This window comes from Nicotiana tomentosiformis, chromosome 5 (assembly GCF_000390325.3).
Source record: "Nicotiana tomentosiformis chromosome 5, ASM39032v3, whole genome shotgun sequence".
NCBI lineage: Eukaryota > Viridiplantae > Streptophyta > Magnoliopsida > Solanales > Solanaceae > Nicotiana > Nicotiana tomentosiformis.
The window spans coordinates 127,579,460-127,723,638 of record NC_090816.1 but is presented as its reverse complement, the minus strand read 5'-3'; the positions used below and the strand labels follow the sequence as shown (position 1 = coordinate 127,723,638).

Sequence of the window (144,179 nt, the reverse complement as noted above, 5' to 3'; positions counted from 1 at the left end):
CGTTGGAATGGAGCTATTGTTACTATTTCTAAGGAAAATAGAGAATAAATTGGAAAAAGCGGGGTCGGTTAGTAATGGTTGAAGCTGGATGGTTGTGGCAATGATCAGTTTCTTTAGCGTGAAGTTATACATGTAGTTTGTGGTTATACACTTGGGCTTGAGTGCCGCCACCACTTGGTTGATTTGGGAGGTATCTGATTCGAATGGCTTTATTGTGTAAATGGATCCCGGAAGAGTTATGGCGGCTTAGATCATGACTTGAGGTTTGTATTTTCTGTGGTTTGAGAATTCAGTTACGTGTTGCAATAGTTCTCCTGAAACGAGTAAAGTGAAAGGTTTCTATATGATGAAGTTGTGTATCCTATTAGTGGTTCAGGAGTTATGATGAAATTCTTGGGTTTTTGCGTGTTGGTAAGGTGGGTACGGTGAGCGGCACGAAATTTGAAAATTTAGGATCAAGGTTGCAGTTCGGTGTTGACAGGAATGTCACGAGCTCGGACGAGCAGGGAATGATTCAAATGTTTAGAGTAAGTTGGTATTGTTTTTATCGTCACCTGAGATTGGTGTCCTGTGTGAGAGGCTTTGTGTATTGATTTGTGGATTTTCGATTTTGCTCTACAGCATTTGTATGGCCGGCGGTATGGATGTGCAGACTTGTTGCCTGGTACAAAAGGTCGTGGGAGCATATCCCACGGGAAGATTGTATAAGTGTGACATGTAGTCACCTAATTGAATAAAGATTTAAAACCAAGTATGGAGATTGTGGTACTATCGTTCATGTGAGAATTTATGCCTGAAGGGCGCTCGGTTTATTTGGTTGTGAGTTGTGGAAGTTTGTTCCGGATTCGATAGTTGTTCTTACGTGTCATGGAAAAAGGGTCATTGTGGATCCTTGAGAGATTATTTACCCAAATATGGTATGATCAGAATCGGTTTGAGGTCCGTTGATGGGTCCAAATATGGATGTGTACTCTATACCAGCCTGGGTGTGTTCATTTGGCATAGCATTCCTTATGGAAGAATATTAGGGCATGGGATGTTAATTTAGTCGCCAGCTATTTCATGTGATACTTTATAGTGTCGTGTGGGCTGTGAGACGGCTTGATTATTTGTACAATGTGTTGAGGTCCCGCACAACGGTGGTGTTATGTGAGCAGGATGGCTCTCGAGATGCAGATCATATATCGCACCTTAGTTGTGCTCGAGTTTTATACCGCATGACGCTACCCGTCTCCCCAGGATTTGCATTATGCACTTGGCGTGCTTATGGTTGATATTCGGACATTAGTGAGTATATGCATTATGGTTCGTTGTGTGTTTTCCTTAGATTATTAAGCGTGGATCGGGTTGCACTCCGCAACGGTATCATATGTGAATTGGGTTGCACGCCGAAGTAGCGTGATGTTGAGCACCCCTCCCTATATCTATTCCTGTGTTTTTGTCCGCATTTTCTGAGAAAGATTCATGACATCTTTTCAGTTGTTAAATTAGTTGCACGGGTTGAGTAGTTCTTTCCAGAGTTCATTTTTCCGTATGTATCAAATTTGAATTTGGAACATGTTGGCGCATTGTTGGCGTCATACGAAATCTTGGTCAGTGTTTGAGGTGGCTTATTGCCTGTGTAGCTTATACTGGGTGAGACAAGACTACTGGACCTGAAATCAGTGCAATCAGATTTATATAAGGTATATTAAAGAACAAATATCGCTATTCAGTTCAGAATGAGGTGATGGTCCTTGTCAGGAGGAGAGACTCCATGATTTGTTAATTCGGCAGTTGGTTATGAATTTCTACACATCTCTTCCGTCGTGGCAGCATTTCAAGAGTTGGAGCATGACTTATATGTGTCATGAGGTGTGTTGTGGGCATCAAATTTCTGGAATTTCGGCTATTGTTATCCGAGTATGTTATTATGGTTATGTGAATTATGCGGTGCATGGTGTGGATTTAGCAAAGGTATGCAACCATGTATTGGTGCACCGTGTAATGATTGATACGGTGTTCGGATGATGGAAAAAGGCCTGGTGAAGAATTTTGGATGTTGGAATTGGGCTCTAAGGCTTATTTGACTAAGAAAAAAAAAGGAGAATCTTTAGACTGGCTCGAGCTAGTGAGCTCAACTAAGTTATGGTAGCACGGGTAGGTGCACGATGTGTTAAACAATGATTTCAGACAACTCCAGAGCAGTTCTTAGCACGTTTGAGGACGAACGTATGTTTAAGTGGGAGAGAATGTAACAACCCGACCGGTCGTTTTAAACCCTAGTGTGTCGTTCGGCGGTTTGAGGCCCTGAGCAGCTTAACTTCAGGTATTATGACTTGTACGCGTGGTCGAAATTTAATTTCGGGAAGTTCGGAGTTAATTTGGAAAGAAAATTCTCATTTCGAAAGCTTTAAGTTGGAAGAATTGACTATGGTTGGATTTTTGAGTAAACAACCTCGGAATTAGGATTTGAAGGTTCCAGCAGGTTCATATGTTAATAAGTGTACGAGTCATATTATAAGTGATGTGGGGTCTAAGAAGAGCCCTAAGTCTAAGTCAAGTTGGAAATTACATGATAGACTAAAGTTCCAAATGAGTACACACAAAACCTAACTTTGGACGAGCATGCCTATATATATATATATATATATATATATATATATATATATATGTATGGAGTTATATGGTGGACAGCCTATCTAATGAAAGATCTTCGAGTCTAGTTTCTAACTCTTTAAACCGTTCGTCATTTGGATATTTCTACAAAGAGTTATGGACATTTTAGTAAAAGGTGTCCAGCAGGGGGAAACTTGTAATACGAGGTACAACCTGGACAGCGCAGAATGTAACTCGTTGAAGCACCTGTACCTGTATAAGGCAGTCACGGGCAGCAGCCATTTTTGGGGATTTTCTTGAGCTAGGGATTGGTTCTTGCATGGTGGATTTGACCTTGGGACTACTTAAGAATACAAGGTGAGTTTGTTTGGATATTTTAAGTTAATAACATCCTATTAGCACTAGTATTAACATCTTTCAATCTTTGAAATCCCTAGAAATCTTTCAAGTTGTTCAAGAACACCAAATTTCCCAAACATTGGAATTTTAAGGAAAACCTTCAAGAAGGTAATACTAATGCTTCAAGCTCATTTCTTATGAGTCGGTGAGAGTAATTCTAATATTTGTTTCAAGTTGTTATGGTTGGATAATTGATTTCATAAACCCTAGTTCATGGCATGAATAGTGTTCTTGAGAAAATGAGGGAAAGATAAATAGTGTTCTTAGAAATGAAATTAAAGGATGCAATGAACCTATAGAATCATTTTCTAGCTTAGTTGGAAGTGTTCAACTAAGTAATCACCAAATTAAATATTTTGGAAATGTTGGTTAAGGAAGATGATGAATAGTAATTTGGCGGTGTTGGAGAATTAATGTAGTATCATTGATGGCTTCAAATGGGTATTAAATGATAAGAGTGAAGTAGAATGTGCTAGTAAGTGAACCTATTAGACAATTTGAGCTGGAGGCTTATAGCCAACTTGTGAGCCATAAATGGATATTGATAAATATTTTTGAGTCATATTTTGATTGTAATTGGGATTGTAATTGTAGTTATCAATTTGTTGGTGGCGTATGAGCATTTTACTCTATGTTATGATGTCGGAGGAGGATTAAAAGCTTGTGAATGTAAATAAAGCGAAAGCGAGTTTTGGAGCGTTGGGCATCGGTCGAGTTGTTTGAAAGGCTTGGGAGCCGGCTATGGAACTTCAGAGCGAGGTAAGTCTCTTTTCTAACCTTGTAAGAGGGAATTTACCCCTAGATAATTTAAATTAATAATTGTTGCTAATTGTGGGGCTACGTACGCACGAGGTGACGAGAGTCCGTGCGTAGCTACTAATATTGCTAAGTCCAGGTAGTTTAGGACTCAAATCATGAATTACTTGTGATAATTGCATCTTTCAGTTAATTGAAATATTGGAATTTTTGTTGTAAATTATTAGAGGAAATAATAAGAGACTGAAATTTCACATACTTGAATTTTTGCTCAAATTATTTAACTATTGCTATAAATTGTACATCCTGGTGTGTAAATCTTAATGAAGTCGAGTAGTTGCTTAAAGGAGAGGATTTGACCAAAGTGGGAGAGTGAAAAGGTAGCATATGGGTTACGGGGTAGGATAACTACACGTCTTGAGGAAAGTTTGGAGTGATTTGGGATTCATGGTGGACAGTGACTAGGTCTATAGACTTAATTTGGAATGTTGGCTGTTATACTAGGGAAGATTGGATACGACAGAAATGAGTTTGCCTGATATGAAGAGGAATGCAACATGACTTCGGGTTGGGATGTATCATCGCACTTGTAGTTGATGTCAAGGGGGAGTGAAAGGACTTGTACAGATGTTGAACGAGCACGAGCTCAGGATGGTTTATTGGTTTCATGGTAATAGTACTCGATGAAACATTGTTGGAGGATGTCGGCATGGAATTTCCACAGGTGGGATATCCAGTAAGAGGTCAAGTATGTGAATGTGGCTAGTGATTCAGAATGTTCATGAAATGTTTAACATAAGGATTTCGAGGAATTTGGTGGGTCGATTATGCGAGATTATGTCAATGGGGGGTAAGGAGTCTTGGTGGGTTCCAGAGTTATGTAATTGTAGCTTCAAGCTAAGTGGGAGAACCCCACCGTCTACAATTGGATTGCATAGTTGTCTATTTGTGAGGTTTCTGGTTATCGGTGTATTGGTGGGTCATTACAACTAAGGAAAGAAAACATCAGTGGTAATTTGAGCAAAGGATTTGGGGAATGTGTGCCATATTTGGCCTTATTGATTCATGTTCAGGCTTTGGGAATACTCTAAGTCTATGCTTCGTGTTGATGTGATGTACAAGGAAGGTGATTCGGTCGGGTGCTTCTTTGAGAGAGTGTTCAATTGCTAGCAGAGCCTTGGAGTTGATTATATTTGGGGCCAGGTCGGAATGGGTGACTCTCAACAATGGTCCTAGTGGATTCAAAACGTTATAGTGCGCTGCCTAAGGATTTCGAGCCTGTAGTATGGTTAAGTATCGAGCTTTTGCAGCAAATTATGAAAAGGGTTTGGGGTGTTCTATGTTATCTTCAGTCTGCGGTATAGCATTGGAGGAATGGGAGAAAATGACTTCGGATTCATAAAGGAAATATCAGAATGAGCGTATCAGTTAAAGATGCGAATGTACGCACAAGGAGGGTATGAGATGGTTTGTGGGTTTTAAGACAATGTGGTCTCGTGAAATGGGGTCACTCGGGATGAATGCGGATTTGGTTCGTTACGTTGGAATGGAGCTATTGTTACTATTTCTAAGGAAAATAGAGAATAAATTGGAAAAAGCGGGGTCGGTTAGTAATGGTTGAAGCTGCATGGTTGTGGCAATGATCAGTTTCTTTAGCGTGAAGTTATACATGTAGTTTGTGGTTATACACTTGGGCTTGAGTGCCGCCACCACTTGGTTGATTTGGGAGGTATCTGATTCGAATGGCTTTATTGTGTAAATGGATCCCGAAAGAGTTATGGCGGCTTAGATCATGACTTGAGGTTTGTATTTTCTGCGGTTTGAGAATTCAGTTACGTGTTGCAATAGTTCTCCTGAAACGAGTAAAGTGAAAGGTTTCTATATGATGAAGTTGTGTATCCTATTAGTGGTTCAGGAGTTATGATGAAATTCTTGGGTTTTTGCGTGTTGGTAAGGTGGGTACGGTGAGCGGCACGAAATTTGAAAATTTAGGATCAAGGTTGCAGTTCGGTGTTGACAGGAATGTCACGAGCTCGGACGAGCAGGGAATGATTCAAATGTTTAGAGTAAGTTGGTATTGTTTTTATCGTCACCTGAGATTGGTGTCCTGTGTGAGAGGCTTTGTGTATTGATTTGTGGATTTTCGATTTTGCTCTACAACATTTGTATGGCCGGCGGTATGGATGTGCAGACTTGTTGCCTGGTACAAAAGGTCGTGGGAGCATATCCCACGGGAAGATTGTATAAGTGTGACATGTAGTCACCTAATTGAATAAAGATTTAAAACCAAGTATGGAGATTGTGGTACTATCGTTCATGTGAGAATTTATGCCTGAAGGGCGCTCGGTTTATTTGGTTGTGAGTTGTGGAAGTTTGTTCCGGATTCGATGGTTGTTCTTACGTGTCATGGAAAAAGGGTCATTGTGGATCCTTGAGAGATTATTTACCCAAATATGGTATGATCAGAATCGGTTTGAGGTCCGTTGATGGGTCCAAATATGGATGTGTACTCTATACCAGCCTGGGTGTGTTCATTTGGCATAGCATTCCTTATGGAAGAATATTAGGGCATGGGATGTTAATTTAGTCGCCAGCTATTTCATGTGATACTTTATAGTGTCGTGTGGGCTATGAGACGGCTTGATTATTTGTACAATGTGTTGAGGTCCCGCACAACGGTGGTGTTATGTGAGCAGGATGGCTCTCGAGATGCAGATCATATATCGCACCTTAGTTGTGCTCGAGTTTTATACCGCATGACGCTACCCGTCTCCCCAGGATTTGCATTATGCACTTGGCGTGCTTATGGTTGATATTCGGACATTAGTGAGTATATGCATTACGGTTCGTTGTGTGTTTTCCTTAGATTATTAAGCGTGGATCGGGTTGCACTCCGCAACGGTATCATATGTGAATTGGGTTGCACGCCGAAGTAGCGTGATGTTGAGCACCCCTCCCTATATCTATTCCTGTGTTTTTGTCCGCATTTTCTGAGAAAGATTCATGACATCTTTTCAGTTGTTAAATTAGTTGCACGGGTTGAGTAGTTCTTTCCAGAGTTCATTTTTCCGTATGTATCAAATTTGAATTTGGAACATGTTGGCGCATTGTTGGCGTCATACGAAATCTTGGTCAGTGTTTGAGGTGGCTTATTGCCTGTGTAGCTTATACTGGGTGAGACAAGACTACTGGACCTGAAATCAGTGCAATCAGATTTATATAAGGTATATTAAAGAATAAATATCGCTATTCAGTTCAGAATGAGGTGATGGTCCTTGTCAGGAGGAGAGACTCCATGATTTGTTAATTCGGCAGTTGGTTATGAATTTCTACACATCTCTTCCGTCGTGGCAGCATTTCAAGAGTTGGAGCATGACTTATATGTGTCATGAGGTGTGTTGTGGGCATCAAATTTCTGGAATTTCGGCTATTGTTATCCGAGTATGTTATTATGGTTATGTGAATTATGCGGTGCATGGTGTGGATTTAGCAAAGGTATGCAACCATGTATTGGTGCACCGTGTAATGATTGATACGGTGTTCGGATGATGGAAACAGGCCTGGTGAAGAATTTTGGATGTTGGAATTGGGCTCTAAGGCTTATTTGACTGAGAAAAAAAAAAGGAGAATCTTTAGACTGGCTCGAGCTAGTGAGCTCAACTAAGTTATGGTAGCACGGGTAGGTGCACGATGTGTTAAACAATGATTTCAGACAACTCCAGAGCAGTTCTTAGCACGTTTGAGGACGAACGTATGTTTAAGTGGGAGAGAATGTAACAACCCGACCGGTCGTTTTAAACCCTAGTGTGTCGTTCGGCGGTTTGAGGCCCTGAGCAGCTTAACTTCAGGTATTATGACTTGTACGCGTGGTCGAAATTTAATTTCGGGAAGTTCGGAGTTAATTTGGAAAGAAAATTCTCATTTCGAAAGCTTTAAGTTGGAAGAATTGACTATGGTTGGATTTTTGAGTAAACAACCTCGGAATTAGGATTTGAAGGTTCCAGCAGGTTCATATGTTAATAAGTGTACGAGTCATATTATAAGTGATGTGGGGTCTAAGAAGAGCCCTAAGTCTAAGTCAAGTTGGAAATTACATGATAGACTAAAGTTCCAAATGAGTACACACAAAACCTAACTTTGGACGAGCATGCCTATATATATATATATATATATATATATATATATATATATATATATATATATATATATATGGAGTTATATGGTGGACAGCCTATCTAATGAAAGATCTTCGAGTCTAGTTTCTAACTCTTTAAACCGTTCGTCATTTGGATATTTCTACAAAGAGTTATGGACATTTTAGTAAAAGGTGTCCAGCAGGGGGAAACTTGTAATACGAGGTACAACCTGGACAGCGCAGAATGTAACTCGTTGAAGCACCTGTACCTGTATAAGGCAGTCACGGGCAGCAGCCATTTTTGGGGATTTTCTTGAGCTAGGGATTGGTTCTTGCATGGTGGATTTGACCTTGGGACTACTTAAGAATACAAGGTGAGTTTGTTTGGATATTTTAAGTTAATAACATCCTATTAGCACTAGTATTAACATCTTTCAATCTTTGAAATCCCTAGAAATCTTTCAAGTTGTTCAAGAACACCAAATTTCCCAAACATTGGAATTTTAAGGAAAACCTTCAAGAAGGTAATACTAATGCTTCAAGCTCATTTCTTATGAGTCGGTGAGAGTAATTCTAATATTTGTTTCAAGTTGTTATGGTTGGATAATTGATTTCATAAACCCTAGTTCATGGCATGAATAGTGTTCTTGAGAAAATGAGGGAAAGATAAATAGTGTTCTTAGAAATGAAATTAAAGGATGCAATGAACCTATAGAATCATTTTCTAGCTTAGTTGGAAGTGTTCAACTAAGTAATCACCAAATTAAATATTTTGGAAATGTTGGTTAAGGAAGATGATGAATAGTAATTTGGCGGTGTTGGAGAATTAATGTAGTATCATTGATGGCTTCAAATGGGTATTAAATGATAAGAGTGAAGTAGAATGTGCTAGTAAGTGAACCTATTAGACAATTTGAGCTGGAGGCTTGTAGCCAACTTGTGAGCCATAAATGGATATTGATAAATATTTTTGAGTCATATTTTGATTGTAATTGGGATTGTAATTGTAGTTATCAATTTGTTGGTGGCGTATGAGCATTTTACTCTATGTTATGATGTCGGAGGAGGATTAAAAGCTTGTGAATGTAAATAAAGCGAAAGCGAGTTTTGGAGCGTTGGGCATCAGTCGAGTTGTTTGAAAGGCTTGGGAGCCGGCTATGGAACTTCAGAGCGAGGTAAGTCTCTTTTCTAACCTTATAAGAGGGAATTTACCCCTAGGTGATTTAAATTAATAATTATTGCTAATTGTGGGGCTACGTATGCACGAGGTGACGAGAGTCCGTGCGTAGCTACTAATATTGCTAAGTCCGGGTAGTTTAGGACTCAAATCATGAATTACTTGTGATAATTGCATCTTTCAGTTAATTGAAATATTGGAATTTTTGTTGCAAATTGTTAGAGGAAATAATAAGAGACTGAAATTTCACATACTTGAATTTTTGCTCAAATTATTTAACTGTTGCTATAAATTGTACATCCTGGTATGTAAATCTTAATAAATATAAATATATTCTCATTCCGGAGGTACATAAGAAAATGTCCTCCTTTCTTGTGGAGCGGGCCGAAAGCCTCGGCAGTATAGATGTATCTATGGATCGCGCCGCACGTCCCTCGGCAGTGTACACGACACTCTGGATCGGGCCGAACGACCTCGGCAGACATCATGCCTAATAATAATAATTAGACGATACTTTGCTATTTATTGCAGCTTGTGAAATTAATTAATAAATTAGAAATGGTCGCATTTGAAAGAATTTAATTATTTCTGCTGGTTAAAGAAAATTATTGTTAATCCTATAAATCATGTTGATTTAATATTTCTATTTTTAATATTATTGACCCTTAGTGAGTGTCAAAATCGACCTATCGTCACTACTTCTTCGAGATTAGGCTTGATACTTATTAGGTACACGTTGTTTACGTACTCATGCTACACTTGCTGCACATTTTTGTGCAGGTACATATATGTCTAGCGGCCTTGTGGGCGCATAGGTGTGGTTAATGTGGAGACTTAGGTGAGCTGCATTCTATATTATGATCCGTAGCCGGTAGAGTCTCCTTCAGAGTTATTTATATTTTTCCTGTCTAATTTGTATTCCGGAAAGTTGCTGTATTTTATTTTATATTCCTAGTAAATGCTCATGCACTTGTGACACCAGGTTTTGGGAGAATTATGGGTTGTTCTGTATTGAATTTGTCAAAAGTATTATTATTTACTCTGTAAATCCCCATTATTTACTATGTATATTAAAGGAAAATATGATTTCAAAAGTAATAAAAAATGAGAACCCAATTTAGTATTTATTGTTGGTTTGCCTGACAGTGGTGTCCGGCGCCATCACGACCTTAATGTATTTTGGGTCATGACAATCTCGGCCTGGTTCCTTTGATGATATTTTTCAACTGCAACTTGTTGTTTCTTGAAGACCGATTTCATTTCTGGCTCCGGAGAACCTTTGGCTTTTCCAAACTTTGCCATGATGGTTGGTCGTGTGGGACTCAACCTTTTTTGACTTTATTTTGCCTTTATAATCCTTTCACTTTTGACTTGTCTTTCTTCCAATTTTAATTTCAGAGCATTTGGGGTACCTTGGCTTTTCAAACCTTGGCAGGACGGTTAGCCACGTGGGACTCAACCTTTTTAGCTTTATTTCCGCCCTTGTAGGCATTTCAATTTGATTTCCTTCTTTCGAGAGTTTTCAATTTCAAAACATCAGCCACCATGGCCAGTCGAAGTCGACTTGGGTGCCTCTACCGAGGCTTGGTGCCTTTCTGAATATTATCTTGTATCAAATGAGAGCCTTGTAAATCAGTCTTGCCATCCTTTCTTTGTCTTAGTTTCGGAACAGAGTAAGACCGAAAGGGATTCAAAGAAAAACAAACAATGGAATGGACAATGAATTTATATAAGAGGTATCCCTTTCGTGGAAAAGGATAGAAGGACTTATCTGGAGTACATGCGAACCTCAATGAACATGGCATGCCTTTTGGACTGGATGCTTGATCTGTGTAAATCGCCTGACTCTCAAAAATTCATCACAACTTTTGCCTCGAAACCGAGAAACCTTGCCCAGGACTGTGTCAATGTCAGTGACTGAGAATCCTTTTTTTTTATCAGTGGCGCCTTTTGCGGGTTTTCACCAGCTAACCTCTCTCATTTCTCTTCTCATTGTCGCCTTATAGTGCTCTTTGCGAGTTTTCACTAACAAGACTCTCTCATTTTTAATTTCTCTGCTTACTGTCGCCTTACGGTGCCCGTGAGGATTTTCATCAATAATACTCTCTCATTTTATTTCTCTCATTTGGTTGCATCAGATCCAAGTAACTGTATCCTCCTATTTTAAACCTCTTTGTCGATCGATCGGAAGGACTTGAACAGGATTTTAGGGTAGAAAGCATTTGGATTGAATTACAACTTTGGAACCTTTCAGGCGAGACCATCGCAGAACCATTATAACATCTGCCCCAGTTTCACTTTTGGGAGAATTTGGATTTTTATTTTGGTGTGACTGAACCCCAGAGAGAGGCTACCTACGTATCCTTTCGAAATCAAGTCGAACATAGTTCAAGAAACTTTGTTTCTTTTTTTTTCTTTTGCTTTTTCTTCTTCTTTTTTTTTCACTTTCCCTTTTTTTCTTTTTTTTCTTTTTTCATTTCTTTTCCTTTTTTTTAATAACACTTTCAGGTTCCAAAGAGGGTAATCAAAGAAGAGTAACCAGCTCAAAGGGTTTACAAAAGGGTTAATGATGTTTGGGTAGCGAGAATGAAAGCCTTCGTCATCCCAACCGGAGAACATTAATATTTTATGGAGGATCAAACATAGTACCTTTTGATTGCCCATGCGTTGACGGTTGTTTCAAAGACATTTCCTTTGATGTTTCCCAGGTGCAACACTCTCTTTTGACAGTACATCTTGTTATAACGTATGGACCATTCCAATCCGGAGCCAATTTTCTTTAGCTGCTCCGATTCTTTGTTTTATTTCCTTAACCCTATCTTTATTGCATTCTGATTCTTGATTCATTATTTCAAAGTCGGACAACGTTTTAGGATCTGGGCATGAAGTCCGAAAGCATGTCACGTTATTAAAATCTGCATTAACAGAAACTGAAAAGAGAATAAGAAAACTGACAAGATTAAGAAAAGAGACATTCCTGGATAATGAAATATTAATTTCATTTGATTTTTTTTTTTAAATTTTAAAGATAGAAGGGTTTACATCAGAAAGTAAGACAACAAAGTAAAATATCCGGATCACACCCTGAGATAATTCGGACACAGAAAGGATAGCAAGACTGACTACCGAGACTCCCATCTAATGGGGGAAATGTTCAGGCTTGGTGACCGTTTTTTGGCTTTTCTCCTGTCTAGGCAATGGCTGCAATGGCCTTTAGTGCCGGATCAAATTCCTCATCTTCACAAATCATTCCGACTATTGGCCCAGTGTGAGCAGGCAGAGGATTGTTCATCATATTAAGGTCATCTTCATCCCTAAGCACTATTGTCTGGACCTCGATGAGGTCTTCCACTGCTCTTTTAAGAGTCCAACAGTCTTCAGTATCATGTCCCACTACTCCAGAGTGGTATTCACATCTAGCATCAGCCCGGTGCGAGGGAGACTCGGGGTTCGGCTGGTTCGGGGCCACTGGCTGCAGCAGACCTATCCTAGCCAACTTTTGGAACAAGCTAGAGTATGATTCACCAATATGGGTGAACTGATTCATTCTGGGGGGGCTATCTTGGGCGAGGATTGTATTGGGAAATATTTGGTTGGGAATTATACGGAGCTTGGTAAGGATGGGCATTTCTGGGATGTGGAGCTCGGTTTTGTGTATAATGTTGTGGCCGCGTGTAAGATTGTGCATTCATCACCGCATAGGGAGGCGGTGCCACAGCAGAAGTAGCATCTTGATGGGGGTAATAATGTTAAGGGGTTCTTGGCGGCACATATGATTGGTTGAATGGCCTACGAGCCCCCCTCAAGCTCGAAGCCATCATGACTCCCTCTTCTCTCACGTTTCTGTTCATCAAACCCCCCGAACCATCCTGAACGGCCTGTGATGTGGCCTTAAAAGCATCTTGACTCAAGATTCGGCCCATTTTTAACCCATTTTATACCATCTCCCCAATTTTGATGGCCTCGGCGAACGGCTTTCGCATGGCAGACATCATATTCTGGAAGTAGTCTGCCTCTTGAGCCTGCAGACTGACCGTAACCATCTCCACTTCATCCATTGGAGGCTTTACCCTGGCGGCCTGCTCCCGCCACCTGATTGTATACTCACGAAAACTTTCCGCAGTTTTCTTTTTAAAATTGGACAATGAGCTTCTATCGGGAGTGATGTCCACATTATACTGGAACTGGCGGACGAAATCTCGAGCCAGATCATCCCAGACATGCCAATGGGCGATCTCTTGATCCATGTACCACTCGGAAGCAATTCATGTGACACTATCTACGAAGTAGGCCGTTAACAGCTCATCCTTCCCACCAGCGCCCCTCAACTGGTTATAGTATCGTTTCAGGTGAGCGATCGGGTCTCCGTGCCCGTTGTACTTTTCAAATTTTCGCATCTTGAAGCCAGCTGGAAAATGGACATTTGGAAACATGCACAAGTCTGAGTAAGAGACACTTTTTTGGCCACTTAGGCCTTGCATGTTCTTCAAACTCTGTTCCAAGCTTTTCATTTTTTGAGCCATTTCTTCGTGCTCGGGATTTCTAACTGCTCTTTCTGGTTCAATTGGAAACTCATATTGTGGTTGTTGGGCATACGAGTCCGGGGTGACATTAGTCATATCATGCTGAAATTGCAGACCTTGGAAGGTGAATGTTGGGGGTTCGAAACACAGCCTAGGCACAGTTGGCTGCCATGTGGTGAAGACAGGCGCTACGGAGAACAATACTGGAGGTGCCCTTGAAACTGGCGCCTGGGGGAGAACCACAAAAGGCATGCCAGGACCGTTAAACGGCATTGGAGGGTGCCCACATGGGATGAGCAGGTTGGGCACAGGGATGTTGGTAGCCTCACCTGACCTTGGGATCAACTCGGGGAACCCAGGAATTGCACTCGGCGGTTCCCTACCATTAGACTAGGCGTCCCACATTTCTGACATGCGAAGACGCAACATCCTATTCTCTTCAGTAGTTGCTAATTCTGATTGTGGAATAGCCGTTGCCGGGCTAACCTCTGGATTGATAATTGGTAGATGACTTTCGGAGGCCATAGGAACCCTGCCTTTGGATCTTGTGAAGTAAGGATGGGAAGCCAGATTACCAACAAAATTAACCACCTGAACTGAACCTAGCTAATTTGCACACCCAACAACCTTGTTAGTTATGAGCCGCTTAATAGATAGGAAATCGCACGTTGGGATGCAATGCACCTAAACAGTTAAACGCCTCTACCATGTGTTTGAATGGTTGCATGTTTCATCCCGGCCTTAAACTAACCCATTTTCACTTTGTACCTCTTTTCTTTCATTTTTGCCTTTCCTTTATCATTCTTCATTTTCTCATTTTGTTTCTGTCGCTCTATTATTTTTGGCACTCTTTTTCTCTTTTTTGTTTTTTTCACTCTTTTCTTTCTTTTTTCACTCAATTTTTTTTTCTTTCTTTTTTTTCAGTTTATTTTTCACTCAATTAATCTATGGTTATGGCCGAATCCGATGTGGATTGCCTATGTATCATGACGCCGCATGAATCGGATCATTACGTTATTTAGAAAAATCAGAAATGGAGTAAATAAACTAACTCTCTCTTTTTTTTTACTTTTTATAACACTCAGACAATGAAAGCGTTTAGAAAAAGAATATATATTTTTTGCATTTAGTTTTTTTTTTTTTAAAAAAATTTCGAAAGAAAGGCTTTGAAAGAAGAAAGAAAATATTTTTGGATTTTTAGTTTTGATATTTTTTTTCAAAAGTTTCAGAAGAAAGACTTCTAAAGAAGAGAGAAAATATATTTTTTTGTTTTTGGATTTTTGATTTTTTTTTTCGAATTTTGGGGAAAAGACTTCTTAAAAAGGTAGAAAATATTTTTTTGGATTTTGATTTGATTTGTTTACTTCTTTTTTTCGAATGAAAGACTTCTACAAAGAATATATTTTTGGGTTTAAAATTTTTTTCTTATTTTTATTTGTTTGGGATTTTCTAAGAGAAGATCCTAAAGAAGGAATTAAAGAAAAATATTTTTGAATTTTTAAAAATTGGGGCCGGAACCGATGAGGTCTGCCTACGTATCTCACATCCGGTGAGAATCAGACCCATGTAGTGTGGTAAGTTTTGATGCAACAGGAAAATGTGATTTATTTTGAAATGACTTTTTCTTTCTTCTTTTTTTCAAAATTTCGGCAGAGTTTCGGGATATTTTGAATACCGGGATTTTCAGCACCGAGTGTTTTCTCTCCTATCTCACTCTTGATTTTTCTTGATTTTATTTTCCTATTCTAGAAGCCGATCAACATGCAACCCGAAACAAATAAATGCACAAGTAGCACGTAAAATGCATCAGGATGGTCTTTTTATTTCGGGTACACTTGTCATAGACGGACCTAACCCTTGTGTTGAGTCCCCAAAGTCAAATGCGCGTGATACAAACAAGTGTTCCTACTAGGGATCCGGCATGAGGCTATGTTATTCTAGGTTTAAAACCTGGGTGTATTGTTCTAGACCTGGCTTACCCGAGCGGACAACTCGAGCCCGGGGGGGCAACGTACCGGTAACCAAAAGATCATCCGATTTTGTAACTGATCCGATCCTCGTTCTAAATTAGGGTATGACACTAACAGAAAAGAAGTCACGCCAGCGTGCACTTCCCAAAAGATTTAGAATATTCAGAGAGAAGAAGGGTTTCATAACAGTTTTATGTACAGTTCAAACAATATCAAAGTGGTAAAAAGAGGCATTTAGCACATTAGGCCCAAACATGTAATATCAGACAATCACAAGAAAGCCAAGTATAACAGTTATTCTAAGCTCGAATTCTGAACCCTGGACCAGAGATTCTGGGTTCGAGTCCCCAGCAGAGTCGCCAGAGCTGTCACACCTCCTTTTCCCGAGGGGGATAGGGGATATGGGAGTTTTTCTAATTAAAGTGACATTGTTCGAGATGGAATTATTTATTTAATTAGAGTCGCCACTTGAAATAATTTATGGTGTCCCAAGTCACCGATTTATTTTAAATCCCAAATCGAGAAAATTTGATTCTGTTTTAAGTCTGCGAAATCAGAAGACCGGGTAAGGAATTCTGTTAACCCGGGAGAAGGTGTGAGGCACTCCCGAGTTTCGTGGTTTTAGCACGGTCGCTTAACAATTACACTTAGCTCGATTATCTGATTATTACATATTTTGAACCTATGTGCATTTTAAACTTCTAACCGCTTTCAATTAATTTAATCGCCTTTTAGTGTTTATGGAATTTATTTGAACAAGTCGCGAAGTCGCGCACTCGTTGTTTTTGTACACATTGTAAATCGCGTCACGTGAAATGCACCCGCGACTTACAATATGTTTATTATTATTATCATTTGAAGTTATGGTCGGGTCACATGAAATGCACACCCGAATTGGAATTTACGTATCGTGACCATGCCACGTGAATTGTACCCATAGTCACAATGATTTATTATTAATCGCGCCTAAAGCAAGCTACGACATTCATTAATGATTATTTCCTAAGGTTTGAGACTGTGCACGGGTTCAGTCCTAATTGTCATAAGAGGAAAGACATCTGGGCCTTTATCCAGGCCCAAGTAGCATCCAAATGAGTTCTGTTAGGTCGCTTATTTAGACTGACCCAAACGAATTAGCCTGGCCAAGGATTTTCAACATTCCATTTGTAGTTTAAACTCAACATTCATACGATGATTTTTTAATCCAGTAGGATCCATACACAACTAAATTCAACTGTACACAAAATTTGTGTTAACCCTTCTTCAAAACACAACAAATATTCGCAGATACTATGTATATTGATTTAAATCTGCTTGGTTTACCAAATATACCATTGGTTTATTCTCAAACTCCAAAGAGCAATTCCCGTAATGTCTTTCCATGCTGCCCGTCTTTTACACTATTTAATTGTACGTTGAACACATGTGAACAATAGCCTCAATTTCTTCTTTTATGATAGATGAACAGTCGGCTAATTTAGCATTCATAGATCTGTCATTTGTTACATCCGAACATGCTAACATATAGATTCACACAACATGAATTTGAACCAAATTTCATTTCATTCGCCCAACTAAAACACAAAAGAAACTCGAGTGTATATGTGTACCTAGTTTAGAAGCCGGAACAAAACAAACTCTGACAGCAACCAAACAAAAGCGAGATCTACAAATTGGAGCTCATCTTCAACCGTATCGAGACAGAGATTAGAAAATCAAGCTCACAATCAAACAGTTCCAGCAGCTTAAAAATTGTTCCAAATCCCAGAAGAAAAGTGAAGCTAACCGGTGAAAATAGAAGCAAAAACAAAATGACCCTGTCTCTTCTTCCTTTCCTTTTTTTCGTTTATGTTCTATATTTTCTCCTAGAACTCTAGATTTTTCCCTTTTGTTTTGGATAAAAGACGTCTATGTTTCTGTCGAGTCAGTGTGGCCTTTCTCTGAGAGTGAGGTGAGAAGAATGAAGAACATGGGTGGCGGCTCAAATTTTTATGTGTAAGGGGGGGTCTGATTCTGTTCGTTCTCCTCTTTGAAAAAGAGGTAAAAATTAGGGTCTCCTTTGGAGAGTGGTGGAGATGGGTGTTTTAAGAGCGGGGTATGGGACAGGCTATGAGGTGAATTGAGCTTCTAAAGGGATGGGCTTAAAACAATTGCAAAATTAGTCACTTTGGACTCAAATTTTAATTTAAATTCCATTTTTTGTGTGGCTAGCCTATTTAGTTATTTTACCTAATGATGGACTAATGCAACTAATTAATTGATTAACTAACCTAAGAATGCACTTTGTGATTTTATGTATTTAACTAATGTATTCAACAATGTATTTAAATTCTAAAATACAATTTAAAATCTAGAATGCTATGAAATTAAGATTTGAACATTTTTTATGATTTTCTTGATTTACGATATTCCTAACAAGCATAACAATGCGAATAAGTGCAAAAACAAATAAAGAAAAACATCTAAAATCCATAAAAATAATTAAAATTATTTTTGGATTATTTTTAGGAATAATTTTATATTAGAGCAAAAATTAGTTGCTCACACACCCCGACCAATAAAATAAGTTTTAAAGTTTATATCCCATTAGGCAAACACCTAGGTGAAGGTCTTAGCCCTAGGCCTTTTTATAACATTTGAAAAACAACAAAAATAATTTTCTAGTTTTATTTCGTAAATTGCAATCGTAGTTTAATTTAGACTTTAAAACAACCCAATTTTGTGGAAGTGCTAATTTAGATATACAAACTCACGCGCTACGATATATACTACTAACCCCCATACATATAGCTCCCTGCAGAATTCGTCCCCGACTCTTGTTGGGTATTACTATTGCATCAACCGTTTTCATAACCTCGAATTGAGGTGTGAACTTGGACGAGATCAGCCCTCTGCAAATTCCACCAAGACCGAGGGCACAAAACCGAAGATTGCATCGCCCTAAGGCAGGAGGTTGTAAACATGTAGGACACCTCAAAGAGTTGTTGAGCGACTGGGGAAGGACCAACTTTGCCAGAGGACGTGAGCAACATCAACGACCACTGAAACCGCCCTCACCAACTCGAACCATTCACATGATCATAGGTGGTGGCGATGATGCTTCCATCAAGAGCGTGAATTTCACCACTACCCACAAGCTCAAATGGTCAATCACTCGCGAACGGTATAACGAACTCAAAGAGAGTATCATCTTCGATAAGTCGGATACCAACGGTTTGTCTTTCCCTCACTATGATGCCCTTGTTATTACTTTATGAATTTTAGATACCGATGTGAGACGCATTATGGTAGACGATGGGAGCGGCAGGTGCATTATCCATCCTCGAGTACTTGCACAAATGAAACTCGAAGATAAGATAGTCGTGTTGTATCACACTAACTAGTTTTAACAATGCAGTCGAACGAACATCTGGTGAAATCACACTCCCCATTCTGGCCGGTGGCGTCACTCTGGAAAACACGTTCCACATCATGGACCAAGACACAACGTTCAACGCCATAATAGGGCGACATGGATACACACCATGAGGGTCATCCAATCCAGCTTATATTAGGTCATCAAGTTCCCGACTCCATGGGGAATATTCAGCATATGAGAAGAACAACGCACATCCCGGAATGCTACAGCATCGTCCTAGATAGCACGGTCACTCAACAAATAAAGGTCAAAGAAAAAGAGGCATAGCAATCAACAGTGTCGAGGTCGATATATGATGATAGCGAGGACGTCATCAGAGACCCTGATATGATTGAAGCCGCAGGATCGACCATAGAATACCTCGACCCCATTCAATTAGACCTCAACGACCACAACAAGAAAGCTTACATCAGCTGCAAACTTCAGGAACCAGGTAAATTCCATCAATTCTTAACTACTAATGCAGATTTGTTTGCTTTCAGCCATGTAGATATGCCGGGTATCCCAAAGAAAATTGCCATACACAAACTGAATGTCGACCTATTCCACCCCCCAGTAAGACAGGTCAGACGTAAGTTTAACTCCACAGTCAATGACGCGGTACGTGAAGAGGTGGAAAAATTGTTGGAGAATGGCTCTATCAGGGAGTCGAAGTACCCCCAGTGGGTCGCCAACGTGGTCATGGTTAAGAAGAAGAATGGGAAATGGCGGATGTGTATGGATTTCAGAGATTTAAACAAAGCATGCCCAAAGGATTCGTTCCCATTACCCCCCACATCGATCAACTCATCGATGCAATAGTCGGGCACAAACTACTAAGCTTTTTGGACGTTTATTCAGGTTATAATCAAATACTCGTGGAATAAGAGGATCAGGAAAAAACCACCTTCATCACCTACCAAGGGACGTACTGCTACACGGTTATGCCCTTCGGGTTAAAGAATGTGGGGGCGCCTTACCAACGGTTGGTGATGAGGATGTTCAAGTACCAACTCGGTATGACGATGGAAGTCTATATAGATGATATGTTGGTCAAGTCCAAAAGGAAAGAAGATCGCATCGACCATCTGAGAGAAACTTTTGACATATTCAGGCGATACAGAATGAAGCTGAACCCCAAAAAGTGTGTGTTTGGCATGGCCTTAGGAAAATTTCTAGGTTTCCTGGAATCACAGAGGGGGATCGAAGTCAATCCTGACCAAATCAAAGCCATAGAGGGGATACCGGAGCACTTGACCACTAAAAAGCAGGTCTAAAGGTTGATTGGCCAGATCGCCGCCTTGTCAAGGTTCATTTCACTATCATCGGATAGATGTCACAAATTCTTTGCCATACTCAATAAGGATAATGGCCTCCAATGGACTTCGGAGTGCGTTCGAGCCCTGAAGGAATTAAAAGCATACTTGTCGTCGCCACCACTACTTTTAAAACCAGATCCAAGAGAACGTCTCCTCATGTATCTCGCTGTATCCAAATTAGTTGTGAGCATAGTCATGGTTCGAGAAAACAAAGGTATGCAAATGCAAACCCCCATCTATTATATTAGCAAAACGTTAGTCGACACCGAGACGAGGTATCCTCACATCGAAAATCTAGCCATGGTCTTAGTCGTAGCTTCGCGAAAGTTTAAACCATATTTCTAGTGCCACCTCATCTCGGTCATCACAAACTCCCCCCTGAGAAGCATTTTGCATAAACCCGAGCTATCGGGAAGGCTAGCCAAATGGGCCATCGAGCTGAGCAAGCACGATATCACGTACCAATCGTGAACAGCGATAAAGTCACAAGTGCTCGCTGACTTCGTCGCCGACTTCAACGCAAAAAGAGAAGCCTCTTAAATTTCCCCCCAAATACAAGACCTCTGAGTCCTATACACCGACAGCGTATCCAATGCATTAGGGACCAGACTGGGACTCGTACTTGAAGTCCCAACAGGCGAAGTGATTCGCCAGTCCATAAGGTGCCCAGATATGACTAACAAAGAGGTTGAGTATGAGGTCGTAATCGCAAGTTTGAGACTAGCACTCAAGTACGAGGCAAGACGATTGAAACTACGTTGTGAGTCCCAACTCGTAGTTAACCAAGTCACAGGGTCTAACCAAATCAAAGAACAAAGATTGCAAAAGTATCAGACTGAAATCTGCAATGTAACGACCCGACCGGTTGTTTTGAGAATTAGAGCCCCGATCCCCTAATATCTTCTTTCCCCATAATTATTTCTACTTTTGGGACTTTCTGGAGTGATTGGTTATGGAATTCAAGGAGTTTTGGGACACTTAGTCCCTAGTTATGAGTTTAAGCCTTAAAGTTTGGACCGTAGTCAGAACTGTGTGAAGACGGATCCGGAATGGAATTTTGTCGACTCCGTTAGCTCCGTTGAGTGATTTTGGGGTTAGGAACGCGTCTAGAATGTGTTTTGGGGATCTGTAGTAGATTTAGGCTTGAATTGGCGAAAGTTAGTTTTTCGGCGATTTCGGTCGATAATGGAAATTTTGATATCGAGCTCGGAATGGAATTACAAAAGTGGATATAGGTTTGTAATGTCATTTGTGACCTGTGTGTAAAATTTGAGGTCATTCGAACTAGATTTGATGTGGTTCGGCGTCATTTGTAGAATTTGGAAAATTTTAAATTCTTAGGCTTGAATCCGTGCTTAATTTATGATTTTGGTGTTTTTTGACGTGGTTTGAAGGCTCGACTAAGTTTTTATGGTATTTTAGTATTGGTTGGTATGTTTGATTGAGGTCCCGAGGGCCTCGGGTGTGTTTCGGATGCATAACGGAATGAACTTGGACTTAGAGGAATTTTTGGAGTTGCTGGTTCTGGTGTTTTTGCACCTGCGGTGGGGAGTCAGCAGGTGCGGCCTCATAGAAGCGAGGATGGGATCGCAGTTGCACTTTTAGGCCAGGGAGTCAGTGGTCGCAGATGCGACGAGTGAGCCGCAGGAGGGGAGCCGCATCTGCAGAAGGGCAGTCGCAGATGCGGAGGTGTGAAGGACCCAAGGTTAAGCAGAAGCGGACGATTGAGCGCAGTTATTACTCAGTATGGTATATTTTGATGTTATCTTGGGCATGGAGTGGTTGTTGCCTCATTATGATATTCTTGATTGTCACGCTAAGACCGTGACGCTGGCCATGCCAGGCTTGCCGAGATTAGAGTGGAGAGGTACCTTAGAGTATACTCCCCGCAGGGTCATTTCATTTCTTAAGGCTCAGCGAATGGTTGAGAAGGGGTGTGATGCGTATTTGGCCTATGTGAGATATATCAGTATTGATACCCCTACAGTTGAGTTAGTTCCAGTAGTGAGGGACTTTCCAGATGTGTTTCCAGCTGATCTTCCGGGCATACTGCCCGACAGAGATATTGATTTCGGCATTGATTTGTTGCCAGGCACTCAGCCCATATCAATTCCACCTTACCGTATGGCTCCTCCTGAGTTGAAGGAGTTGAAGGAGCAGTTGCAGGAGTTGCTTGATAAGGGTTTCATCAGGCCCGGTGTATCACCTTGGGGTGCTCCGGTCTTATTTATGAAGAAGAAGGATGGTTCTATGCGTATGTGTATTGATTATCGGGAGTTGTAAAAAGTTACAGTGAATAACAGGTATCCTTTGCCTCGCATCGATGGTTTATTTGATTGGCTACAGGGTGCCAGGGTGTTTTCCAAGATTAACTTGCGTTCTGGCTATCATCAGTTGAAGATTCGGGAGCCGGACATCCCGAAGACTGCTTTCAGGACCAGATATGGTCACTATGAGTTTCTTGTCATGTCATTTGGGCTGACCAATGCCCCAGCAGCCTTTATGCATTTGATGCACAGTGTGTTCCGGCCTTATCTTGATTCCTTCGTCATTGTGTTTATTGACGACATCCTGGTATATTCCCGGTCTCGGGAAGATCATGAGCAGCACCTGAGGACCGTGCTTCATACTTTGAGGGAGAAGAAGTTGTATGCAAAATTTTCTAAGTGTGAATTCTGGCTTGATTCAGTGACATTCTTGGGCCACATAGTGTCTTGTGATGGGATCAAGGTAGATCCGAAGAAGGTGGAGGCAGTGTAGAGTTGGCCCAGACCGTCATCAGCTACGGAGATCTGCAGCTTCCTTGGTTTGGCGGGGTATTACAGTCGCTTTGTGGGGAGATTTTCATCCATTGCAGCACCTATGACCAGGCCGACCTAGAAGGGTGCTCCGTTCAGATGGACCGAGGAGTGTGAGGAGAGCTTTCAGAAGCTCAAGACAGTTTTGACTACAGCCCCAGTATTAGTATTGCCTATAGGTTCGGGGTCCTACAGTGTCTATTATGATGCCTCGAGGACTGGCCTTGGAGCGGTATTGATGCTGGACGGTAGGGTGATTGCCTACGCGTCTAGACAGTTGAAGGTGTATGAGAAGAATTATCCGATTCATGATCTCAAGTTAGCAGCTATTGTTCACGCCCTGAAGATCTGGCGTCATTATTTGTACGGGGTTCCCTTAGAGATTTATACTGATCATCGGAGTTTGCAGTACTTGTCCAGGCAGAAGGACCTTAATTTGTATCAGTGGAGGTGGTTTAAGCTACTTAAAAACTATGATATCACTATATTGTACCACCCGGGGAAGGCCAATGTAGTGGCCGGTGCCTTGAGTCACCGGGTAGAGAGTTTGGGGAGTTTGGCTTATCTTCCTGCAGCTGAGAGGCCCTTAGCCTTGGATGTTCAGGCCCTAGCCAGACAGTTGGTGAGATTGGATATTTCATAGCCTAGCCGGGTATTAGCTTGTGTGGTTGCTCGGTCTTCTCTTTATGACCGTATCAGGGAGCGCCAGTATGATAATCCTCATCTTCTAGTTCTTCAGGATAGGGTTCGGCGATGTGATGCCAGAGATGTGACTATTGGTGATGACGGTGTGATGATGATGTAGGGCCAGATCTGTGTGCCCAATGTAGATGGGCTTCGGGAGTTGATTCTCGAGGAGGCCCACAGCTCGCGGTACTCCATTCATCCCGGTGCCGCGAAGATGTACCAGGATTTGAGACATCACTACTGGTGGAGGAGGATGAAGAAGGATATAGTTGGGTTTGTGGCCAAATGTCTCAACTGTCAGCAGGTTAAATATGAGCACCAAAGGCCGGGTGGATTACTTCAGAGGTTAGAGATCCCAGAGTGGAAGTGGGAGCGAATCACCATGCACTTTGTAGTTGGACTTCCACGGACTTTGAGAAGGTTCGATGCTATTTGGGTGATCGTGGATCGGCTGACCAAGTCAGCTCATTTTATTCCAGTGTTGACTACATACTATTCAGAGAGATTGGCTGAGATTTATATCAAGAAGATTGTCCGCCTTCACGGTATATCAGTATCCATCATTTCAGACAGAGGTACACAGTTCACATCCTGGTTTTGGAGAGCCATATAGCAGGAGTTGGGTACTAGGGTGGAGCTGAGCATAGCCTTTCACCCTCAGACGGACGGGCAGTCCGAGCGCACGATTCAGATTCTTGAGGATATGCTCCATGCCTGTGTGATGGAGTTCGGAGGGGCATGGGACCAATACCTGCCACTTGCAGAGTTCGCTTACAACAACAGTTACCAGTCTAGCATTCAGATGGCACCGTATGAGGCTTTGTATGGTAGGCGGTGCTGGTCCCCTGTGGGATGGTTTGAGCCGGTGAGGCCCAATATTTGGGTACAGATTTGGTCCAGGATGCCCTGGATAAGGTGAAGGTGATTCAGGAGAGACTTCGTATAGCCCAGTCCAGGAAGAAGTGTTATGCGGACCGGAAGGTTCGTGACTTGGCATTTATGGTTGGTGAGCGGGTCTTGCTTCGGGTATCACCTATGAAGGGTGTCATGAGGTTTGGGAAGAAGGGCAAGCTGAGCTCGAGGTTCATTGATCCTTTTGAGATATTGCGGCGCATTGGGGAGGTTGCTTATAAGTTTGCCTTGCCTCCCAGCCTAGCAAGAGTTCATCCGGTATTCCATGTTTCTATGCTCCGGAAGTATCACGGTGATCCGGCTCATGTATTGGATTTCAACTCAGTCCAATTGGACAAGGATTTATCTTATGTTGAGGAGCCAGAATCCATATTGGACAGGCAGGTCAGAAAGCTCTGGTCAAAGAATATTGCTTCAGTAAAGGTCCAGTGGAGGGGTCATCTGGTCGAGGAGGCGACTTGGGAGACCGAGCAGGATATGCGCAGCCAGTACCCTCATCTTTTCACAGTTTCAGGTATGTCTTTATACTCGTTCGAGGACGAACAATTATTTTAAGAGGGGGAGGATGTAACGACCCGGCCGGTCATTTTGAGAATTAGAGCCCCAATCCCCTAATATATGTTTTCCCCATAATTTTTTCTACTTTTGGGACTTGCCGGAGTGATTGGTTATGGAATTCAGAGAGTTTTGGGATAATTAGTCCCTAGTTGTGAGTTTAAACCTAAGAGATTGGACCATAGTCGGAACTGTGTGAAGACGGATCCGGAATAGAATTCAGTCGACTCTGTTAGCTCCGTTGAGTGATTTTGGGGTTAAGAGCGCGTCCAAAATGTGTTTTGGAGGTCTGTAGTAGATTTAGGCTTGAATTGGCGAAAGTTAGTTTTTCGGCGATTTCGGCCGATAGTGAAAATTTTGATATCGAGCTCGGAATGGAATTCCGAAAGTGGTTGTAGGTTCGTAATGTCATTTGTGACCTGTGTGAAAAATTTTAGGTCATTCGGACTAGATTTGATGTGGTTCGGCATCGTTTTGTAGAATTTGGAAAATTTTAAATTCTTAGGCTTGAATCCGTGCTTAATTCATGATTTTGGTGTTGTTCGACGTGGTTTGAAGGCTCGACTAAGTTTGTATGGTATTTTAGGATTGGTTGGTATGTTTGGTTGAGGTCTCGGGGGCCTCGGGTTTGTTTCGGATACTTAATGGAATGAACTTGGACTCAGAGGAATTTTTGGAGTTACTGGTTCTGGTGTTTTTGCACCTGCGGTGGGGAGTCCGTAGGTGCGGCCTCGCAGAAGTGAGGATGGGATCGCAGGTGAGCTTTTAGTCCAGGGAGTCAGTGGTCGCATATGCGACGAGTGAGCCGCAGGAGCAAAGCCGCATCTGCGGAAGGGCAGTCGCAGATGCGGAGGTGTGAAGGACCCAAGGTTCCGCAGAAGCGGACGATTGAGCGCAGAAGCTCATCCACAGGTGCGGACTCATGCGCGCAGGTGTGGACCCAGCCCAAGTATGTGGACTTCACACCTGCGATGGATTGTCCGCAGGTGCAATCCTAGGTCCGCAGGTGCAAAAATCGCTGGGCAGAAAAGAGGATTTTGAGGGTTTGAAATTTCATAACACAAAATTCGATTTAGAGCTCGGTGGGAGACGATTTCTCGAGGGATTTTGAAGGAGAACTATTGGGTAACAAATTCTAACTCTATTTTGATCATAATACATTTATCTATTATTGTTTTCCTCGTCTAATTAAGGAAATTGAAGGTAGAAGTTTGGAAATGGGGGAAAAGGGTTCCCCAATTGAAAATCCAATATTTGAATGGGAATTTGACGTCGGATTTAGATGATTTTTGTTTGAGTGAACTCGTGAGTGAATGGGTGTTCATAATTTATAATTTTTACCCGATTCCGAGACGTGGGCCCGGGGAGACTTTTTGGGCGTTTTTCCTAAATTCACGCTTTAGCTTCGAATTAATTAGCTAAATTAGTTACTTGTAATTATATTTACATTATGTAATTTATTTGAATAGATTCGGGCCATTTGGAGTCGGATACTCGTGGCAAGAACGTGTTATCGAGGTGATTTGAGCGGTTCGAGGTAAGTGGCTTGCCTAACCTTGTGTTGGGGACTTTCCTTTAAGATGTTTGATATTAATTGATCTGTGGGCGTCGTGTACGTGAGGTGACGAGTACGTACATGGGCTATTATTGCAAAAATCCCATTTTTCCCTTCTAAATCATAAATTATGTTCCTTATTAAATTGCACTAATACGTTTAATTGTTAAACTTAGACTAGAGAAGTATGCTTACGTGTTTCAACTGCCTATTTGACATTCTGTGTGCCATGCTTAGTTAAGTCCCTACTTTCCTTATATGTGTTCAGTATAAACTGTATAACACGATGCCATACCTGTCATTTTATCTTGCATTGCATATTTAAATTGGGACTACGGACGTATTCCGGGAGATCCCCCAACACTGCATATTAGATCTCCCCCCCCCCAGCACTGCATATTTACTTTGGGACTACGGACGTATTTTGGGAGATCCCCCAGCACTGCATATTTACTTTGGGACTACGGACGTATTCCGGAAGATCCCCATGTACTGTATATTCATTCGGAACTACAGGACGGTATCCCGGGAGATTCCCCATTGTGTTTACTTTGTTCTGAGCTGAGGGATCCCTTAACTGTTAAATTTTCGAGAATTTCGTTAACTATGTTATCGTAAATCTTACTTATATCTTTTACTGTTTAATTTATTATATTTACTCCGGTAGGGCCTTGACCTGACCTCGTCACTACTCGACCGAGGTTAGGCTTGGCACTTACTGGGTACCATTGTGGTGTACTCATGCCCTTTCCTGCACATGTTTTCGTGTGCAGATCTAGGTACGAGCTATCAGCCTTGGGGTTAGTGCGTGCTGCTGATTCTAGGAGACTTCAAGGTACTTCTGCTTGCGTCCGCAGATCTTTAGAGTCCCCTTCTACTCCCTCATCTAGAGACTTTCTTTATTATCTTCAGACTTTTGTATAGAGGTACATAGATTATAGCAGCTTGTGACTTAGTGATATTCCGGGTTTTGGGAAATTATTTTGTATATGTTGTTTATCTTTAAGATGTTGTGTTTTATTTACATTTGTTTTTGTAATATTAGGCTTACCTAGTCGTAAAGTCTAGGTGCCATCACGACACATTACGGAGGGTTAATTTGAGTCGTGACATGCAAGATGATGCCCGAGTTCGACGAATGCCAGCTTCACCAAATTCCCCGAGTACAGATTGCTGAGGCAGACGGCCTTGCTAGATTGGTCGCACTCACCAAAAGCATCACAACCGGAGACAAGAACGCAGTCCACCTCCTCAACTCATCGCTTGATCAAATTGAGGTAAGAACCATAAGCTTAACTTGGGACTGGTGCAATCGTATTATTACATATTTACAGGACGGCACACTCCCAGATGATAAAAAGAAGCCAAGAAACTGAGAATGCAAGTGGCCAGATACAGTATCATACACAACGGCCTATATAAGAGAACTTACGGTGGCCCTCTGAAAAAATGCCTGGGCCCAAACCAGACGCGGCGCATCCTTGAATAGCTCCACAAAGGCCATTGTGGAGCTCACTCCGGCAATCGGACTCTGGTCAGATGCCTCATACGGGCAAGATACTACTGGCCCACCATGAAAAAACAACCTGCAGCCTTCGTGAAAAAATGCGAGCAATGCCAAAAGTACGCCCCGATAATTCACCAAGCGGACGAACACCTCCACTCGGTCACCTCACCTTGGCCGTTCATCAAATTGGGAATGGACATTATGGTCCCCCTCCCGGTAGGGTGAGGTAACGTACGATTCCTTTTGGTTTTAATTGATATGCAGCGCCATACCAGGCATTCTGCTCGAGCAGGTCTACACCTCCGTCCCCATCATCCTCGTCGACCTCTGGCGTAACGGGGTCATAACTGCAAGTGACTCGAGCTTCGCGAGCCTTAACACGATCATCTTCGAGGGCGGCCTCAAAAAAAGATCCTGCCGCATGCAAATCTCGAAACACGTCTAACTGCGCCTCGACATGAATCCACTCCTCGTACAACTTTCGAGGAATATTTGGAAAATCTAAAGTATGGGAAGAGGACGGTTGCGCTAGTAATCGTTCTTTCTCGGCCACAAGAGCAACAACTCGGTCGTAGAGGCCAGAAATCTCTCTCTCCAACTCTCCAATCCTCCCATCAAGCCGCTCTTCTTTAAGCCTTGTCGTTTCCAAGTCATTCTCTCGCTCAGAATAGAGAGTCCGGATCACTACCTCAAGAGCCTCCGCCTTCCTCAAAGCCTCCGACCAAGTGAACTCCGCCTTCTCAAAATCCTCTACCTCCTCGTCGACCTCGCCACTTTGAGCATCTACTCTGAATTGACACTCCTCAAACTGGGGACGCAACGAAACCACCTAAGCTTGGAGATCGCTGCACTGGGCTTCGACCCCTTTGCTGACTTCGAGCTCTTCCTCTTTACCTCTCAACATCCCTTCAAGGACGTTGCATTTCTCAATGACCCTCACCAGCTCGTCGTCCTTCTCCTTCAATTCTTCACGAAGGGCATGCAAGTTGCCGCCCTCGCCAAAATGCCTGCGAATCTCCCGGTACTCAATATATTTTTGCTCCAACCTCTCAAATATTTTCTTACACCTCTACTCTCTTCAAGAACTTTCAATCTCTAGGATCATGGTCTGTAATCATAAGAAAAAGAAAATCAAAAATGAGAAATCCCTCACTAGCAAAGGCGACACACTGAACAAAAAACACTACAGTTAGAAAGACGAAGCCCTGAAATACTCACCCTGAGAGCAAGGCCGGCTATGCTCCTCGACAGAGTGACATCGTCCAACTCTTTGAGGGTTTCATCTTCCACTTCGGAGCAAAGAGGGCCGAGGACCGAGACTACATTCTCCATATTTTTCAACAAATAACGATCCATGGGGATCGCAATGGTTCTCGTAGACCCCTCCAACCTCACCTCAAGTTGGGTAAACCCCTCCTTCATCATCCTCAGTTCAGCGGCATTAACGTCCGAGCCCGTTTCATAACTATCTTCGGCAACGCCTTTATCTCTCCCATTAGCCTACAAGGGAGTATCACCGGCTGGCTGCGAAGTCGACGGCCCCTCCTGCAGCAAAGAATCAGAAGCCCTCGCAGCTGGCCCTTCAGCCCCCGTCATCACAGAAGGGCAAGACACGTCTTCGTTAGCCTCCACCAATCTTAGAACCTTAGACGCCAGCTCGACGTCGTCTTCAAGGATAATGGTCGTCATCTCACGAAGAATAAAATCATCCATCACAGAGTCCATGGCTCGGGCAACCTCCATGCCAAGGTATCCACTGACCTCCTCTTACGAGCACCAAACCCCCGTCACTTGGCAACGATTCCTCCACTTAATCCACAAGGAAGTACAAAGGGGAACCCGGAGGTTCCGCTGCCGAAGTATCCGTATATAGAGAAGAAACTGATGCTGAAGCACCAGCAGTGGATCAGAGGAACGAGCAGGCTCAGTCGCGGTTGTAGAAGGGGTAGAAGTCGAAGAGGTAGCAATTTTCCTCTTACGGAATGCAGGTGGGGGATCTCTCGGCCTCCACGAAGGCCCTTGGGCTGGAGTTGAGAGAAGCGCAAAAGAAAAGGTCAACCATAGTGAACCACAAAAGGTGAGTAACCAAGAAGCCAAAGAAAAGAAACTCACCGATTGAGGAAGGAGCAGGCCCAAACTTCTTGAGAAATCCCGGCCACTCACAAATCCTCGCGATGTGAGGGAGGAGCCGGCAGACCCAATCAGAAATGTCCCCGACCAAAGAAGTGGGCGAAGTCTTGGTTGCAAAAGAAAGGAGCAAGAGATCAGAACCCGTGACTAAGCAAAGTAAACCAAATGCCTCGGCACAAAAAGGTTAGACGCTTACGAGTGTAGTTCCAAGTTTCAGGGAAGCCGTCTGCGTTGGCCACCACGTCCTCAGTTCTGACGAAGAAGAAGTTGTGCCAGAACTAGCGGCTAGCCTTGTCATCATACTTCACCACCAGACACTTTTTCCCTCGGTGGCAAAGGTTCAGTATCGTCCCCCTATAGAAACTAGGGGCGAATAAATGCGTCAGATGCCAAAGAGTGATCTCGACCCCGGCCAGCTCCGCGAACTTAGTAAGCATCTTGATGAGCTTATAGATATACGGTGCGAGCTGAGCCACGCAAACGCCATAGAAATGACAAAACTCCTCCGCTAGTGGAAGAAAGGGAAGAGTGTAGCCAACATGAAAAGGGTAAGCGTAGAACGCACAGTACCCCGGGCGGTGGACTTGTACCACATCCCGCCCTGCAAGGACCAACTCGATGCGAGCGGGAATGCTGAATTTAGCCCTAAGCTCTAATAAATCGGCCTTCTTCATCATCGACTCGGAGATTTCGGGTTCAGCTTCAGGCGCCTTTGTAAAATTAGACCTGACTTTCTCACCACGAGGAACTATCTCCTCCACAGTAGGAAAGTTCTCGTCCTCAACGGCAACGGAGATGCCCTCCGCGTGAGGAGGGAAAACCATCGCTAAAGGAACCGGGTAACTATACTCGCTGGGACAAAAAGATACGTTAGACATAGTTCTAACAAAAGAGAAGGTATTCAAAGTAACGAGGAGTTAAAAACAACAGGGATCGCTAGGGCAGGGAAAGAAGATGCACAACAATGGAATAAGAAGAAGAAGAAGGCACAAGGTTTCAATATGGAAAATCTGTAAAACTTGAGTGTGTGCCTTCACATCCCTATTTATAAGAGCTCATATATCGAAACCGAGAAATTAGGTCATCATTACTTAGCAAAACTATCGAAGCGACAGATCTAACCAATAGACGTATGCGAAATGACACAACGCATCGGGAAAATGCACCATAATGACGTCATGACGTCACTTTGATCCAGGTACAACGTAACCCCAAAAGTTGCGGCTCATGAAAGGCCACGTTGCCCACTCGTCCAATCATCTCGACCACGACGAAAAGAATCCGCTTATCAACCTATCTGGCCTCAATTAATGGAGGGACTAACTGTATAGGTCAACAATTGCCCAATAATATTTAAGACAAGATAACGCTAAAGGAAGAGTCTTCAAGCCGTCATCAGTCGAGGTCGACCAGGAAGCAGCGAGATTCGTGGCCGAGATGTCAACAAGGGTCGAGGTCGAGCATCGTTGGCAAAGCTATAACGGCTAGTTTTAGAAATAGGATATTAAAGAGAATGTTCTAGTCTCCACTTGTACTATTAGGGTTTGTTAAGAAAATGTCTCATATAAATAGAAAAGGAGACAATGGTGGAAGGCATGTGACATTCATTATTTGACAAGAACAGACTTTTGATTGAAGATTCTTTCTCTCCCTTACAAAGATACAAATATTACCTTGGGTGAATCACTCATTCTATTTACTTAAATGTCATTTATTGTTATTTATTGCTAGTTGTTGCTACATTATTGCCCATACTTTTTGAAATAGTTAATGCATATTGTTGTCAATCCTCCATCAGATCTGACCAACATTAGTCACCTTTTCGAAAAATATATCTAGAAATATTATTATTAACTAAGTTTAACCCATTATTATATAAATTTAACTGTTTAAACCAAAAGTTACACTTTTTGGTCAAACAAAAGGTTCTAATAGTCTGATTTGGCAATTAGCAAATTTTAAAATAACAAACAAATAAAAGAGGGGAATTTACGTGGTATATAACTTTTAAAGAGTTAATTACATCTCCTGCTAATGGGTAAAAATCATAAAGCCCTATTTACAACTGGTAATTAAAAAATAGTCACAGTTTTAAAAGTAATCGAAATTTAGCCATTTTTCATGTAAAGATAAAATCTGAACAAAAATACTCTTTAAAATCCGAAAATATTCCAGCATAATATGCTGGAATTCGAATTTTTTACATATGAGCTTCCAGCAGAATATGCTGGAATTTTATTATGTGCTGAAATTCCATCATAATATGCTCGAAGTTTATATGCAGGAGCTCCATAATCTCGCATATTATGCTGGAACTTTTCGTGTGCTGGAGTTCCAACATAATATGCTGGAAATTTATACGCATGAGCTTCATAATCCCGCATATTATGCTGGAACTTTTCGAGTTTCACCAAAACAATGGGTATTTTTTAATGACCTCGCAAATGCCGGCTATTTTCGATTACTAGTCTATTTGAAACCTACTAGTACTTCTTAACCTTTTCACACGTGACCATTTTGTTTTTAAGTTTCACACCATTTGTTTAACTTTTTAATTACACGTTATCCACCTTTACAAATCCCTTAAAAAAATGTTTCATCCCGTGTAATTAGGCCATTAGGGAATAAGATAATTTAATCCATACGCATGTGCTATATTATATGTATATAAATAAAGTATTTAACGCATACTATTTATATACGTTTATTTAACTTTGTCATTATCAATTCTTTAATGTTGCTAATTGCCAAAAGAGCTTGGCCAATAGAGCTTTTGTATCATCTACATTTTGGTTGAGAAATTATAGTAGCTATTTAGGCATCTAGCATAAGTTTAGGGCAAAATACAAAACTAGTCGGTCGGTTAAAATTACTTGCATTCGCTAGTCGAAAAGTGTATAAAATATGTATATTTTTGTATATAATACATATATATACAAAAAAAAATATACATTTTATCAGCTATTATCTTTTAGAACAGCTAAAGAGATACATTTCTCCAAGTTGTGTTTATGTAGGGGTAAGTGCATAATTAGTCATTCTTAGGGATGCTATTTAAAGATTAGTCAGTACTTATTTTGTCCTGAAATTTTAAACTAAAAATCTTAATTTCATGACAATTCAGGACAATTTTGTCCTGAAAAATTAAACTGAAAAACTGAAATTCATAACGCACTGGCTAATCCTTAAATAGCAGCCCTTAGAGTGGATACCTGCCGTCATTTCTACGTTTTTTATGTAGTCTCCCCTCTCTACATTTGAACTCAAACAAAATCTCTTGTACGTTTACAACAGAATGATTCTATTGGATTTTAAGAGTTATCTTTAATACCCTGATAGTTTATGTTCATATAATATTTTGATGTTGCATATTTAATTGCAGCGTGGACTAGCATCTGGAAATATGAATTGAGCAGGCCGCTCTAAATACTACACGCTTGGCCTAAAACAATTAAGGAACATGAACTGCTAATCCTAAGGTATATCCATAATCAAAAGGTAACAGTTTCCATTCTTTATTCTTGCTTTACCTACTCACAAGAGTTCCAACTTTTAGCACAAATGATTTCAATTGGGGCAAATGCACATATAGTCATTCTTAAGTATGTTATTTAGAGATTAGTCACCGCTTATTTTGTCCTCAAATTTTAAACTAAAATTCTTAATTTCAGAACAATTTAGGACATTTTTGTCCTGAAAATTAAACTAAAAAATTAAAATTCAGGACACATGGGTTAATTCCTAAATAGCAACCTCTTAGAGTGGCTACCTGGTGTCATTTTTACGGAAAAAATCACAGCTCCTTAGAGTGGCTACCTGGTGTCATTTTTACGGAAAAAATCACCCGATACTTTTTCTACTAGAATTTAAACCTTATAGCATGTTTGGTCAAACTTCTAAAATCAGCTTTTTTGAGTAGAACTTTTCTCAAAAGTGTTTTTCTTAAAAAGTTGGTGAAAAATAATTTGTGTTTAACTAATTAATTTTGAAAAGTACTTATGAACAACAATTAGTGTTTGACTAAGTTTTTTAGAACTGCTTTTAAGTGTATTTTTCTAAAAAAAAAAAATGCTTCTAGGGAGAAACTACTATTTTCTGCTGAAAAAGAAGAGAACAAAGATGGTGAATAAAGTGCTTGATTGGGTTTAAATAACCTTTGACAGGAATACAAATAAGGAAAGACTACAATTACAAGCCTACAAAATCTCCTAATTACTTAATTATATGGATCTGTATGATTACAGGGATTTGTGTATCTTTTTATATTTACATAGTATCAATTCTTGCCATATTTAACACTCCCCCTCAAGTTGGAGCGTACAAGTCATATGCTCATAGCTTGCTACAGATATCGCCAATTCTGGATCCTCGGAGTGATTTTGTGAGGACATCTGCTAGTTGGTCTTTTGAGTTGACAAAACTCGTAACAATACACCCGGACTCAATCTTTTGTCGAATGAAGTGACAGTCTACTTCAATATACTTCGTTCTTTCATGAAATACTGGATTTGAAGTGATATATAATGCGGCTTGATTATCACAAATCAATTTCATTGGCTCGTCCCCTCCAATCTTTAACTCCTGTAGAAGTTGCCTTAGCCATATAAGCTCGCAAGTAGCCAATGCCATAGCCCGATATTCTGCCTCTGCACTTAACCTAGCTACCACATCTTGCTTTTTACTTTTCTAGGATATTAGGTTGCCTCCAATTAAAATACAATAACCTGAAGTGGAACGTCTATCAGAAGGAGAACCTGCCCAATCTGCATCAGAATACCCAACAATGTCTGCATATCCCTTGTTTTCATACAATAAACTTTGTCTCAAAGAACCTTTGACATATCTTAGGATGCGAATTGCTGCATCCCAGTGACTGTCACAAGGTGACTGGAGAAACTGTCTAACCACACTTACAGCAAATGAGATGTCAGGTCTCGTGATCGTAAGATAGTTGAGTTTGCCAACAAGTCTCCGATATCTTCCTGGATCTTTTAGAGGCTTCCCTTGTCCCGGAACAAGTTTAGTATTTGGATCCATGGGACTGTCCACAGGTTTACAGTTCAACATACCGGTGTCTTCCAAAATATCTAAGGCATACTTCCTTTGTGAGATGACAATGCCGCTGCCAGATTGTGCCACCTCAATGCCTAGAAAATATTTTAGTTTGCCCAGATCCTAAGTCTGGAATTGACTTGAAAGATGCCTCTTAAGTTGGATAATACCTTCATGATCATCACCTGTGATGACAATATCATCAACATAAACAATTAGAAAAATACATTTGCCATGAGATGAATGCTTATAGAATACTGAATGATCAGCTTTTGTTCGGATCATTCCAAATTGTTAGACAACAGTTCGGAAACGGCCAAACCATGCCCTAGGAAACTGCTTGAGACCATAAAGAGATCGACGAAGTCGACAGACTAATCCAGACTCCCCCTGAGCAACAAACCCTGGTGGTTGCTCCATATATACTTCTTCAACAAGTTCTCCATGAAGGAATGCATTCTTAATGTCCAACTGAAAAAGAGGCCAATGATTCATCGTTGCCAAAGAGATAAGAAGACGGGCAGATACCATCTTTGCAACTGGTGAAAAAGTATCCCCATAATCAACGCCATACACCTGAGTATACCCTTTAGCAACCAATCTTGCTTTAAGGCGATCAACCGCTCCGTTTGGAACTACCTTAATTGTAAACACCCATCGACAACCAACTGTGGTTTTCCCCTTAGGTAAAGGGACTATCTCCCAAGTACCATTATCGTGCAAGGCAGTCATCTCTTCAATCATAGCCTGACGCCAACCTGGATGGGCCATCGCTTCTTCCACAGTTTTTGGAACCTTGACAGTGGATAAGCTAGTAATAAAGGCATGATATGAAGGTGATAAACGATGATAACTTAAAAAGGTATATGTGGGAGTTTGATTGGCAGTAGTTCTAGTACCTTTTCGGAGAGCAATGGGGAGATCAATGACATCTGATGAGTGCTCAACCGAAGCATGAGACATTGCTGGAGAAGACAATGAGTCACCCGGTGGGCTTTGTGTACCTGCATTAGGATCAGAAGCATCAACTGAATTAGTGGGTTGAGAATTAGGTCGAGGGCGTCTAGAATAGACTTGGAGTGGTGAAGTTGTAGCTGGAGTTGGAGGCGAAAAGGTTAGAACTGGAAGAACTGTGGATATGGCCTTCTGATTTAATGAATTGGGAGAAAAATACGGGGAAGTCTCAAAAAAGGTAACATCTGCTGAGATTAAGTACCTATTTTTAGAGGAATCAAAGCATTTGTATCCTTTTTGTAGACGAGAGTACCCTAAAAAGACACATTTGATAGCCTTTTGCTGAAGTTTGTCTTTTCCCGGGGTAAGCTCATAAACAAAACAAGTAGTAATTGTTGGAGATGGTGAAGAGGAAAAAATCGACTTTCCAGTAATTTGATTTTCAACTGCTTTATCATCTCCCATTGTTGTATTTATTACATAGGAACTGCTGAAAGTAGTGGGTGAGAGTAACTACAAAAACAAGAGATATAGGAAGAAATAGAGAAAACTGAAGAGTCGACCAAGGAGGATCTGGTTCTTCTATAATCTTTTAATTCAAGGAAGAAAAATAAGATGGAGCAGGGACTAAAAAACCCTAGCTTTGATACCATGAAAAAGAAGAGAACAAAGATGGTGAATAAAGTGCTTGATTATTCCCTCAAGCTATTGGGTTTAAATAACCTTTGACGGGAATACAAATAAGGAAAGACTACAATTATAAGCCTACAAAATCTCCTAATTACATAATTACAGGGATCTATGTGATTACAGGGATTTGTGTATCTTTTCATATTTACATAGTATCAATTCTTGCCATATTTAACATATGCTTCTGCTTAAAAATATATTTTTTCTTCTAAAAGCTTGACCAAACACTTCAACTTTGAAAACAAAAAAAAATACTTTTTTTGTGCTCTTGACCTTGAAGATGCTTGGCAAAACAAGCCATTAGTCTTCCATTCATAATCACCCACTTCATTGACCACTAACCAATACTTTAATGCAAAATAAAAGACCCTTAGTTGATAGCTCTTATTCGTAATTTAGGACTATCGGAAACAGCCTCTATACCCCAGAGTAGGGGTAAGGTCTGCGTACACACTACCCTCCCCAGACCCCACTAGTGAAATTATATTGGGTTGTTGTTCCCTGCAGGTTATGTACTTCCACATATCCAGGAAAATGCCATTATAGGATGGATAAGAAATTATGAAATAAGCAAAACTGGCAAGACGGTAGGCAAACACTTTAGACTCTACTGCAAAACATATCAAAATAAAATCCATACATCAAGAAAAGGAGAAATACTGAACCCACTTATACCCTAAACTTACAGTCCAAACTAATTTTAATAAACAGAATGGCTACCGGACAACTCGGACTAATTTTACATGCTGTTCACTTCCACATTGATCTCTGTAGGAAACCTATTTACCTCATTTGGCAAGTTGCTCTGCCCATGTTTTAACTTAGAAACTTTGGTTCCAAACAGAAGCACAGACGCCCCGAGACCACATATAAGTTTTGAGTGGATGGCTGGTAACTGAGTTTATTGGATACCAACAGAACAAGAATGCAGACTAAAATACGGGTAAATTAGAGAAAGCCTACAGACGTTGAGAGGCCATTCTTCGTTTTCTTAGTCGTTCAGCTACGATGAAGGAAAGTTCTAGAGATTGAGAAGCGTTCAATCTTGGGTCACAATGTGTGTGGTAGCGAGAGCCCAAATCGTCGTAGGTTACTGTTCGTGATCCGCCAATGCATTCAGTCACATTTTGCCCTGTCATTTCTAGATGGATACCACCAGGGTGGCTCCCTTCTTGCTCATGCACATCGAAGAAAGCTCGGACCTCAGCCTGCCAGTTTAGTACAATATGATATTCAGATACAGGCTTTAAACTCTACCCAAGAATCAGAATGAGAAAATGCCACAGATGAAACTTACCAGGATTGAATCGAAAGCACGGGTTTTGAGTCCGCATGGTGCCTTTATGGTGTTGCCGTGCATCGGGTCACAAACCCAGGTAACAATCTGTCCAGCTCCTCGAACTGCCCTGATCAAGTGGCAAAGCTTCACTCTCATATTCTCAGCACCCATTCTCACAATTACAGTAATTCTTCCGGGCTTATTGGTTGGGTTCAGGATGTCAATGAGTTTAACGAGCTCATTTGGATCCATCTTTTGGCTCACCTGCAATAAATTTCCATCTTCAGGCAACTTATACATATATAAACAGGCAACTCCATTTTTATTAATATTACGGGAGACGTAAACATCAAATGATGCTTAGATAAAGACATCAGAATAACTAAAGAGATCATATTCATGGCTTATATTTTCGGTCACCACGTATATTCAAGCACAGTTTGAAAGGAAAGCGTATGGGTGCTTCAGTTATTCAGTAAGATTAACTTTATTGATCAATTTCAGCTACAAACATTTATAAATCAAACAAATGGTCCCTCATTTTATCTACTAGTACAAATATTGCTTTGTGCGAGAATTTCCAACAATAACACTAGCAGGCAACATTACACTTCACAATTGTCAATGGGATAAATAAGAGGAAGTGATTAAAACAAAAGGAACTTCAACGGAGATGCATAATTTATTTTTTACAGGAACGTAAAATAGTGGAGAATTGGAGATGCATTAATTCAGAACTTCTTTTTTGAAATGGAAAAAAAAAATTAGAACTAATGCATTAGTTCTAAAATTCTGCTTCCTCCACTGCATTTTACTTCATTCTTACCTACTTGCTTTGCAACGAACAGAGTAAATTAGTAATACTTCTATTAGCATATTGCACTGGATGTCTGAAACTGCTTTAAGCTATGCATACCTTTATGCCAAGTGGGTTTGCTACTCCTCTCAAGAACTCAACATGAGCACCGTCAAGTTGCCTGGTTCGTTCCCCAACCCAAATCATGTGAGCGGAACAATCATAGAAAAGACCAGAAGTTGAATCCTCCCTTGTAAGTGCTTGTTCATAAGGAAGAAGCAAGCACTCGTGAGATGTCCAAAAATCAGTTGTTGCCATGATAGGGTGGTCTACTGTGAGTCCAGCAGCAGCCATGAATCCCAAGGCTTCATCGACTCTGTGAGCTAGTTCTTGATACCTGCAAAATATTCCCCAATATAAACATATTAGACTTAACATCGTCTTCACTAACCCAATCTACACTGCAGAATATGCAATTGAAATAGACACTTGAAGTAGTAAAGGTAAAAACTTGGCAGATTTGGCCAGTGGCGGAGCCGGGATTTCTACTTATGGGTTCTGCATTTTAGAACGACGACTTCAAGTGCTAATAACTGAGTTCTAAATTTAAAATTTGTACATTACTTAATAAATTTCCTGACACAAATACATTGTTTGACCAGAAGCTATTGGGTTCGGCCGAACTTGTATATGAGCTTCTATCTCCGCCCTTGACTTCAGGCCCAAGTCCAATTGAGAAGTCATTAAAATGATATAAAGTTGCAGTGCTATAGACCAAGCATAACCATGGAACTCTTTCCAATTTTCATCTCAGAAAGACATTCGGTAGTCACGTAAAACAAGATTAACTGCTGAAGAAGAGAATCTGCCATAAACTTAAAGATTACAGTTTTCATACCTATCTCCTTGCTCACTGTTCTCCACAAAATCAAGATTCCATTCGGTGACCCTCTGCATTGCAGCATAACCTCCAGTAGCAAAAGCCCTAAGAAGGTTAAGAGTCGCAGCAGATTGCATGTAAGCCCTAATAAGCCTATGAGGGTCTGGAATTCTTGACTTCTCATCAAATGTATCGCCATTAATGTTATCACCCTTGTAACTTGGCAGCTTCACTCCATCAATCTCCTCAAACGGATCTGATCTTGGTTTCGCAAACTGACCCGCCATTCTTCCAACCTATAATTAACCATGTAACAATTTAAGCTTAATTTCATTATCTTTTTTCTATCAAGAAGCTCATTGTAATGATCGTCATCATACCAATTCAAGTAACCAGATATTCTACAATTATTAACTCAGACACTTGACTAAAGCAAATATATTCTACATATACACATTATGTGTATCTGTATACACATACACATAACAAACACACACCACACGATAACAAATATTTACAAACATAACAAACACACACCACACGATAACAAATATTTACAAACATAACGCACCCACACTACCTACATACTCACACACGCAGACACACATATAATTACATTTATATATATACACACCTACTCCCTCGGTTCCATTTCACATAAAATGCTAAATACAGAGTTCAAGATTTTCACTTGGCTTATATATCATATTAAAATATAGGGATGGAAATACTGAAATATTGGTTGAAATAGCTCTACAAAGAACCTCGTCTCAAAGCTTAAAATTTGAATAGCTTAATGAATTAAACTCTTGAAAGTTATAAAAATTGCATAGCAATAGAACAGTGTCAAACATTTTGGAACATCCAAAAATGAAATTACTCTATGACATTTTAAAAAGAAAATGAGTGCAAACACAATAGCCACCATATCCACACAGATCCAAAAAATGAGAACTAAGAAACAGAAGAACCCACATTTTGGCCAATTAAAACACAGAATTTGAGTATTAAGAGTCATAAAAATTGAATACTGGTTACACTAAGCAACAGAAACGCACATTTAGCCAATCATAACACAGAATTAGAATGCAAGAGTCATAAAATTTAATCTTGGTAATCTTAAACAACAGAAAAACACACATTTTAGCTAATCATAACACAGAATTAGAATACAAGAGTTATAAAAATTCAATCTTGGTTAGCTTAAGCAACAGAAAAACACACATTTCAGCTAATAAATTGAATTTAAGAGGCATAAAAATTGAATCTTGATTACCTTAATCACAGGAACTTGACCACCAAACATAAGAACAACACTCATCTGAAGAAGAATCCTAAAAGTATCACGAATATTATTAGCATTAAATTCCTTAAAACTCTCAGCACAATCACCACCTTGTAATAAAAAAGCTTTTCCTAAAGCAGCTTCACCAAGTCTCTCTTCTAAATTCCTAGCTTCACCAGCAAACACAAGTGGAGGATTAGATTCAAGAGTTTCAAGCACAGATTCAAGTTCTTTTTCATCTGGGTATTCAGGTAATTGCAAAGCCTTTTTGCTTTTCCAAGAATCAATGCTCCATTGGGTTTTTTTCAACGGCTGTGAAGCAGTTGCTGTTTTGGCGGGCTCCGCCGCGTGTACGGCGGAGATGGGGTGGCGCCGCCCATGTTGGGGGTTGTGAAAAACGGGAATACGAGGCTGGGGTAAGGAGGGATTGTGGAGAAGGTGAGATTGAACAAGGGATTTTGATGATGACAATGATAAGGTGTTTGATAAAGCCATTTTCTGAATTCTTGATTCCTCTTTTTCTCTTTATAAAAAAAGATGACAACTTTTTCTGTATCTGTAAATAGAGAAAAAGAGGATCTATGGGAGGAGGAGATCTGAAATTGGGTTTAGGATCATTTATATATGATGTAAGATTCTTGGGGGTAGATTTTGCTAACGAGTAGGTGTAGAATTTGGTGGGTGAGTGGTAATTTGGTAAATAAGTTGTAAAAAAAGGGTAAAGATATTTTCGAGTGACAACAAAAGTTAGGGGTGTGTCGGTTGTATTTTGATGAAACTCGAATGGTCGTACTTGTTCCTAGATACGGACATTAGTTTATTTGTTGTTTTATTTTTCCTATTAATGGAAAAGCTTCAAATTTGTCATAATTATTTGAAGAATTCAAGTTATATATATTGTCAGCATAAGAAAAAAAAAATTAACTACCCAAGTAACTCAAATAATATCGATGGACAAGTCTTCTTAAAAAGTGTGAAATTTAAATATTTAAGATAAAATAATTTACCCAATATAATAAATAAATATAGTCTGACAGTGTAAAATTTTTCGATGGGCAAGTCTTCTTAAAAGTGTGAAATTTATATATTTAAGATAAAATAGGTTACCCGATATAATAAATTAATGTAGTCTCATAGTGTAAAAATTTCTTACGCTGATGTTGTATATAACTTAAACTCGTATGTGAAATGGGGTGGATTTGCTCTCTTATAAATGGATCAAATGTGCTCTTATTGTGATCAAAATGGGCCGTATATGTCCTTATTATGGTCTAGCTATATTTAGCGATTTTTTTATTTATATATTTAAGATAAAATAAGTTACTCGATATAATAAATAAAGGTGGTATGACAATGTAAAAATTTCTTATGTTGATGTTGTATATAACTTAAACTCGTATGTGAAATGGTTTGCATTTGTTTTCTCTTATTAAATGGGTCAAATATGCCCTTATTGTGATCAAAATGGGCCATATTTGCCCTTATTATGGTCTAGTTATATTTAACGATTTTTTTTATGGAAGAGTAAGTTTTAAGGCTTAGGATAAAAGTATCAACTATATATATACGAAAAAAGATTATATTTTATATATCATTTATCAAGGACCAAAATAGTAACTCCTATACTTTTAAGGATCATTTGGTCTTTCTTTTTTTTATTTGGGGTACATTTGATCATTTTGTCTCACTACTATAATTATCCGTAGATACTTACTTCCATGCCCTTGTGCTTGTAGGGTTGCTTCTGAACTGATATTTTGACTGTCTTCCCAGTGGCACGCTCTTTTATTCCCGTAATACTCATATGGTACCTTTAACTACCCCAACTCCTATCTGAATATTTATCAAGTATTACAATGACATTACTGCGAGGCTGAATTCACTATATTGGGTTTTACTATGTTTATCTAGCATGATCTGCTGACTCGTTTGTAACCTCCTATTTAGCCATAACAAGGCTCTTCCTGAATCAATTACTAACTACTCGTTGGCCCATTCTCAGATCAATATTTCACGTAATCTATCTTGGGTTATTTCTTTTTTCTTAACTTACATCTCGCACTGACTCGTGAGACCTATGTGAACCCAAGGCTCTGACACCAAGCTGTCATGACCCAATTCCGTACTAGGTCGAGACTGCACCTAATGCCACCGTTAGGCAAGCCCATAAACGAAACTACTATTTATTTATCCCTTTTTAACATATTTTTAATTACATTAGATTTTATGCAACTGTGATAAGTCTTTTCAAACAAAATATCAACATAATAAGTACATAGTCTGCGGTGATAAAAATGGCAAGTACAACAGTACATAAGTTCAACAAATCCCCAAAATCCGGCGTCACAAGTACATGAGAAATCTAGAGAATATACAAAACTACTAAAACTACTGTCCGAAAGTAATAGACAGGAATAGTAAATAAGATGTAAGGAGACTCCGGTGTCGCGGATCGTAGGAAGGCAAGAAGCTCACCCCTAAGTCTCCGTAGATGATCGGCTACGCGCCTGTGTGACCATTGGTGGAACCTGTCTTAGCACGTGCACATTAGTGCAGAAGTGTAGCGTGAGTACAAAGAACAACGCGTACCCAGTAAGTATCTAGTCTAAACTCGAAGAAGTAGTGACGAGGGGTCGACTTGACACTTACTAGAGGTCAATAATAATAATGAAAGTGCATAAAGTAGGCATGGTGAACATACAACAGGTATCAATGAGACAAATAAAAGCAATTACAATAAATACAACGGAGTTCGTAATACATCACCAACATCTCATAACTGGTCGTGAAGACCCTAACTCAGTTATATCCAAACTGGAACCCGTTTCGATTATTAAGCACAAAGTTGCCGAGGCAAACGACCAGATCCCACAAGAATATTGGTACTCAGTTCTGCCTAGATCGAATATTTTTTTTTACGAATGGTCTCTCAATTCCAAGCAAATATTTCACTTTTGGAATTGTGACTCGTGTGCACTTTTCTTTTCTTTCTATTTGTCCTTTTTGTCTCCTATCTTTTTCATGCCAGAAAAAAGAGGACAATGATTTGTAGCCTTTCCATCCTCTAAAACAATGTCATCCACACTCCACTTTTGAACTAAAAATTGGGTTGATTCTTATTTTGAGTCATACAATTTTTCAATTCTAACACAAATACTACTTATTATAAGGTCTATTTTAACTCCGTACATTTTACCCGAAATATAGAAATATGATGTCACGACTAAAGCTCATGACTTCGTTTTGGTTTTGAGCCCACACGGATTTGTCCTTCGGGTTATGTCAGATCGAATTTCAAAAGCGCGTATATCATGTGAAATTATGTTCGTGGGCTTTGCCTCAGGTGGCATGTGAACAAGAGGCGGAGCCAATGTACATATTACGGGTTCGACCGGCCCAGTAACTTTAGTTCAAACTATATATTTATTTTAAAAAATTTATTAAATATGTATAAATTGCTAATTTAGAACTCAATAATTTTAAAGAACTAGAATTCCGAACTCAGTAACTTTAAACTCTGATTGTGCCTCTGCATATGCACCCCTTATTCAAAAGCTTGTCATACTAGAAACCTACCATCCCTACTTGACCCACCCTCGTTAGCGTGGACATTTTGTAATACGAATCTTTCATTAATTACATTTTATAATTTTTGTTAGAATATTTCTGTAGTTGAACTAATTCACATGTTTTTGGCATGAAAAATTTGCGAGGCCTACAAAGAATCCTCAAATGTCTAATCATTAAAGGCAATGTTGAATTATTAATGACAAATAATGAGAATAGCAAATAAAATCTTGGCTTAAAAGGAGAAACGTTTCTTCATTAAAATTGATATGTTATCTTGTGGTTGATAAGATTTTTGGACCAGTTGAGTCATGGACCTCACAAACTGGAATTATTCCAAGAATCTCTCTTTAGCCTCCAACTACCTCCTTAAATAGTTGGCCTTTGAATCCTTGAAAAGGTCTCAATGTTAATGTTAGCTAGTAGGTACTTGACCTACCCACTGCAAAGAGGCGAAGTTAAAATTTTGAGTTTAGGGACTATAAATTCAAAAAGAAATAACTTATTGAGTTTTAAATAAATTATTACTTATAAATATTGTAGATATGTAATTTTTGACCCTTCATGAAATTTTATACTATTTAGAGCTTAGATGTTTATTTTAGACCTAACATTGCTATTTTAATTATTTTTTTACTTTTTGCTTTATTTTATCTTTAAAATTACAAAAATATTTTCTTTTATTTTAGCTTATTGGTATTTTGTCTAGTTAGTTTTGGTTTTAAAAATAATACAAAAATAGTCTTGACATTTTATTTTTACAAAAGATAAAAAGAAAAGTTTCAAAAAATATTTTTACTTATTAGTTTAGTGTGATTTTAAGTTGTAGATTTTTATTAAATATTGAGTAGTAGTTATACTTCTTTAATATAGTTATTTATTTATTTTTGAACTTTAGATAATGAGTATAGTATTCTACGTAGCTATTTTTATTTAAAAGAAAAAGAAATGGAAAAGATCAATTAACCAACTAACATGGCACACTACACACGTCATTTTTGTTTTTCAATATACAATGGCGCGCACACACTCCACTTTATTTTGGCATAAATCATTCTATTTAGACATACATGATACAACACACATTGTCCACTCTTAGGGCCGTTTGGCCATAAAAAAAAAGATTTCTTTTTTCGAATGTTTTTACTTTTTTTTTTTCGAAATCAGTATTAGGCCGTGAAATTTTTTATTTTTACTTAGAAAATAAATTTCGAAATTTTTTGAAAATTTGAAAAAACTCCAAAAAAACTATTTTTCAATTTTTTCACTTCAGATCACTCACAAAAATTCAAAAGAAGCCCAAAATTATATTCACGTCCAAACACAATACTAATTTTTAAATACCATTTTCACTTGATTTATTATTATTTTTTACCTTTTTCCAAAATTTTACAATTCTACGTCCAAACGCTCACTTAGTTATTTTGTTTTCATTCACAGAAAAATGACACTGCATAGCCGCTCTCAAAATAATAGCTAAAAAAATATAAAAAAATTTGTATATATATATTTTGTATGTTATATACAAAAATTATATAAATTTTATACAAATTTCTGGCTACCAAATATAAATAATTTCTGATATGGGATAAAAGTGATAATAAACCTTCATTCACGTCTCACATAGGCACTCACGCACAATAGTATGCAGATAGAAAGTAGGGTTATTCTCACAATTAACTTGCTTCCCAAGCACAATTCTAGTTGTAAATCACCACTCTTATCACAAAACTTTACCACTCCAATATCAAGAAGAATGGCTGCGCCCAAATTCAAAACCCTAGTGTCTTTATTCCGTTCAGCCACTGCCCTTTCCTTGAAGTTTAATTCAGCTATTTATTTGCCAAAACTGTATACAACAACTATATGTTCTAAAAAGTCTACCGGTACTGTATTGAGGACTGATTTTATGTTTGGTAAATTGGGATTAGGGTATAATACTCTAATACAATCCAATTATGTAGACGAAGTCAATGCTCAAATAAGAGAATGCGTACACAATGCCAGATACACCAACGATATAGGTGAGTTTTCAAAAGATTGTCAACTTCTTGAATCAATTAAGGAGCAAGGTTTCCAACTAGAAGAGGAGAGCTATCTTCACATTCTTCAGTATTTTATTGATTTTGGTATGCTAAACAAGTTTCACTTTTACCGTGACCTAATAATAGATGGAAATAATGCTGATTCACATCCAAGATTAGCTTACTACAACATGTTGCTTTGGATTGTAAAGGGAAGGCGAGATAAAATAAAACAACTCGTCAATGATTTTAAACATTATGATGGTATTAATAAATCCGCCATTCTAGAAAACTATCTGTTAGCACTATGTGAATATGACTGAAGTGTTGAAGCTTCGATGCTTTTAGACGCTGCTGACATAACAAAATTTTCATCTATGTATTGTATGGCAAACATCTTCTATATCTTGTCAATGAACAACGTCTATGATGACTTGCCGGACCAAGACTTGGGGTGGAAAATTCTTTGTGAGTTAGCAACAAGTGATATTGGAACAGAAAAAATCTCAGAATGCATTTACTATTATGCAACTAGCTTGCGACATTTATGTATTGATGAAATTGTCCATAAATTCTACTGTTTACATGATATGTTTAAGCTTGTTCCAACTTATTCCCAATTTCATAAGCTTCTTAACTACTGTTGTAACGCAGATAAGTTAGATACTGCACTAGGAGTGACTAATAGGAAACATTACAGTCCGAGACAGTTAATACCATACTATATCAATGTCGTAAATTCTATAAGCATGGCCATTTGGTTGATGAAATATATTCATTGATACTTCGCCACCAAATCAAGCCAGATTGCGAGACCATTGAGATGATGATAAAGTTGTTTGTGGGAATGAACAATTTTAAAGGCGCATATGATATGATAAATGATTTGAAGAAATTTAACCTGAAGCCTACGCCTGTCATGTACGATCTTATAATTATGGGATATCTTAGAAGGGGTAACAAGTATGCTGCAGTGAGGGTTCTCAAAGAATGATATGAAGACAGACCCTCTACTTTTAAACTATGTCAGTGGCTATTCCCTTAGGGAACCCAAGCTTTGGTTCTGACCCTCTTTTGTCTGACTTCAAAATTGTTCACTCAATGTTGTAGGAACGATTGTAACTCGTGACTTGCTCTTTTCATTGATGTCTTATTAAGTTTAACAATTTGTGAAGATGATCTGTTTTCATTTTACGGTCAGACCTCTTTATAAAAATATCTCTATATAATAGTTATTCATTATAAAAGTCGGGTTTTCTCGGACTGATTATTCTGTTATAATGGCACTTCACTATAGTAGAGCCAAAAAAAAATCCAAATCGAACAAAAGAAATTGTTATAGAAAGGTTTGACTGTTTTAGTTTTTTCTATATTTTGTTTCCTTGTTAAATTTTTCATTATTAAGAGAAGGTTCAGTAAATGGGAGAGAAAAAGGCAGAGGTTTAGGGTTTCAAAACTTCTTCTGGGAGTTCACTTTTCAAAATTTTGGGGTTTTCTCTAGTCTAGTTTCTATTTCAAACTCGAAAATATATATAAAAAAATATCACTTTCTTCTTTCGAATCTGGTTTTCAAAGATGGAGTTTGATGCGAGGTTGTTTCGAGTTCGTTGCTGTTGTTTATTGTCGTTCGGTGTTTCCGGTTCGTTGGGACTTTTGTAGTTTTGCTTTTGTGAAGCTGTTCAGAAGTCTTTTAACACTACAAGAAATCAGACAAGTCGCCACACAAGTTTCAAAAGTCGCCAAAATAGGATTTATGTGGCGACAAAGAATAGGCAAACTTTAGGTCTTTTTATTTTATTCGAGGTGAGGTTGTCTCTTAATTTATTGTTTTATCTAGGGAATTCCCGAGAATCTTTTAAATATTTTAATAAGGGGAATGTCTTATAGTACATGTAAACAGAGGCCAAAACCAAACTCATCGTGGGAGCGTTAGTTTAGGATTTTTAGTACTTTCCTTTTATTTCTTTTTATTTAGGTATGGTCAACTTCGAACCATGTTTTGTGTTTATTTTTCTTTTCGTGTGTTTTGCCACAATTCGAATATTTTTAAAAGCCAACTAGATTATGTAAGGAAAATACGAACTATGTCCATTTATAAGTAATTTATTACAAAAATTGATCAATTCGTAAAATATTACTAATATTAGTCAAATATTATCAATATTAGCCAATTAGTTATTTGTAGCCAAAAAAAGATCAATTTTTTGCTTTCTTTTGAGCAGGTATTATTAGAATAGATTTGGTACAATTTAAGGAGCTTGAATCTCAATTTTGAGATGATTTGGTGGAGTTTTGAGGTGGTTTGAATTGAAAATTCGAAGTAGAAGATGAACATGAAAAAAATAACTTGTGTATCACACACATATATATATATATATATATATATATATATATATATATATACTGTATCAAATGTGTATCACATGTATATCCATGTATACTTGCATATGATATACATACATGTGCCGCAGAAGAATTTTTTAAACTCGACTTTAATTATGAATTTTGATACTAAATCACCTCCAATCTTTCTCAAATTTTGTATATTGACTCGTCTATATGTTTTCAATGAATCTCAATCATACCCATCGAAAAAAAAAAATTCTTATATGTTTGGAATCTTGTATGTATATTTTTTCGTATTTTATCACCTTATTTGCTATCTCATCCATGAAATTTCCTTTCCGTCTTGTATCTAATATTGCTAATCACGCTTAAAAATATGGAAGGAGATCTTTGTCTGTGATTCGTAAAGAGAAAGAACCTTATTTCTTTGGGTTATTAATTTTTATATGTGTTTGGCTAATTTTCGTAAGTCTATGATTAATGGCTAGAAGTTGGTAAGTTATGACTTTTTGGGGATATTTCTGTAAGATTCCCGATTATATATGCAGCAGTGACTTTCATGGGACTCGGGAGCCATTTATATTTTTTGGAGTCAAATATGTTTTTAAGGGAGAATTGTTTTTAAAATGGTGACTTGGCACACCGTGATTATGTCAAGTGGTGACTCCAAGAAAATCCCTTTTAAACAAATATTTTGTCACTTTTAATTTTAAAAACCGTTTGAACTTTACAAATTACTTTATTTTCTTTGGTGGGTGGTAAAAAGGGGTGTGACAAATATTAAGTCAATTTTTACCTAACTTTTATAAAGTTATTCCTTCAATCGCTCTTATTTTAACCACATACAATAGCAATTAAAATATGACTTATTACTTAGCTGTACTATATTAAAATTTTTATTACTCCATTAGAGAGGTTTTAAATTAATTATAATTTGATATATAATTTATTAATTATATATAAAATAATTCAATAGGGAATGCTAGTTCTGCTGCCAAAACCCTTTTTCTTTAGCTTCTAAATTAGAAGTGGACAGATTGAATTGGAAATCTTGTTAATCTATTAACAACTTCATGGACAAGCATTAAAATAATTCAAAGGTTTGAATTCGAAAATCAGTTCTTGTGAAATTGTTATTTATTTTGATTGGGTATTATTGCAAATAATTGGGAATATCTTGAAATTTATATCTCAATTTTAAGAGAATTTAATAAAAATTCGAGTTGGTTTTGGTTGAAATTTTAAATTGAAACTAGAAGAAGAATAAATAAATAAATTGTATATATTTTGTATATCTGGTGTATAAAGTATAAACGAGATACAAAATATATACAACTAATATAATTGTATATAAGTTGTATGTAAATTGTAGCTTTTAACCCGATCTTGTACAATATATTCAAGTTGTATATAAATTGTAGCTTTTGACCTGATTTGTATATATTTTGTAAGAAACTTTAGTTGTTTTCTATAAATAGAAAAACATAGCTAAAATCGGATAGATAAGTTTTATATATATATGTGTGTGTGCGCGCGCGCGCGCGTGCGCGTTAAAATACCTTTAAAATAACCCAAACACCTTGTCCAAATTCTTCCCAACTACCTAGCCCAATTCTCATAATTATTAGAGTAAAAACGTAATTAGGCAAAATTTTAGGAAAATTTTCTAAGATGTAGCAGCATTAGGTATTTTACACACAAGGCAATTAAATAATTATATTCCTAGCAAGAAACTTTTAAACCACGTACCTTAAATCACGCATCCAGAGAGTTTCAGTTACGCCGGTTCTCCTCAATTAAGATATTAACATCCTTAGCATCAAACAATTGCAATATTCGTAAGGGCCATAATTCTTGATATTCCAAATATTCCATATATTATATAAAGTGATGAGAAGCAACTAGTAGGAAGCAAACAACTAAAATATCTAGTTTATTTCTTCCGCAATAGATGATTCACAATTTTGGCTCAACATAGCAGGGAATGGGATATGTCAACACATGTTTAAGATTTTTAGCGTCGCGTGTTTGCTTCAACATCCTTATAGTATATTTATAAACATATATGCCATGTTATTGTGTGAATATAATGTACATCAAATGATAAGAGCGGGTTGCTCTAGTGGTGAGCACTCTCCACTTTCAACTAAGAGCAAGGTGGGAGTTCTTGGAGGGAGGGAGCCGAGGGTCTATCGGAAACAACCTCTCTACCCAGGGTAGGGGTAAGGTTTGCGTACAAATTACCCTTCCCAGACCCCACTAGTGGGATTATACTGGGTTGTTGTTGTTATTGTATAATGTACATCAAATACAAGCAATATATCACATATACGGAGTATATATTTCATATATCAAATATACTTCAATTATATATAGATCTCATCAAGTATATATGATCTATACATTAAATATATATTATACATATATCAAATATGTATATATTTTTATACGTCATATATACAAAAATATACGTTGAATAAACATAAAATAGGTTTAGTATAGTCAAATATATATAATATATTCATCACAAGATATTTAAAATTACCTTGTAAAAATATATCACATATGTATATATACACCTTCAAACACGGAATAAAAATGTGGATTACTTTAGACTGTGTTTGCTATAATAATGGAAAATGGAAATTCTAAAGCAACCTATTAGGGGGGAACTTTCATAGGAAATTGATAAGTTTAGATTAATCATGGGAGATAATAGATTAATATGGTTCAAAATTAATTCCTTAAATTGTGGATTGTATTTTAAAATTTGAAGACAAACATAAATGATCTTTAGAAAATACTGTAATTGTAAATAAATGTGCTCTTTTTGAAATAAAGTTGTCACGACCCAATTTCTCCTATAGGTCGTAATGGCGCCCAACGTTAATGCTAGACAAGCCAACCGTGAACTAACTTCGTGATCTTGTCTTTTAAAGATTTGAAATAGTTGATTTTTAATTTATGCATAATTAAGAAGTAAGAGTTTAATAAAAATGAGAGATCAAAATTTTTAAAGCAAGTGAGACAGGTAAAATAACCCAAAACCATCAAGTGTCTACTAGCATAAATCTCCAAGACCTCATGTCACAAGTATATGAGCTACTAGTAGAATATATAAAAGAGTACTACACTGCTGTCTGAAACGAAATAGACAGAAAATAAAGCAAAAAGAAGACTTCGGCTGCTGCAGAACGGGCTCGGAAGGCAGCTCACCACAAAGTATCGTAGTAGTCAAGGATGCGTGCCAGACTGATATCCAGATGCACCTGCCTCAGGTCCTACATATTTAGTGCAGAAGTGTAGCGTGAGTACATAAATAACATGTACCCAATAAGTATCTAGTCTAACCTCGAAGAAGTAGTGACGAGGGGTCGATTTCGACACTTACTATGGGCCAACAATAATATATATAAAAATTCTAATTAAACATTGGGTATATACATGATAATAGAACTCGAAAGCAAGAAATAAATAAACAATCCTTTCACCAATAGTAAGCACCAAATTAACCATATAACCTCTCAAGTCAGTAAAACAATATCAAACATAATAAGGCTCCCAGTATTAGTACGCACGAATTATGCCGAGGACGTACGACCCGATCCAAAATACATATAAATATATTGTGTGCAATGCCGAGGGTCGAACAACACGAATCATAGATGCATTTATTAACCTGCCGAGGAGAACGACTCGCTCCCATGAGAGCAGTGAAAATTTACCCCGCTCGCGGAATATACTTGTGATGCGGTTGAACATAGATTCCTCAAGTTATTATAATATTCCTCAATTCTTTCCAAAACAATAAATTCTACTAGAAATTTTTAAATTCTTGAAATCCCCAAATCTCAGCTCTATTCAAGGAAATTAGTAAGCATAATCAAATAACAGTGTCAACAAAATATAGTGTAAGCCTAAAACTACCCAGACATAAGCATAATTAGTGTCGCGCCCCATTTTTCTCGCAAAATTGGGCTTCTTCATGTGACCATTCTTTTTTATGACGTATTAAAAGAGGAGAGTCGCCACCTAACGGTATAAGGTGCGTTAGGGAACCTATTATGCAAATGACTCAGTTTGACTAGTCAACGCCACCAAAGATCGTGTAAGGGCTCAAGTTAACTCAAAGAGAAAGTGTTAAGCACTCCTCGAGGTCCACAATTATGGGTCCCGACTGAACTTAAGATTATGTGGATTATGATTAAGCTAGGTAATCAAATAAACAAAGGAGTTCAGAAGTCACAGAACTTTATTACAACATAATTGAGACAGATCTTAGTGCGAATATAGGGATACGACTATTTAGATCTAATAACGACATACAAAGAAGAGGAGGGTCCTAAGTTTTTTTAGCTTCAAGGATCACCCCGTGCAACATAAATAATACTTCGTAACTCCCTCAAGATGGGGTTTTGGACCTCTATTTGGATAGTTCTAGACCTTATCTAGGCTGCTCAGAAATGTCAAAACTAGGCGACATTCAAAACACACTAGACTTCACACATAGGCTGTCAAGGCTCAAGTTTGTCTCCACACTTAAGCAACAAATGCACGCAAACACATATGCCGATCAAGAATCTATAGAATCCTATAGACATGCTTTCTAGGCGATCAAATTATACAAGTGATTTCAGATACAAGATATAGCTTATAGATAGAATCATGCGTATATCATAAGCTAATTGTTGGGAGTTTTAAGTTACCAATCATATATGTGCGATGCCTAAGTGATTTACGCAGTTGGGTACAACAGAAACTCCTAGGGAAAAAGTCCCAGAATTATTCATACGACGTGCATGAAGCAGTGCTTGAATGGCCTGGCATTAACCAATTATAGCGAGCAATTATTTCCTATAGGCAGGATCTCTAACGCATAGTACTTCAGAGCTTGTTTTATTTATACTTAGTCCTATGAACAAGATTTCTAGTGAACAATGTGATACAATAGCGAATGAAATAATCAAAATCCCGTAGGCATGATTTCTAGTGAATAACTAAAGTGAATTAAAGGAAAATTCATTTTGTTCCTATAGGCAGGTTTCTAATGCGGTTGAAACCAGTCATGCAAATTGAAAGAGTGCTCACTTCCTATAGGTATGCTGTCTATAAACACGTAGCAGTAGACAAAGCATTTGAACTCATGCTTAATGGTAAACAGGCAGTGCGTGTGTGCTTCTCCTAATGTCATGATCTCTACAGTGCTCATGTAATTGAACAACACATATAGCGAACACATTATCAATTCCTATAGGCATGACATCTACCCATCGCATGTAAATATTAAAATCTACCCCATTCCCTTTTACTAACAACCACAATTATTTATACAAAGATTATTATAAGCCCAACAATGAGTAAAAATATTACATAACAGTGAACATGCCCACGGTAGGCCCAAATAAAATAACTAAATACCCAACCTTACTGGGCCTTCAACAAAGAGCTACGTTCAATACATGATCATGGGTCCATAGAAGAGCCCATACCCATTCAAATGAGCCACATCACCAAGTGTTGCACCACTTAGAACAACCACTTCGGCCTCCAAACGTCCCGAATCTAGCCACAAGAGGATAGTCGCCACCTAATGGTTTAAGGTGTGTTAGGGCACCTATTATGCAAATGACTCTGTTAGACTAGTCAACGCCACTAAAGATCGGGTAAGGGCTCAAGTTACCTCAAAGAGAAAGTGTTAGGCACTCCTCGAGGTCCATAATTGTGGGTCCCGACTGAACTTAAGATTATGTGGATTATGATTAAACTAGGTTATCAAATAAACAAAGGAGTTCAGAAGTCACAGAACTTTATTACAACATAATTGACACAGATCTTAGTGTGAATATAGGGATACAACTATTTAGATCTAATAACGACATACAAAGAAGAGGGGGGTCCTACGTTTTTTAGCTTAAAGGATCACCCCGTGCAACATAAATAATACTTCGTAACTCCCTCAAGATGGGGTGTTACTCATATTATTCAGCGGACACAGACTATCATCTCCTGCTACCCGATTACTATGTTAAAGTTGTTTACCTGAAAGCGTTCTAATTCGATTCTAGGTCGTACCCTATGCGTGCACTACCCGTCCCATACCTATGGTCCAGGAGGTTTTGGACCTCTATTTCGATAGTTCTAGACCTTATCTAGGTTTCTCAGAAATGTCAAAACTAGGCGACATACAAAACACACTAGACTTCACATATAGGCAGTCAAGGCTCAAGTTTGCCTCCACACTTAAGCAACAAATGCACGCAAACACATATGCCGATCAGGAATCTGCAGAATCCTATAGACATGCTTTCTAGGCGATCAAAGCATGCAAGTGATTTCAGATGCAGGATATAGCTTATAGACAGAATCATGCGTGTATCATAAGCTAATTGCTGGGATATATGCGATGCCTAAGTGATTTACGCAGTTGGGTACAATAGAATCTGCTAGGGAAAGAGTCCCAGAATTATTCATACGACGTGCATGAAGCAGTGCTTGAATGGCCTGGCATTAACCAATTATAGCGAGCAATTATTTCCTATAGGCAGGATCTCTAACGCATAGTACTTTAGAGCTTGTTTTATTTATACTTAGTTCTATGAACTAGATTTCTAGTGAACAATGTGATACAATAGCGAATGAAATGATCAAAATCCTGTAGGCATGATTTCTAGTGAATAACTGAAGTGAATTGAAGGAAAATTCATTTTGTTCCTAAAGGCAGGTTTCTAATGCGGTTGAAAGCAGTCATGCAAATTGAAAGAGTGCTCACTTCCTATAGGCATGTTGTCTATAAACACGTAGCAGTAGACATAGAATTTGAACTCATGTTTAATGGTAAACAGGCAATGCATGTGTGCTTCTCCTAATGTCATGATCTCTACAGTGCTCATGTAATTGAACAACACATATAGCGAACACATTATCAAGTCCTATAGGCATGACATCTACCCATCGCATGTAAATATTAAAATCTACCCCCATTCCCTTTTACTAATAACCCCAATTGTTTATACAAAGATTATTACATGCCCAACAATGAGTAAAAATATTACGTAACAGTGAACATGCCCACTGTAGGCCCAAATAAAATAACTAAATACCCATCCTTATTGGGCCTTCAACAAAGATTCACGTTTAATACACGATCATGGGTCCATAGAAGAGCCCATACCCATTCAAATGAGCCACATCACCAAGTGTTGCACCACCTAGAACAACTAATATAGACATGCAGTATATGACAGGGAAGTAGAGTATTAGGGATAGTTTTGGAGGTTGAAAGAATGATTAGGACCAAGCCCTAGTGTGTCAAAGTTCACAAAGGCCTCAATTGGACCTTGAGCAGTGCTCACACTAGGGAGGTCGACAATAGAACCTAGATAACCTTGGTTTTCAGCCGGCTAAGAATGAGAACTCTAAATAGCATGAGTAGCAAATAAGGAGAGTGGATAGTGATAGAGGGACAGAAATTAAGTACTACGCCAAGTTAAGCATACATAGCAACTAATCAAGCAGGCCAACAGGTTCAGCAAGACAGCAAAACACCACATAAATAGTCTCATATTGAAAGAAATTGGGGAAGAAATAGGTTTGCAAGATATACATTATCATTCATGACATTAAACCAATTGGGACCTAAGAGGTTCGGATTGAGCTAAGCATGCATCTTAGTATCATAAGGCAAACATGTTAATTCTCATCAGGAGGCAAGATTGCATTGAAACATGATAGGAAGCACACATTATGACAGTCCAAGCAATCACTGAATGAACAGGGGATTAAAACACATTATGTATGCAAGACAAGCATCATAGAGATTCAGTACATAGTGAAGAGTAAGCTCATGTTAAATAGCACATGTAGGTATTCTAGCATCGACACAATAGACTATTTACCTAAAGAAGGTCCAGATTGTGCTAAGTATAGGTCTTGATGTTATGAAACAGACACGTTAACTCTCATCAGGGAACAAGACAACATTTAGACATGATAGGGGAACACACATTGTGACAAGTTAAGTAATCACTGAAGGAACAAGGAATTAGTGAGACAAAGACATGTTGGGGGACATATTAGCAGGGAAGCAAGGTCATAGTTGATAGAAAAATCTTAACACAGATTAGAACACATTACATATGAAAGATAATCATTGCAAAGATTCATAATAGTGTGAAAATAAACTCATGTCAAATGGCAAACGTAGGCATTCAAACATTGACCAGTAGACTAATTAACTAGGGGAAGGTCTAAGTTATGCCAGGGATTCATCTTAATATCAAAACAGTTCAAACATGGTAGGGAAAACAAGTTGAGATAACTGTTCTATAATTGAAATCCATCATTAAAGGGGTATGAGATCAAGTGGGCATGATGAGTGACACAATAGCAGAGAAACAAGTCATAGTTAACAGAGAAGGTCTTAACACATGTTATTACAGATGTGAGGCATTCATTACAGAGATTCAGGACAAAGCAGGTAAGCATATTCATGAACATTCAGACACCAATACACTAGCTAAACGAGCTTAGGAGGGTTCAGATTATCCAAGTTAGACATAGACAATCTCAGAACTAGCAACATTATGAGGAGTTAAATGCTAGAGAGATTTAAAACCAGTGTAAGGCTAATAGAGTTGTGCATAAAAGTAGCCCAGAAACACATTAAGCCATAGGTTTCAGAAGTGAGAGTACATGCAAATCAGAGACACATAAAATGAAATTACAGAAGATCAAGCGACTTACCAGTTAAACTGATGACAACAAACAACAAAAATTCCACAAGAATCCAGAATCTTAATGCATCAAAGTTCCCAAGAGCTTCAGAATAAATCCGGGCAATGCTCGCACTAAGAGAAAGTTCGAATAACAGAATCTCAGTAGCCTTGGCTTTCAGCCGGCCAAAATGAAGTACAGAACAAGAGAATGAGGGAATCACAAAACAAAGCTCCAATTTTTAGTGAAAGTATATCGATTACAGTCTCTTCAAAGGGGGATGAGGGGGGGTTTTATATAGTGACAGAAATCGAATCAGTAAATAAGGAAAACTGTAAAATCAAACATAAATAAGTAAATATTAGCATGCAGAATCAATAAAAATTGGATTAGGAAAAAAATAGGTAAAACTTAATTGACAAAAATCAAAGATTAACCGAAAATATTGGCTAATCATACCCATATATATCCATGGTCATAATGTATATGGACTAAATACTGTCCAGATTCAAGCGATTGAAGTTGAATGACCGGATTATGAGAGATAGTACTTGCCATGTTTAGGCAAGTACTAGGTGATACCATAGTTTTGTAGAAAATAACGAGATAACATGCAAAAGGCAAGGAAATCATGGAGAGAATCCATGGTTGAGACGGATTTGAAGAGATTTGAGGGGCGACCAGGGTTTCTGTGGAGAGAGGAGAAGGTTCGAGAGGATTTGGGGGGGGGGGGGGGGGGCAGGCGAAAAATAGGTCTTTAGGGTGAGGGGTAATATAAAACGGGTAAGTTAATTATGGGTCGTTGATTATTTGAGATCAACGGTCAGGATCATAAGTGGAACGGGTCGAGTTATTTGAGACAGGTACCGACCGGGTTTGAGACTAAGGGTCATTTGGCTTTGGGCTGGGATGGACTGGGCTAAGGTTTGGGTAGTTTTGGGCCACTAATGTGGTCCAAAATTGGTTATAATGGGATATTATTTAAATACCCAAAATTTTATCAAAATGATTTATAAAAAATGCTTAATAAATAAATAAAAATATTTTTTATGCACTAAAATGCTTAAAATAATAACTTAGTATTATAAAAAAATATAAATATGCTATTTTGACATAACTAATATAAAATAAAGAGCAAAATAAAAAAAAATGTAACCAAGTCAGTAAGGGATATTGAAAGGATGTTTGCGATATTGAATAAATCTGCGTCTTAATATGGGGAACCTCGTTATGCCCGAGGTAGGCCTAAACGACACGTAGACTTGGAGGTTATTGATGCCAATAATTGTGTCATTTCATTAATGCGAAAATAAATCAGATCTATACTAAAACGACAATAATAAGAAAATTACTAATGGCATTTGCCTTATTACAATCGAAATCTAAAACTAGGCTAAAAAGTAGTAAAGAACATCATTTCCTAATCTATTTGGCCCCGGAGGGACCTTCTCCATGGTTGGCCTTCTTGGATCCATCAATCAAGTTCCCCAGGTCGCGCATGTCCAATAGTAGGTAAGCCCTTGCTAGATGCCCTCCCTCATTGCCTTCCATATTCTGACAATCCGAGAGCCTCTTCCTCATCTTCCCCTTGAGTTCCATTAACCCTTGCCCAAAATATTCCATTCTTTCTGTTGATTTAGTAGCAATTTCTTTCCATTCGCCGATAGCTTCCATATCCACTTTGTGTTTCTCCAAATGTCTAGCTTCAGACTCGAAAACCCTCTTGCGCAGCATCCTATACTTGACTTGTGCTTCAGCAGCGTCATCTATAACCCTATTTTCCAGATAAATCCCTGGCTTGACATCTCCCGCTATATCATCTACCAACCATGATGGGTAGAAGTATACATGGCCAGCATGGTACTTGTCTGGCTCGATAGTGTCTTTCTCTACAATGACCTTTTGATTCCACATATGTTGCGCCTCGAACTTAAAGTCTGCTTTATACTGGACCATGTTGGAAACCCGAGGTATAACCTGTTTTCTTCCCGCTTGCCTCATTACTCTTAGAGGAGCATAAGGATAGATTCCTCTTAACTCGATTAGCACTAAATGAGTGGTTTCTCTTGACCTGATGAACTCGCTGCTAGGGAACCATTCGAACATCTAATGTACCCTTTCGTTAGTCAAATTGCTGAAGAAACGCACCAGCTCACAGCATTTCTGGGTTGCGCAAACCTATCTGGGATAAATGTCATTCTTTTTGGATGGTGGTAGGCTATGTAGTCATTCAATGATCATCGCAGAAGTTCCTGACGATATTCACCTCTCTAGAAATGTTCTAATAACCAAACCTGTAGCAACATATTACAGCCCTCGAAATGCACATACCGCTGCTTGCATCGATCTAGAGCTCGATACATTCGGCCAAGATCATGGGGATGATAGTGTAAGTTTTTCCTTCAATTCCTTCCATTAGAGTCCTAGCGAACATGGCTAAACGAGTGTGGATCCTCCCTCTTTCATCGAAAATATCAGCAACCCCAAGAAACAGACAATGAACACAAAAACTCGGTGGTGTGTCCAGCCCAAAGAAGTAATGGCAAATTCATCACGGTGAAGGCGATATGACTTGTTATGCCCATAACGTTCATAAAGAGATTCAAATGGTATGTATGACTCCTTCATACAGAGTAATTCATCATTTTTCTTGAAACCCATAATTTTTAGAAAATCGCATAATAAACTCAGACTATCCCATGGTAGCCTAGCGATGCCTCCTATTTCCTCTAAGAGAGGGGTCATCTCTACATTACCAAAGCGAAAGACAACTCTTTTATCATCCCAAAACATAGTGGCGGCCTCAATCAATGCTGTTATTTGGCTGAATGTCCAATAATGAAGGTAAATTTTCGAGGACCCTTTTCACATGATTCTGGTCACTAGGTGAGAGGTTCTTTCACCAATCAAGCAACAAAGGTGGTATGTTTTGAACCATGCCGAACCTGGGAACTTCGTGTCTCATTTTCTGCAAAACATATAGAGTTAGCCCTTTCCCCCTTTGGGTCTGACTATTTACACATTAATAATCAATATATCGGCATGTTTTCTCCAAGTAATGCACATAACGTGATGGAGTCCGTTGAGATTATGGAAATCCCGTCGGACTTTGGACAAGGCTTATATTAATGTATTGCCATGTGGACAACGTTCTAATCCATACTAGGTTTGACATGATGCATGCACAGTTGATATTGGAGTGAGGTTTCTAGAAGGGTCTAGATCGGTACCCTCAAGTGGACAACTTGAGAGGGAAATGCACGGAACCTTCGACTGCACCGCTGATGGACTAGTTTTACCGCAAATAAGCCTTTCCAAATTAAAAGGGTAATTTTTGGAAGAGCGCAGACACTCATCAAGTGCCGCTATGGTATTAGTTGGGTACGAGTGGAATATGATGCGGAGCATGCTTTGTGCAAATATAATAACACATTGCCAAGTATTTGCATGATAAATATGTAAAAAGCGGTAAATATAGTATTAAGGTAAAACATAAAAGAGAGACAAATGAAGAAGTTAGTCCGTGGAATATATGCGAGAATATAATAAAGCAAACAATATAGTAGTTTTTAAACAAATGAAGAGCAGTTAGAGCAAATAAGGGCGAATAGGGAAAGGGGCGTGCATGTTGTAACAAATTTAAGGAAATAAAGTTGGAGAAGGGAAGGGACGTGCATGTTATAACGGGTTTAAACAAGTAAAGGCGAACGGGAAAGGGATGTGCATGTAATAGCAAAATTTAGCAAATAAATATGGAAAAGGAATGTGCGTTTTACAACAAAGAAAACTAATCCACATAAGCCAAGTTCATTATCTCAATAACCTAAGTGTCCCCAGCAGAGTCGCCATGCTATCGCGCTTCGCGAAATTGGGTTTCGACATGTGACCACTATTTTTTAGGAGGTATTAAAAGAGGAGAGTCGACACCTAACGGTTTAAGGTGTGTTAGGGCACCTATTATGCAAATGACTCTGTTTGACTAGTCAACGCCACCAAAGATCGGGTAAAGGCTCAAGTTACCTCAAAGAGAAGGTGTTAGGTACTCCTTGAGGTCTACAATTGTGAGTCCCAACTGAATTTAAGATTATGTGGATTATGATTAAGCTAGGCGATCAAATAAACAAAGGAGTACAGAAGTCACAGAACTTTATTACAACATAATTGACACACATCTTAGTGAGAATATAGGGATACGACTATTTAGATCTAATAACGACATACAAAGAAGAGGAGGGTCCTAAGTTTTTTTAGCTTAAAGGATCACCCCGTGCAACATAAATAATGCTTCGTAACTCCCTCAAGATGGGGTGTTACTCATATTATTCAGCGGACACAAACTATCATCTCCTGCTACTCGATTACTATGTTAAAGTTATTTACCTGAAAGCGTTCTAATTCGATTCTAGGTCGTACCCTATGCGTGCACTACCTGTCCCATACCTATGGTCCAGGAGGTTTTGGACCTCTATTTGGATAGTTCTAGACCTTATCTAGGCTGCTCAGAAATGTCAAAACTAGGCGACATACAAAACACACTAGACTTCACACATAGGCAGTCAAGGCTCAAGTTTGTCTCCACACTTAAGCAACAAATGCACGCAAACACATATGCCGATCAAGAATCTATAGAATCCTATAGACATGCTTTCTAGGCGATCAAATTATACAAGTGATTTCAGATACAAGATATAGCTTATAGATAGAATCATGCGTATATCATAAGCTAATTGTTGGGAGTTTTAAGTTACCAATCATATATGTGCGATGCCTAAGTGATTTACGCAGTTGGGTACAACAGAAACTCCTAGGGAAAAAGTCCCAGAATTATTCATACGACGTGCATGAAGCAGTGCTTGAATGGCCTGGCATTAACCAATTATAGCGAGCAATTATTTCCTATAGGCAGGATCTCTAACGCATAGTACTTTAGAGCTTGTTTTATTTATACTTAGTTCTATGAACAAGATTTCTAGTGAACAATGTGATACAATAGCGAATGAAATGATCAAAATCCTGTAGGCATGATTTCTAGTGAATAATTGAAGTGAATTGAAGGAAAATTCATTTTGTTCCTATAGGTAGGTTTCTAATGCGGTTGAAAGCAGTCATGCAAATTGAAAGAGTGCTCACTTCCTATAGGCATGATGTCTATAAACACGTAGCAATACACATAGCATTTGAACTAGTGTTTAATGGTAAATAGGCAGTACGTGTGTGCTTCTCCTAATGTCATGATCTCTACAGTGCTCATGTAATTGAACAACACACATAGCGAACACATTATCAAGTCCTATAGGCATGTCATCTACCCATCACATGTAAATATTAAAATCTACCCCTATTCCCTTTTACTAACAACCCCAATTGTTTATACAAAGATTATTATAGGCCCAACAATGAGTAAAACTATTACATAACAGTGAACATGCCCACGATATGCCCAAATAAAATAACTAAACACCCAGCCTTATTGGGCATTCAACGAAGAGCCAAGTTCAATACACGATCATGGGTCCATAGAAGAGCCCATACCTATTCAAATGAGCCACAACACCAAGTGTTGCACTACTTGGAACAACCAATATAGACATGCAGTACATGACAGGGAAATAGAGTATTATGGACAGTTTTGGAGATAAAAGAATGACTAGGACCAAGCCATAGTGTGTCAGAGTTCACAAGGGACTCAATTAGACCCCGAGCAGTGCTCACACTAGGGAGGTCGACAATAGAACCTAGATAGCCTTGGCTTTCAGCCGGCTAAGAATGAGAATTCAGAATAGTATGAATAGCAAATAAGGAGAGTGGATAGTGATAGAGGGACAAAAATTAAGTACTACACCAAGTTAAGCATACATAACAACTAATCAAGCAGGCCAGCAGGTTCAGCAAGACAGCAAAGCACCACATAGATAGTCTCATATTGAAATAAATTGGGGAAGAAATAGGTTTTCAAGATATACATTATCATTCGGATTGAGCTAAGCATGTATCTTAGTATCATAAGACAAACGTGTTATTTCTCTTTAGGAGGTAAGATTGCATTGAAACATAATATGGAGCACACATTATGACAGTCCAAGCAATCACTGAAGGAACAGGGGATTAAGACATACTGGGGGCATATTAGCAGGGAAGCAAGATCACAACTGAGGGAAAAGGTCTTATAACATTAAAACATATTATATATGCAAGACAAGCATCATAGAGATTCAGTACAGAGTGAAGAGTAAGCTCATGTTAAATAGCACATGTACGTATTCTAGCATCGACACAATAGACTATTTACCTAAAGAAGGTCCAGATTATGCTAAGTATAGGTCTTGATGTTATGAAACAAACATGTTAACTCTCATCAGGGAACACGGCAATATTTGGACATGATAGGAAACACACATTGTTACAAGTTAAGTAATCACTAAAGGAACAAGGAATTAAGTGAGCCAAATACATGTTGGGGGACATATTAGCAGGGAAGCAAGGACATAGTTGATAGAAAAATCTTAACACAGATTAGAACACATTACATATGCAAAATAATCATTGCAGAAATTCAGAATAGAGTGAATATAAACTCTTGTCAAATGGCAAATGTAGGCATTCAAACATTGACCAGCAGACTAATTAACTAGGGAAGGTCTAAGTTATGCGAGAGATTCATCTTAATATCAAACCAGTTCAAACATGGTAGGGAAAACAAGTTGATATAACTGTTCTATAATTGAAAGCCATCATTAAAGTGGTATGAAATCAAGTGAGCATGCTGAGTGACACAATAGCAGAGAAACAAGTCATAGTTAACAATGAAGGTCTTAACACAAGTTATTGCAGATGTGAGGCATTCATTACAGAGATTCAGGACAAAGCATGTAAGCATATTCATGAACATTCAGACACCAATACACTAGGTAAACGAGTTTAGGAAGATTCAGATTATCCAAGTTAGACATAGACAATCTCAGAACTAGCAGCATTATGAGGAGTTAAATGCTAGAGAGATTTAAAACGAGTGTAAGGCTAACAGAGTTGTGCATAAAAAGTAGTCCAAAAACACATTAAGCCATAGATTTCAGAAGCGAGAGTACATGCAAATCAGAGACACATAAAAAATGAAATTGCAGAAGATCAAGTGACTTACCAGTTAAACGGACGACAACAAAGAACAAAAATTCCACAAGAACCCAGAATCTCAATGCGTCAAAGTTCCCAAGAGCTTCAGAAGAACTCTGGGCAATGCTCGCACCAAGAGAAAGTTCGAATAACAGAATCTCAGTAGCCTTGGCTTTCTGTCGGCCAAAATGAAGTACAGAACAAGAGAATGAGGGAATCACAGAACAAAGTTCTAATTTTTAGTGAAAGTTTATCGATTCCAGTCTCTTCAAAGGGGGATGCGGAGGGGTTTATATAGTGACAAAAATCGAACTAGTAAACAAGGAAAACTGTAAAATCAAATAAAAATAAGGAAGTATTAGCATGTAGAATCAATAAAAATTAGATTATGAAAAAAGTAGGTAAACCCTAATTGATAGAAATCAAAGATTGACCGAAAATCTTGGCTAATCTGACCCATATAGCCATGGTCATGATGTATATGGACTAAATACTGTCCAGATTCAAGCGATTGAAGTTGAATGGCCGGATTCTGAGAGATAGTACTTTCCATGTTTAGGCAAGTACTAGGTGATACCATAGTTTTGTAGAAAATAATGAGATAACACACAAAAGGCAAGGAAATCATGGAGAGAATCCATGGTTGAGACGGATTTGGAGAGATTTGAGGGGGCGACTAGGGTTTCTGTGGAGAGAGGAGAAGGTTCGAGAGGATTTGGGGGCGGCAGACAGGCGAAAAATGGGTCTTTAGGGTTTAAGGTGAGGGGTAATATAAAACAGATAGTTTAATTATGGGACGTTGATCATTTGAGATCAACGGCCAGGATCACAAGGGGAACGAGACGGGTTATTTGAGATAGGTACCGACCGGATTTGAGACTAAGGGTCGTTTGGCTTTGGGCTGGGATGGACTGGGCTAAGGTTTGAGTAGTTTTGGGCCACGAATGTGGTCCAAAATTTGTTAGAATGAGCTATTATTTAAATACCCAAAATTTTATCAAAATAATTTATAAAAAATGCTTAATAAATAAATAAAAATATTATTTATGCACTAAAATGCTTAAAATAATAACTTAGTATTATAAAAAATATAAATATGCTATTTTGACATAACTAATATAAAATAATGAGCAATTGTGTATGAATATAGGTCATTATTGCAAAATTAGATAAATAGTTTAAAAATGCTAATATAATTATATGGAATGAAATAAAATATTTGAAACATATATTATAGGTGCAAAATAATAATTTTAGGTAACTAAGTCATCACAAAATAATTTAAAGGGATAATTACTAGATATTTATATAATTTAAATGCAAGAAAATTAATTTAAGAGCTCTAAAAATATGAAAAAGTATAGGAAAATATAGATTTGTAAACTAAATAATGATGCATAAAATGCTATTTTGAAGGCATGTATATATATTTTGAAAAATATGAGGGCAAAATTCGGTATCAACAATTTGTAGCTACGTACGGACTCTCGTCACCTCGTGCGTACGTAGCCCCCCACAAATAGAAGCACATATTAATTAAATTCACCTATGGGATTAATTCCCTCTTACAAGGTTAGAAAATAGACGTACCTCATCTCAAAGCTTACTTTTTGGTCCAAGATTGTGCTTAAACCCTCAATTCGATGCCAAACAACTTGATACTAGTCAAATGTTATATAAAATAGTCAATACATGCTCAAAAGCTCATATCCTAATTATTAAAGTGATTACCCAACCCCACTTGAAAAATTCCTAAAATTCACCTCCGGAAATTTTCGAAGGAAATTGTTACCCATAAATTCATGAACTCAAATATATGATTTTCACTAAATTCCATAACCATTTTCGTGGTAAAATCTCATTTTTATCAAAATGTAGGTTTTTCATCTAAACCCATATTTTTCACAAATTTACATATTAAAATCTACCCATAATCTATATATTAAACTCACATTAGGTAGAAATTACTTACCTTCAAAATCTAGGTGAAAAACCCTCTCCAAGAGCTCCAAAATAGCCCCCAAGAAGTGTAAGAAATGAGCAAAAATGCCGAAGTCTCATTTTTAAAATATGTTTCTACCTAGTGGTCCTTATACGCGATCGCGGCCAAGCTCTCGCGATCGCGAAAGCTAAACTGAGGACCCCAGGAAAAAGGCTCTACGTGAACGTGAGTGGATCCATGTGAACGCGGTGCACACGCGAACGCGAGACTCAACACACGAACGTGTAAGGCAACTAGGTTGCTGAGGCCCAGGCTACTACGCGAACGCGGCCTGCCCAATGCGAACGTGAAGGAAAAAAGGGTCCAGGCCTCTGCGAATGCAGCCCTGCATACGCGAAGGGAAAAATCCCCCAGTCCCCAAATCTTCATCGCGAACGCGAGGATCTTTCCGGGTTCGCGAAGAAGGAAACCAGAACAGAAAATTTAGTGTTTTCAACTTAACTCTGGGCGGTCTGAAATACACCCGAGAAACTCGTGACCCCGTCCAAATGTACCCACAAGTCTATAAATATAATATGGACCTGCTCGAACTCTCGAAATGCGTAAAATAACAACGAAACTAAGATTCGCACCCTAAAACTGAATTGAATCAAAATATAAACTTCAAGTTCTTCAATATAGTCCCAATGCGCCGAAGCGTACTTAACCTACTTGGAATGATGCCAAATTTTGCTTGCAAGTCTTAAATGACATTAGGAACTATTCTCGGTCTCGTTATCCCAATTGGACCTCAATAACACCAAAACCTACTCTAAACCAAATTTAAAAAACTTTAAAACTTTCAAATAGTCAACTTTTACTATTAGACGCCGAAATGCTCCCAAGTCATCCAAAACCTCCGATCCGAACATACGCCCAAGTTTGAAATCATCATACAAACCTATTGGAACCGTCAAATCCCGATTCCGAGGTCGTTTACTCAAAATATTGACCGAAGTCAAACTTAGCCTTTTAAAACAAAACCATGGAAATAGGTGTTACGATTTCACCCCGAACTTTTTCAAATCCCTAACTAACTATCCCCGCAAGTCATAAAATAGATAAAGAACATACGGGGAGACTTATTTAGGGGAACGGGGTTCTAAAAAGTAAAACGGCTGGTCGGGTTGTTACATTCTCCACCTCTTAAACAAATGTTCGTCCTCGAACGCATCTTGGATCATACCTGGAGTGCTGAATAAGTGTGGATATATGATCCACATGTCCTCCTTCGACTCCCAAGTCGCCTCATCGACTGGTTGGCCCCTCCACTGAACCTTTACCGCAGAAATCCTCTTGGACTTCAACTGGCGAACCTGCCTATCAACAATGGCAACTGGCTCCTCCCTATAACCCAGGCTCACATCTAACTGAATCGTGCTGAAGTCTAACACATGTGATCTGTTGGAATGATACCTCTGGATCATAGACACGTGGAAAATCGGATGAACTCCTGATAGACTGGGAAGCAAAGCAAGCTCATAAGCAACCTCCCCAACTCGTCTCAATACTTCGAATGGACCTATAAACCTTAGGCTCAACTTGCCCTTCTTCTCGAACCTCATGATCCCCTTCATTGGCAAGACTTTCAAGAGAACATTCTCGTCCACCATGAATGATAAATCACGCGCCTTCTGATCCGCATAACTCTTCTGTCTGGACTGTGCTGTGCGAAGTCGCTCCTGAATCAACTTTACCTTTTTCAAGGCATTATTCATCAAATCAATATCATATAGCTTAGCCTCGCCAGGCTCGAACCAACCGATGGGGGAACGACATCGTCGACCATATAAAGCCTCAAATGGATCCATCTCGATGCTGGACTGATAACTGTTGTTATAAGCAAACTCGACCAAAGGCAAGAATTGATCCCACTGTCATCCAAAGTCAATCACACATGCCTGAGCATGTCCTCCAAGATCTAAATTGTCTGCTCTGACTGACCCATCGGTATGCGGATGAAATGTTATGCTGAGCTCTACCCGGGTCCCCAGATCACTCTATACTGCCCTCCAGAAATGCGAAGTGAACGAAGGGCCTCTATCTGATATGATGGAAACATGCACAATGTGCAATCGAACTATCTCCTACATATAAATCTAGGCCAACCTTTCTGAAGTATACGTGGTCATCACCGGAATGAAGTGTGTCGACTTAGTCAACCTGTCGACAATGACCCAAACTGGATCAAACTTCCACAAGGTCTGCGGCAATCCAACTACGAAGTCCATAGTAATGCGCTCCCATTTACACTCAAGTATAGTCATCTGCTGGAGTAGGCCACCCGTCCTCTGGTGCCCATACTTAACCTGCTAGCAATTTATACACCTTACAACATACTCAACTATGTCCTTCTCCATCAGTCGCCACTAAAAATGCTGCCTCAAGTCGCGATACATCTTCGTAGCACCTGGATAAATAGAATACCGTGAACTGTGTGCCTCCTCTAGAACCCTCTCCCTCAAGCCATCGACATTAGGAACACATAGACGACCCTGGAGTTGCAGAACACTATCATTACCGATAGTAACCTCCTTGGCACCACCCTGTAGCACCGTTTCTATGAGAACCAACAAGTGCGGATCATCAAATTCTCGAGCCTTGTTCTGCTCCAATAGTGAAGACTGGGCAACAACGCACGCAAGAACTCGGTTGGGCTCTGAAATATCCAACCTCACAAGTATGTTAGCCAAGGACTGAATTTCCAAAGCTAGTGGCCTCTCCTCTATTGAAATAAATGCCAAGCTATATATACTCTCCTCCTTCCCTGCTCAAGGCATCCGCAACAACATTTCCCTTGCCCGGATGATTGAATGGTAATGTCATAATCCTTTAGTAAGTCAAGCCACATGTGTTGCCTCAAATTGAGATCCCTCTACTTGAACAAATGCTACAAGTTGCGATGATCGGTGTAAACCTCACAGGACACCCCATAAAGATAATGCCTCCAAATCGTAGGAGCATGAACGATAGCGGCCAACTCCAAATCGTGTACATGATAATTCTTCTCATGGGGCTTCAGCTGACGTGAAGCATATGCAATAACTCGTCCCCCATGCATCAATACACAACCCAAACCAGCGCGGGAAGTGTCGCAATACACAGTATACATCCCCGAACCGAAAGGCAAAACTAGAACTGGTGTTGTAGTCAAAGTTTTCTTGAGCTTCTGGAAGCTCGCCTCACAATCATCGGGCCAACGGAATGGAGCACCCTTTTGGGTCAATCTGGTCAAAGGTGCTGCAATAGATGAGAAGCCCTCCACAAATCGGTGATAATAACCTGCTAACCCCAAGAAGCTCCTCATCTCAGTCGCCGTAGTCGGACGAGGCCAACTCTGAACTGCCTCAATCTTCTTGGGATCCAACTTAATACCCTCGCCCGATACAACATGCCCCAAGAATGCTACAAAATCTAGCCAAAACTCACACTTGGAGAACTTAACATATAACTTCTGTTCCTGCAAGGTCTGAGGCACCACACTCAAATGTTGCTCGTGCTCCTCCATGCTGCGCGAGTAGACCAAAATGTCATCAATGAAGACAATGATGAACAAATCAATATATGGCATGAACACCATGTTCATCAAATCCAGAAACGTCGTTGAAGCGTTAGTCAGACTAAAGGACATCACTAGAAATTCATAATGGCCATATCTAGTCCGAAAAGCAGTCTTCGGATCATCCGAATCCCGAATCTTCAACTGATGGTACCCCGATCTCAAGTCGATCTTAGAGAACACTGTATCACCCTGTAACTGGTCAAACAAATCATCAATCCGCGATAATGAGTACTTGTTCTTAATGGTAACTTTGTTCAACTGGAGGTAATCAATGCACATCTGCATAATTCCATCTTTCTTCTTCACGAATAATACTGGTGCACCCCAAGGTGATACACTCGGCATGACGAACCCCTTTGCTAACAACTCCTCAAGTTGTTCCTTCAACTCCTTCAACTATTTCGGAACCATATGGTACGGTGGGATAGATATAGGTTGGGTACCTGAAGCCAAATCAATGCAGAAATCGATTTCACGATCTGGTGGCATCTTGGAAGATCAGAAGGAAACACATCGTAGAACTCCCGGACTACAGGTACTGGATCAATCACCGGAGTCTTTGCGATAGTATCTCGTAAGCTAGATAAGCCAAATAACCCTTCTCGACTATGTGTTGAGCCTTCATAAAAGATATGATCCGACTAGGTGTGCTGACAGACGAACCCTTCCACAACAACCTAGGTAACTCTAATATCGCCAAGGTAACAATATTGGTATGACAATCAAGGATGGCGTGATATAGAGATAACCAGTCCATGCCCAGGATAACATCAAAGTCGGTCATATTGAGCAAAAGAAGATCTGCTCTAGTCTCATAACCATAGAATGAAACAATGCAGGACCGACAGACCCGATCCACAACAACAGAATCGCCCACCGGAGTGGGCACAAAAACATGATTGCCCAAGGACTCACGAGGAACATCCAGGAAGTGAGCAAACAGAGATGACACATATGAATAGGTGGACCCTGGATCAAATAATACCGAAGCATCCCTACCACAGACATAAATAATACTTGTGATCACGGCATCTGAGGACACTGCGTATGGTCTGGCCGAGAAAGCATAGAATCTAGCTGGAGCGCCACTTGCCTGACCTCCACCTCTAGGACGACCCCTACCCACCTACCCTCCGCCTCTGGGCGGCCTGGTGCTGAAATCATGGGCTGTTGACCCTGCTGCACTGCCTTACCCCGAAGTCTGGGACAAAATCTCTTCATGGGGCCAGGATCTCCGCACTCGTAACAACCCCTCAGAGCGGTGGAATGCTTCCCTGAGGTCTGACCTTGATGGCCCGAATACCCACTGGAAGAACCATGAACAGTTGGTGAGCGGTAGGAACTCTCTAGCATGGTGCTGAAATAGGGTCGAACTGGAGTACCCCGAAGAAGCGACGCTAGATATGTAGGTCTAGTCGACTGACCTCTGCCCCCAGATGGAGCACCACTGAATCCTCCCGAATGACGGAACTGCTTGTCCCGCGACATCTGCTCTTGGTCCCGCTGATGATAACCCCCAATCCTCCGAACTATCTCCATAACCAGCTGGTAAGAGGTCCCCATCTTAACCTCTCGGGCCATAGTGGCCCAAATACCGGAGTGCAACCCCGCAATGAACCTCCGTACTCTCTCTATCTCAGTAGGAAGTATCATAAGTACATGGCGAGATAATTTAGAGAATCTCGCCTCATAAATCGATCACTGACATCTGGTCCTGCTGGAACTGCTCAAACTAAAACCGCAACTCTTCCCTCTGAGAGGGTGGAATATACATATCCAAGAAAAAGTATGTAAATTGATCCCAAGTCATGGGAGGAGAACCTTCCGGTCTGCCGAGAAGATGTGTCTGCCACCACCTGCGGGCCCTGCCCTATAGCTAGAAAGTAGTGAAATCCACCCCGTGGAACTCTAATATCCTTATGTTGTGCAGTATGTCCCTGCACCAATCAATGAAGTCCTGGGGATACTCGTGTTGCTCACACCAGAAAACAAGAGGGTGTAGCCTAGTCCATATGTCTAATAGCTTCTGCGACTCACCGACCGCAGCTGGTCTGGCCTCAGGTACGACTGCTGCCACTGGCTGGGCTTCGCCTACGGGTAGTATACCCGGGGTCTGATATAGAGCAGTTGCATGCCCAGGAGCCTGAGAAGTAGGGGTATGTGCTCCCCCTCCCACCTGAGATGTGGTTGGGTCTGCTGGAAATAAACTAGCCTGGGTCATAGTATCCATGAACTGTAGCATACGACCCATAACCTCCTAGAAGCTTGGTGCTGACATGAAATCTACCGGGGCTGGCTCTGCTACAGGCACCTCGCCCTACTCCTCAATGGTGGGATCCTCTACTGGATCCGCTGGTGATATAGTTGGGGCCACTCTGGGATGTCCTCGTCCCCTACCTCGGACCGGTGCCCTCCCCCGGCCCCTGCCTCGGCCTCTAGCAACAAGGGGAGTGGCTCCTCCCGGGTCTGGAACATATGTCGTGCGCGTTCTCACTATCTGTGAGATAATAAGAGAAAGACACATAGTATAACATTAATTGCACGATAGGAGATGAAGAAATAGTAGTTTCCTAACACCTTATAGCCTCTCGAAGATAAATACAGACGTCTTCGCACCGATCCACAAGACTCTATTAGGCATGCTCATAACTTGTGAGACCTACGTGAACCTAGTACTCTGATACCATGTTGTCACGACCCAATTTCTCCTATAGTCTGTGATGGAGCCCAACGTTACCGCTAGGCAAGCCAACCGTGAACTAACTCCGTGATTTTGTCTTTTAAAGACTTGAAATAGTTGATTTTTAATTTATGCATAATTAAGAAGTAAGAGTTTAATAAAAATGAAAGATCAAAATTTTTAAAGCATGTGAGACAGGTAAAATAATCCAAAACCATCAAGTGTCTACTAGCATAAATCTCCAAGACCTGGTGTCACAAGTGTATGAGCTACTAGTAGAATATACAAAAGAGTACTACATTGCTGTCTGAAATGAAATAGACAGAAAATAAAGCACAAAGAAGACTTTGGCTGCTGTAGAACGGGCTCGGAAGACAGCTCACCGCAAAGTCTCATAGCCAGAGGCGGATCTAGAATTTCAACTCTATGGGTTCAACTTTAAATTTTTTTAGCATTGAACCCATTATATTTTTAAAGTTATGGGTTCATATCTACTACGTTTGTAATTTTAATAAATTTTTACATATAATATTTTACACTGTATCGAAAATTATGAGTTCGATTGAATCCGTCTAGTATACTCTACATCCACCTCTACTCGTAGCAGTCAAGGATGCGTGCCAGACTGATATCCAGATGCACCTGCCTCAGGTCCTGCACATTTAGTGCAGAAGTGTAGCGTGAGTACATAAATAACATGTACCCAGTAAGTATCTAGTCTAACCTCGAAGAAGTAGTGACGAGGGGTCGACTTCGACACTTACTATGGACCAACAATAAAATATATAAAATTTCTAATTAAACATGGGGTATATACATGACAATATAACTCAGAAGCAAGAAATAAATAAACAATCCTTTCACCGATAGTAAATACCAAATCAATTTCCCTCATTTAACCATATAACCTCTCAAGTTAATGAAACAATATCAAACATAATGGGGCTCCCAGTATTAGTACGCACGAATTATGCTGAGGAGGTACGGCCCGATCCAAAATACATATAATATACTATGTGCACTGTCGAGAGTAGAACGACACGAACCATAGATGCATCTATTAATCTGCCGAGGCGAACGACCCACTCCCATGAGAGTAATGGAAATTTACCCCGCTCGCGGAATATACTTGCGATGCGGTTGAACATAGATTCCTCAGGTTATTATAATATCCCTCAATTCTTTCCAAAAAAAGAAATTCAACCAGAAACTTTTAAATTCTTGAAATCCCCAAATCTCAGCTCTATTCAAGGCAATTAGTAAGCATAATCAAATAACAATATCAACAAAACATGGTGTAAGTCTAAAACTACTCGGACATAAGCATAATTAGTAGCTACGTACGGACTCTCTTCACCTCGTGCGTACGTAACCCCTCACAAATAGAAGCACATATTAATTAAATTCACTCGTAGGGTTAATTCTCTCTTACAAGGTTGGAAAAGATACGTACCCCATCTCAAATCTTACTTTCTGGTCCAAGATTGTGCTTAAACCCTCAATTCGGTGCCAAACAACTTGAAACTAGTCAAATATTATATAAAATAGGCAATACATGCTCAAAAGTTCATATACTAATTATTAAAGTGATTATCCAACCCCACTTGAAAAATTTCTAAAATTCACCTCGGGCCTACGTGCCCGGATTCCGGAAATTTCAAAGAAAATTGTCACCCATAACCTTACGAACTCAACTACATGATTTTCACTAAATTTCATAACCATTTTCGTGGTAAAATCTCATTTTTATCAAAACCTAAGTTTTTCATCTAAACCTATGCCACAAATTTACATATTAAAATCTACCCATAATCTATGTATTAAACTCACATTAGGTAGAAATTACTTATGTCACGACCCAAACTAACCCTGTCGTGATGACGCCTATCGTGGAACTAGGAAAGCCGACTCATTTCCCAAAACAAAATGATATTTTTTTTCAAAGATAATCTCAAGGCTATTTAACATAAAAACCTTCGTAAAGGAGTTCAAATCAAAACAAAAGTGAGGAAAAGAAAAGCCCGACATCGGGGTGTCACTAGTCATGAGCATCTACTACAATTTGTCTGACAATATCGAGAATAACATAGTCTGAAAAATAGCTAAATATAACTAAAAGAAGATAAGAGGGAGAAGAACAGTGCTGCGATCGCCAGACAGCTACCTTGCTATCCCCAAGAAAACCTGCAACCGGAATAGTCAACAGCCGCTACCATGTCTAGTTACACCTGGATCTGCACACAAGGCGCATGGAGTAACGTGAGTACGCCAACTCAGTAAATAACAATAGTAAATAAAGACTGAGCAGTGGTGACGGGCAATAAAGCATATAAAGTCCACATCATGAAATCTCAGTAAAACACAACATGCTTTTAAAATCAGTGTTTGAATCAAATCATCTCGTTTAAACCCAGTTTCAGTACAAAAATCATTTGAAGATATTTTTCAATAGTTTTCAAACAGAGGCTCAATGCAAAGGTGAGCAAAAATAATGAAATCATAATCAGCCCCTCGGGCAAAACATCACTCATATACAACCCCTCGGGCAAACCTTACAGTCACTCGTGAAAAGCCCCTCGGGCATACCTCACCATCACTCATAAACAGCCCCTTGGGCATACTTCACCATCACTCATGCCTCCCAGTCACTCAGCATTCGGAGGGGCTCTTTCATCCCAAGCGCTATATCAAGCCAAATCATGGCATAAATCAATCAGGCCCCTGGGCTATATCAAACATGTTGCAGCGTGCATTCCGATCCCATAAATATTCTCACAAATTAGGCCCTCGGCCTCACTCAGTCACAAACCTCTCAAGCCATTTGGGCTCTCAGTAAAAACAGGGTACTCAGCCCAAAACAATATTTATATGCATCAAAACAGAGTAATAAAACTTAGTTATGCAGTAAACAGGTATAACCATGACTGAGTATAAATTTTTAATCAAAAATAGTATGAGGATAGTAAGAAAAAGGCCCCAAAGGGTCCAAAAAATACTGGCACAAGGCCCAAACATGGCATTCCGCCCAATTTACAAAGACTCATTTCTAAAACTCATAAGTATCATATAGTTTCAACAAAATATGCAACTTTACAGTTGCTACGGTACGGACCAAGTCACAATCCCCAACGATGCACGCCCATACGCTCGTCACCTAGCATGTGCGTCACCTCAAAATAGTAAAGTGATACAAAAAATCCGGGGTTTCATACTCTCATGACTAGATTTATAATCGTTACTTACCTCAAACCGGTCAAATCTCTACCCCGCGATCCTCTTGCCTCTCGACTCGGCCTTCAAATGCTCAGAATCTATTCACAATCAGTACAATACCATCAATATACACTAATGGAATAAATTTCACAAGAAAAACTATAAAATTAGCCCAAAACCCAAAATTGGCTCAAACTCGCCCCACCGGGCCCACGTCTGGAAATCTGAAAAAATTTACAAAACTAGAAAGCCCATTCACTCACGAGTCTATACATACGAAATTTATCAAAATCCGACATCATTTGGTCCTTCAAATCCTTAAATTACTCTTCAAAATCTCAAGCCCTAACCCCTCATTTTCACCCCTAATTTCCACTAATTACATGATTAAACAATGGGAAATCACCATATATAGGAGTATTAGAGCCCAAACAACTTACCAAAATCACTCCAAAAGCTTCAAAAACCGACTTGAAAATAGTGGAAATGAACCAAAATTCGCGAAGTGTTCTATTTATGGTTTCTACCCAGGTCTTCGCACATGCGGCCTATTTTCCGCGCCTGCGGTCAAGGCGCTGCACCTGCGAGCTCCACTTAATTTCCCAGCTTCCGCACCTGAGCCTCATGCCTCGCACGTGCGGCCAATCCTTCGCGCATGCGCTCCAGCCTTGGCCTCCCACTTTCCGCATCTGCGCTGCAAATCTCGCGCCTGCGGAAGCGCACCTGCGCGCCCACACTTCGCTTCTGCGGAAACTGACCAACATCCTCTTTTCCACATCTGCGCACCTTCCCTCTACGCCTGTGACCTCGCACCTGCGGCCTCCCATCCGCAGGTGCAGAAAAACACCAGAAGTTAAAAAACCAATAGAAACAACAACTCACAACACCAAAATCAACCCGTTAACCATCCGAAACACACCCGAGGCCCTCGGGACCTCAACTAAAAATACCAACAAGTCATATATCAATATACAAACTTAGTCGAACCTTAGAATTACTCAAAACAACATCAAATTACCAAATTACCCTCGCATTCAAACCTAAGAACTTTTAAAACTTTCAAATTCGACAACTGATACTGAAACCAACCAAACTACGTCTGAATGACCTCAAATTGTGCACACACGTCACAAATGACACTACGAACCCACTCCAACTTCCGAAATTTCATTCCGACCCCGATATCAAATTTTTCATTGCCGACCAAAATGACCAAATTTCCAAATTTCGCCAATTCAAGCCTAATTTTACCGCGGACCTCTAAATCACAATCCGGACGCACTCTTAAGTTCAAAATCACCTAACGGAGCTAACAGAATCATAAAAAATTCAAATCCGAGATCGTTTACACATAAGTCAATATCCGGTTGACTTTTCCAAGTTAAGCTTCAACTTTAGAGACTAAGTGTCTCATTCCACTCCGAAACCACTCCGGACCCAAACCAACCAACCTGATACAACACAATACAGCTAAATAACACATAAAGAAGCAAAAATAAGGGAAACATGGCTATAACTCTCGAAGTGATCGGCCGGGTCGTTACAACTTACCTTCAAAAGCTAGGTAAAAACCCCTCTCCAAGAGCTCCAAAATCGCCCCAAGAAGTGTAAGAAATGAGCAAAAATGCCTAAGTCCTGTTTTTAAATGATGTTTCTGCCCAGTGGTCCTTATACGCGATCACGGCCAAGCTTTCGTGATCACGAAAGCTAAACTGAGGACCTCAGGAAAATGGCTCTATGCGAACGCGAGATGATCCATGCGAACGCGGTGCACACACGAGCGTGGGGCCAGGCTACTACGCGAACATGGCATGCCCAATGCGAACGCGAAGGCCAAAAGGTCCAGGCCACCGCGAACGCGGCCCTGCATACGCGAACGCGAAGGGCAAATGCCCCTAGTCCCTAAATCTTCATCGCGAACGCGAGGGTCTTTCCACGTTCGCGAAGAAGGAAACCAGAACAGAAAATTTGGTGTTTTCAACTTAACTCCGGACGGTCCGAAACACACTCGAGCAACTCGGGACCCCGTCCAAATATACCCACAAGTCCATAAATATAATACGGACCTGCTCGAACTCTCAAAACATATAAAACAACAATGAAACTAAGAATCGCACCCTAAATCCGAATTGAATCAAAGTATGAACTTCAAGTTCTTCAATTTACTCCCAATGCGCCGAAACGTACTTAAACTACTCGGAATGACGTCAAACTTTGCGTGCAAGTCTTAAATGACATTCCGTAACTATTCCTGATCTCAAAATCCGAATTGGATATCGATAACACCAAAACCTACTCCAAACTAAATTTAAAGAACTTTAAAACCTTCAAAGAGCCAACTTTCACTATTAGACTCCTAAATGCTCTCAGATCATCCAAAAACCAATCCGAACATGCGCCCAAGTCCGAAATCATCATATGAACCTATAGGAGTCGTCAAATCTCGATTCTGAGATCGTTTACTCAAAATGTTGACAGAGGTCAAGCTTAGCCTTTTAAAGCCAAACCATGGAACCAAGTATTCCGATTTCAACCTGAACTCTTCCAAATCCCGAACTAATCATGCCCGCAAGTCATAAAATAATAAAAGCACATACGAGGAGCCTTATTTAGGGGAACGAGGTTCTAAAAAATAAAACGACCGGTCGAATCGTTACAAAAGCAAAAGTAATATTTTTTATATAAATATTATTTAATGAGTAATGACAATGTAAAAAACTAAGAGTGGCGTCTACATGTCAATTTCCCATTAATTAACTATTTCAGACTCATCTTTGGCCTAGTCCAACCCCAAACAACTTATTTCTAGCCTATCCCAATAAGATGCACTAAAACCAAGCATTTCCAAAAGATAGCCCCCTTTTCAATTCATTAATTCATCTTCCTTATTTATTTTTTCTTTTCTCCCTTTTTCTATTTTTTAATTTATTTCCTTCATTCTTCTATCAATTCATTAATTCATCTTCCTTATTTATTTTTTCTTTTCTCCCTTTTCTATTTTTAATTTATTTCCTTCATTCTTCTATCGATTTCTTACCAAATTTCATAGCAAAATCTACTCTCTAACTACAAAAAATCAGAACCTTTTCTTTCTCTTCCTATTTTCCGTTTCAAGAATGTATTTGTAAAGAAATAACAAAAAATCAATCTGATTTTCAAGATCAATTCCTTTCCTTTTATTCAATCTCTGAATTTGATTGTTTAGACTTTTGATACCATAATTTTCAAACAGTCTTTTCTTTTCTAGTTTAGAATCCTAGGAGGACCAATTTTTAGCTATAAATAACGCAGTTAAACTACTTCTTTTTATACACATATATATTATACACCTACGTTTATCTACCGATTACGCTTTTGCTCTATGACATCACATAAGTAAAATTGTATAACTTAAGGATATTGGTGTATCGATGCAAGACATGTAGTCCATATCACATCAAACCAAGGTCTACGAGGACCAAAAAGGTCCATCACGACAACTCATTGGTTTGATGTGAAAATCTGATGACAAGTGTTGCAACGGTAAATTAATATTCTTGACTTACACAATTTTGCTCATTGATAAATACATTTTCTTGGCGCAAAAGAGTTAATTTTTCATGATTTGGTGAGAAACTAAAAAAATATATCTTAATTTGAAGGATAAGAATACGCGCTAAAAAAAGTGTGTTTGCATATACCCAAAGATAAGCAAGATACACAATTAGATGTATAATGTATTAATTATATTTAGGGATTAATATTTTTTTTTCTTTCAAAGTACAATGTATATCTTACTGTTTTAAAGTTCTTTCTATATCGTAAACCAGACAAGGTGAAAGAAGGGATTAACAAAGATCTCATAAAAAGGATAAATTGCACAATAAGTACCAAAAATCAAACTATTACCCATCAACACTTTCACATAAAAATTTCCTCACTAAACTTAAATATTGGTTGTAGCTCATTATGTTATGTAGTCCCATTTATGTCTAAAATGGTTTCCTGATTTAAGAAATAAATAAAAAACACACATAAGAGAAAAAAAATTCATTTTCTTTTCAGAACTTGAAAAGAACATATAGAGTAATTATTTTGCCTTTCTATTCTCTAATTACCCCTATAAAGATTGTGGCATCTAAATAATTTTTTGTTGTCTTAGAATTGGTGTAAAACCAAAAGTTTGGGGATTATATTAACTTATATAAAAGTTAAAGGAGCTATAGTGTCTTTTGACTTTAAGTAATGGGGTGGTAATGACACATTTCACATTTCAGGCGCATAGTAAAGCAATCAAAACTACAAATATAAACTAACGTGCGCACAGTGCGTAAATAAACCTCCTCGGCGCCAACTATTTAACTTATCGACAACACAATTGTATTCACAGTAGTCAGGAACCTGAATTTATTTCATTTCTCAATTGGGGGTTTTTCAATAGCCATGAATTCATCAATCTTGTTAGTTAAAATCTCAAAATATCAAAAATAGCATAAATTCTTGGCCAATTCTTCGAACCCCAAATAATGTCAATCATACCCCAGAATTCATTTTATTTCAAGAACCCAAAATTTTCAACCTCATTACACTTGAAACCTTTGAAATCTCCTCTATATTTCCCTACAGAAAAAACCAATTTGCTAAAAATTGAATCTTTGCAATGCCATCAATGGAAAATCAAGGCCTTTGAGTCAGTGGGAACTGTCAAGGCTCAATCTGTAGCTAAATTTGAGTTCAAGAACCCAATATTTTCAACCCCGTTAGACTTTAAACCTTTAAAAAACCGTTTATGTTTCCCGACACAAAAACTCCATTTGCTAACCATTGAATCTTTACAGTGTCATCAATGGAAAGTTAAGGCCTTTGAGTCGGAGGGAGCTGTAAAGGAACAATCTTTAGCTGAATTTGAGTTCAATATTGATGCTTTTCTTTCGATTCTTGAGTTTTTGTGTTTGTTTTCTTCAGCTGTGGTGTCTATTGGTTATGCTGTGAATTCTTGGTTTTTGGGGTCACAGAAGTGGTTAGGGAATAGGGTATTAGCGGCACAGTGTGTTGTGTTGGTGGGTGGAGTGGTCATTGGTTCTGTAATTAGGAGAAGGCAATGGAGTAGGATTTGTATGGTTGAATTTTCCAGGTCAGGGAGTGGTTCTAGAGGGGTTAATTTGGTGGAGAGGATTGAAAAGTTAGAGGAAGATTTGAGGAGCTCAACGACGCTTATTCGGGTTCTATCGAGGCAGCTTGAGAAGCTGGGAATTCGATTTCGGATTACAAGAAAGACTCTCAAAGATCCGGTTACTGAGGTAACAATGTTATTTTAAGCATATGCGATGAATAATGTAGAGGTCACATGGATCTAGAGCAAGCTTTAGTTTATCTGTTAATCAGTAAACATTTTAATCTTATGAATGTAGTTAGTGTTATCCTATAAATAGAGGATGCATGCTGGTTCTCAGATGTATAAGCATTGTATTTGTGCTAGAAAGTTCTTATTCAAATGATTAGTAGATGATTGGATCATTGCCAATGATTCAGATAACATCATTTTGAACTATGTCCATGTATTCCTACTTGATGTTGATAACTGAAGTTTCAGAAGTTAGGCGTTGTCACTAGCTTTTGGTCTTCAATGTTGCTGCATTCTTGAGGAATATATTGAGTGCAGCATGTAAGTTGGAGTTTGGGTGGTGGAGAAGTGCAAAGTAGTTTGTGGATACTTGGTTTTAAAAGTGGATGCTTTGGTTGCATTCATAAATGTTGAAATGACTAATATAGGGATTTATAGAGAAATGAATCAGAAACCATACTAGTAGCTTGGAGATTAGTTGCAAATTTTTTTTTTCCCCGGACAATAACCCTACACGGAAGATTAAGATGAACTGTATTTCTTTTTAGTTTTTGGTCTAAATTAGAATATATTGATGATCCGGATGCAATCATAGATGTTTTAGGCTCCTTATAAGAAGGACAAGGAGTTATTGTTTTTGGTTTTTGTTTCTATCTTCTCATGATGCAAATTTTGGCTTCCAGTACAAACTCTGTGCTGATGATTTGATTAATATATTGGATATGTTGCTTTCTCAAAAAAAAAAAAAATTAAAAAATTCTGGAAGTAGGGAGTTGAGAAAGAGAAAACTATGGTCGCAATATTTGTATCTATTAGAATCGATAAAATATGATGTAGTTGACCTCTTACTTAGAATATTTTTTGCTCTAATCTTGAATGATATCATAACCTTATCAAGAAGATGTATGTCTGTTTTTTTCTTATGGAACTTGTAAACCATTGGCATGTCTGTTTTTTTGTTTATGGGACCTACTTGTAAATCATCAAATTATTAGGTGAAACGACCATTTATATTAGTATGGCTCACTTATACAAATTAGGGCCAACAACCACCTGAAGACTAAAGCGGACTTGGGAAGCTTAAATCTGAGAAAATAACTGACACAGTGACTTGGAATATGCTATAGTTGTAAATCCTTAGTGAGGATTCTGCATGTTTTGTTTCGGTAAGAGTTGCCTCATTTAAATTTTGAGTGGAATGGATACAGAGGATTCAACGGTGTTTTTGAGAGCGAGAAGCGCAAAAAAGCAACAGGGGCTCGCCTTGCTTCAAAAGCGAAGCGCACACTTCATTGAAGTGAAGCGCAATTCTTAAAAAACATAATGTAAACCTTGCAAAGAGACAATATAAATAATCAAAAAGTTCAATTTAAAAACTTAAAAGTAGGTACCACAAAATCCTCCATAAAACCATAGTACAAGCAAAATCAAAACCACTAAATTACTAGAATTAACATCTTATTCTTCTACTCTTCTTGTTCTTTTTCAGGATTGTCAAAATCTTGAATTCCTCAATTATCTTCATATTGCTCGTCATGTTCTTTCTTCCCCCTCCTCTTCCTCTTCCTCTTCATGATCACTTTCATCTTCATCAATTAGGGATCGACTTGTAGTAGCCACACTTTTTCCTTTCCTATTCGAGCTTGAACTTGAAATATTCCCCCTTAAACCCACAAGGGTTCTCCCCAACTCCACTAGCCTCCGCAACATCAGCCCAAGTGAAATTAGAGTCGCCTTCAAATACTTTTTCATCTTCACAATTTTTGGGGACTCCAGTTAGTTACTCATTAGCCTCATCAATATTGTCCAAAAGAATTGAATCAATTAGATTGCGGTGGTTGTAGCGATGCCTCAATGCTCTATTGTATTTTATGAACACTAGATTATGGAGGCACTTCAAGGTTAGTCGATTCCTCTTCTTTGGATGAATCTGCAAACAAGATGTGTCAACTAATTAGTAGGAGTTAGGACAATTGAGATATAATTTACTTTATCTCAAAACACGAAATCGTTGTTTTTAGTTCTCACGTGTTCAAAAACGCTCCAGTTCCTTTCACATATGGATGAACTACAAATTAAACTTAGAACTTTGATGGCGAAAGTCTGTAAATCCGGAGTCTCTGCACCATATTAGTCTCACCACTCAACTATAGAATTGAAAAAAAAATATTCAAGAGTTAATAAGTATAAAAAATACATTAAAAGTTAGAGCTATAAAATATAGATGTACTCGATCACCTGGCGACTCCGTCTTTCTTTGTTTAATAGCCAGTCGCAGCTTAAAAGTCCTTTACCTGCCCTGTAAATAGCAAACTTATCTACTATCCTTTCTTGCAAGTCTTACTGGGGTCAACTTAATAACACACTCATGGAATCTCTTCCACACTTCTTTAGCTAGTGAAGTATGAGAGAGTGATGAGTTCAGAATAAGTCCAGCTGCATGCAAAGGTCTGATGAAGTTTCTCCGTCCATCTTGAATCAATAATCTGAAAGACCTTTGCATATTTCTGCTCATCAGTGAATGATGCTTGAATAGCCTCCTTGGCCTTATCCATAGCTTCATAAAGGTAGCCTATTGGTGGTTTTTGCTCCCCATCCACCAAACAGAGTACTCTAATCAAAGGGCCACCAATTTTAGGAGCATGGAGGACATTATTCCAAGAAGAATAAGAAAGAATAATGCGTGCGGCTTCTTTCCCCAGCTTCCTTTGCAAATTTACTCTTGTTCTATTCCTCTGAAATGAACAACTTTCTCAAATTAGCTTTTTGCAAGTGGATACTATGCAAAGTTAAGAAAGCAGTGACGAACCTTGTCTTGCCCGGTTTCACCAAATTTTTTTGTCCGGTGAATCTTCTCATCATATTCAATAACAAGGGCCGCTGAGCAATATAAGAATGTACTCTAACGCCCTAGCCAAAAACTGTAGAGAAGGGTTTTTTGATACAATGAGCCGCACATGGAGTCCAATAGACATTTGGGTACGCTCCTTGCACCATACCATCCGCTTTAACATTTTCACTCGCATTATCAGTGACACTTGAACAACTTTGCTTGGGCCAATCTTTTCAATGGTGTTCTGAAACAAGGCGAACATTTTGATGTGGTCAGTGGACGAGTCGCTAGCATCAATCGGCTCAAGAAACAAACTTTCCTGGGGAGAATTCACCAACACATTAATAATCATTTTTCCAGTTTTTGCCGTCCACTTATCCATCATAATGGAGCATCCATACTTGTTCCACACAACTTTATGTTCCTCCACAATTTTATTGGTCTACTCCACTTCCTTATTTAGATAAGGACATCTGATTTCATGATAAGTGAGATGCTTTATTCTAGGTCCATATTGACCAACGACCTCAATAAAGTCTCCAAAAGTGTCAGTATAGTTGACACAATTGAAGGGGAGTGCATCATCATAGACCCATCGTGTAAAAGCTTTAACTGCACGATCCCTTAAAATGTCCTTAACAATTTTTTGCACATCTTTTCCACCGCTCTTTGCTTCTAGCATCTTTGGGAAATAACAGTCTATAGGACCTTTAGTCCTACTCGTACCCGTCGATCCATGACTTGGAGAGATTGCATCTCTTCCCCATTTTGTTGGAAGTGACAAACCTTCACCTTCTTCCATTATCATCATCATCATCAAGATTGGTCACAAATGGTTGATGACTCATGTGATTTTTTGCTCCTTCTTCTCAACAAAATTCTTTATTTTCCCCCTCACCTCCGGTGGGCATTTCAGACAACTTGTGACGTTTCTATCGCCACTAATAAGATGGAATTTAAAGCGATAAATTCCCCCCGTTGTAATCTTGTTACAAAACTTGCATATAACATTTGTACTATTCTTCTCATTAACTTTATCTCCATATCGCCAAGCTGGGTCTTCCTCTTTCGAACTTTCGGACATTTTTAATCCCTATTAAGATATAAGAAAAAACATAAATAAACTGAAAATATAATATATATATATATATATATATATATATATATATATATATATATATAATAATTAACTTTATAAACTGAAATACACATAAAACTTAATAAATAAAGGCTAAAATACTAAATAAGAAGAATAAAAGGAAAACAAAAATGCGTCTGCCCTAGCTGTGAGCAGACGCCAGGACGGGAAGAAGAAGAAGAAGAAAAAAGAGAAAAAAAGGAAAAGAAAAAAGGAGAAGAGGAAGAAAGAACAAAGAAGTAAAAAAGAAAAAAAATACCTGGAGGTAGGTCTCTGGTTGTGTGGCCGAGGAACCCTAGCAGCAACAATTGATTTTGGAGAGAAGAGAGAAATGGTCGTTCACTTTGGTCTTTGGGGTCTGTTTTGTATAATATAAAAACAGACCAAAACTTTTTTTTAAAAAAAATTAACCCCTTCTGAACAGAAGCGAGCGATTCTTCGCTCCTGCGTCGCTTCACGCTTCTTATGGTCGTGTCACCTCAGGTAGGAAAAAGCGATGGCTGGTCACTTCGCGTCGCTGCTCGCTTAAAGCGACGAAGTGATCGCTTTTTAAAACACTGGGATTCACATAGCGACCCCATCAAATGTTGGATAAGTTGATTGATTGATATATTCTCAACTTTGTCCAAGAAGCTTGCATGGTGTCCTTCCCCTTATTGATCATTGAAACCATAGAGTAGGCATATCCATTTGAGTTATGCAAGACGAACCAAGTAGAGACAACTTGTTGAGGGGTATCCCAATCTATACTCAATTGTCATTCCTGTACAAGGTCACAATGTATTTAAGAGAGAGAAAAGATCCCTCGGAAGGGCAAGATTAGTGCCTCCCATTATGGGTGAAGCTATGTGCTTTAGAGAAATCATCCCTATAGACAATGAGGTGCAACAACAATAGCAACAACAACATACCTAGTGTAATTCCACAAGTGGGTCTTGGAGGGTAGTGTGTGTGCAACTTTACTCCTGCCTTGTGAAGATAGAGAGGTTGGTTCCCTTTAGACAATGAGGTGCAAAGGCGCAAAATGATCTATAATGAAGCAGTGTTTTTTTTTTGAATCTAACTTTAATGGATGAAAAGAGGAAAAATGAGGAAATATAGGGCCTTTTTGCTATTTGAGTATTAGGATTCCTCTCCATGTACATTTCAGTATTCTTTTGTCGTCAATTTCTTCTTTTTCTTTTAGAATATGGCGTGCCTTTTCTTCTACTATTATGTTTCTCTACAACACCACCACCAACAAAAAAACCCAGTATGTTCCCACAAGTGGGGTCAGGGGAGGGTAGTGTGTACACAGACTTTACCCCTACCTAGTGAAGGTAGAAAGGCTATTTCCAATACACTCTCGGCTTAGAGAAGAAGAAGGGCTTAGAGAAGAAGAAGGAGGAGGAGGAAGAGGAAGAAAAAGAGGAAGAAAAGAATGAGGAGAAAAGAGCGAACAGGAAGAGAGAAGAAAAAGGAGGGGGCCGGGGGAAGAATAAGTAGTACTAAATAATAACAACAGGGAATACGGTAACGGAAACGAACTAGACCAACTAGACCACATGACGCAATAAAGAATTAATTAAGAATATGCAGAAACATGAGTGCTACCAAAACTACTGGTAAGAAAAGGAGAAACTTTCAACCACTTACTAACCTTCTAACCTAATCATCGACTTCCACACCTTCCTATCAAGGGTCATGTCTTCAGTAAGCTAAAGTCGCGCCATATCCTGCCTAATCACTTCTCCCCAAAACTTCTTTGGCCTGCCTCGGGTCCTTCTCAAACCCGCCAAGGCCAACCTCTCACACCTCCTCTACTATTATGTTTCTCTACTTTTGGTTTATCTCGTCCTTCTTATTTTTTTTAACAACTACTTTTTCTTCTTCTAGTTTTTTTTTTTTTTTTTTGAGAGAATGTACTGTTTCTTCTTCCAGTATATGAACCTCTTCCTTTTCTTTTGCTACTTCTGATTCTGAGCTTCTCTCTTCTGCTCTCTTGTTTGAGTTGCTAAGATAATACTGCAAATTGATTCCTTTCTGTCACGACCCAAAATCTCCTCCGTTTGGGTATCGTGATGGCACCTAGTCTTAAAGACTAGGTAAGCCTAACATTAATTGAAACAACATTATTTAAACAACATCTAACAATTTGAAATAGAAATCTCTTAAAGTTTTATAATTCCCAAAACCCGGCAGTACAAGTCATAGGCTCTACAGAGTGTTTGCTAGAAAGCTTCTAAATACAACTGTCCAGAACTAAGAATAAACAGTGCAAAAATGAAAACTTGAAGGTGACTCCGAAGCCTGCGAACGCAGCATCAGGTTTACCTTGAGTCTCCACAGCAACGACCCACACAGCTACTAACGAAACATACCTGGATCTGCACAAAAAAAAAATATGCAGAAGTGTAGAATAAGCACACCACAGCGGTGCCCAGTAAGTATCAAGACTAACCTCAGTGGAGTAGTGACGAGGTACAGTCAAGACACTCACTAGTCAAATAACCTGTGTCATACTAAAATAATCGAGAACAAATAGCAGTGATATAAACAGTAAGGCAACAAGAACACCACAATTATTACTCCGACAAGTAAGAAAGAACACAAGTACAACCAATTAAACAAGTCTTTCACATAAGAACCCTTCAAATAAAATTCCTTCCAAATATATATTTCCTTCGAATATGTATCCTTCGAATATAAAACTCTTTCAAATAAATATCTTTAAAATAAAATTCTTCAATTTAAAAGTCACCCTGTGACACCTCATTTCATAATCATCAAATACGGGTCTCAACCCATCTTTATATTTTCACGGCATCTCGTGCCCATGTTTCTATCACAACTGCACGGACTACTCACGTGCCAATAATATCAATGTATATAAGATCCACATGATCAATTTATTCCCAATAAGGTAAGTTTCAAAATATTTAAATCAAGTAGGAAATCAACAAAAGAATGAATTTATTTTAGAAATCGTTTGGGTGGAGAAAATAATATTTCAATAAAAAAAATGAAACACCTGATAGTTGCTGATTTGGATGTGAAACTTATAAGAATTAAAGCATACAACAATTTCTTTTATTCAAAACAACTTAACCTTAAAAATTAGTAAAAGCTGGAAACACAAATCCTCAGAGTCTCGTACAAGGGCCAAAGCCAACACATTACAACAAGGAATACAAACACACAATAAAATCAATTAATACATCGCGGAAGAACACAAGGATTTACATATCACAGAAAAATAAAATAACCAAAGGCAAGTGCAACCATAGAAAATATCAACAAAAAGAGCACTCCCGAGGTACTGCCTCGTAGTTCCAAAGGTAAATATGCAGCATCAACAATGCCCCCAGGCCATCACAAATCAATCCCCGACATAGCCCACCTTGTCTCGCCACGTGTGCAATAGTAAAGTGAATGCCCGCCTTGTCTCGCCACACGTGCACAATAATGTTCCCACCTTGTCTCGCCACATGCGCAACCCACATACACACATATATATCCCGTAAAAAACAACAATACCTTATTTTCCACAATAAGGAGCCCATAGCTCGACCATAATGTGCACAAAAATCTTAACAAAATATCCGGAAATAAACAACGCAACAAAATAATATTTCAAATAAAAAGCAAGGTGGCAATCACACCAAATCATCATGTAAAAACAATTTCAACAAACAATGATCTAGGAATGACAAATAGAGAATTTAATAAGTGCCAATAATTTCCCATTTAATACATAAGGGCGTCTAAAGATTTTTTTAACCAATGTAATTTGCACATATAACCCAAGTACATACTCGTCACCTCGCGTACATGGTTTTCAATTACACAAATTGCACATAAGACTCAATGCCAAAGGGGTAATTCCCCCACTCGAGGTTAGGCAAGATACTTACCTCAAACTGCGCTTAATCAGTCAAGTAGTATGCCCTTTCCTCGATTATCCGACTCCGATCGGCTCGAATCTAGTCATAATTAATTAAATTCAATCAATACAAATTATAGGAATAAATTCCATATGAAAATACAAATTTTTTACAAAAATCCGAAATTTAACCCAAAAATCGCCCGTGGGGCCCACGTCTCGGAACCCGACAAAAGTTACAAAATATGAATGCCAATTCCGATACGAGTTCAACCATACCAATTTTATCGAATTCCAACAACAACTCGACTTCCAAATCTTAAATTTTCGTTTTTGGAAGATTTTACAAAAATCTTGATTTTCCTCCATTAAATCCGAATTAAATGATGGATTCAAAGACATAATCATGGGAATTAATCAAAACTGGATAAGAATCACTTACCCCAAACACCCACGCAAGAATCTCTCCAAAAATCGCCTTCTACCGAGCTCCAAATTTGATTTTGAGTTATGAACTCAAACCCCCATTTTTGGGACTTTTAATTCTGCCCAAAAGTGCCTTCATCGCGTTCGCGACCACAAAAATTGTGCTGCCCAGATTCCTTCTTCGCGTTCACGATATCCTCATCGCGTTCGCGATGCCTTCCGATCTTTGCCCTTCGCGTTCGCGAGACACGAGTCGCTTTCGCGAAGGCTTAACGCCAGGCAGGCCCCCAACTCCCCTTCCTCTTCACGTTCGCGTCTGCCCACTCGCGTTCGCGTTGGCTTTCCTCAGCTCCCTTCTTCGCGTTCGCGATGGGCAAATCCCAGCCGTCCAAAATCCTTCTTCGCGAACGCGTGAGACCCTTCGCGTTCGCGAAGAACAATACCAGATATCAGCAGTTGCAAAACAAGGAAAAAATGATCCGAAACCATCCCGGAACTCACCCGAGCCCCCCGGGACCTCAACCAAACATACCATCAAGTCCCAAAACATCATACCAACTTAGTCGAACCTTCAACTCACCTCAAACAACTCTAAAACCACGAATCATACCCCAATTCAAGCCTAATGAACTTTGAAATTTCAAATTCTATATCTTGTGCCGAAACACATCAAATCAATCTGGAATGACTTCAAATTTTGCACACAAGTCATAATTGACATAACGAAACTATTCCAATTTCCAGAATCGGATTCCGGCCCCGATATCAAAAAGTCAACCCCCGATCAAACTTTCCGAAAATTCATCTTTCGCCATTTCAAGCCAAATTCCTCTACAGACCTCCAAATAATTTTCCGGACACGCTCCTAAGTCCATAATCACCATACGGAGCTATTGACATCATCAAAATTCCATTCCGGAGTCGTCTTCACACAGTTCCGACTACGGTAAAAATCCTAATACTTAAGCTTCCGTCTTGGGGACTAAGTGTCCCAAATCCTCTCAGAATCATCCGGTAACTGAATTCAACCACGCACGCAAGTCAATGCACATAATAAGAAGTTGCTCAGGGCCTTATGCCGCCAGACAGGGCTTAAATTCTTAAAACGACAAGTCGGGTCATTACACTTTCTATGCTTGATTAATTGAAAATGAAAAATCTGTAGTTTTAATAGCAAGTTGATGTTATAAGTAAAAATTTATAACTAATAGTAATTGTTTTATTTCGGTAAATTCTGCATTTCATCTTGAAAAAGTGCGGGTTTTGCTTCTCACTTTTCGCTCCCCAAGTGCCTTCTTGTTTTTTTGTGCTTTCACTTATAATGACACCGCTCTTTGTTCTAAAATTACTTCTAAGCGATTTCCTGCAAACCGTTTCTGTGTGTTATCTTACACTCTAGCCTTCGTGTGATTCTTTTTTCTTTCTATCCAGGCTGCAACATTAGCCCAAAAGAACTCCGAGGCCACTCGAGCATTGGCATTGCAGGGTGAGCATTTGGAGAAGGAGCTCGGTGAGATACAGAAGGTTCTGCTGGCAATGCAGGTAAAGTGCTGTTTAACTACTTTTCATGGTTCGCGTGCTTATCTAAATTGCGTAAGGATCATTCTTCCTTAGGGGAGAACTTTCCCTGGTAAATTTATATCTTCGAGATGATAAAAGAATGCTCACATCAAACAATCTTTTCTTAGGTTGTGTCTGGCATACCATGTGAGACTTTACTTTAAGGTTCATTCTACATCTCACATTTTGGGTGATTAGTGGCTATCATTGTATAGACCATTTGGACGGTGTTGTCTTTCTACTTTTTCTTACGTGGAACGGTAATTTGAAATTCAATCATGATCTATTCTACACAGTTTTGTGCATGGTGAGTCTTAGGGTAGTAGAATTCTAGAGAATCTGGGTTGGTAACTCTGGATCTTAAATGAACTGATATATGGTGAAGGCATGTCTTTGACGTAATAAACATGAAAGTGAAGAAGAAAGAGTGGAGAAATATAAGAAGTTTTATGGTTACTCCATAGATCTTCTAGACGCAATCTATGCTGCTGTAGATTGCCATTGCAGGCAGAATCTCATTCCAATAAGAAAGAAAACAGAAAAGGTTATTCTTCATAGTTTAACTTAAAACTTTTAACAATCGCGAGCAAAAAGAAATGAACAAGATCTGGAATAAAGTATATATTTGTAGTCTGGTATCTGCAGTTTGGTTTGAGCCGAGAGTCTATCGGAAACCTCTCTACCTTCACAAGGTAGGGTTAAGGTCTGCGTACACACTATCCTCCGCAGACCCCACTTGTGGGGATATACCTTTTTTTTTTTTTTGGTTGTTATCTGCAGTTTGGTAGGAAAATTATTGCAATGGAGGATTTTCCAACCATTGTTTGACTTGCATCCCCTTTCTCTTATCGTGTTGTCTTTTCCATATTTTTTTTGCATTCTTTCTGTGGGCTATTTGGAAGTTCAATAATAACTGTGGTAATTTGATCTTTCTCTTTTCAAGCTTGGAAAAAATGTTTTACTTAAAAGAAAGAAGAAGAATAAGAGCACTATTGAAGAAAGTTTTCATTTCTGAACTCCATCTTTAGTTGATTAGGATATTATGAATTAAAAATTATTAATAAGGAATATCAAAAGGTGCAAGGAAATATGTTCTAGCGTAACCAATATAAATCTGTTAATAGCAGTTGTAACATCGGAAATGAAAAAAGATTTCAGATGGGTATAGCTTTATTTTCTTTTCTCTTTCTTGTTTGTTTCATGTTCTTTACTTTTGTTGTTGTAGTAGTAGTGAGGGAAGTTGGACAAAAGAGAGTTGAGTCCCTAATTCGAATATGATACCAAATACGATGGAGAGGGTCCAAGCCTTGAGCATGGAGTGTCAACAACCATAATATATTCAACTGTTTTTGGTAGCTTTTATTTGGGTGCCTAATCTAACATATGCATACTTTTGCCAAACTTCTTATGGTATTTCGACAGTAATATAACTTCATCGGGGCAGACCTAAAGTAAAGATATCTTAAGCAGCTATGATTTGTTTTCAGAAGTTGTGTTAGTTGTTTCCATCTGACTCCTATTTGTTATTTACTCATCTACAGGAGCAACAACACAAACAACTTGAATTAATTCTTGCAATCGGGAAAACTGGAAAGTTATTTGAGAACAAGCGAGGACCTAGTCAAGAACCAGCTCAGAATACAAGTAATGTGTCTAATACAGCCATTGATGGAGTTCCACAGTTGGAAGTGAATCGACTCCAATCTTTAAAGGGACAGAGAGAAATCAACAACGACAGATGCTAGTTTCTATATAAACGACGAAAGGGCATTGCATTGCTGCTGTTAATGGTTGAAGATTGATGGATATGCGAGGAATCATACCCTTTCATGTATTGATTTCCTCCCAATTTTTGAGATCAGTGTCTCGCGGGGGAAGAGGAAAGACGAGAAAGGCAAAACTTGAAATATTCTTGTTCAGGTTAATTGACAACGAAACGTTGTGTATTAAGAAACACCATTCCATCTCATGCAATTTCTGATATGTTTTGAGGATCATTAGAAGTCAAATTTTGCTTGCTAGTACTTCACTATTTTCTTAGTTTGCAAACACATTGTGAGAAATGGAAATGTCTGTTTATATTTCTGGAAGTGCAATATGAGATTCGAAAAGGGCACAAATTGTTGCTGCAAGATTGGACTTGTAGGAACTTGTAATGATACTTATATATGGTCTGCTTCTTTCTCGCTGTTGAAGACATAATTAAATAATTAAAAGTATGTGCTCTCTAAAATTTTAAGCTGTTAGATGAGATGGTCACACTTCATGATATTAGAGCAGGAAGAGGTCCTGTGGCCTGTGGGTTCGAGTTTCACCGTCACCTATTATCAAAAAAAGAATATTCACGTGTTTGACTCATAAAAAAGAAACAAGCTCGCACGTGAGGGGACGTGTCAAAGACATAATTAAATAATTAAAAGGGTGCTATTTCAAGAAGTTTAGCTTTTCGATAGGATGATTACACACTTTCGACCCTCGCCTTTGATTTCAGTAGCTTTAACGAAATTGGCTTACAATTTTCCTACTAAAGGCAAATATAAAGTGTATTTTTTCAGAAAACTAGGTAACTATTTTGCTAACTTGATTACATGAAATCCTTTTCTAATCACCAGAAGAATAGAAGTTATGAATATATGATTCTTAGATTTAACTGAAAGATACTACATTAGTATAATTTAGGTGTTTTCTATAACCGAGGCTTGATAACAAAACAACGGATATTGCAGAATAAGGTTGGAAGACTTGCGTGGTATCTTTGATCCCATTACAAAAAGAAAGTATGTTTCCGTGGATGTTAAATCAATTCGATTTTCATGGCGGGAGGTAACAGTATTTCATGAAATTAGTCGAGGTGCGTGCAAGCTAGCCCGGACACCATAATTATACCCAAAAAAAAGAAAAAAGAATAAGGTTGGGGATTGTTTGTCGGGGTGTGTGCAAGCCGATCCGAGCACCATAGTTATACCCAAAAAAAAAAGAAAAAAAAAAGAATAAGGTTGGAGATTGTTTTTCAATCCAAACTTAAAAACCCTCTAAACTCCCTATGTGAATAAGAGAGTAGCCATTGACCATTGGGAGGGACTTAGATGACTATACGGCGTCGTATTACTGTCTTATTGTCACTTGATCAATACACTGAAACTAGAAGGCTAAAGAAGAAAACGAGAAGAGAAGCTTAAGCAACCCCACAAGAATGGAAGGACTAAGGAAGCTAGAAAATGTACAGAAAATTATACAAATGATGCAATCTCATGGAATTATTAGCAACACCCAAGATGCAACTTCTCTTCGTTTTCTTGCTGACCTAACACTTCTTTTGGTAACTCCCTTCATTCTTAACTTAGTCTTTTTTGTGTTCAATCTTTCATATTCTATATATTCTTGACAATTGAGACAAAAAACAACGTTGGGTTTTCATGCATAATAGTAAACATTAGTCACTGTAAAATATTTGAAGCTGTAAAGTGAATAGTGATAAAAAAGATATGATCTTTGATGTGGGTTTTGGTAGTTATGTTGAAAATTTGAACTCAATTATGTTCCTTTTTATACCCCTTTTGGTTTTAACCGAACCTTTTATAGTTAATTATGTGGCTTAGTGCTTATATTTCATAGAAGAAGACGGCATGAGGTTATGGGTTCGTTATAGCTGGAAGCAAAGTAACTGAATATTTGCTACATTCTTCCACCAAATGTGGAACTTGGCATCTTTTTATTTTAATTTTAAATAACCATGGTGTTCGGGCCAGCTTTCGCTCATCTCGGCTAATTCCACGTGATACGTCCTCTCACTCAGAGGCGGATCCAGGATTCGAAGGTTGTGGGTGCCACCATGTTATGCATACAATATACATGTCAGTGGTTACAAAGATAGATTAGGAATAATGGGTCGGTTCGGTTAGTTTTTGGTTAATTTGAATAGGCATTTCATTCACAAAGCAAATAAGTTCGATTTTAGTTCAAAATTTTAACGCTTAATTTAAACACATTCTAAATAAAAATGCAAAAGAAAAATAATATTTCATGAAAGAGCGCCTCCAATATAAGTATTTGCTTAAAGAGTACCTTAACTACACTATATATTCTTTGTTTGACGAGAATAATTTACTTGTATTGTTCTTTGTTTATTTGTCCATCTTAATTGTTGACTTATATGACAATTATTTTCAAAGAAAAACCTTCAACATTCAACCTATGATATTCGACTCAAAACGACTATGAATCAAGCCATTTAATTTTTTTTTCAAAACCCAATAGAAGATATTGCTCAAATTATATTCCACTATATAAATTAATATCGTTTCATTAAAAATAAAGAAATTATATGCTAATTAAAATTAATTCAAATTACCTATAGAAAATAATTATTCATAAAATAAGGTAAAGCTTAAAAAATGAAGAAGAGAGACTTAGCAAGTAATAAAAGGAGGGAAAGAGCCGAAAAAGAAGGAAAAGAGGTGAGGCCCTAGGGTTCAACTGAAAATAAAGGAAATCTTAACAAGTAGAAAAAAGGAAAAATCAAAGGAGCTGCTCCAACAGGGAATCGAACTTGCATTCATGAGGCCAAGGAAAGCCTTCAAAGGAAAGGCTGAACCAATGGCACCCGCTTTCACTTTGTGACTTCTGGATGCCACTCTATCCATTTATACGTTTCTTCACAGAGATATTACGTACATAGTAAGAATTTTAGCGAAGCGAGCGGGTGCCGTGGTACCCCTACCTCATAAGGTAGATCCGCCCCTGCTCTCACCAGCACCATGTGCTACGTCCTCTTACCAGCTGTAAGGCCCCGTAAAAGTTTGGAGCTAATGTGTTCAGAAGCGAGCCGCGGTACAGATTTGTGGAATGTGCAATGCATCCTGAAGTAGGTAGGAGAATTAGCAGAAAAGGGCGATTCTGCGGTCAATTATGCGGACCTTGGATTACTTCCGCCGACCGCAGAACCATCGCGGATCCATGTTGCTACTTTTGGATTTATGTTCTATTTTGGGTATAGCTGGGGCCTTGTCACCGGCACCTTTTTATTGTATTTCATGACGTCTTAGAGGCCCCGTAGACAGGCTGGGTGATGTTATGTACGGAAATATGTTATTTCTTTCATGTTCTATTATGAAACTTATGCATGGCTTGTGACCAATTTTACTCTATAAACTATGAAATGTTTTCTAACTAATGGAAGGCAACTATTTTAAAAGAATGGTTCATTTTGATCCTCTAAATCATGCATGGGAACTCATGGGAAGGATATGGAATGAAGGCTTGCTTTACCACCGCAAGGGTATTTGAGCGTCGGTCCCGCTCCCCAAGGTCTGGGCATGACACTAGCACCGGTGCGGGATAACTCTGTCCACCAAGGCTTGAACAAATGAGAAGAAATCACCTAGTATTTTTGCCTCCGCTTGGATTTGAACCTAAGACATCATGGTTCTCAACCCACTTTATTGACCACTAGGCCACACCCTTGGGTACAAAATGTAGAACTTGTCATCTATCATTGATTATTATTGACCTTGTAACTATGTACAAGAAGAGCAGATGCTTTTCATCCACTGTTTGTGCATTATCGAATATTTATGGAGCAAGGATAATGGACTCATGCTCTAACCAAGTCAACATGTAGAGAATAAAGCTAATTTACCTAGTGCGTTAGCAACACGACGACTAGGAAGGTGTTACTTCCACCGTATAAGCCTAATGAAGGCTTAAACAATGAGCACCTTCATCTCAGTGCCTTCAGATACATTTCAGTGCTGATCATTGGCAGTACATTCTGTTGCTTGTTTTTTCTCTTTTCTTTTATCCCTTGTGCTCCTCTAAAGTTGGTTGAGTGGCATTGGTTGGTGAGTTCTCTTTGTTACCTATATAGATATTGCTACATTAGCATATTTTCTAGTCACTTTCTAATCTCAAACGTATTCCAATGAAGGTCTCGCCATGCCGTGAGCTTGACATTGATGCCAAGTGCCAATTGGTTATTGACCATGTGCCGAAGGTTTGCATTAGCTTTTAGATACTCTTTCAATTTTGTGAGAAGATGCAATGATCATAAATATTGTTTCTTTGGCAGTTTTCACATGCGTTCTTTGAGGAAACAATGCAGTGCACAAGTGAGCAAGGTGTGTTCTTCAGAAAAGATGATATGAATTGGGCAGAATGCAACTTTTTGGAGCTTCTTTAATTATTTTTTTTCCTCTGTGATTTTATTCCATTTATTTATGGTTATTGATTGTTCCTTAGTATTTAGATAAACACTTGGTACTAACTAGATACTTAAGGTCGCTGATCCAAAAAAAGCTAAGAGATAAAGAGTCCAAAATGTCCAAAAAAAATTTCCTGCTTACTTGCTTGATGATGTTTTCTAATGGAAATGCATTGCGTTTTTCATGCACTTTTCTTGTTGTCCAACAGGAAGCATGATGATGTTTTCTAATGGAAATGCATTGTGTTTTTCATACCCTTTTCTTGTTGTCCAACAGGAAGCATAACCAGTTCAAATATGAGATAAGTTGGTTATTGTTTCTGTTAGTAATTGCTAGGTGCTCTACTAGTATCCGTCGATCTTTGACTTTACTTACATTTGTACCTATTGCTCGGTTACCCCTCTTATTTCTCAAAACTAGGTCTTTGTTCTACAGAAGCATGAGGTTTCTACCTTGATTGTTCGGACAAAACCTACATCAGTGACTCACTAATGCAATGAGCACAAATGTGAAAAAGTTGTAGGGTTGTGGGGCGGACACAAAATCTTTATTCTACAATCTGAATATACCGAAATACCACAAGTTTGCCATATCAGCTGAAGACATTTGTTTAGTAATAAAATTATATGAGATGTGCTAGTTCCCTGATATCCACGTGAGAAGTTTTACCTATTTTTCTATAATTAGCTTGTTTTCACCTTAAACTTTCTTGCAGGTGTTGAACAAATGGTAAATACTGGTTCACTTGATTCTGATGATAAGGCTATACCTGCTCCATTTCAAAAGGGCTTCAAGGATACGGCAATGGTTGGGCTTGACGCTATGCGACGAGCTAATTCTACATTAGAAGATTTTGTGAGTACTGAATTCCCTTGTGGATCTTAAGGATCGCTATTTGTCATCTTATTTTTGGTCCGTGGACCTTTCTCTGCACATCGTTGGCAAATAACCCAATATGCTGAAGATAAAATTAGCGGTTGATCATAGGGCTCTGATGTCTTGTTTGTGTATTTGGGAAATTTACTCTCTGTCTGATCTTATATACCTCTTCAACCTATAGAAGGAGAAGAACTTCCTTTCTACTTTTACAGTATTGCTAATTATCAAGAACATTTTTAAATTCTTATAAAATAAAATAAAAGAACTGAGAATGGTGTAATGTTCTTAACCTTTATACTACCCAGTTTTCACTCTTGAGTCGAGAGTTATCTGAAGTTAAACTTTTGTGTTTCTGTTATCTCAAACAGCTATTGTTAATGACTTAATTCATTCCATTGTCTTTACTCTTAAATCATATAGGAACATATTGCATATACGTTGACATGCAAGTCATGGATATTTCTCTCTAACACCAAGCATCAAGTTTAATGTTAGCCGACCTAATTTTCTGTTTTCTATAGGACATTGGTTCTAGGGACTTATAGAAATAATAAGCTGATGCTGGTTTGGTGTGCCAGTGCAGGTCTTATTTTATGTTTCACAAAATGGATCCTCACCAGCCGCAGTCTATATTCAAATACCTACCAATACTTTCATTCACTGAAAGTTACATTTATCAGGTAAAGATACGTATAAACTGCTGGTCATTTTGGTTTCAAGCATTCGTGTGAAAACTAGCATGTGACACATCACCGTATTTTGTTAAAATACTTGTCGATCTACAACTGTTACTTTTTCCCTCTGCCGTTCGCTCCCTTTTTTGCCCTTTGTTTGCTTGGTTTGTATTGAAGGACTCTACTAGGGTAATGATTTATTTATTTTCCCCTTGGGTGGCTAAGAAGGTAAACAACCCAACCTCTTCTTTATTCGTATATTTTCTTGGTGCAGTTGGATAATTTGAATGAGAAACTGCTGCAGCCATCAGTGGGGAAGGATCGATCATCGTATCGTGGATACAGTGTGGTAATCCTACGGACATTAGAAGGATTCTCATTAGTAGTATTTAAGGAGCATTTTGGTCATTATTGGCTTATAACTGAAAATAAATTACCAATTGCTTGTTTATGTGTGTTATATTAAGTGCAGGAAACAAAAGAAAGCTGGGATCTTACATCTGTGAGAATGATGACCAATGATCCGTTTAGACCACTTTGTAATGTACTTGAGCATCATGGGCTTTTGACAGACAGGTCTGTGAGAAAGCACGGGAGAAAATATATTATTGATATTAGATACTCAATACAATACAAGAGGTCCTTATTTATAGCTCTACTCTACAAGGACATATTACTCCTATTCCAATGGGGGACAAGACTACATTATGTACATATCTGTAAACTAACACTCTCCCTCAAGCCGGTGCATACAAATCATATGTACCGAACTTGTTACAATATATAACCAATACGAGGACCAGTGAGGAACTTGGTGAAAATATCTGCAAGCTGATCATTCGACCTCACAAACTTTGTATCAATCTCTCCTGAAAGTATCTTTTCTCTGACGAAGTGACAATCAATCTCAATGTGTTTAGTTCTCTCATGGAACACCGGATTTGATGCAATATGAAGGGCAGCTTGATTATCGCACACAAGTTCCATCCGATTGATTTCACCAAATTTCAACTCCTTGAGCAATTGTTTGGTCCAGACTAGCTCACATGTTGTCATAGCCATTGCTCGATATTCTGTTTCTGCACTAGACCGAGCAACTACATTCTGTTTCTTGCTCTTTCAAGACACCAAATTTCCTCCTACTAAAACACAATATCCAGACGTAGAACGTCTATCAGAAGGTGATCCTGCCCAATCAGCATCTGAGTATCCAACGATCTGATCATGACCTCGATCCTCAAACAGTAACCCTTTGCCTGGAGCCGATTTTATATAACGAACATCCCAATGACTATCGCAGGGAGAATTCATAAACTGACTTACAACACTCACAGGATAAGAAATGTCGAGTCTAGTCACTGTGAGATAATTTAATTTACCAACCAGCCGTCTATAGCTTGCAGGATCGCTAAGCGGCTCCCCCTGTCCTGGCAGAAGTTTAGAATTCGGATCTATCAGGGTGTCAACAGGTCTGCAACTTATCATCCATGTCTCCTCAAGAATGTCTAAAGCATATTTTCTTTGAGAAATAACAATACCTGAGCTAGACTGAGCAACCTCAATACCTAGAAAGTACTTCAATCTGCCTAGATCCTTCGTTTGGAAGTGCTGGAAGAGATCCTGCTTCAGATTGGTAATACCATCCTGATCATTGCCAGTAATAACAATATCATCAACATAGACTACCAGATAAATACAGAGACTTAAGCAGAGTGCCGATAAAACACAGAGTGATCAGCTTCACTACGAGTCATGCCAAACTCCTGGATAACCGTGCTGAACTTACCAAACTAGGCTCGAGGAGACTGCTTTAGACCATAAAGTGACCGACGCAAGCGACATACAAGGTCACGAGACTCCCCCTGAGCAACAAAACCAGGTGCTTGCTCCATATAAACCTCATCCTCAAGATCACCGTAAAGAAAGACATTCTTAATGTCCAGCTGATAGAGAGGCCAATGACGAACCGCAGCCATGGATAGAAAAAGGCGGATTGATGCTACTTTAGCCACGGGATAGAAGGTATCACTGTAATCGAGCCCAAATATCTGAGTATATCCTTTGGCAACAAGACGGGCCTTAAGTCGATCAACCCGGCCATCGGGACCAACTTTGACTGCATAAATCCAACGACAACCAACAGTAGATTTACCTGAAGGAAGAGGAACAAGCTCCCAAGTACCACTTGTATGTAAAGTAGATATCTCGTCACTCATAGCATGTCGCCATCCTGGATGAGACAACGCTTCACCTGTAGACTTAGGGATGGAAACCGAGATATAAAAGCATAATGGGTATAGGACAGACGATGATAACTTAAACCGACATAATGAGGATTAGGCTTAAGTGTGGTCCGTATACCTTTCCAAAGTGCAATTAGTGTACTAGGAAGAGACAAGTCCGCAGTAGGAGCAGGGTCAGGTGCAGGACGAGAATCAGTTGGGCCTGATGTTGGGCGCGGACGACGATGATAAGTCAAGAGTGGTATTCCTGTGGCTGGGGACCTAGGAGGAACAACACTAGACTCCTCAACGGTTGGTATGGGTAAAACTTATGTGGTCGAAGGTGGAGGAGGAGCTATAGTAAACTCCTCAAATGTCGGTATAGGTAAGACCTCAGATATATCATGGTGGTCAGCAGAGGTAAAGAAAGGTTTAGACTCAAAAAATGTGACGTCATCTGACATAAGGTACCTACGAAGATCAGAGGAATAACAACGATATCCCTTCTGAACACGAGAATAACCAAGGAAGATACACTTGAGAGCACGAAGAGCTAACTTATCTTTCCCAGGGGCTAAGTTATGAACAAAACACGTGCTCCCAAAAACACGAGGTAGAAGAGAGTATAAGGGTGACTGAGGAAACAATACTGAATGCGGAATCTGATCCTTGATGGGAGATGAAGGCATCTGATTAATCCAATAACAAGTTGTGAGAACTGCATCGCCCCAAAAACACAACAGAACACGAGATTCACTTAGAAGTGTGCGAGCAGTCTCAATAAGGTGCCTATTCTTTCTCTCTGCAACCCCATTTTGCTGAGGGGTTTAAGGACAAGATGTCTGGTGATTAATTCCTTGAGAAGTCATAAACTGCTTAAGCTGAGAAGATAAATATTCTAAGACATTATCACTGCGAAAAATGCAAATAGAAACACCAAATTGATTTTTGATTTCAGCACAGAAACTCTAGAATATAGAAAATAACTCAGAACGATCTTTCATTAAGAAAAGCCAAGTACATCTTGAATAATCATCAATAAAACTAACAAAATAACGAAATCCCAAGGTTGAACTGACTCTACTAGGATCCCATATATCAGAATGAACTAAGGAGAAAACAGACTTTGCATGACTCTCAACACTACGCGGAAAGGAGGCTCGGGTATGTTTCCCAAGGTGACACGACTCACAATCTAATGTAGACAAACTAGATAAACTAGGCACCATCTTCTGAAGTTTGGATGAACTCGGATGTCCTAAACATCTGTGGATTAGGTCTTGAGGATCTGTAACTAGACATGTTATGGAAGGACTGAGTGAGTTAAGGTAGTAAAGGCCTTCTGATTCACGTCCTGTACCAATTGTCTGTCCCGTACTGCGGTCCTGCATAATAAAAGAATCGTCAATAAAATATATACCACAATGGAGGGCACGAGTCAAACGACTAACAGATGCAAGACTAAAAGGACAGTCAGAGACATAAAGAACGGAATCTAGGGTGATAGAAGACAAGGGATTAGCTTGTCCAACTCCTTTTGCCTTAGTTTGACATCCATTGGCTAAAGTAACAGTGGGAAGAGACTGTGAATATTCGACAAAAGTGATATATTACCAGAGATGTGATCAGAAGCGCCCGAGTCCATGACCCATGGTCCAAGAGTACTAGACCGGAAAACACAAGCAAAAGAATTACCAGCAACAGAAGTATTAGTCTGATCAACCGAGGCTACTTATGGAGATGTCTGCTTACTTCCTCGATACTGAAGGAGCTCATTATATTCTTCTTTAGATAAAGAAAATTCTTGGTTACCTTTAGTCTCGGTCTGAGCAATGTAAGCATTTTTGGGTGGACGACCATGTAAGGAATAACACATTTCACGAGTGTGTCCAAGTTTGTGACAATAAGAACACTTGGGTATAGATCTTCCAAAACGACCTACTCCTCCTCTATTCTCCATAGTTTGAGACTCCCGAACATCCACTGTCTGGGATGCGAGAACAGAGGAATTAAGTATCTATGATGAGATCACTGGGTTGACTTGGTGCTGCAGCAAGACGGAGTAATCGAGAGAATAATTCATCAACTGTGGGGACAGTCGGACTAGCCAAAATCTGGTCGCGTACTGAATCAAGATCATTAGGAAGTCCAGCGAGGGTAAGAACTAGAAACATCTTCTGTCGCTGCTCTTGTTGTTTTTCAACACTAGCAGAAACTGACATCAACTTCTCAAATTCCTCCATGACTGCCTGTACTTGACCCAAGTAAGTAGACATATCTAATTCTTGCTTCTTTAAGTTTGTCATCCGCGATATCACATCATAGAAGCGCGATATGTCATTAGTGTATAAGGTACGAGCCTTTGCCCAAACCAAATAACATGTCTGGAATGGACGAAACAAGGGCATCAACTTGGAATCAATAGATCGCCACAAGATGCTATATAACAGAGCATCGATCTTTGCCCAAAGTGCTATCGCCTTTTCATCTCCTTCGCTAGACTGTTTGATTAGATGATCTTGAACACCTCGACCTTTACACCACAACTCGACAGATGAAACCCAAGCTAAGTAGTTTGAACTTCCCATTAAAGGTTCAGAGGTAATCATAACACTAAGCTTCTAGAACTCATGTTTCTAGACCCAAAAACATCAAATCCCAAAGACATCGTTGCAAATTATTACCAAATAAGAGAAAGAATCAACTGTAATCCACTGAAACAGAGTAAGGAAATACTGTAATCGTCGGAATTTGGTGTAACCTGGATGGGTAGGCTCGGAATTCCCTTGTGAACAATCTGTCCCGAAGAAAATTTTCCAAAAAGTGACCGGAAAGGGCCCCACGCGTCGGCGCGTGACGTCGGAACTTCGCCGGAAAAATTTCTTCCGGCGGTGCGTGGGAGCGCGTGGAAGGTCTTCTGACGGAGATATTTTTATGGGTTGGTCGCCGGAGGTCGATTTACTTCGTGGTGGTGTTGGTTTTTGCACAACACTGACGAAAAATGGCTTCTTCTTTTTTTTTACTGCGGCAAACTTGTGTTTGCCGAAAAAAAGACTTCCGGTTGACTGATTTCTCTTCCCGGAGTCGCTGGAATTTATGCACAGCGATAAATCTCTCACGATTGCTCTGATACCATGTGAGAAAGCACGGGAGAATATATATTATTGATATTAGATACTCAATACAATACAAGAGGTCCTTATTTATAGCTATAATCTACAAGGACATATTACTCCTATTCCAATGTGGGACAAAACTACATTATGTACATATCTGTAAACTAACAAGGTCTAACTTCTTCTTATATTTGTTTTCCTTTTCGTCCTTTACTACTCTGTTTGTGAGAGAAGGAATGGTAGAGAAAGCTTTTCTATGGTGCTGAAAATCACTTTTTGGCTCCAAACCATGCTTGAATTATATTTTCTCCGTTTAATTAGAACTTCTTTGTGTTCTTCACTTTCTTTGAGGGCGGATTCTTTGTCCACAAGACATCTTTTTCTCTCTTTTCCTTTTTATTTTTGTCCCTGTTTCCGGTAGATTTTCTCTGAAGTTTGACTTTTGCTTTTGTGCTAAAGGTAGTCTCCACAAACTACTCTATGGATACTTTACTGGTCAACTTTCCATGGTACGGGTGATTCTTAAGCTGTGACCTTTAAGTGTTTATTCACTTTGTCTAGGATAAGAGAAGAAATGAAGAGTGGAGTAGAATATTGGTCTCTGGAAAGAAAGCTATGCCATCCACTTGGGAGTAAACACGAGGTATTGATTCATTATGCTGAACAGGTCGAGCAAATTCTCACAAGTTGTCTTAACTACCATCACTTCCTGATTAACATTTATTATGGGACAGTCTTCTTGAACTTAATTACACCAATGTGCTGACCTCTTGGAGTCACTAAGTTGTGGTCTATTCATTACTTGATTTATGGCGTCAAAGGAGTCCTTAAAATGAAGCACATGCAATATACAAACTCACGTGCTGGATCGGTGTTGTATAAAATATTTGACGCATTCAAGCATAATGTCAGCAAAGTTCGCTCTACGATTCTATATGACCCGAGGCTGGTAATTTTGTGGGATAGGTATTGTTTAGATAAATGGATTAGGAAATGAAGTCACTATCTTTTCACGTGTGGGGAAGTTTATAAAATCAGCTTCAGCTAAACTTATAATTTGAAACTGAACTTTATTAGTGCCTGAAACATATGTATATTTCATTTGTGTTAGAAGATTAGCGATGACTTAAAAATGCTTTCCTTTAACTGCGACTCCTTTCCTCTCTGAGCTCCCATTATATTTTGATCGATCATTCTATGAACAGATCTCAGTTGAAGATGTCATGAGGGCAATTCATCTGAAGTCCTTTGATTATCGAGTGCTGAATCTTCTGTTCTATCAACTGAGAGGTGAAAAGGTATAATTAGGAAGTATTACTCATTGAATTTTTTCACATTTTCTTTCGACTATGCTATTTTTTTGGTGCCTTTTACTTTGAAATGTAATTTCAGTACAATTTTCTTTTCTTCTGTTGTAAAAACTTCTTCATAAATGAAAGTATACGAGAAGTCGGGAAGTGCAAAAAATGTTTATAATTTACCATTTGCATATCATACCATTGAGCTTGAGATGTCAGTGTAATATTGATCCACATATGTCGATTATGTCAAGAGGGACACAAAAGTTACTACTTGTGAAGTTGATTTCATACGTATTATTCCCAGTAGTTTCTTAAGGAGCAGTGCAGTATGGCATCAACTTTTTTATGTTATGATTTGTGAAGTTGAATTCATACATATAATTTCCCAACATAATTTTCTCAAGGATTATGGACACAAGACATTTAACCATACGGTCTAATCAATTTATAATGTGATTTTGCATTCATTTGTTTCTTTGAAACTGTACTGCAGGTCGATGATATGCATATGGAATTTTTGTCAATATCAGAGTTCCTTGTGGAGGTATCTGATGACTTGTAAGTATTTGGTGAATTATGTTAATTACCTTCATTCTGGCAGAGAAAAGTTTGCGTGGTTCCCAACTAATACGGGATTTGTTGATTTTTTTTATGCCTTTGGTACGATTAATCTGGATGATCTTACTTATGAATGGATGAATGGGCCAGGTTTGACTATGAGGTGAATCATTTGATTTCAATGATTTGTTTACCTGTTGAGGCATTCGTGCAGAAAGATTAATTATTCTTTTTTCTTTTCGGTAGGATGATGTGTTAGAGAATAACTTCAATATGCTGCGCATGTTCAACAGAATTTATGGGGCTTCTGCAGCACCAGCCATGCTGGTAAGATTACAGATTTATCGTCTTTGCTTCGATTAAATCTCAAAAACGAAGCTTGTGAAGCGTTTGGAAGAGTCCAAGGAGTTTTGACCAATAAAGTTTTAAGTGTCAACTAAACTCAAAAACTTTCCCGGGGATGATAAATGTTTTAAAAGTTATCATGCTACCTGTGATCAACAATATATATATATATATATATATATATATATATATATATCAAGTACTTCCTATATTATATTTTCTTGCAAAAGAGCATCTTAAAGATGATAAAATGATTGAACCTCAGTAAGTGTTAGCCTTTGCAAACTCAGGTTGAATCCATTTCTAGTTATCAACTAGGCACGGTGAAATAAGTTTTCGACAAAATATATTATGAGAAGCACTAGAAAGAAAAATTACTTGGGATTTGTTTGCTTGATTTGGAAGCTAACTGAAGTGAATTCCAGGCAAAAATTATAACTGAAGCTGAAGAGAAGTATGATAGTCTATTGAAAGCTCTCGATCCTGAGCTCTCTCTGAACTATCAGAAGCGATGCGAAGAAGCTACTAAAGAAGGTAATATTTTGGCCTTGCTCATTTTTCTTATAACGAGTCCTTCGACTATTTGGCCCTTCAGCTACTTTCTTTATTATCAGGTTTTTGAATCTATTCTTTTAGTGTTTCCAAAATTTAACCACCTTCCTTTTGATTGTTAGGTGGGAAGACGTCAGGTCCGTCTCTTGGAACATGGACTATACCTCCTGTTATCGAAGATGAGGATCTGTATCGATACGATGTCTTGAATTCAAAGCCATCTACCATACCAGAGTGGACTACCTAAGTGAAAATACTGGATCCAGAATGTTAGTTTATAGATATGTATAGTGTAGTCTTGTCCCACATTGAAAGAAGAGTAATATCTCCTTGTAGTGTATAGCTATAAATAGGGACCTCTTGTATTGTATTTATTATCCAATATCAATAACATATTTTCTCCCGTGCCTTCTCACATGGTATCAGAGCATTAGTGAGAAAAGATCGTTGTGCGTCATTCCAGCGTTAACCGGGAAGAAAGAACTTAGTCATCGTGTAATTTTTCCGGTGACCTAAGGCTTGCCTAAGTGAAAGTCACTTTCTGTCGGTGTTGTGCTAAAACCAACACCACCACGAGGTAGATCACCCTCCGACTACCAACCCCTGAAATTTTATCCGGCAGAAAAGCCGCCACGTTTCTCCACGCGCCGGCAACAACTTTTCCGGCGAGAGTTCCGGCCATTTTTTCGCGAAGCTTCTTCAAGACAGTGTGTTCTCCTCAAAATTCCGAGCCTACCCATCTAATTCAAATCAAATTCCGGCCACTTTTATATTTTTCCGGCGTGAACAGTGACCTTTCTGGCCATTTTTTTTGAAAATAATTTTTCAAGACAGCTTGCTCGCAAAGGAATTCCGAGTCTATCCATCCTAATTACAACAAATTCCGACAACTTTGGAATTTTTCGGCGAGCTACAGTGTTTCCGGCGTGAACAGTGTTTCCGGCACAGAACATTGTTCTGTTTTCCTGCTGTAAAACAGTGTTTTTCAAGCTATTTCTTCAGTTTTCTCACAGGAGTTACTTATTTCCACTATTTCAAGTTAACCCTACTACTACAAATTGTAGCGACATGGGAACCGATGCTTTGAATAGTCGGATGGTTTCTTTAGCAGAGTATATTGAGTTTCTTCAGTATAAAGCATGTAAGCAGACATCTTCTGAGATAGTTTCTGTTGTTCAAATAGGTAATAGCGTGACTTGTTTCTCCCAATCTTCATCCTCTGAGTTTTGGGTCATTGATTCAGTTGCATCAGATCATATTTCTGGTAACAAATCTCTTTTCACTACTATTTCGTATTCTCAATCTCTTCCAAAAGTCACAATGGCCAATGGGTCTCAAACCATGGCAACTGCAATAGGTCAAGCAAGCCCACTTCCTTCCTTACCTTTAGATTCAGTCCTTTATGTTCCCAATAGTCCTTTTAATCTCATAGTTGTTAGTCGCTTAGCCAAATCACTTAAATGCGCTGTTTTATTCTTTGATGACCATATTTTTATACAGGAACGCAGTACGGGGCGGATCATTGGTACCTGGCGTGAATCAAACGGACTTTATTACCTTATCCTTGCTAAATCACATGGACTCACATCTTGTCTTCCTTCTACAACTTGTCGTGTTACTGATTCACCAGATTTATTACATAAACGGTTGGGACATCCCAATTTGTCAAAACTTCAGAAAATGGTATCTAGTTTATCTCACTTGTCAGCTCTAGAGTGTGAGTCATGTCAGCTCGGTAAGCATACCCGCTCTCATTTCCCTCGGCGTCTTGATAATCGAGCAGAGTCACCTTTTACTTTAGTCCATTCAGATATTTGAGGTCCTAGTCGAGTCAGTTCCACCTTAGGATTCCGCTACTTTGTTAGTTTCATTGATGATTATTCCAGGTGCACTTGGATATTTTTGATAAAAAATCGATCTGAGCTGTTTTCTATTTTCCAGACCTTCCACGCTGAAATTCAAAATCAATTTGGGGTTTCTATTCGCACATTTCGTAGTGATAATGCCCGAGAGTATTTGTCTTCCCCATTTCAGCAGTTTATGAAATCTCATGGGATTATTCATCAAACATCTTGTCCGTACATATCTCAACAAAATGGGGTAGCTGAAAGAAAGAATAGACATCTTATTGAAATTGCTCGTACCCTACTCATACAATCTCATGCTCCGTTACGTTTTTGGGGGGATGCCGTTCTTACATCTTGCTATCTTATTAATCGTATGCCATCTTCAGCTATCCAGAACCAAGTTCCATTCTCTGTCATGTTTCCCCACTTACTTTTGTTCTCTCTTCCACCCCGTATCTTTGGAAGCACTTATTTTGTCCATAACCTTACTCCAGGAACAGATAAGTTAGCTCCTCGTGCTCTTAAGTGCATATTTTTGGGTTTCTCGAGAACACAAAAGGGGTATCGATGCTACTCTCCTGACCTCCAGCGGTACCTTATGTCCGCTGATGTTACCTTCTTTGAAACCCAATCATACTTCACAGGTTCAGGTCATCACTTAGATATTTCTGAGGTACTACCAGTTTCATCTTTTGGAGATTCAGTCACTCCAGCTCCACCACCTACAGCTCCAGTTGTAGCTCCACCACCTATAGCTCCAGTTGTAGCTCTACCACCTATAGCTCCAGTTCCACCACCTACAGCTCCGGTTGTAGCTCCACCACCTATAGCTCCAGTTCCTCTACATAATCCAGTTCAATCTTCTGCAGCTCCACCATTCTTGACTTATCATCGTCGTCCACATCCAGCATCAGGCCCAGGTGATTCACGCCTCGCATCAGATTCTGCACCTACTGCGGACTTGTCTCCTCTTAGTCAACCAATTGCACTCCGCAAAGATATACGATCCACACTTAATCCTAATCCCCACTATGTCGGTTTAAGTTATCATCGTCTGTCGTCACCACATTATGCTTTTATATCTTCTTTGTCCACTGTTTCTATCCCTAAGTCTACAGGTGAGGCACTATCTCATCCATGATGGCGACATGCTATGATTGACGAGATGTCTGCTTTACATGCGAGTGACACTTGGGAGCTTGTTCCTCTTCCTGCAGGTAAGTCTACTGTTGGTTGTCGTTGGGTTTATGCAGTCAAAGTCGGCCCGGATGGCCAGATTGATCGGCTTAAGGCTCGTCTTGTTGCAAAAGGATATACTCAGATTTTTGGGCTTGATTATAGTGATACTTTCTCTCCCGTGGCTAAAGTAGCATCTATTCGTCTCTTTTTGTCCATGGCTGCTGTATGTCATTGGCCTCTTTATCAGTTAGACATTAAGAATGCTTTTCTCCACGGTGATCTTGAGGAAGAAGTTTATATGGAGCAACCACCTGGTTTTGTTGCTCAGGGGGAGTTTAATGGTTGTGTGTGTAGATTGCGCAAGTCATTATATGGTTTGAAACAGTCCCCTCGAGCTTGATTTGGTAAGTTCAGCACAATTATTCAGGAGTTCGGCATGACTCGTAGTGATGCTGATCACTCTGTATTTTATCGGCATTCTGCTCCTAATCTGTGTATTTATCTAGTGGTTTATGTTGATGATATTGTTATTACTGGTAATGATCAGGATGGTATTACTAATCTGAAGGAACATCTCTTTCAGCACTTCCAGACTAAGGATCTGGGCAGATTGGAGTATTTTCTAGGTATTGAGGTCGCTCAGTCTAGCTCAGGTATTGTTATTTCACAGCGGAAGTATGCCTTAGACATTCTTGAGGAGACTGGAATGATGGGTTGCAGGCCTATTGACTCTCCTATGGATCCGAATGCTAAGCTTCTGCCTGGACATGGGGAGCCTCTTAGAGACCCTACGAGATATAGGAGGTTGGTTGGCAAATTGAATTACCTCACAGTGACTAGACCTGACATTTCTTTTCCGGTGAGTGTTGTAAGTCAGTTTATGGATTCTCCATGTGATAGTCACTAGGATGCAGTTGTTCGCATTCTTCGGTATATAAAGTCAGCTCCAGGTAAATGATTACTATTCGAGGATCGAGGCCACGAGCAGATTGTTGGGTACACAGATGCTGATTGGGCAGGATCACCTTTTGATAGACGTTCTATGTCTGGATATTGTGTTCTAGTAGGAGGTAATTTGGTCTCGTGAAAGAGCAAGAAACAGAATGTAGTTGCTCGATCTAGCACCGAAGCCGAATATCGGGTCATGGCTATGGCGACGTGTGAGTTAGTTTGGGTCAAGCAGTTGCTCAAGGAGTTAAAGTTCGGAGAAATCAGCAAGATGGAACTAGTGTATGATAATCAAGCTGCTCTTCATATTGCGTCAAATCCGGTGTTCCATGAGAGGACTAAACACATTGAGATCGACTGTCACTTTGTCACAGAAAAAATACTTTCAGGAGATATTGTTACAAAGTTTGTAAAGTCGAATGATCAACTAGCAAATATTTTTACTAAGTCTCTTACTGGTTCTCGTATTAGTTACATGTGTAACAAGCTCGGTACATATGATGTGTATGCACCGGCTTGAGGGGGAGTGTTAGTTTATAGATATGTATAGTGTAGTCTTGTCCCACATTGGAAGAAGAGTAATATCTCCTTGTAGTGTATAGCTATAAATAGGGACCTCTTGTATTGCATTTATTATCCAATATCAATAACATATTTTCTCCCGTGCCTTCTCACACGGAATTTAGACATGCGATCAATTCTCTTTAAGAGCTTTGACGGCACAACTTATTTCTCTTCACTCCTTGTTTGCTGTTGAGATGAGTCAAGGCCAAGCAACAGGAACTAGCTAAATATTAACTGAAACAATAGAAGGCTGCAAATATCAAAAGTTATTCCTTTGGAGGTCATCATCTAATCCTTCACATCCTCATGTACCATCGTAAAAGGTACTAACTGATATTCAAGATTGCTACATTATGTTCTAAAACTATAAAAAAGCGAAAAAGGATCGCTACTTCTTGTTCTAAAATTATAGTTTGTAAAGGGTTTTTGTTCCTTACATCCTCTTGTGACTGGTGTTACAATTTGTATTGGTGTATTATTTATTTATTTCATGACCCTCGATAGGAAAGGGTGGAGGTTGAGAATTAGGGTGGAAGATTGACAGGTAATCGTTAGTGTCTCTTAGTCTTACCAGTTGTACTAGTACTTTTTTTGTATTTTCTTATTCCTGGTTCTTTATTATTACTTGTGCCATTTGCTCCTATTACATTGTTGTTACTACTGTTTGTTACTTTATTTTCATCGTTTCTTGAGTCGAGGGTTTATCGGAAACAACCTCTCTACCTTCACAAGGTAGGAATTAGATCTGCGCACACATTACCTTCCTCAGACCTCACTTGTGAGATTACACTGGATGTATTGTTGTTGTATTATTTTTTTTATTTGGTTTTGGGATCAAAGAATAATAGCATCCTCTGGTCTGGTTCTTGTATGAAAGAGAGGACATTACACATGTGAGTGAAGGTGTAAAATTATGTTTGTATGCTAAATATTCTTCATTTTCTGACATGAATTGGCATTTATCCAGAAAGCATCTTCAGACTTCAGCTTCTGCTATACTGCAATAGCCAAGAAGAAAAACCAAATATATTGAAACAAATCTTTTTTTGGTGGGGGCTTTAATCTAATGTCTTTTTCTAGGATGAGTCAACAAAAAAGAATCTTTTTTCACCTTTTTCTAAGTTGGATGGCCAGCCATTATGTAAAATTCCTTATCTTTTGTTTGACTTTTATGGACTCCTCAATTGAATCTAGGATTACAATTACTATAATTTTGACTATTGTTTCACCATTTACTTTATTTAGTCACTTCTTGAAAGGTGGTTAATTTAATTTCAAAATCATTGTTCTTTTCTTTGGAAGGTTTTGGTTTGATTTTTAAAAACATTTTGAATCATTATAATAATAGTAACAAGCTGAGACCTTAAAAGTAAGAGATGTTGAGATCAAAACTTGCTTACACAAGATTTTATAATACCATTTAGTTAGGAGGCTTATGCGTTCCGTGAACGGAAGGTCTATTGAAACAGTCTCTTTACCTCCATACAGCAGGGGTAAGGTCTGCCTGCGTACTCACTACCCCCATATCCCTACCCCTGGACTTCACTATGTATGATTACACTAGGTATGTTGTTATTGTTGTTACCATTTAGTTAGGAGAAATTAGTATCATATTTAATTGATTGAAAAAATAGGGAGGATGAAACGAATGACGTGGCTTACTCGTCAATTAAGTAGGTAAAATCATGGGAAATCAAGCTTCAAATCTCAGCAAAAGCAAAGGAACTCATATAAATACCCGATATTTGTGTTGGTGGAAAGCAACAGGTATTTGGTGTAATAGTCGGAGTTATAAGGGCCATTTCCTTTAGGGGAAGCTAAAGAGGAGGAAATTAGAAGAAAAATACATATCCAGGTAATTTTTTCTATTATTACTTCAAATTTAGACAAAGCTAAGAAAGTTGCTTCTTTTATATCCCTTGCACTTGTACCAAACGCCAAATTAAGTAAATGATGAATACTTTACGTGAAGGAATTAAATAAATAAATTTTTCTCATTTACCTTTTCCCCTTCACTTGTGGAACTAGACATGGTAAAAGGGGTTCTCTCAAAATTATAATGTTTTAACTTAGGTCATTGTCCATTCTATATTGGTCATTGTTTCAGTATAACATACAGTGCATTTTACAAGCTTTTAGGTCCTGAAAATTAGGCTTTTACTGAATTTTGAAATCAACTCCAAATTTGTCAAACAAACATGGCACTTTTGGCAAATTCTCTAATTCTAATTTGTATTTACTATTAGTCTATTTGTTCAATTTTGGCCTTAATCTTTATTTAGTGCTACACTAGGACTCTAGTGGTGTTTGACTTTAACATCGATATACTTAGGGCCTGTTTGGCGAAAAAAAAATCATTTGTTTTTTCCAAAAACGTTTTTTACTTTTATTCGGAAGTAGTGTTTGGCCCTGACAATTCCAAATCCAACTTGAAGTTGAATTTTGGAATTTTTCAGAATTTGAAAAACTTCAAAAAGCTATTTTTCACAATTTTCACTCAAAATCACTCACAAACATTCAAAAACACTCCAATTTGTATTCATGTCCAAATACAACTCCAATTTCAAAATACTATTTTCAATTTGAAAAGAAGTTTCATTTTTTTCAGTAATTTCATAATTCTTATGTCCAACCGCCCACTTAGTCTCATGCTAGAATAGGGTGTGGCCTAGTGGTTAAGGAAGTTAGGTGAGAACAGTGGCGGAGCCACATGCACCAAATGGGTGTCAACTGACACTTCTTCGCCGGAAAATTATATTGTATAGTTCGGTAATTTTTTAAAAAAAATATGTATATATACTATATAATGACAGTCCTTGACTTCTTGATGAGTTTATTTCTTTATATTTTGACTTTCCTTAATAAAAATCGTGGCTCGCCACTGATTGAGAATCTTTCGTTACCCGACATTTGTCTTGGTAAGATAACAAATATCCCATAGAATTTATTAAGGTGTGTACAAACGAATCCAGACACCATTAAAAAAATGAGTATTTCAAGAATTTGGATCACCCTAAAATTTGGATAAAAGAAAAAGGAAAAGAAACAATAAGTGGCATGAATAAGAGAATAAAGTGAGTCCAAGAATCAATTGGCACACTATGATAGTCTACTTAGTATTTAGACCTCTCCACTGATTTATTTATTTATATATTCGATTCCCAAAGTGGAAACTCCTTTTTCCCTCCATAAAATTTCCATTTTATTCTTTTAATTTATGTACGATATTGAACTATATCACCCAAGCACAAAAATCAATTCAGCAGTGTTAACTTTTTGACACTTAGCTATGACATGACAGAAGGTTGAAAAACGAAGGTATGAGAAAAAGTTCTTTCCATTCAATCATTCATATTATAAGGTGACAATCAAAAATCATTTAATCAGTCAATAATTAACCATGTCTTAATCCCAAAATATGCAGAATAAGTTTTGTATTCCTTACGTATATTTTTGAAAGGCGTATACCTTACGTATATTTTTAGCTGGTGTGTTAATAATTCATAAGTATAATTCACTCACACGAATATGACTGAATATCCAAAGAGAAACATATGGGAGAACTATCAAACAAGCCCGACAGGCACAACTCCCTATCTGTAACGATCCGATCGATCATTTTGAGAGTTGTAGCCTCGTTCCTCTATTTACTACTAATTTTATGCTTTACAGTTATTATGTTACTTGTTGGGATAGTTGGTTCGGGTCCGGAGAGATTTCAGAATGAATTGAGACACTTAGTCTCAAAGTTGGAAGCATAAGTTGAAAAGGTTGACCGGATGTTGACTTATGTATAAACGACTCCGGAATGGAGTTTTGATGGTTTTGTTAGCTCCGTTGGGTATTTTGGACTTGGGAGCGTGTCCGGATTGTGATTTGGAAGTCCGTAATTGAATTAAGCTTGAAATGGCGAAAGTTTGAAATTTGGAGGTTTGACCGAGAGTGGACTTTGTGGTTACCGGGCTTGGATTGGAGTTTCATAAGATGGAGTAGGTCCGTGGTGTCATTTTTGACTTGTGTACAAAATTCGGGTTCAATCGGACGTGATTTGATATGTTTCGGCATCATTTGTAGAAGTTGGAATTTCCATAGTTTCAATAGGCTTGTATTGGAGTGCGATTCGTATTTTTGATGTTGTTTGAGGTGATTTGAGGGTTCGACTAAGTTCGTATCGTATTTTAGTACTTGATGGTATGTTTGGTTGAGGTCCCGGGGGCCTCAGGTGAGTTTCGAATGGTTAACGGATCAATTTTTGGATTTGGAGGACTGCTGAAGCATTTCTGGTGTCCAGTTCTGGTTTCCTTCTTCGCGTTCACGATGGGAGTCCAGGATTCGCTAAGGGTAGGCTAAGGTAGGTGGAGAATTATTCTTTGTGTTCGTGAAGGAGGAGTCGCGTTCGCGAAGGACTGGGTAGGTGATGCATCGCGAACGCGAGAAGGGGAACGTGTTTCCAAAGAGGAGAGGAGGAAGCTGGGACCCCACATGCTTGGTCTACGAGTTCGCATAAGGTAGGTCGCGTTTGCGAAGCATGGGGTCAGCAAGGCATCGCGTTCGCGAGTGGTGCCTCGCATTCGTGTATGAGGCTTTTGGGCAGCAAATTTATTTGTACTACGCGAACGCGAGAAGGGGGTCGCGTTCGTGAAGAAGGGATACCTGGGCATATTTAAACATTTCAAAAACGAGGGTTTGAGTTCATAACACAAAATTTATTTTGGGAGCTCGGTGGGAGGCGATTCTTGTAGAGATTTTCACGTGGGTGATTGGGTTAAGTGATTCTTACTTAGTTTTGGTTAATTTCTATGATTATGCCTTTGATTTCATCATTAAATTAGTGATTTGGGGTGGAAAAATTGGGGGAAAATGGAGAAAATTTCTTAGGCCAAATTTTGAGGTTTTGATCGAGATTTTGGTATCGGATTTGAGTAATTTTGGTATGGATGGACTCATGGTCGAATGTTTGTTCAGATTTTATAACTTTTACTCGATTCCGCGACATGGGCTTGGGGGGCGGCTTTTGAGCCAATTTTTTTACTCTTGATTAATAACTTAGTATTTTATTATAGAATTGATTCCTTTAGCTCGTGTTGATTGTATCGAATTGTTTGTGGCTAGATTCGAGGCATTTGGAGGCCGTTTCGCAAGGCAAAGGTGCGTCGGAGTAGAGATTGGCGCGGCTTGAGGTAAGTAATAGTTTTAAATTTGGTTCTGATGGTATGAAACCCTATAATATGTCTCATGTGATTGGTTTTGAGGTGACGCACATGCTAGGTGACGGGTGTGTGGGCGTGCACCGGAGGAATTATGAATTGGGCAATTCCATGGAACTAAATAGTTAAACAAAATCTGTTGTTATCCGTATATTCTCCATATGTAATAGAAATTGTCACGACCCAAATCGATGGGCCGCGACGGGCACCCGGTGCCTTACCTAACCGAGCACCAACGTAACGTATCTTTATTATCATACCATCATGGGTAAATGGTCCAGAAGTGACATCATGAGATAACCAGAATAAAAAATAAGGGAATAATAGATATAAGAAGATCCAACATGATATAGAAACTTATACATGTGACATACGTTTCTATAAGGCTGACGTGATCATTTGTACACTCAAAACATAGGCTGACAAGGCCATACAATCATCTATATACCTGATATATGTCTACAAGCCTCTAAGAGTGCATAAACATCATAAAGGTCGGGACAGGTCCCCACCATACCAATCAATATATGTCCAAATCATACTGACCAGATAGGCAACTCCGGAGCAAGTGGAGTACACCAACACTTTCCGCTGAGCTGATAGCCTACTAGGAGGACCCTCAACCTGTCTATAGAGACCTGTGGGCATGAAACGCAGCGTCCCCAAGCAAAAGAGACGTCAGTATAAATAAAGTACCGAGTATGTAAGGTATGTGCGTACATAACATCATTAAGCCTCTGAGGGCATCCCATCATATCATCTCGGCCTCTGTGGGCGAAATCATCAATGTAGACCATCTTATCAAGTGGTGGTGCGTATATAACGCTATAACCTTTTCCCATATCCCTTATACATATAATATATACTTATATAACGTCATCTGGTCATGAGTCAATGTACATGTATAAATGAATGCAATGCATAAGAAGTAAGTCAATAATATCTCCCGGGATGTCATAAGATTAATATGCCTTCGATTAATATCATGAAATAAAATTTATCAACTTACGTATTTTCTGAGACCCATGAACAGACGATATAATAATAGGACACATGGGGAATCAAGAACATAGGCACCCTAGTACTTCTAAGAATAGAGTCATTTGTGAAAGTTCTGTGCTTGCTCGTTTCGTTTGTATCATATGGATCATGCCAAAAGGAAAGAAGGGATATCCTTAACATACCTTAACTCCAATGCGTCCTTAATCCCTTCCAAGCAATTTTTCAAACAACTCAACTCAATCTACAATAGCATAAAGAGATTCAAAATCAGTGTTGAGTAAAGGCTAAGTCTGCAACTTAAATTAGTAGCTCGTTTATGTAAATTTGGGCAGCATCTCCCCTGTAACAAGAGCCTCCTCCAATACCATATACCAACAACAATTACTACAGTAATCCAGCAATATATAATTATCAATAACAAGACACTATATAACAACAACAAGTCACAACTACTTCACGACGAGCGGCAAGCTCCGATTGAACCTTGTATACCCCATATCACCCCTTATAGACTCCTTAATTTAACTTAACAATATCATTAACATGATAATGAAGTTATTCACCAATGATTCCATCTTATACCATATATTTATAACAAAGAAAACAATCCACAACTCCAACTATCCTCAATTAGCAACTTTTCTCACTAGTTCATGTCTAGCCCATCCAGTTAACTTAATCAACATTAAGATAACCTTAAGAACATGAAAGAACACAATATAATTACCTACTATAATGGATTAAAGTCAAAATCCATGTTATATTAAGCTTACAACAACCCAACACACCTCAATCACTTCATACTCAAAATGACAACTATAGTAGTCTCAAATACCCCGAAAATATTCAAAGAACGACTAATCCACCATTTCTCCATTATGTGGGGTTTCTACACACAATTTATCCTCCAAAACTATATTAAATAGTATCAAAATAGACAGCACAAAAACAACACGAAAAACCACAAAACAGCCCACTAAAAGTCGAATAACTCGAACTCACGGCTTTCGATCACCGTTCCGTGAGTTCTAACTATTAGAAAACAAATTTATCAAACTTACTTGATATTTAAAATCTTAAATACAGAAATTATATATTTTTTAACTATTAAATACCTTCCAAAACTCAAACTACAAAGAAAAAGAAAGGCGATATAGCGATACTTACGTCGTAGGGATCGTTCAAATGTTATCGCTTCTTGATTTCGTACCCGGGATGTTAATCTTCTTTGAAACCCTTGTAGAGAGCTTAAAGCTAAGTTTATGGGTCTTATTTGGTTGTGGTTTCTGTAAAAATGAAGAAACAGATGACATAAGGGATATAACTATCCAATTTGTTGAAAAGTCAAAAAGGTGCTACTTGGCACCCTTGGCTCTTCTTCCAACACTTATATCTTTGTATCCGGATGTCATATGAATAAACGATAAAATGAATTGGAAACTATATTCCAAGACCTTCAATTTGGTATATAATATGTCCCAAAAAGACCTCATATAACACACAAAAGATATTGCTCAAAAAGCTTTAGGGACCCACCTACTTGTCACCTATGCAGTCTGCGCAGTCTCGCGAAACTGCAAATATCTCTCTTCTTCGATGTCGAATCAACGAACGGTTTAATGCGTTAGAAACTAGACCCATAGATATTCAATTTGATATATGGATCATCTTGTAATTCCTAGTATATTAGGATAAAAGCTCTGCTACATTTGAACTAATATTCAGCACATTATGAATGTAACTTGTGATGACCTTTGCCAACCTTTGTTCCAAAACTCGCTTGACTTCAAAATGTAACACACGACTATCATACAACTAAAATAACTCATAAAATAAGCTCCTTATCTTGTTAAGAACCATAGTATCACCCCAAAAGTACATGTTATAACATTTCCAATTTGTCGACATTCGGCGAAACTTTTTTTCTTCAATTTGCTTAGCTCCTAAGCCTTTCAACCCTCTTGGTAGTTGTTATCCATGATCTTAAAGATTTGTAACCTACAAGGTAACATGATTAACTTACTTTATGTACTTTCAAATTGAACTGCAATTGACTTATGATGTACTCTCACGTAGAAAAATATGGGGTGTAATAGAAATTGAACTGCAAATCATGTTAGAAATCATGTTTAGACTATGGGTTGGCACTGTAGGGACCCACAGAGGTCGTGTGTAAGTTGAATTATCTGTTAAATTGTTGTTTTGTACCCAGTCATAGTTTTACTTATTTATTACATCTCTGTCTCTATTGCTCATTATTGATACATTATATCATTATTGTGTGGGTTGGTTATCATGATTTTTGAGAGTCCGAGAGACTGAAGAGGTCAATGACTGAGTGAGACCGAGAGCCTGATTTTATGAGGATATTCATGGAATCAGGTTGCACACCGCAACATATTTTATTGATTTATTCCATGATTGGCATCATTTAGAAAGTTGTCGACTGTTACGTTCTTGTATTTCTTTAATGTTCTTAGATTTTACGTTGATCGTCAAACCTACCACAATGTTCCTTTTATCTATATTTGGAATTGTCCATGATATACAAAACTCAAATAGACATAGTTAAAGTGACATATGTCAACATAATAATATGTTTGAAAGAATAGATGCAAAGACTCATGATTGAGTCCCTAAGTGAAGAAAGCCAAGCCAACATTTCAACAAGACCTAAGATGTTCTGTGTTCTATTATTATTTTTAGCTCGTGCCAGAAATTATTTATATCTTATAGCCAAAAGAATATATAAAATTTGTATAATTTTTATATATAACATACAGAATGTATATATATATATATATATATATAAAATATATACAAATTTTATACAATTTTTCGGATATTATTTTTACAGCAGCTATACAGTATCATTTTTCCTTAAGAAAACACATAAGAAAAAAAATAAAAATAAAGTAGACATGCTTTTTGAACACAAAGTCAAATGTATTATTTCTCATGTTTGTCCTTAGGTGTCTCTTTGAGGGCCCATGAAAATAACTTAAACATAATATTTTGTTGGATTCTGGCTTTCAGTTCACTCTTCTACTTTGTCAATCTTTGCTTTTCCCCTATGTTTCCCCCTAATGGGTCGTTTGGCCGGGAAACAAGTTATTTCGGGATTGTTATCTCACCCTCCCATAGAAAATACTATAATTCCAAAATTAGTTATACTGCGAATTTATTCCAACTAAACATGAAATAAATTCATCTCAAATTTAGTCCTCAAATTAATTATCCCTTATCCCTCGTACCAAACGAGCCTGAAGTTGGTGGAATTGGAGGAAAATCTATCTGCATTTGCTATCTTTATTTCACTACAAAAGTTAGTTTTTAACTTTCTCTTTGTCTTTCTTTTAGTGCTGGAGTTGGTATACAAACCTCTTTTTCCTTTGTTTCTTGCCCTTTTTCATGTGCTTTATTTCTTTAAGTATAGCAGTTATTGAGATTTTTTGGTCCCTAAAGCAAGATAACTTTGTCCTAGCTTAAACCACAAAACAAACCCCCCTTTCATCTTATACTATATTTGTGGTCATTGATGAAGAAGGGTTATTACTACCTGTTTGTTTTTTTTGCTGCGGCTATTTTATTTTTTCAACTATCGATACTGCTTCTCTTTACATGTTTTTCTTGAGCCGAGGGCCTATCGGAAACAATCTCTGTATCTTCACAAGGTAAGAATTAAGTTTGCGTGCACGCTACCCCAGACCCCACCTGTCGAACCACACTACATTTGTTGTTGTTGTATTGATGAAGAATGTATGAACTGTAAACATAGGTGTGATTAATGGGGTAGGCTATAAAAGGTTAAAAATGGACTTGTGACAATGAAAATAACTATGGGAAAAATTGTGATAGTCAATGTACATGTACTAAAAAAACAGGAAGAGCGATAGCAGAACGCCTTGCTCCATTGATAGCTTCAAGAAAGACGACAACAACATACCCGGTGTATTCCCACAAGTGAAATTTGGGGAGGATAGTATCTACGTAGACCTTACCCTTACCTTGTGAAGATAGAGAGGCTATTTTCGGAAGACCCTCGGCTCATTAAAGCAAAAGCACAGCAGTTGTGACAAAGAACTATGGAAAGCGCGATAGTAGCAACAGGCACAAAAAAAATAAAGGAGGAAGCAAAGTATATACTCAACTAAATCAGTTGATAGCATGGCAATCATTTTATTATACATGATTCCGGGAAGTACATATAATCCGACGAAAAAAAGGAGAAAATAGGAGCAGAAAGAAGAGGAAAAGGATAGATGGACATGGAAACCAGATTTACATCTTAGAAAGCAGGCAAACTTTCATTTAGATAGTAGTATTATAAGCAGAGTCAATAGCATATAGAAGATAAGTATATGAAAACTTGTGGAAATTGAATCAGGGAACTTTGTTCAGCAAACCTCAAGGAGATTGTGGCCAATCATATCCAGAATCTACAGCATTTAAGTCATCATAAAACCACATTTCCACGTCCTCCACACGTTGGTCATCTTCCCAATCGTCTTCCCAATACCCATCGGACATCTCATCATCATCAAAGTCGTCATCAATGTCACCAGCTACAAAGTCCCATGGTATATAGCCAGAAGAACCCGAATAATCCGAGCAATTGTCCCAGCCATTCTTATCGTAGCAATCGACAACAAGGGGTCCGACAACCTTAAGCTTATGGAATTTCTTGACAAGGTTTTCATCAAGATTCACATTCCAACAACCCCTTACATCCAATAGTTCGAGCTGCCTGCAGTTCTTAAGAATCTCCATTATGCTCAATGTACCAACTAGCATGTAGGCGATTTCTAGTTGTTTGAGCTTATGCATCGTGGTAGCTATTACAAGGGCTTCATCGTCTTGTGAGAGCTTGTCAATAACCTCAAGGGGGTGCATTGTTCGACGCAAACCAGTCAAGTATTTACAGTGCTTTCCTATGGCTTCCAGGGCTCTCGCTCCTATTTTTATGCAGTAGCTTACATCCAAAAATGTAATGTTGGAAAACGTTCCGGCAACCTGTTCCACTACGGAATCGTTTATCTCACACTTTGGCAACCGCAATGTCTGCAGAGATTTGGAACTAGCAACCAAAACAGAGAAGTTCATGTTCAATCCAAGTAAATATTTACTGCTATTGAAGGGGATAAGAAACATAATGACATGTTCTTGATAGCTACATGACAAGTCTACTGAATTCCAACTAGATCAGCAACAAACTCGAAAAACAATATAACTTCCATATTTCCTCTTTTTTTCCAAAATGTATTCTTTATTCTTTGTTATCATCCAAGGATTTGGCTTCCTTATAGAGACTCGTATCCAAATACATTGACTCGGAAAGTGTATACAAAATGAGTTGAAAGAATTTGAACTTCTACATAATTCATTATGACACGAGGCATAGTATCTTAAATTGATGTTTATCTTCAATAAGAAATAGATAACTGCAATAATGAAAATGATATACTAACTTGTTAGCAATGAACTCGAAGCTTGATTTGTCCGAGAGACCAGAGACACAGAGTTTACGGAGGGAACCACCGCTTCTTGGAATAAGCAATCGAAGCATCCGATCAAGGTTCTCGGGGCAGCGGTTTTTGCTCCATTCCTCAATGTCAATCTCTTGCCAGCAATAAGGTCCCTTAACTGCTTTTCCCCATGACTTGCAAACTCTTGGAACTACAGTTAGCACCTCTTGAAGGGAAAGGTTTCTAAATATTAGCCCAAGCGCATCGGGTAACAATTCATCCCATTGTCTAAACTCGCATCCTTCCTCCATTTTAACTCTTGTTTCTCTGCTATAATAACGAGAAAACATTGAGAACCAGATCATAGAAAAGAACAAAGCTTGATTGCAATCCACCCATGTTATTTCAAATTTCCATATCTGAAAGACTCGGCCGAAACTAAATAGGTTCCAGAAGTTAATGAATTTAGCCACTAAAAGAGTGGAGTCGTTATCTCGAAACTAAATCTTCCCAAATATAGTAAAAAAAAAGATGCAAAAGTAGTGAAAATATAATAACCTAATACAGAATTAAAGAAACATCAGCTCATTGAGCCAACAATAACCATAAAAATTCAATCTTGAAGAAGAAATTCAACTCAATGAGCCAACAACAACCATAAAGATCCAATCTTGAAGTAGAAATCCAACGAATTGAGCCAACAATAAACATAACAATGCAATCTTGAAGAAGAAATTCAATAAAAATCCAATCTTGAAGAAGAAAATCAACTCAATGAGCCAACAATAACCAGAAAACCCCAATCTTGAAGAAGAATATCAACTCAATGAGCCAACAGTAACCATAAAAATCCAATCTTGAAGAAGGAATTCAACTCAATGGGCAAACAATAACCATAAAAAATCCAATCTTGAAGAAGAAAATCAACTCAATGAGCAAACAATAACCACAAAAATCCAATCTTCAAGAAGAAATTCAACTCAATGAGCCAACAACAAACTGAAAAAATCCAATCTTGAAGAAAGAAAAAACACCCCCAACCCCACAATATAAGGAGAGACAGTTACTAATGAAGAGAGAAAAGAGAGATTCATTCAAAGAAATGAACTTGGTAACAAAAACAGCATAGAGTTACAATCTTTACAAGAGAAGCATGGCAATTATGAACAAATCAAACTCTAAGAAAGAAAATAAGAAATATCAGGTATCAAGAACAGAAAAAGAGAAAAAATGGATTACCTTCACACAACCATATTTCCACAGCAAAACAATCTATGAGATTCAAATGGCTACACAGATCAGCATCCCTCAAACTTAACCAATACCCTGTTGAGAGAAATGCTCAAATCAGGATATAAACATCTAAAATAACCCCAAAAACCAAATGCATTTTGGAAACCTCAATACACAAATAAAGAAAGAAAAAAAAATTACACCAACAATTATCACTTTCCCAAAAGGTAAAATCTTTAAAGAAAAGTCATTTCATTCAAGTTTCCCAAACACCCTTATGAAATTCTTTCAGCAGTATATAAATATCTTAAAATACATTTTGGAAATCTCAATACACAAATAAAGAAAGGCAAAAACTTTTTATATCAACAATAATTACTTTTCAAAAAGGTAAAATCTTTAAAGAAAAGTCATTTCAAAATTTCCTCCCAAACAACATTATTAAAACTTTTGGACATGAAATGTAACATCATGAGTAACATTCACACAAACACTAAAGAAAATGTAGAAAAATACAAAACCCATGTCAGAAAAAGAGAGAAAAAAAGAGAGCAAACCAAAAAGATTAGCTAGCTAGGTAGAGTTTGGATCTGTGAAAAAATCACCGGTTTATCCGCCTAAAATGAAGGGTCATATGAGGAGCTTCAGTTCAGTACCTTCAGGCTTCAGTTCCTTTTTCTTTGCTTTTGTGGGGTATAAAGAGAGGGATACAGAAGCTAAGTATGAAACAAAGATACAAGAAGTGAAACAAAAAGCAAACAGAATTTTGATTACACAGACAGAAATAATAAATAAACATGTGAAGGTGGAAAAAGTTGAGAGAATATGTATTTTCAGACAGCAATGTAATTGTTTAAAGTTCTGTGTTGTTACCTTATAAACCTTTTCTATAACAATTTTGTTTTTATTCCGATATTAATAATGAAGTATTATTATAATATAACATAAAATTAGTCTAAAAAAAACTTAATCACTGTAGTTAAGTACTATTATAGCAAGGTTTAACTATAATAACATGTCACTTTAAGAGGTAATTATATAGTATTATTTTTATTTATAAGTAACTGGTCATTTTAAATGAATAATAAGTAACATGATATAACATAGGAGTATTAAATTAGTAATATTTATGATGTAAAAAATTCATGCCACCATATGTGTATATAACTTAAATCCAATTCTTTATGGTATTTGGAATTTGCGGGCATACCTCACTCCTATCAGTCATTTTCACTTTGACAAGACACCATATTTAATATGGACTTGTGTATACATCAGCATTAAATAATAAGTATAACAAAGTTAGCTGATTAAAAAAGTCCCACATTAAATTCAAAGCCTAAATCCTAAATACTTTTTATTTAAACTAACAATAATATATAAAATCAAATATTTTAGCATCATGTTTGAAGGTAAAAATGAGTATACTGAAATTTTCTTTCTTTTTTTGAATCTTTTCTTCTTCTTCCTCTTCTTCTTATTTTTTCCTTTTCACTTCCCTGTTTGGTTTCTGTTTTGTTTTGAGTGTGGAAGTGAGTTAAGTAACTGTATAGATGAAAGAGTAATTATGGCTACTGTAAAAAAAAAAAAAAACTGAAGCATTATTGATTGTGACTCTTATTTATGATTGAGATTCCCTTGTAGTACTAGTACCTGTCTCAATTGTCTCCTTTTGTATAGTTGAAGTGCAATTGGATAATTGAATTTTTTTTACCCTGAAGTGATATTTAGGGATAAAGAACCTTTGCTAAAAAAACACACTGTTATTTTTTCACTCAGGTATGCTATATCACCACTAACACTTTGTTCAGATTTGCACCGCATAAGATCTATTAAAGGTGAAAATGCTTTCTACCAAGATTATTTTTATTCGCATGACTCGGCTCGAAATGAAAGTTGCAGAAATCAATATGTTGAGATGGATGTACGGGCACACTAGGCTGGATACGATTAGAAATGAAGATATTCGAAAGAAGGTGACATGGCTCTCATGGAAGACAAGATGCGGGAAGTTAGGCTTAGATGGTTCGGACACGTGCAGAGGAGAAGCTTGGATGCCCCGGTAAGTAAGTGTGAATGGCTAGCCCCGGAAAAATATTGGATTATGGAGAATAAGATTTAGCTTGAGGCGTGTCAAAAATATTGTCCTTAAGGATATTTCGCCTACACTGTGATAAATAAAATTAGGTGTATCCTTCGAGATTCAACAAGCTCTTCTAGTATAACTAGAAACAGAAACAAAGATTAACAAAATAAACCAACACAATAGAAGAAAATAAGAAGGAAAGTTTTTACTTTTTTCTTCGTTCACTTTTCAAGATGTAAACCCAAAGAAGTATAAATAGTGCAAAAGAAATGCACAATCTTATATGAAAACTGTCAAACCCATAAAGGCTTTTCAAAGCTTCCAAAATCGTTAAAATCCAAAGCCATTAATTAAGGCTATCAAATGGTCAATTATTCTTTCAACAGTGACGTTCAAATTACCCACTAATGAGCATTCAATAATCAGATTTATTTTGTCCAAATTGAATTCAAAGTTAAACTAATGTACTGTTACAAATATATTTAAGATAATTACTATAATAATGACTCATTAATATAATTGTAAGAAAATGAATCTAGACATAGTTTTGGAATATTTCTTTTTGAGATATCAAAAGTATTTTTCTATCAATATCTGCAATTGAGTCATATTACATGGGTATTTACTGTAATTTGTCAAAACAAACTGTCTACTACTAGGAGTAGTAAATACTATGAGATTGTTACGGTACATTAAAATCTTTATGTCAGATACTGCCATGAAAGTGCTTGAGCTAAAGCTTGGACATAGTTAAAAGAGAGAAGAGAGACTGAAAAAAATGAGAACTCTTGTATATCTATATTGAAGAAGAAAGCTACCGTATTAATATATTGTTCTAAACAAACTAATTCACAAATTACATAATTACCCTCTACACTGTAATTACTTAACTACCCTTGTGTCTATATCATAAATACTCCCCCTCAAGCTGTGTAGTGTGAATAAGTTGTACACTCTCAGCTTGGACAATAGAAAATCATGTTGTGCCTTCCCCAGTCCTTTGGTTAGTACATTTGCTATCTGTAGGTTTGTAGAGACATGTGTAGTCTGGATTAGGCCTTGTTGAATTCTCTCTCGAATAAAATGGCAGTTAATCTCGATATGTTTGGTCCTTTCATGATAGATGGGATTTGCAGCAATCTGAATAGCCGCTTTACTATCACAATACATCTTCACTGGAAGTTTCAAGCCCACATTCAACTCTTTGAACAACCCTGTTAACCAGACCACTTCTGCTATTGCATTGGCCATACTTCTGTACTCAGCTTCTGCAGAGCTCCTTGACACTGTATTTTGTTTCTTGGACTTCCAGGAGATAAGAGAGTCACCCAGCTTTATTACAAACTCACTCACTCACCTTCTAGTCATTGGGCAAGTGGCCCAGTCTGCATCACAATATATTGTGAGTTGGTCAGAAGATTGAGATGATAGCAAAATTTCCAACTCAGGTGCATTCTTTAGGTACCTTGCCACCCTCAATGCTCCTTCCATATGTGACTTCTTTGGCTTGTGCATGAACTGGCTTAAGTTCTGTACTGCATAACTGATGTCTGGCCTTGTCATGGTAAGGTACAACAGCTTCCTAACTAATTTTTGATAGCTGCTTGGATCACTAAGCAATTCATCAGTATCTAGAGTTCCTTGTGCATTGGCATGATCATATTCTGCACTGGTGAGCTTATGGCATGTGTCTAGAGGTGTGCAGGCTGGTTTAGAACCTGCAAGCCCAAGTGTGGCAATGAGATCAAGAGTGAACTTCCTTTGACAAACCAAAATGCCATGTTTGCTTTTTGCAACTTCAAGACCAAGGAAGTATCTCATCTCCCCCAGGTCCTTGATCTTAAAGTGATGTTGAAGCACAACTTTGGCATCCTGAATTAACTGAGGAGATAATCCAGTGATTAAGAGGTCATCCACATAGATGAGGATAATGAGAAAGTCAAAACCAGAGCTCTTACTGAAGAGAGAATAGTCATGATGACTCTGTACAAAACCTGAGGATGAGAGGGCTTCACTGAGCTTCAAGTTCCATTGCCTAGAGGCCTGCCTGAGCCCATACAAGGACTTTTGAAGCTTGCAAATTCTAGGAGGCTCCCCTTACCTAGAAGACCAGGGGGTGGAGTCATATATACTTCTTCCAGCAAATCACCTTGAAGAAAAGCATTAAAGATATCCATTTGGTGCAACTTCCATCCTTTCATAGCAACTAAAGATAAAACAGTCCTTACTGTGACCATTTTCACCACAGGCGAGAAGGTCTCTTCATAATCAAGACCCTCTTGTTGTATGTAACCTTTGGCCACTAAACGAGCTTTGTACCTTTCCACCTCACCTTTGGCATTGTATTTCACCTTAAACACCCATTTACACCCTATAGCTCTCTTGTCAGTTGGCAAAGGAACTAACCTCCAGGTGTGGTTGTCATGTACGGCCTGTAACTCTGCATCCATGGCTGTAATCCACTTAGGATCTTGAAGAGCAGCAGCATAGAAAGTTGGTTCTGTAACAGCTGAGAAAGAGCAAAGTGCTTTGAAGTAAGGTGGAGACAATGAAGCATATGACATGTATGCAGACATGGGATAACTGGAACCCAAAGCAGTAGAAGGACCAGCTTTTGGCATTCCATGAACAAAGCCATTGAGCCAGCCAGGTAGTTTGGAAGTCCTAGTAGACTTCCTTAGTCCCCCTTCTGGCAAATCATGTAAGGGAGACATAGTTGGGTATGGCATCACTGCTGTAGGAGGTAATGTGAGGTGAGGCTGCTGCAGAGTCTCAGAAGCTGGATCAACAGGATTAGGAGCTGAGGAAGCCTCAGGATTAGGAGTTGAGAAAGCCTCAGGAGAAGATGGAGGTGTTATTACTGAATCAAGAGCTATCTCTGAGACCTCGGAGGTAGGATCAATGATGAAAGCATCATCTGCATCAATAAACTGCTCGGCATTAGGCCTCCTGCCTGTGGAAGTTGTGGTCTTGAAAGGAAAAGTGTATTCCTTGAAAGATACATCCCTGCTTACAAAAAAATGCTTGTTAGTGAGACTGTATAGCCTATAACCCTTTTGAGTGGATGAATATCCCATATGCACTGCCGGTTCTGCTCTAACTCCAAATTTGTCACTTCTATCAGTGACAGTAGCATAGCATAGGCTTCCCAGAACCCTGAGATGCTGCAATCTAGGTGGTCGACCATAGAACATTTCAAAAGGAGACTTTCCTGCTAATGCTGTGGATGTGATTCTATTGATCAGATACACTGCATTCTGCACACAAAATCCCCAGAACCTCAGTGGAATTCTTCCCTGAAACTTGATGGCCCTAGCAACTTCAAGAATCTGTCTGTGTTTCCTTTCTACTACTCCATTCTGCTGAGGTGTGTAGACATAAGAGCTTTGATGAACTACACCTGTATTCCTAAATATGTCTGTATAATGCGAGTTAAAGAACTCTGTTCCATTGTCTGTCCTGAACACTTTTATTGCACTGTTAAACTGAGTCTTTACAAGAGTCATGAAGTCTTTTATTACAGTAGGTACATCACTTTTAAGTTTGAGCAGAAATATCCAAACGATTCTACTATAGTCATCTACTAAAGTGAGGAAAAATCTATTCCCATCATAGGTAGGGATTTTATAGGAACCCCATACATCACCATGTATCAAATCAAATACTTTAGAAGTCCTACTAGTACTTTGTGGAGAAGAAAATCTTGTCTGTTTTGCCAAAGGACAAATAGGACAAACATTATTACTATGCAGCCTACTCTATTTTATTATGTGCATCTGATGTAGAACCTTATGTGGAATGTGCCCAAGTCTTCTGTGCCATAGCTCTTCTTCATTGTCCACACACTGTGCTGCTGAGGCTTGAACTCTATCTTTATCACTGTGAGGCCAATAGCATAGATCTCCTTTCAACCTACCAGTCCCCTTCACCTTCCCAGTGTGAAGGTCCTGCATTAGGCACAAATCAGGAAAGAACAACATACAACAGTTTAGTTCCCTAGTCAGTTTTGATACTGACAGTAAATTGTATTTAAAACCTGGGATGCAAAGCACATTGGATATAATCCCTTGATCCAATTCAGAATTTCCTACACAAGGAATGGCCAAGCTATCTCCATTTGGCAAATGAACTTTTCCACCTATACTTTTAGACTGCTATTTAGGCTTAGAGATCATTTCACTGTTTGACACCATGTGATCTGTTTCCCATGTATCTACTATCCACTTATCATCATTTGCTTTACTATCAGTAGAATGAGTTACACTAACTGCATTTGCAAGTATTAGAGGGCCAGTTATACCTGTTGCATTAGCTGTTGGCTCAGGTGTATTATCCTTTTGTAGCATCTTCAGAATCTAGTCATATTGTTCTGGAGTGAATGATATTGGCATCTGCATGCTCAATCCTTCATATTTCTCTACACCTGCAAAACTACCTATTGATCCTCTATAACCTGCGTTGGTATAATCAACATTTGGACCTAGTGGTCGTGTAGCACCATAACCTGTGTGTCCATTTCCTGGATTATTTCCCATTCCTTGATGTTGTCCATAATTCCCTAGTTGTGCAGAGTTACCAAAATGTGCTAAATTAGCCACTGACTTTCTTCTGCCTTTGAAATCCGTTGGATATCCAATCAATTGATAATAATTCTCTTTGATGTGTCCTTTCATTCTACAGAATTCACACTGTATATTGAAATTCTTTCTAGGTTTCTGCATCTGAGGCCCTTTAGCACTCCAAAGTGCAGTAATGTCATTGCCCTCCATTAGTGACTTGATACCTATAGAGTCATGCCCTGATGATCCTTTCTGAGTCTCATCCTCGATAACCATGGCATATGCTTGATTTAGACTAGGTTCAGTGGATTTCATAAGGATTTGACGTCTTGCATGACTATATGAGTCATTTAGACCTCCTAAGAATTGAAGTAGCCTCTGTTGATTCAAGAGCTCAACATAGTCCTTCACGGAGCTAGGAGGCGACACAATTGGGTCAAATTCGCCCCACAATTCCTTCAATTTTGTAAAATATGTAGAAATAGAGTCGGTACCTTGAGAGATTGTTGCAATTTCTCTATGTAGCTGATAGATCCTCATTCGATTAACCTTGTCAAATCTTTCACGAAGATCCTCCCATACAGCTCGGGCATTCGATGCATACACTATCCCACTGAGTAGATATGGCGATACAATATTCATGATCCATGAAAGGACTATAGCGTTACAAGTTTTCCAATCCTCATGCAATGCTACCGGAAATGAAGCCTTGGTGTGTTTACCATCAACAAACCCTAGTTTTCACTTAGCTTGAAGTGCAATCTTCATCGATCTCCGCCACAAGCCATAGTTCTCGGATCCTTTGAGCTGAACCGGAATTAGCACTGAGCTCGGAGTGTCTGATGGATGCACGAACAGCGGATGCGTATGGTCAATTTTGTTTTCCCCCATTTCTGAATCGAAGAAAATGTTAGAGTTTTGAGAAATCGTCTATCTTCTAACTGAGCTCTAGCTTCTGCAATTTAGTGATGAAGAGGCGTGTTTAGATCTTCTCCGATAGCTCTGATACCATGTCGGATACTGCCATAAAAGTGCTTGAGCTAAAGCTTGGACATAGTTAGAAGAGAGAAGAGAGACTGAGAAAAATGAGAACTCTTGTATATCTATATTGAAGAAGGAAGCTACCGTATTAATACATTGTTCTAAACAATCTAATCCACAAATTACATAATTACCCTCTACACTATAACTACTTAACTACCCTTGTGTCTATATCCTCAATTCTTTACTTTTTGTTAGGAAAGGCGTATTAGGATTTTGAAATTATTAGAAAAATAAATTGTACCTTGAAAATTTTCCACGTGAAAGAGAAACTCGTGGTATGATAAAGGATCTTATTTGGTCAAAAAAGAAACAATTAAAGATTTGATTAATAGATTTTTTCAAACAAACGGAAAGAAACAAAGAGGTGAAAAAATAAATTATGGATCAAATATAATGATTCCTACGGTCGCCGTAAAGAGAATCATATTTGATACTCCGTAAACTACCGAATAAATATATTTTAAATGAAATATAAATGATATCCGGAATAACAATTAATGTTAACTGAGAAATCATTTCAGAAAATTATTATTAAATTTTATCTAAATGTATGCACTGAAAATTATAAAGTAAAAGACCACATGTTTTGAAGAAAAAATAATTTGACCAGAAAAAAGTCATCTTTTTGCTTTTCAGGAATCTACTTGGGCAAGTTAGGTGTGACATAAAATCATTTGGAAACGAAGAAGGAAAAATATTTTAAAAATAAATAACAATAAGCAAGAATTGGCCTTAAACAATGAGTATTAAGGGGTCGTTAGGTAGCCGATTAGAGAGGAGTTATCCATGTTTTAAATTTAGGATAATTTTTTATATTGTTTGGTTACAAATATGCAAAAAAGATAATCTTCATGTAGAATCTAGCATAAATTATATACAATGTTTTGTTGGTTTTTTCTCCTTTTCATATAATTTATAGCATTGCTAATATAATATTTGGTTCATAAATTTCTTTTACGCATAACTAATACATGTATAAGTTACGAGGAAATCTATGTATTACTTATGCAAGGTAGAAGATGAAATAACTTATACATTTTTTAGTAATACTTGTATTACAACACAAAAATATAAGAATACCCTCTATTAAACTTGTATTTTTTATTTTTAAAAATATATATTTACAATATACTAACAATTTTAATAGGTTAAACTAGACTAATAATAAATAATACTCACATTACATTTCTATATTACTAATCCTTTCATAACTAATTCTCGCATAACTAATCCTTGCACAACTAATTTCTGCATAATTAGTCTCAGCATAACTAATTCCAACATTATTAATACCTGCATAATTCTAACCAGTGATCAAACGACCCCAAGTACTTATAGCTATTACATTAAGTTAAGAAAAGAAAATCCTGCTCTAACTAAGAAATGAAATACTAAAATAAGGAAAGTAAATAATAAAATAAGAAAAAGAAATCTCCTATTTTACAAGGAAAATAAGGAGTATAAAAAGTAGAAACTTACCAGAAAACGGAAACAAGATGTCTCTTTCTAGAAATAAATACTAGACCAACTAACAAAAGGAAATACAAATAAAATAATTCTATGTTTTAGAAGGAAAAAAAGGGATTGGTATGTTCTATTAGGAAGCGTATAATTATCTTCATAATGTTTCGCTATTAGCCAAAAAACTTAGTTAACTATAATATATTCACCCCTAGTCCATTGGAGTAATTGTTTTTTGTTGTTTTACAATTTTAAGGATTTAAATTCTATACATTGATATGGTCAACAATTTTACTTATTCTCTTTCTCCAGTTATTATTAGTTTATGTTATAAAATAAAGACCGTAAAGTAAAGACAAGTATAGAGAGAAACTGATATATTATTCAACTTCAAATTCATGTACATAATGAACTGAAAACTCCTCTATTTATAGAAGAAAGGAAGCAGCTGCGAGGCTTTTCAGGAAGCAGCTGCAAGGCTTTTCTTTAGCTGCTTGTAAGCTGTCTGCATGAGCTGCTTGCAACCTGCCTGTTTAATAAGAAGCTGCTGCAAATCATTTTATTGAGCTGCTTGCAACCTGCCTGCATCAGCTGCTTGTAGATTAAACTTCAACAGAGTACTAAATGGATAATCTTCTTCAGGAAGATTATCTATAGCAGAGTAATAAATGAACATCCACAATATAATTATTTTCATAACACTCCCCCTTGGATGTTCATTAAAAGGTATTGTGCCTCGTTAAAACCTTACTAGGAAAAACCCAGTAGAAAAAATTCTAGTGAAGGAAAAAGAGTACACATATTTAGTAATACGCATTTCTAGATGCCTCATTAAAAACCTTATAAGGAAAATCCGGTGGGAAAAAACCTTAGTAAGGAAAAAAGAGTGCATCGCGTATTTTACTCCCCCTGATGAAAACCTTGTTTCAAATATTTGAGTCTCCGCATTCCAATCTTGTATACTATCTTCTCAAAAGTTGAAGTTGGCAAAGATTTAGTGAATAAATCTGCCGGATTGTCACTTGAACGGATTTGCTACACAACAATGTCATCATTTTTCTGAAGATCGTATGTGTAGAATAATTTTAGTGAAATGTGCTTCGTTCTATCTCCTTTTATAAATCCTCCCTTTAATTGGGCTATGCATGCAGCATTGTCTTCGTATAAAATTGTGGATCTTTTATCACACTCCAAACCACATTTTTCTTGAATAAAATGAATCATTGATCTCAACCATACGCATTCCCTACTTGCTTCATGAATAGCTATTATCTCAGCATGATTTGAAGAAGTAGCAACAATTGACTACTTTGTGGAGCGCCATGATATGACAGTACCTCTACATGTAAACACGTACCCGGTTTGAGATCGAGCTTTATGGGGATCAGATAAATAACCTGCATCTGCATAACCAACAAGATCTGCACTATCTTTGTTAGCATAAAACAAACCCATATCAAGAGTTCCCTTTAAATATCGCAATATATGCTTAATCCCGTTCCAGTATCTCCGTGTAGGAGAAGAGCTATATCTTGCTAGTAAATTAACAGAAAATACTATGTCAGGCCTTGTAGCATTAGCAAGATACATAAGTGCACCAATTGTACTGAGATAGGGTGTTTCAGGACCCCAGGAGTTCCTCATCCTCTTCTGGAGGTCGGAACGGGTCCTTATTCACTTCAAGTGATCGAACAACCATTGGTGTACTCAATGGGTGCGCTTTGTCCATGTAAAAGCATTTTAAGACCCTTTCTGTATAGGCAGATTGATGCATAAAGATCCCATTTGCTAAATATTCAATTTGCAGTCCAAGACAAAGTTTTGTCTTTCCAAGATCTTTCATCTCAAATTCTTTCTTAAGATATTCAATTGCCTTTTGGAGCTCTTCTGGAGTTCCAACAAGATTTATGTCATCAACATAAACAGCAAGTATAACAAATTCTAATGCCATTTTCTTTATAAAAATACATGGATAAATAACATCATTTATGTAACCCTCTTTCAACAAATATTCACTGAGGCGATTATACCACATGCGCCCAGATTATTTTAAACCGTACAAAGATCTTTATAATCTGATTGAGTACATTTTCCGAGATTTTGAATATGCTTCAGGCATTTTAAATCCTTCAGGGATTTTCATATAAATCTCATTATCAAGTGACCCGTACAGATAAGCTGTAACCACATCCATCATATGTATTTCAAGCCTTTCACGTAAGGCTAAACTGATGAGATATCGAAATGTTATGGCATCCATAACGGGTGAATATGTTTCTTCATAATCGACTCCAGGTCGTTGTGAGAATCCTTGTGTGACAAGGCAAGCCTTGTATCTTTCAACTTCATTTTGCTCATTCCTTTTTCGCACAAAAACCCATTTATGACCAACTGGTTTTATACTAGCAGGTGTTTGGACTACTGGTCCAAAGACCTCTCTTTTAGCAAGTGCGTTCAATTCTGATTGAATTGCCCCTTGCCATTTTGGCCAATCAGATCTTTGTTGACATTCTTCGACAGATCGGGGTTCAAAATCCTCACTATCTTGCATAATGTTAAGTGCAACATTATATGCAAAAATATTATCCACCACTATTTCAGATCGATTTAAATTAATCCCATCACCAGTAGAACTTATTAAAAGTTCCTCGCTCACTTGAGCCTCGGGTTTATTGATTTCTTCAGGAATCTCATAACTAATCAGATCTTGGGTCTCTTCAGGAGATCCCTTCATAATATCATTTTGATCATTTGTCAATTTTCTTTTTCTAGGATTTCGATCCTTAGAACCCATAGGCTTGCCACGCTTCAGGCGTGCTTTAGGTTCACTAGCTCTCATGCTAATAGATGGTTCTGTTGGGACATCAATTCGGATAGGCACATTCTCTGCAGGGATATGTGACTTAGTTATCCTTTTCAAATCAGTAAATGCGTCTGGCATTTGATTTGCTATATTCTGTAAATGGATGATCTTCTGGACCTCCTGATTATATATAGGGGTACGTGGATCAAAGTGAGATAATGATGAAACTTTCCACACAATTTCTCTTTTGATTTCCTTTTTCTCTCCCTCTAATTGTGGGAAATTTATTTCATCAAATCGACAATCTGCAAATCGAGCAGTAAATAAATCTCCCGTCAATGGTTCAAGATAGCGAATAATAGAGGGTGATTCAAACCCAATATATATTCCTAACCTTCTTTGGGGGCCCATCTTACTGCGCTGTGGTGGTGCTACTGGCACATATACAGCACATCCAAAAATTCGTAGATGGGCAATATTTGGTTCATGACCAAAAACTAATTGTGACGGAGAATATTTATTATAATGTGTTAGTCTGAGACGGATAAGTGATGCTGCGTGCAAGATAGCATGGCCCCAAACAATAGTGGGCAATTTTATTTTCATAAGTAGTGGTCTTGCTATCAATTGCAGTCGTTTAATAAATGACTCTGCAAGGCCATTTTGAGTATGAACATAAGCTACCGGATGTTCAACTTTTATCCCAACTGATAGACAGTAATCATCAAAAGCTTGAGATGAGAATTCTCCAGCATTATCAAGGCAAATAGCCTTTATAGGATAATCTGGGAATTGTGCCCTTAATCGAATTATTTGGGCTAATAACTTTGCAAACGCCAGGTTGTGAGATGATAATAGGCACACGTGAGACCATCTTGAAGATGCATCTATTAGGACCATAAAATATCTAAACAACCCACTTGGTGGGTGAATAGGTCCACATATATCCCCATGTATACGTTCTAAGAAGGTAGGGGACTCAATGCCAACCTTGATTGGTGATGGTCTAGTGATCATTTTGCCTTGATAACAAGCATCACAAGAAAATTCATTATTTGTAAGAATCTTCAGGTACTTTAATGGATGCCCACTCAAATTTTCATTAATTCGTCTCATCATTATTGATCCAGGATGGCCCAAACGGCCATGCCAAAGCACAAAAGTATTTGAATCAGTAAACTTCTGGTTTACGATCGAGTGTGATTCAACTGTACTAATCTTTGAATAATATAAGTCAGAAGATAAAGTTGGTAACTTTTCTGCAATGCATTTTTGGCCAGAAATATTCTTTGTAATACAAAGATATTCCATATTCATTTCATCTATTGTCTCAACATGATACCCATTTCGGCGGATATCTATAAAACTCAACAAGTTTCTTCGGGACTTGAAGGAGTACAATGCATTGTCAATAATAAGTTTTGTTCCCTTAGACAGAAATACAATAGCTCTTTCGGAGCCTTCAATCAAACTTATATTACCAGAAATTATAGAAACATTTGCTTTTTCCTTATGCAAATAAGAAAAGTATTTCTGATCTTTGAATATGGCATGAGTTATTCCACTATCAACTACATAAATATCTTCATGATTGGTCTTTGATCCAAACATAATTTGAGGATTATCCATATTCTTCAAAATGACATAAATAAAATAAATATGATAGTAAACATCATAACTTTTATTTATGTACAATAATTACATAACTATACTATCTACTACAAATAACAGAAATTAAAATATTTATATCTCTACAGATTCACTACCGATCACATGACTTGTTTCTCCTTCTGGGAGTGCAAAGTAATCAGCTACATCCAAATGCATGAAGTCTAAATTATCTTCAGAGATAAAATTTGCTTCAGCATTTTTCTCTGTCTTCTTCAGGGAAGCTTGATATAGCTCAACCAGATGCTTTGGCGTACGGCATGTACGTGACCAGTGCCCTTTTCCTCCACATCTATAGCATGCATTTTCTGACTTTGCTGCTTGCACCGCTTCATGCTTTTGTTCCTTCCTTTTTCACTGCTGGTGGTGAGGAGGGTTCTTTGGTGCATTATTATTACCACGATTAGAGTTTCCTCCCCGACCACGGCCATGATCACGACTGGGGCCACGTCCTCTTCCACGTTTAGCTTGGTGGAAGTTCGTCTCATTCACTTCTGGGAATGGACAAGAACCAGTAGGTCGGCTTTCATGGTTTTTCATTAATAGCCCATTATGTTGCTCGGCTACAAGAAGATGTGAGATAAGTTCAGAATACTTTTTGAATCCCATCTCTCGATATTGCTGCTGCAGGAGCATATTCGAGGCATGAAAAGTGGTAAAAGTTTTCTCCAACATATCATGATCAGTAATATTATCATCACATAGTTTCAATTGGGAAATAATTCTGAACATAGCAGAATTATAATCACTGATAGATTTAAAATCTTGTAGCCTTAGATGAGTCCAATCATAACGTGCCTGTGGAAGAATGACCATCTTCAGGTGGTCATATCTATCTTTCAAATTACTCCACAGTATGACTGGATCTTTAACAGTAAGATATTCCATTTTCAGGCCCTCATCAAGGTGATGGCGTAGGAATATCATTGCTTTGGCACGGTCTTGGTTTGATGCCTGATTTTTATCTTTGATGGTGTCTGCCAGACCCATCGCATCAAGATGAATTTCGGCATCAAGCATCCAAGACATGTAGCTTTTGCCCGATATATCCAGGGCTACAAACTCAAGTTTAGAAAGATTTGACATTATTTAGAAAAAGAAAGTTCGTACCTCTGATACTTTCAAAGTATTTTCTCGAGATGGCAGAGTCTCGTGATGATAACGTGTTATAAAATAAAGACTGTAAAGTAAAGACAAGTATAGAGAGAAACTGATATATTATTCAACTTCAAATTCATGTACATAATGAAAGAAAGGAAGCAGCTGCGAGGCTTTTCAGGAAGCAGCTGCAAGGCTTTTCTTTAGCTGCTTGTAAGCTGTCTGCATGAGCTGCTTGCAACCTGCCTGTTTAATAAGAAACTGCTGCAAATCATTTCATTGAGCTGCTTGCAACCTGCCTGCATCAACTGCTTGTAGATAAACTTCAACAGAGTACTAAATGGATAATCTTTTTCAGGAAGATTATCTATAGCGGAGTAATAAATGAACATTCACAATATAATTATTTTCATAACAGTTTACATATTTTTATACTAAATAATTTAACCGTGTACGTGTTAGTAAACGCTTTACACATGATACCAGAAATTCTTATACCACTTCTTCTAATCTTTGAGCAGGCTGTCCATTTATGGTACGAGCCTGTCCCAATTAATCACACCTATTTAAGTTGGCCGAAAAAATCTTAAGGTACCCTATGAATGTCAGTTTTAACTTTTTATTAAATGCTAAAGCCATTTCCTTTTAATCTGAATTCTGATTAATCCAATCTAAAAGTTGTATCGAACACCAAACAAGAAACCAAAAAAAAATAAAAAAAATAAAGCCATCCCCTTTTTCTTTTTTAACTTTTTGTACGATGGGCTGATGACTCACTTATATTTATGGGTGTTTGTTGGTCGGTACGGTATGGTATTTAGATATTTCGGTTCGGTATTTTCGGTATTCGATTTCTTAAAATGTTATATCAATACCGTACCTAATTAAATTCGGTATGGTTCGATTTTTCTTCTTTCGGTTTCGATTTATTCGGTTCGGTAACTTCAGTTTATTCGGTTTGAATACTAACTAGTGCGTAGAGTCACAGACTGTAATATTCTTAATTAAAGCACTCAAAAGTACAAAACTAAAAATATTTGTTGACAAAAGTTTTGTCCAAAACAAGCAAATATCAGCCCAGAGAGAGAAAATTGTACATAAAGAAATAAATTTGGTTAGTAGAAATGTCTTGTTACTTGCTTAGAGTTAATTGATGAATTTATAAAATAAAGAAAAGTTAAATTTTAAATTTTTTATATTTATGTTATAATTAATAATATGTGTATTGTGTAATTTAATATATATTTCGGTACGGTATCGGTATTTTATTTTCAAATACCAAATACCATACCTAATACCAAATTATTTTTAAAACATAAATCAAATACCATACCGAATACCAAAATATCGAATACCAAATACCAAAATTTTTGATTTCGATATGGTAATTCGATATTTACCAAATTATACACAGGCCTACTTATATTTGTTTTCATTTGTTCCCCTTCACATTGTGGTTGTAAATTTTTAACTCCATAGATTTTAAAAATAGATTTTACTTTTTGTTAAAGGATATGTGTTGTTTCTAAAAGTATTTCTTACTAATTTTAAATTTTCAAAATAACATTTCTAGTAAGGATGTGACAATTATGGAATAATGTCACGTAATTTTGACAGTCTTTAGAGTATCAACATTATGATAAAATGTAGATTAAAAAAAACTTGCAAGAGTGGGCCCTGAGATGAGATATGGGCTGAATTAGCTGGTATTAGCTAGCCTAAACATCATAGGCCTATTGGAAATCTGAGGAATGGGTTGGGCTCTGAGTTTCTCTAGTCTCTAGTTATAGATGTTAATCCATTTTGTGGCAAAAAAGTAAGGATGGCCTAGTACTAAAATGATTTTTAAAAGTAGGATTTTTTTACACCCAGTGGCGGAGCCAGAATTTTTATTAAGGGGAGTCAAAATATAAAGAAATAAACTCACCAAGAAGTCAAGAAGTGTCAATATATAGTATATATACATTTTTTTTAAAATTACCCAGCTACACAGTATAATTTTTTGACGTAGGAGTGTGAGTGCATGTGGCTCTGCCACTGTCTACACACCGCTATTTAATTTGTTATTAGTTTGTGTAAAAATAACCTCAGGCGATACACACTTTGAAGAGTGAAAAATTATGGTTTCACAAACTCTAGTATAATCTTCATTCTACATTTCTTGCTAAATTACTCACAAATCATACCGGGTTGGCAAAACTTGCATTATGCACAATTTATGCTCCACCGACATTGTTATTCACATGGAAAAACTTGCACTATTTTATTTACCTTTAAATTGTAGGATTGATAAATCGTTGTGGTTTGATTTCCAAATATATAGTCTATTTTCAATTTATAAGTAAATAGTTTTGATGTTTTAGCCAAATAGTTTTTAAAAAAATTCTAGACCAATTGGCTTACTCCCTCTATGCCATTTTATATGACTTTCTTCCTTTTAAACATGTTTTAAATGAATAACACATTTTTATATCTAAAATTTTAAAATTCTTATTTAATAGTCAATGACATGTTTTTAAAGAGTCATAGAAGTGTCATGGTTTATTTAAAATTACGAGTTCTAAGATACTTTTAGTATATGTCAAAAGTCTTTCTCGTGCTTGTGAAATGAAATGGAATAAGTATATTTTCAAAACAACAAAAGATCTCCCACTACAGTAAATATAAACCCTCTCTAGTGAGAGGCGAACTTATGTATGGAGAAGAGGGATTATCGGACGCCGTTAACCTCGACAAAAATTCTAAGCATATCAAAAGTTTGATGAGACATTTGTTGAAAAAATTCGCTCATGTGCCCCGCTACCTTCAAATCTTTGTCCGTCTCTCACTCTAGTTGCTACCATGCAAGAGAGACCAATATACTCTAAGCTGCTCACGTGTGGGCACACACGTTTATGAGCAAACAAGATGAAAGGATAACTCTAATCCTATTAGCTCCATTGTATTAGGTTAAAAATTTAGGGTTAGGGTTAGGGTTTTAGAGTAGCAGTCACAAATCATTCAGTCATGTAAAATATGTCATCTTTATTAGTCCCTACTGGATTACTATATGTAATAGTTTTACTATGGACCATTTTTGAAAATTGGTAAGTACTATTCTCTGTAAATTTGCAGAAAGTGACCACAAAAAAAAATTAATAGAGCTCCTTTATTGACTGATCAAAAATACCTTTTTAGGGAAGGGATGTTGACACTTCCCTTGAACCGTCACTATTTTATGGTCTTTTAATTTTCAATGTTGGAACTCTCAACTCTACATTTTTCATGTTCTATGTCTGAAATCTTTACTTTTAAAACCTTTGTTTGAAAACTATGGGGGAAAAAAAGAAGGAAAAAGGAGGTAAGGACTTAACATTTATATCTTCCTCTAATTTACTTTCAAACCAAAAAAGGAAACGAAGAAAATGACTTTTGTTTACTTTCTCTATTTTATTTCTTTTCAAATGTTTTCTTTCCCACTCCTTCAAAAATTAACAGTTCATCTTAGATGGGCAGATAGAGGAAATAAAAGTTCATCAAAAAGAGTATTTGAGCAAGTGGAGTAATTAAATACAAAACAAAACTATAATTTTGATCTGAATTTTTTGGAGGGAGACTAGTTAATTGAAGTCAAGCTTAAGTAAAGACAGATATTATGGCTTAGTTAATTGAGGTTATTGCATTTCTACTCGACTCTCCTGAAAAATATGTACTATACAACTTAGGAATAGTTTTATAGTCCTTGCATTCATTATCCTAAGGTATAATACACTGAGTTAAAATAATATACTACATGGTTAATGCACGAAAATATTTATAGGCAAAATACATAAAAATCACATTAAACTTGTCCAAAAAATATGTTTGAACGCTTAAACTAAACGGGTGTTCTTTACTTATTTTTGTTCGGAGTGAATTAAATGTCACCCTAACATTATAATACTAGTCTCACAATGTGAGGTGCTTTACACACGCGCCACATCATTGCCACATCACCACCACGTTATAACCATATCAGCACCACGTTAGAGTCACGTCAGAAATTATCTAAATTTTGATTTTTTTTAACCTTTTCGTTTCTTTTTTGTCTATTCACATTTTTTTTCTTACTCTTTATTTAATACACTAATAAATCTCTAATTAATTAATAAATTCCTCTTAATTATATTTTTTTCATCGAATTCTCATCCGTATATACACTGCAAATTTAAATTCCTTCGATCTTGGTTTACACTCCTCTTTTTTTGTTTCGTTATCTTATCATATTAATTATTTTTAATTTTTCATTTCAATCTTCAACATCCACTATGATTTTTTCTTGTTCAATTAACCGTAACAGAGAAAATACGAAAAAATGCTATATTAATTTCTTAATTTTTAGAACAAAGAAAAATTCATGATCATATTCTTAATATGTTGGGACTTAATAAAAAAGAAGAAGAAAGAAGATGAGGCAGATGGTGAGAAAGAAAAAGATTAAAAGAAAAAAGGAGGAAGA

General features: G+C 38.1%; 6 protein-coding genes and 1 long non-coding RNA gene across 16 annotated transcripts; 2 read left to right on the top strand and 5 right to left on the bottom strand.

Moving 5' to 3' along the window:
- Positions 1-35,104: 35,104 nt before the first annotated feature.
- Positions 35,105-35,755, bottom strand: LOC138893137 (uncharacterized mitochondrial protein AtMg00810-like). Its single transcript, XM_070176909.1, has 2 exons — positions 35,641-35,755; positions 35,105-35,565 (listed from the first exon to the last, which is right to left on the bottom strand). The coding sequence occupies exons 1-2, from the start codon at positions 35,753-35,755 to the stop codon at positions 35,105-35,107; spliced, it is 576 nt and encodes a 191-aa protein (XP_070033010.1).
- Positions 35,756-37,702: 1,947 nt separating this feature from the next.
- On the bottom strand, positions 37,703-87,710 carry LOC104099044 (phospho-2-dehydro-3-deoxyheptonate aldolase 2, chloroplastic). Its single transcript, XM_009605919.4, has 6 exons — positions 87,698-87,710; positions 41,346-41,898; positions 40,088-40,365; positions 39,310-39,586; positions 38,412-38,657; positions 37,703-38,322 (listed from the first exon to the last, which is right to left on the bottom strand). Exons 2-6 carry the CDS (start codon positions 41,847-41,849, stop codon positions 38,074-38,076), a joined length of 1,554 nt encoding a protein of 517 aa, XP_009604214.1. The 5' UTR covers positions 41,850-41,898; positions 87,698-87,710; the 3' UTR covers positions 37,703-38,073.
- On the top strand, positions 80,894-93,823 carry LOC104099043 (uncharacterized). Its single transcript, XM_009605917.4, has 3 exons — positions 80,894-81,828; positions 91,563-91,673; positions 93,233-93,823. Exons 1-3 carry the CDS (start codon positions 81,055-81,057, stop codon positions 93,434-93,436), a joined length of 1,089 nt encoding a protein of 362 aa, XP_009604212.1. The 5' UTR covers positions 80,894-81,054; the 3' UTR covers positions 93,437-93,823.
- An 891-nt stretch (positions 93,824-94,714) lies between these two features.
- Positions 94,715-107,792, top strand: LOC104099042 (uncharacterized). Of its 2 annotated transcripts, XM_009605915.4 has the most exons (14): positions 94,721-95,010; positions 97,618-97,683; positions 97,759-97,807; positions 98,607-98,746; positions 99,349-99,450; positions 99,719-99,793; positions 99,917-100,020; positions 105,344-105,425; positions 105,988-106,080; positions 106,577-106,641; positions 106,792-106,804; positions 106,888-106,968; positions 107,412-107,520; positions 107,661-107,792. In XM_009605915.4, exons 1-14 carry the CDS (start codon positions 94,885-94,887, stop codon positions 107,783-107,785), a joined length of 1,230 nt encoding a protein of 409 aa, XP_009604210.1. In that variant the 5' UTR covers positions 94,721-94,884; the 3' UTR covers positions 107,786-107,792. The 2 variants fall into 2 exon arrangements, with proteins under 2 accessions (XP_033512732.1, XP_009604210.1); XM_033656841.2 differs by lacking the exon at positions 105,988-106,080 and having other exon boundaries at positions 94,715-95,010.
- Positions 107,793-117,621: 9,829 nt separating this feature from the next.
- Positions 117,622-119,612, bottom strand: LOC117277422 (uncharacterized). The gene is made up of 3 exons (XR_004507713.2): positions 119,453-119,612; positions 118,468-118,526; positions 117,622-117,921 (listed from the first exon to the last, which is right to left on the bottom strand). It is a non-coding gene; the product is annotated as an uncharacterized lncRNA (long non-coding RNA).
- A 2,816-nt stretch (positions 119,613-122,428) lies between these two features.
- LOC104099039 (F-box protein FBW2-like) lies at positions 122,429-125,774 on the bottom strand. 9 transcript variants are annotated; one of them, XM_070175342.1, is made up of 4 exons: positions 125,640-125,774; positions 124,990-125,076; positions 123,754-124,080; positions 122,429-123,362 (listed from the first exon to the last, which is right to left on the bottom strand). In XM_070175342.1, the coding sequence occupies exons 3-4, from the start codon at positions 124,059-124,061 to the stop codon at positions 122,693-122,695; spliced, it is 978 nt and encodes a 325-aa protein (XP_070031443.1). In that variant the 5' UTR covers positions 124,062-124,080; positions 124,990-125,076; positions 125,640-125,774; the 3' UTR covers positions 122,429-122,692. The 9 variants fall into 9 exon arrangements, with proteins under 9 accessions (XP_070031443.1, XP_009604207.1, XP_070031441.1 ...); XM_009605912.4 differs by having other exon boundaries at positions 123,754-124,077; XM_070175340.1 differs by having other exon boundaries at positions 125,589-125,743.
- Positions 125,775-131,424: 5,650 nt separating this feature from the next.
- LOC138893136 (uncharacterized) lies at positions 131,425-132,270 on the bottom strand. Its single transcript, XM_070176907.1, has one exon. It carries the CDS (start codon positions 132,268-132,270, stop codon positions 131,425-131,427), a length of 846 nt encoding a protein of 281 aa, XP_070033008.1.
- Positions 132,271-144,179: the final 11,909 nt, after the last annotated feature.

What these genes read in the sequence shown, in the direction of transcription:
- LOC138893137 (XM_070176909.1), bottom strand. Translation starts at nt 35,755, where the DNA reads ATGATCCGAACAAAAGCTGATCATTCAGTATTCTATAAGCATTCATCT. An exon ending in CACAGGTGATGATCATGAAG is followed by an intron (nt 35,566 to 35,640) that starts GTATTATCCAAC and finishes AATATTTTCTAG; the next exon opens with GCATTGAGGTGGCACAATCT.
- LOC104099044 (XM_009605919.4), bottom strand. Translation starts at nt 41,849, where the DNA reads ATGGCTTTATCAAACACCTTATCATTGTCATCATCAAAATCCCTTGTT. An exon ending in AACAGTGAGCAAGGAGATAG is followed by an intron (nt 39,587 to 40,087) that starts GTATGAAAACTG and finishes AATATTTTGCAG; the next exon opens with GTATCAAGAACTAGCTCACA. An exon ending in CAAACCCACTTGGCATAAAG is followed by an intron (nt 38,658 to 39,309) that starts GTATGCATAGCT and finishes AATTTATTGCAG; the next exon opens with GTGAGCCAAAAGATGGATCC.
- LOC104099043 (XM_009605917.4), top strand. Translation starts at nt 81,055, where the DNA reads ATGTCAATCATACCCCAGAATTCATTTTATTTCAAGAACCCAAAATTT. An exon ending in TCAAAGATCCGGTTACTGAG is followed by an intron (nt 81,829 to 91,562) that starts GTAACAATGTTA and finishes CTTTCTATCCAG; the next exon opens with GCTGCAACATTAGCCCAAAA. An exon ending in AGGTTCTGCTGGCAATGCAG is followed by an intron (nt 91,674 to 93,232) that starts GTAAAGTGCTGT and finishes ACTCATCTACAG; the next exon opens with GAGCAACAACACAAACAACT.
- LOC104099042 (XM_009605915.4), top strand. Translation starts at nt 94,885, where the DNA reads ATGGAAGGACTAAGGAAGCTAGAAAATGTACAGAAAATTATACAAATG. An exon ending in CTGACCTAACACTTCTTTTG is followed by an intron (nt 95,011 to 97,617) that starts GTAACTCCCTTC and finishes ATTCCAATGAAG; the next exon opens with GTCTCGCCATGCCGTGAGCT. An exon ending in CGTATCGTGGATACAGTGTG is followed by an intron (nt 99,794 to 99,916) that starts GTAATCCTACGG and finishes TATTAAGTGCAG; the next exon opens with GAAACAAAAGAAAGCTGGGA.
- LOC104099039 (XM_070175342.1), bottom strand. Translation starts at nt 124,061, where the DNA reads ATGGAGGAAGGATGCGAGTTTAGACAATGGGATGAATTGTTACCCGAT. An exon ending in TTCGAGTTCATTGCTAACAA is followed by an intron (nt 123,363 to 123,753) that starts GTTAGTATATCA and finishes TTTGGTTGCTAG; the next exon opens with TTCCAAATCTCTGCAGACAT.
- LOC138893136 (XM_070176907.1), bottom strand. Translation starts at nt 132,270, where the DNA reads ATGAATATTGTATCGCCATATCTACTCAGTGGGATAGTGTATGCATCG.